Raw genomic sequence first — 144,179 nt, 5'->3', positions numbered from 1 at the left:
GCTCTTCTTGGCTGATCCTTTGTCCTGCCTTATGTGACTGCCTTTTGTCAAGAGCGTTTCTGGGGTACAATTCCCAACTCTTCCACTTGAACATTACTTCAGAAGATAGTCTTTGGGGTGAGAAGAATTTGCTGTTTTCCAGTCTAAATGCTTTCCTTCATTTCATCGTTGTTTGCCAGACACGCAAAGCCCAGGGCAAGATATTGTAGGAAGAATCAGAGACCAAAAAAAAGGACATTATTGTCTAAAACTTTGTGGTCTACTGAATAAGAGAGAAGTTTACAAAAATCACTGTGATATATGACCATGATAAATGCTACTACTCACCTGCTACAAAAGGGAGACATTAACTATCACTGGGAAATTTACTAATTGCTTTATTGAATTAGAATTGTGTTTACTATTATAAATCATATTTATTTTAACACACAAGAGTCTTTAAAGTGTTCACAACATTTTGTTATTCAACCGTGTCAACATTGAGCATGTTGCTTAAATATGTCCTCCTTCCTATGTTTATGCAAAAGCACACACAACAATTTAGGGCCCGTTATGAATCTCTCTGAGTTAAGAGTTCAGGTGGCAAGAAATGAACAGGAAGTGAGCGCTCATTGTGTGTCTTTCTTTTCTTTTTAAAGCTCCAATGCATAGTTATGTATCCTAGTTGTTAGTTTAGTTCTGTATGTGAGCTGCCACCACAGTACGACAGCGGACAGATGGGTAACTGACAAATGGATGTTGTGGTTTCAACACCCAGAAGTGAACCCATGCCGTGACTGTGGAAGTGCCAAGTCTTAACCTCTAGACCACCGGGGCTGGCTCTCATCGTGTTTTCCCAATCATTGAAGTGTTCCTCGGTCTGAAGCTTTGTGTCAGGAATCCATCCCCCGTCTTTCCCTAGCCACTGTTCAGCATCATTTCTTCCCAGGGGAGGAGCTCCCAGTGACCCTTGCATCCCTCTCAGGCCCTGGCATGGAGTAACTGGGTGAGATTGCTGCATAGCACAACCCCTTTCTCCTCTTTTCTGATAGTTTAATTTAATTTTGAAATGTATGTCTTTATCAACATCCCAAGTGGTCCATGAATGATGCTGACAGTGTGGCCTATTTTTGACACGATTGTCCAGGGCTGAGGAGAGGTCCAGGCTGGCTGCGTTGCTGGGGTAGGGCCCTCCTCAACATTCTAGGGCAGCTTTAGTCCCTGCCCTTGGTTTAGCTAGGGCCTCTCCTCACTGGCAGCCTCACTACAACCATACCTGGACCTCACTGGATTCCTGAAGATCCAGGACCCAACCGGGTCACCTTCTCTGGTGACACTCTGTACAAAGACCCCCTAAAATACACAAAACTTGGCTAACCTGCCCAATTCAGGATCTCAGCACGTTTTATTTTTTACCTTTTGATTGGACTTTTATCAATACTCAGACATCAGCAGCATGGATAGCATATCTCAGCTTAGTCTACAGGGAGTAGAAAACATATGCCAATACCTAAATAGATAAATAAACATGGAGACCAAAACAAAACACTTGAAAGCCATTTCTACTACATTCTTTTCCAAAGGCAGGGACAAGGCAATTTGCTTTCCCATTTTGATTCCAGTCCTGCTTCATTATCGACTAGAAATGGCTTTTATGGATGGCAAAAATCATCTCGCATCTGCATTGTGGCATTTAGCAGTGAAGGGCTCTTTGTAGCCACATTTAGATGGGGACCTTGACCTTGCAGAAGCCCCTCATTTGAGTTTCCATTAATATAGGTCTCCTGACAAAACACAGTGATGAACCCAAGCCACATCTCATTATGTCCACCTCTGAATTATTATCTAGACGCATCTAAGTGCATTCTGGTGTTACTAGCTAGTGTGAGGGGCCCTTTCCTATTAATTTTAGACAAAGTGCAGAACTGGAATGGTCCTTGCAGTTTTTCAAGTGCACTATACATGTGTGTGCGCACACGCACAGGACATTCAGGGATGGCAGTCTGGCAGTTTGAATGTCTAGGATGGGGTGTCCTCCCTGTGTTTTACCTTAGCGAGTGGGCCTTTGTCACCAGGGAAACAGCCCTGCCTTTCATCCTGGAGATCATGAGCAGTGTCTCTGCTAAGGGCGAATAACAGGAACGTATTATTCTCCTCCCAAAGACCACCTTCATCAGAATCAACTCTAGTGCTATTAAAAATGCATATTGCAGGAGCCAGCCCCATGTTGTGGTGGTGAAGTTTGGTGCCTTCCACTTCAGCAGCCCAGGTTCGTGGGTTCAGATCCCAGGCACAGATATACACCACTCATCAGCCACATTGTGGCGGTGACCCACATATAAGGTAGAGGAAGACTGGCACAAATGTTAGCTCAGGGCTAATCTTCCTCAAGCAAAAAATGAGGAAGATTGGCAACAGACATTAGCTCAGGGTGAATCTTCCTCAGCAAAAATAAAATGCAGACAGACCCTTTAAATCAGAATTGCTGATGATGAGATCTGGGAAAATGGATTATTTTATCACAAGCGCTGTGGGTTATTCTGATGCACACTGAAGTGTAAGAACCGCTGTCTGACAGTCTGCCATTAGGTGGTGACTCCATGTAGTCATGGCTCCCTACTTCCCCAACGTGGTTGGGATGCTAGCCAGGGGAACACAAAGGCCAGCCCGGCCTCCTGCCAGAGGACCCCAGCAGTGGATCACAGCCTTCCTTCTGTCCGTGCATGATAGACATTTTTCCAATTGTGTTGCACGTGCTCAGTGCTTTCTCTGTTCTATTTTTTCAAGTTATTTTAAATGGCATAAGTAGCACGTGAACACATTCTCCAGTTTAATAGAAATGGAACAGATATGCCCTAAAATCCCCTTGACCTCCACCCTCAATTCCAGACCCTCCCTCAGAGGTTACATTGTCCTTCTAGACCTTTCCCTGTGCGTTTACATACATATATCTGAGCCCACAGACAAGAAGTAGTATTGATGAACATTTAGGTTGATTGCAACTTCTTGCCATTACGAACCTTACTATAATAAAGATGTTCCAGATGTTGGCCAAAGAATACAAACCTCCAGCTATATGGGCCAGCCCCGTGGCCGAGTGGTTAAGTTCTTGCACTCCACTTTGGTAGCCCAAGGTTTCACCAGTTCAGATCCTGGGCACGGACCTAGCACTGCTCATCAAGCCATGCTGAGGCAGCATCCCACATAGCACAACCAGAAGGACCTACAACTATGTACTGGGGGGCTTTGGAGAGAAAGAAAAAAAAACAGAAGATTGGCAACAGATGTTAGTTCAGGTGCCAATCGTAAAAAAAATGTAAAAACTTCCAGCTATACTATGAATAAATTCTGGGGATCTAATGTACAGCATGGTGATTATAGTTAATAATGCTGTATTATATGCCTGAAAGTTGCTAAGAGGGTGGATCTTAAATTTTCTCACCACAAAAAAGAAATGGTAATTATGTGACGGGATAGAGGTGTCAGGTAATCATTTTGCAATATACTATACAAGTGTATCAAATCACTACGTTGTGTACACCTTAAACTCACACATTGTTATATGTCAATTATTTCTCAGTAAAACTGGAAAGAAAAGATTCCACTTATTATTATTTGGATTGAGAGTATCGCATATTATCAGTGATGATGTTTTCTAGCTGACAGAAATATTCTTATACAGCTCCATATTTGTTATTTATTTTGTAACAACTCAGGATTCAAATTCAGAGAAATAAAAATAAAATAAAATAATGTCTCCTTGGGGAGATTTCTCCAGGTGCCATCCAGGAAAAGGAAATTTGCAAGTCACAAGATATGACCCAATTCACACTCACGAGCACTCCAGGGGACTCTCTTTTGTTTAATGGATTATAAGAGCTCACTATGTATAGCATGAGTTCTTACAACGGTCAGGTGTGTGTGGAACGGAATGCTGCTACTGAACCAAGCAGCATCCTTCATGGATGTTGGGAACGACCCTCGCATCCCTCCGACTTGGTCTTCCTACTTGCTCCTCTCTCTTCCAGTGAGCCCCCATACTTGTCCACAGCTCCCATGGGCACAGCAAGCTGCCGTGGTCCTTACACAGCCCATTGACAGCCAGGGCCTCATGGTGGCTGCTGGGAAGGATGAACTGTCCTGGGAGTGATATTGGCTCACCCAGCAGGACCTGTATAAAGTGGACCCATCAGCCGTAGGCATTGCTTACCACCTGGTTCTGGGCTCAGCAGAGGGACCTCTATTTTAATATGGTTTAAAATTTAGGTGCCCATGGGAGACTTCACTTAAGCTCATAATTCTACAGCTAATAAGACATCTAAGGCCTAAATCTAAGCCACTAAACCGCTGGATCAGGTGGAGCTCATAGGAGAGGCTGAGACCATGACCAGCTAGGCCCCTGTAGGAGTGAGCCAGGATGAGGAGGACACAGCTTGATGAGGTCTAAGGGGAAACGCTAACGTTCCCAGGCCTACGGATCAGGACGCCTGGCTGCGAATTCCCACACTGACAATAACCCCGAGCCACCCAGAGCAAGCCCTGGCCACCTCAGGGTCTCATGTCCTCATCTGTAAAGTAGGTCGGGGGAAGAGAACTAGACAATCCTGGAGGTCTCCACAGCTTGATAGTCCAGGAGTCCGAGACTCTGGTCCTAAAATAGTCAACTATGTGCACACCTGGATGACATCAGTTGTCTGCACACACCTGGATGACATCCGCTCTCCACACACCTGGGGGACACCACTTATTCCCAGGTCCACCTTGATAAAAGTGCTCCACCTTCTATCTGATGCACCTGGGGATCCTTTACAGCCACACTTTAGTTTTTCTCTCCACAGGTCTGGCCTTCCTGCATGTCTAGGAATAATATTAGGCCCTTGGATTTGCACTTCACTGAGTGAAGAGTCCCTGAGGGAAATAATTTAGTCCAGGTGTACTCGTTACATCTCAGCTCCCAAGCTTCAAGCACTGTGAGGAAAGGCAGCCCTATAGTGTTTGGCAGGCTTCAGAGCTTAGTAAGTTGCATTTTGATTGATTTCTATGATTCACCAGACCCAATCAAAACAATTACTCATTCTCACTTTTCCAGCATTTTCCGGGCCACTCGAAGGTTCTGCTGGTTACGATGATGCTTTTGCAAGATTAAGAAAAAAAGCTGTTAAGTCTGTCTATGGTTCCCTCAGCTACCTTCATTTCGTATCACAAATTGCAAAAACATAATTAAGGGATACAGAAGGGTTTCTTTCCTTACATCAAACCCACAAAATTAAACCTAGCTAGAGAGCTCCCTGAGATGTTTTTTATGCAAACATCTTCATTAACAACAAAAAGGAAACACGCAGGAGACAAGGCACTAAGATGTTTCCCAGGAACTGTCCAGTCGTAAATCAAATGTTTGTTGTTGTTGTTGATTTTTTTTTTTTATTGCATTAACATTGGTCTATAACATCATATAAATTTCAGGTGCACATCATTATATTTCAATTTCTGCGCAGAGTACATCATGTTCACCACCCAAAGAGTAAGTACAAGCCATCAACACACACATGTGCCTAATCGCCCATTTCGCCCTCCTCCCTCCCCCCCTTCCCCTCTGGTCACCAACAATCCAATCTCCGTCTCTATGTGTCTGTTTCTTGTTGTTTTTATCTTCTATTTATAAGTGAGATCACATAGTAATTTACTTTCTCCCTCTGACTTATTTCGCTTAACATAATACCCTCAAGTTCCATCCATTTTGTCACAACTGGCAAGATTTCACCATTTCTTATGGCTGAGTCCATTGCATATATAGACTACATCGTCTTTATCCATTCATCCCTTGATGGGCACCTAGGCTGCTTCCAAGTCTTGGGTATTGTGAATAATGCTGGGATGAACACAGGGGTGCATATATCTTTATGCGTTCACATTTTCATGTTCTCTGGATAAAAACCCAGCAGTGGAATAGTTGGATCATATGGTAGTTCTATTCTTAATTTTTTGAAGAATCTCCATATGGTTTTCCAAAGTGGCTGCACCACTTTGCACTCCCACCAACAGTGAGTTCCCTTTTCTCCACATCCTCTCCAACATTTGTTATTTCCTGTCTTGTTAATTATCCATTCTGACTGGTGTGAGGTGTGGCCTTTATTATGTTATGACATCTTCCTTCTATACCCATTTTATTCAGAGTTTTTATCATAAATGGATGCTGTATCTTGTCAAATGCTTTCTCTGCCAACTATTGCGATGATCGTATGGTCTTTATTCTTCATTTTGTCATTGTGGTGTATCATGTTGATTGATTTGCCCATGCTGAACTATCCCCATGTCCCTGGTATAAATCCCACTTGGTCGTGGTGTATGATATTTTTAAAGTATTGTTGTATTCGATTTGCTAGTATTTTGTTGAGGATTTTTGCATCAATGTTCATCAGTGATATTGGCCTGTAATTTTCTTTTACGTGTCGTCCTTTTCTGGTTTTGGTATCAGGGTAATGTCAGCTTCATAGAATGAGTCAGGAAACTTCCCCTTCTCTTCAATTTTTTGGAAGAGTTTGAGAAGGATAGATATTAAGTCTTCTTTGAGTGTTTGGTAGAATTCACCAGGGAAGCCATCTGGTTCTGGGCTTTTATTTTTGGGAGATTTTGATTACTTTTCCATCTCCTTACTGGTGACTGGTCTATTCAAATTCACTGTCTTGATTCAGTTTTGGAAGGTTGTATGATTCTAAGAGTTTATCCATTTCTTCTAGATTGTCCATTTGTTGGCGTATAGTTTTTCATAGTATTCTCTTACAGTCTTTTTATTTCTGAGGTGTCCATTGTAATTTCTCCTCTTTCATTTCTGATTTTACTTATTCAAGCCTTCTCTCTTTTTTTCTTGGTGAGTCTAGCTAAAGTTTTGACAATTTTGTTTCTTTTCAAAGAACCAGCTCTTAGTTTCATTGATTTTTTTTCTATTTTTTTTTCAGTCTTTATTTCATTCATTTCTGCTCTGATTTTTATTATTTCCTTCCTTCTGCTGATTTTGGGTTTTGTTTGTTCTTCTTTTTTCCAGTTCCTTTAGGTGTACTGTTAGATTGCTTATTTGAGATTCTTCTTTGTTGAGGTAGCCTGTATTGCTATAAACTTCCCTCTTAGAACTGCTTTTGCTGTATCCCATACATTTTGGCATGTCGTATTTTTGTTTTCATTTGTCTCCAGGTATTTTCTGATTTCTCCTTTGATTTCTTCATTGACCCAATCATTGTTCAATGGCATTTTGTTTAATCTCCACATATTTGTGGCTTTTCCTGTTTTCTTCCTGTAGTTGATTCTAGTTTCATACCATAGTGGTTAGAAAAGATGTTTGGTACTATTTCAATCTTTTTAAATTTATTGAGTCTCGTTTTGTGGCCGAATATGTGATCTATCCTGGAGACTGTTCCATGTGCATTTGAAAAAATGTGTACTCTACAAGTTTTGGATGAAATATTCTGTATATCTCTATTAAGTCCATCTTGTCTAATGTGTCATTTAAGGCTAATGTTTCCTTATTGATCTTCTGTTTGGATGATCTGTCCATTGGTGTAAGTGGAGTGTTAAAGTTCCCTCTTATTATTGTGTTGCTTCTATTTCTCCTTTTATGTCTGTTAATAATTGCTTTATATGTTAGGTGCTCCTATGTTGGTTGCATAGATACTTACAAGTGTCATATTCTCTTGTTAGATTGTTCCCTTTATCATTATGTAGTACCCTTCTTTGTCTCTTGTCACAGTTTTTGTTTTAAAGCCTATTTTGTCTGTTATAAGTATTGCCACCCCAGCTTTCTTTTCATTGCCATTTGCATAGAGTGCCTTTTTCCACCCCTTCACTTTCAGTTTGTGAGTGTCTTTAGGTCTGAAGTGGGTCTCTTGTATGCAGCATATATTGGCGTCTCAGTTTTTATCCAATCTGCCACTCTATGCCTTTTGATTGGGGCATTTAGTCCACTGACATTTAAAGTAGCTATTGATAAGAGCATACTTATTGCCATTTTGTTACTTTTTTTCTGAGTATTTTAGTAGTTCTTCTCTGTTCCTTTCTTCTTCTGTTGCTCTCTTCCCTTGTGGTTTGATGGCTTTCTTTAGTATTATGTTCGAGTTCCTTTCTCTTAATTTTTTGTGTATCTATTATAAGTTTCTGGTTTTAATTACCTGAGGTTCATATATAATAACCTACATATATAGCAATCTATAGTAAGCTTATGGTCTCCTTAGTTTGACCTCTTGCTAAAAGCTCTATTTTTTACTCCCCTCATCCCACATTTTATGTTTTTTATATCATGTCTTACCTCTTTTTGTGTGTGTATATCTGTTACCCTCTTATCACGGAAATAGATAATTTTAGTACTTTTGTCTTTTGACCTTCATATTATCTTCATAGGTGGTTGATCTGCTACCTTTACTGTATATTTGTCTTTACCAGTGATTTTATTGCTCTTTTTGGATAATTTTCTTATTCCTATTTGTGGTCTTCTCTTTTCCACTTAAATAAGTCCCTTTAGCATTTCTTGTAAGGCTGATTTCTTGGTGATAAATTCCTTTAGTTTTTGCTTGTCTGGGAAACTCTTTATCTCTCCTTCCATTCTGAATGATAACCTTGCCAGATAGAGTATTCTTGGCCATAGGTTTTTTCCTTTCGGCACTTAAAATATGTTGTGACCCTCTCTTCTAGCCTGTAAGGTTTCTGCTGAGAAATCAGCTGATAGCCTTATGGGGTTTTCTTTGTATGTAACATGTTGCCTTTCTCTTGTGGCTTTTAGGATTTCTTCTTATCTTTAATTCTTGACATTTTAATTATAATGTCTCTTGCTGTGGGCCTCTTTGGGTTTATCTTGTTTGGTGCTCTCTATGCTTCCTGTACCTGGATGGATGTCTGTTTCCTTCCTTAGGTTAGGAAAGTTTCCAGCTATTATTTCTTCAGATAGCTTCTCTGCCCCTTTGTCTCTTCTTCTTCTGGGACACCTATAATACAGATGTTAGTGCACTTGATGTTGCTCCAGAGATCTCTTAGACTGTCCTTGTTCTTTCTAATTCTTTTTTCTTTTATCTGTTCAACTTGGGTGATTTCCTCTAGTCTTTCATCCAGCTCTCTGATCCATTCTTCTGTATCATCAATCCTGCTATTGAGTCCCTTTAGTGGATATTTCAATTCCACTATTATATTCTTCATTTCTGATTGGTTCTTTTTTATATTTTCCAATTCTTTGTTGAAGTTCTCACTGAGTTCCTCCCTTCTTATCCCAAGATCAGTGAGCATCTTTATGACTCTTAGTTTGTTCTCTTTGTCAGGTAGACTGTTTATCTCTGTTTCATTTAGGATTTTTTTCCTGGGGTTTTGTCCTGTTCCCTTACTTGGAAAACATTCCTTTGTCTCCTCATTTTGCCTCTTTCTCTGTGCTTATATCTATGTATTAGATAGGTCAGCTATGTCTCCCAATCTTGGAGACGTGGCCTTATGTAAGAGATGCCTTATGAGGCCCAACAGTGTGCTTCCCTCTCATCACCAGTTCCAAATGTTCCAGGAGTGTCCTCTGTGTGGGATACATGTGTCCTTCTGTTATGGCAGGGTTGCTCTTGCTGCAGGTGCTGGGGGACGTCGGCTGGCGGGTTGTAATGCTCAGCTGCATGTGGCTGCTAGGGACCCTTTGGATACTTTATCAGGCATGGAAAGCCCCAGCACAGTTGGCTGTAAGTTCTAATAGCACATTCATGTCTCAGTTTTTCTGTTGAGTGAGTAGGCCCCCAGTGTGGCTGCTTGTTGGGCTCAGGAGCTTACAACTACTATAGGCCTCTGGCCTGCAAGGTTGTTGTCAGCTCTCTCAGGGCTGCAGCTGAGTGGAGCTGGCCCCAGGCATGGGAGTACCCCGTTGTTTCAGGCTTTGGGTGGTAGGGCCGACCCCCTATGTGGGTGTTTGAGAAGCACAAGTCTGCTGCAGCTTTCAGGCCCCACCACCCACAGGGCCACATAACCCGTCAACACAGTCATGCCCTGTGCATGTGCCCTAACCCACTGAAGAAGATCCAGTCGCCCCACTGCAGAAGCTCCACACATTCCACCAGTGCAGGCCCTCTCCTTGCACATGCCCTGCCCTGCAGAGGCAGACCCACTTGCCTGGCTGCAGAGGTTCTAGGCACCCCACCAATGCTGGCCTACAAGTCACCTGAGGGCTTGCTGTTGGGTGAGGCCAGTCCCTAGGGTGTGCTGCTTGCCCTAGGCTGAGCTGGATTAAATCGGTGCACTGGTGGGTGTGGCAGACCCCTGTGCTAACAGGCCAGGGGAAGAACTCCAATGACATCTGCCAGTGTCTGTGTCAGCACCCCTGCACTAGCTCACAACAATGGCTGCTGCCAATGTCTTAGTCACTGTGGAGGTCTCACATCTCACCAAAGTACACCCAGACCTTATCAGGTGAGTCTCTTTTCACCAAAGGACTGTGCGCCTGTCTTTCTAGTGATTTTAGGTTGCTTTCTGAAATGCGTGAATTGGGCCTGCGCTCTTTAAGAGCAGGCTTTTTTTTCTCTTATGTCTGATAGCTTTTCTGGGAGTATTCTCTGTTGTAGTTAATAGCCAGCAATGCAGGCATTATGACACTTGTCTTGGTTGTGCTGAGTCCAAAAGCTGCTTATTGTGGTAATGCTTCCCGACTCAGACCCCCCACTCCTCCAGGGAAGGCTTTGTACCTTAAGGTTGCTCCCGGCCAGGCACGAAGCATCATGGCTCACAGGTGGCTTCTTTCTCTCCAGAAAGGAAGTTCTGCTTCTTCCACCTCAGTCAGCACTGTCCCTTGTTGTTGGGGTTCTTTTTATCCAGTTTTCAGTTCTCTCTCAGGGGTAATTGTTCCAAGAGGAGTTGTAAATTTGTTGTGTCTATGGGAGGAGGTGAGTTCTGAGTCCACCTACACCACCATCTTGACACCATCCCTGCATCTAAATCAAATGTTTAAGCAGCTGACAATCCAGGGAAAATACTAGGACTTCAGACTTTCTTGCTTTCATTTCTCCATTTTATTTTTTCAAGTCTATTCACTGGCCTATCAAAAATGAGTTTAAATACTTTAGGGGCTTCCTACTCAAACCATGGTCTGTGGACCGGCAACAACAGCACCACCTAGCATTTGTTGTAAATTACAATCTCAGGCCCCACCTCGGACCTCCTGAATCAGAATCTGCTTTTTAACAAGATCCCAGGTTATTAGTGTGCACTTCCCAGTTTGAGAAGCGTTGTGCTAGAAGCTTGTCCATCTCACCTTCAGTTGCATGCTCAGAAGCACATCCCTCATTCTGCTCCTGAGCAGACAGACCAGCATCATGTCAGAAAATGCGTCTATGTAGCTCAGGCCAAAATCAGGCCCTGAAAAGACCTGAAACTGTTGAGAGTTTACCCCAACTTGATCCTGGTCTTTCCAATGGAAATGTCTCACCCTTCACCATGGACCCCTACACAGTACTTTGTTCACCCAAATCCCGCCTTATTCCTACTCTCCACACCACGGGTGCATGTGTGTGTAGGGGTATGTGTGTGAACTACAGGTGGGGGCTTAACCATACTCCTCAGTTCATACCAATTATTATCATCTCCATTAGCAAGGTCCCTCTCTTGTAAATGTTTATTTTTCCCCCTTATCTCCCTTTTTAGGCACTCACTCTAATGATTCATATATGTTCTTGGATATACATGTAGATCCTTGAAATAAAGTCCTGTGGGCTTGGGGGAAGGCTTAATTTACATAAAGATTATTGTACTATAAGTCATCATTTTTTCATTTAATACTATGCTTTTAAGGTCTGTCCATTTTGCAACATGTATTGGTTCAATGCTCCCATCTGATGCTTTACATTCCAGAGAAGACAGTACAGCCTGTGATAAAGGTGACTCTTCAAGTCAATGTGGGAAGGATGAATTGAATAGACAGCATCTCTCTATCTTAGTTGTCACATCAGAATCCAGGCTAAGCTGCTTTTCTAAGAGGCCCTAAATACACAGCAGCTTTAACAAGAGGAAAAGCTTTTCCTTCATGCAGAAGCCCAGAGGCAGATGTCCAGAGCTGGCAAGGGCTCTGCCATCCAACAAGTGGTTTCCATCTCTGGGTCTAGCTCTCTTCACTCCCCAGCCACAAGGAAAGGATCAAAGGACCATTCCTTTCCATGGGTAGACCCAGAAGAAAGACCTACCACTTCTGCTCGCAACCTGCACAGCCATTCCTTGCTGCCAGGGAGGCTTGGAAATGTAGCACATACCCAGCTAAAATTCTGCTCCTTCTAGGAGGAGAGGCTACTGGAGACAGCTAACCATCTGTCACATTGCAGTTCTCCTGAGCTGGTGGGCAGGCTGGGCCCCATGCAGCTGGCTGTACTCCCCTCCTAGTGCTGAGGATGCTCGGAGCCCCATCTGCAGCCACCTCACGTGGGGGCACAGGGCTGCACGGCACAGATTTGGGCACAAGGGGCCCTTTTGTCTTCAGGTTGTTTCTCTAGTCTTGCTTGAGCTTCACCAGGATTCCCTCGCTTACCTAGTTTCTGTGTGATGGGGAGACGATTTGTTACTTAAAATCCATCTGCATTCTAAGGAATCCTCTGTTTGCTCCATGGAGAGAGAGAGAGAGGGACTGAGGTTGCCCCACATAGGGAACAGAATGAAGACATGGGAGGAGATGGACAAAGTACGCTTGGGGGAAAAAGAACAAATATCTTGAGGGAAATGTAACGAAGTTTGACTGTTGTAGGATGTAAACCTCTCCTCCATCTCCTGCCTAACCTCTGCATCTGGCATTTCACCAGTGCATTTGGCATTTGATATTGGGGGGAGTGAGAACTGGATTCAAAAAGTGCTGAGCCTGGCATCCAGGTGGGCATGGGTGAGAGCAGACATGGTCCCTGGGGACGCAGTCATTTCAGGTTGAAACTCCATGTGTCAAAACCTACCTTGATCCTTTGGGTTCGAGAAGGACGGGGTCTCACTGCTTAAAACACAATGCTGCTGGATGGCTGGCTCCACTCAGCCAGGCGTGGCTATTGCAGAATCCATCTGAGCACCAGGCACTTCCCCTGGAGCCCAGGGAGAAAGATAGCCAGGGAACTTGAGGGCAAAAGGGTTTTTACAGGTGAGGAGGCTGAGGCCAGGCCGAAAGACAGGCCAAGGTCACCCGGCTATTCAAGGGAGCAGCGAGGCCGTGGCTCCAGCTCTCCGGAGCTCACATTCTGTGCTTTTTCTCTGGGTGGAGAGTGTTCTTATGACACTTATGACCACCTGACTCATCCCATCTGGTTTCCCAGACCTTTATGACTTGTCTCTTCTATTCATTCAAAATAGAAAACCATGCTGGCTGTGCACACAAAACACTAAAAATAGAGAAAAGAGCTGCAGGCAGAGGGCCATGCCTTTGCCTAGGCTGTGTCCAACCCCAGCAAGCTCAGGGCATCCTCAACCATGTTGATCTTTTAAAATCCTGTTTATTTTATGAAACCAAGTAAAAAAGGACCACTTCTCCCCATTTCGAGCCCACACTGATCTCTCCCTCTTCCCAACTCCTCCCATGCCTGTTGCCGCCAATGTCCTGTGGTCCATCTCTCACTGTGTTTAGTGCTTTCTCCTTCTCCTGAGTTTTATTTGTTTGGTTAATTGCCCCCGTGAGACCAGCCAGGGACAGCGATTCTCCTGTTCCCATAGCATTCTGTAAGTTCTTCTGAAATTAGATCCAGATGAAGGAGACTTGACAACTTCCAAATTTAGTTGAAGCACCGTGAGCAAGAGCGGACCCATAAGACACGATGTTTGTTCCAGTCAGTGGGAATGAGACGAGAAAAGAAATTTTCCCTAGAGATAGAGTGAGACAGTCTCGTGTCTGCTTTATAAATTCATCCTTTGCTTTTTTCCTTCGATTCCTTGAAGGCAGAGCACTGATTTTACAGGAGAAATAATTGACTTGTACCATGTCTGCTCACCTTCCTCCCTTTCACTCAACATGGCCTTTGAGCCAAAGCAGACACCACCGGGGAGGGGCTTGACCTGGAGCTGACAGCGGTGGGCTTTGGCTTCTCCGAGACAGTAAAAGAGGGGGACAGTCCCTCAGAGCAGTAAAGGGGCCTGCGGCTGACAGGTCATCTCCACCATGCTCAGCCCCGCTGCCTCCCTGCCGTCACAGGAGTCACGAGATGTGGTCCAGCAGCCCTCATGCATCACATCCTCCGGATTCATTCCCAGAGTGTAGCCCATGTTTTCTACCACCTGAGCCTTCGTCCTGCCCTGGTTAATCCTCCCTGTGCCACAGCGAGGGCCAGCGTCCACAGGAGCGATCCCTAAGCTCAGTGGTTCAAGATCACAAACTCCGAACATCCAAGCCGGGGCAGAGTCCTGGGCCAGAACCCAGAGCAGGACTAGGGGGAATGGGAGGGGGAGCAAACACTGTCACTGCCACCCCGTCCAAAGCAATTGCCCTGAAAGTTCAAGGCTCACGAAGACAAGGCCGGGCCTGGGAGAAGGACGACTGAGGACACACTTACGCCGGGGATTAAGCTGGTAGTGGTGGAGACAGGTTCGAGGAGGTATCCATGGAGATGGGTGCGCTCCCAGAGGTGGTCGTCCAGAAGGCTTCCTGGAGAGGGGAACGCAGCCTCTTAGAAACAACTTCCTGTAGAGGTCTGTAGAGGTGCCAGGGGTTAAGGACATGGACTCAAAGTTCTAACCTTTCCTGGCTGTGTGATGCCAGGTGAACCACCTACCTCTCTGAGCTTGCTTCCTCCTCCATAAAATGAGGTTGCTAGTGGCCCTACCTTTCTAGTGTTCCTGTGAGCCTCGATGAGACACCACGGGAAACAGGCTGCACGCAGGTCCCTGCACGGGGTTAGCGCTCGGTAAATGCCAGCAACCATCTCAGCCCGTGACAGTTCTTCCCGGTGCTCCCCACTTTCGATGCCTTGTTTCCACCTCACAGCAGCCTTGAGAAGTAGGTGAGATGGTTACGCCCCTTTTACAGACTTGGGAGCTGGGACTCAGAGAAACTGGATGATTTCCTGAAGATCCTATGGCCGGAGAAGCCGAGCCCAGCTCCGCATCCGGGTCCCTCAGGCTCCCTGCCCCACCCCTCCTCCTGAGGGCGCCAGAAACTAGGGCACTGGGCGCTCTAAGAACACTAAGGAGCGTCTGAGCTCGCCAAGCAGTTCACTCAACAGTCACTCATTCAACTCCTTCATAAAACAGAGAGGGCAACTGCTCTGTACTGTACAGTTGGGGGTTAAGAGTGTGGATTATGGAGCCAGACTTTTGGGTTCAAATCCGGCTCCTCTACTAACGAGATATGTGGCTGTGGCCATTACTTAAGCTCTAGGTGGCCTCAGTTTTCCTATCTCTAAAATGGACATAGTGATTTTTGTACCTGCCTGGTAAGATCGAATGACTAAAGTGCTTAGAATAGCACCTGGGACAGAATAAGCTCTCGGTAAACATGAGCTGTGTTTAGCTACATTTTACAGAGGAAGAATCTGAGTGCCAGAGGGGCGGAGACTCAAGGCTGGGTTTCTAGGATTCTCTCCATCCTGTCTTAAGAGCCTGGGCCACCTGAGACCAGATCCACACAGCTGGAGCGTCTCAGTCCCCCGTCAGCCGCCTGCCCAAATAACCAGCACCTCCGTCTAAGGCAATCCATGCATAATTCCTCCTGCGCCCATGGGATTCTTTTCAAAATATTAAATAGACTTATTTTTTATTTCCTGAAGCTTTGTTGCTTTTTAGCATACAATCAAGAATTGAAGCCTCAGGGGTAAAGAGCGACGTAATTATGACAGAGATTAAATCAGTATTTAAAGGCTAATTTTGTTGTGTGCCTTGAGCGGGAAAAGTCAGAATGAAATAAGCAGGCTGAGAGCATTGGTGAAAGCACACCCCGATTCTAGACTGTGATGGGAAAAGCCTTCAAGTTCAAGTGGAAACGCTGTCTGGAAACATAATATGCTTTCCTTTTCCACGGTTAAATAAAAAACTAATTAAGTCACAGAATTTGCCACAGAGGACTCCAACGAAGCCACGATGTGATTTCACAAACAGGGAGATGCACAATTGAAGTCTTCACACATAAACAGATTCAAGCCATCAAGATGTGGTGTTGCCAGGATTTACATAAACCTGGGAGCAAGCACATCCTACAAATCTTAGAACTATTGCCAGAGTTTGTAAAAGTACCCAATGCTTCCAAGACAATTTTAAAAATCAATAATACACACTCTCATTTTCAAATGATGTCGGATCTCAGGTCCTTGCTTCCCACTCAAAGATAAGGGCTTGGAATACGGAGAGGGAGCCTCATTTGTGTTTTCCCAGGGTCCCAGGTGTGGAACAGAGAATCTTTTCCCAGGCCAGAGGCAGGTAATGCGGAAAAGGGGAGGGGTGTACCTGGCTGCAAGCCCAGTGGGGACTCACGGCGGGGGTCATATTAAGAAATGAACACGTATTTAGACAACATTAATAACGATTTTTACAATGACAGTGGCTAGTAGAAGTACTGGGTGTGAGTTTAAGGAGACTGATCGTGCCATTATCTCACTTATTTACTTAGGACTCAGTTATTGTCTTAAGTTCAGTCAGTTATCAGATTATGTTGAATATGAAAGTTCCTACCAACATATTCTTCACCAACATATTATTATTCATAAAAAGAATGTAGCAAGCAGAATTCTTTATATTCAAGAATATTCTTTATGCATATATTTTTCTTGAACATATTTTTGAATGAATTAGTTATATTCAGTGAATATATCATCCTCAGGCTGTAGTCTTATGAATATGTTCTTATAAATCTATTCATGGTTCCTCATCTCCCCTCCTTCTCCTCTGGGACCCCCCCGCCCCCCCCCACTGGGCCACCACCAGCTCTCCTCGTGCATCTCTGTTCCACAGCTTCTGGCTTCAGCAACAGGGAGCAAAGCAAAGACAAATGGAACATGCCTTAAAATACTTCTATGAAGACAAAGGGAAAATCAGTAAGTTAAAACTATTCAATTTTATTTTATCTTTTTATTTTATTTTTTTAGTCAATGTGGTACCTTGACAATGGCCATTCAGCAAATTGATCTGAGTTAACCTGGTGGCGGGTCACGTGGAAAAGATGTAAAGCTTTGAGGGGTTTGAGGAACTCAGTGTTAGTTGGCATCAAGGTAACCAGAAATAAGTTAGTACTTTGGCTAATCAGAAAGCCACACACATCTAGACAACATTATTCATAACAAGGACCCTGCCCCTTGACCGTGGTTGATTGAGTCAGAGGTGGTCAGCTAACCCAAGCAAGGCCACTCAGAATTCTTCCCTAAGTCTTTTCAAGTTGAAGTTGAGAAAGAGAATGAGCCCTCCCTAAGGTGGAGCCCTCCAGAAGTAAGACAAGTGCAGAAGAAGACAAAGCTGTCCCCGACCCTCTTAGCATTCCTGGCTCGGTCTAAAAATGAACCTGAAGAATACAGGCTAACAGGAGAAAAACATACAAATGTTATTGACATTTTACAACATGGGAGCCCGCACAAGAGGATGGAGACCCAAAGAAGTGAGCAGAGCAGGAAGCTTTTATATATTTTAGACAAAGAAACAATAAATATGTGAAGAATTGACAGGACAAAGGGGTTTGGGTAGTAAGGGTGAAGGGTAGTAAGTGGTGAAGAAATGACTAGAAAGATAAGCATTAGTTTAACAAGGTTTGCTTGTACAGATTCTCAGCCCCAAGTTCCCTGTCTCTGGTGAGAAAATGTCTTCTCTCCTCCTGGTCCAGGGATGGGACTCATCACGTGGGACATTCATGACCTGTTTCAGGGAAGAAGGGCAAGTGAGTGGGAGGTCAAAGTGACCTACCTGCTTCTGCTGTCTTTTTAACTCCTTCAGCTTGAGATATTTAATGTGCCAATGAGCCATATTTTGGGGTAGCATGTCTTGAACCCCACCACAGGGAACCCTGGGAAGGCTTGTTCCCCACCAAGTAAAATAAGGTCCCACCTTCAAGAAAAGAATGGAGCTGACTGGCAGAGAGTAACAAAGAACATGGAGCAAGAGAAAATCTTGACAGTATCCAAGTACCTGGATCCAACTCTTCCTGAAGCCCAGCTGCATTTTTGCCCTCCTGAAAGGAGGTGGTGGCTATGGGTCAGGACATACTTGGAATGAGTCTTGGAAGAGACTGACAGAGAAAGAAACATGAAGACCTGGAAGATCAGAGCATCCCAGCCCAGAATGCCAGTGGTACAGGTGGCTGAGCAGAGTTTGGGGGAGGAGAGTCAGGTGCACAGAGAAGGCAGGCTGGGGAGGCCTGACCAGATCAGGAAGGAACCTGTAAGCCAGGCTAAGGAGTTAGAGCTTTATTCTCTAGGTACTGGGACTCACCGATAGGTCTTCAACCAGGAGCTGAAGCTCACTGAGGTGAGAGTCTGGAGGGAAGATGGAAGTGGAGAGAGTCAGGAGCTGGGGTGCCCATTGGGAGGCTGCTGCAGAGGTCCAGGGGAGAGGTGAGGAGAGCCCAAACAGTGTAGGGAAAAGTGACGGGAGGAGCATCGCTAACTCCCTGTACCATCCCTTCCTCCCTTCCCACCACTGGATGGGCCAAACTTTTGTGTGTGACATGGCGGGGGGGCGGGGGGGGGGGGGGGGGGAGAATCCAAGGGAGGGGAAACACACAAAAGCTGCAGCCCCTGGATTGTTCCATATGCGACCCAGAGCACCTAGAGGGCATGCACACACACCCTGGGCACAACTCGTGTTCCTCAGATGCTAGGTTTCCTTCTAAGCACACACAAGGTCGCAGGTATGGCCAGATGCCCTCTCTCCATGGCCTCTCTCAGGTCAACAGGAGAACCAGCGGCTCCCAGGAGGGTGCTCTCCCCTCTGGACACATGAGCTCAGAACCCATTCACCTCCTTCATGGCTCATTCTGTCTATGGCACAAACCATCCCAAATTCCTGTGTCCAGGCATTCTCCCCAAAGTGGAGCCGCCCACACCAATGAGGCGCTGCCCCTAATTCCAGTTCACTTCTCCAGCCTTGGTTTATCTTTGTTTCGATGCCAGGATGGTAAAATGAGGATGTGGTGCCAGGACCATGGAGAGTGGCGTGTGCGGGGCAGTCTCGACCGCCCGTTACCTCTGGGACTCTGCCAGGTCCTCTGCCACTAACAGAATCAAACCCCTGCCACTGTCCCGCCTGGGCTGTCCCCCTCTCTTTTCATCCCCTCTTCCTCCACTCCCCCTCTCTCCTTCCCCTGAAGGTCTGGTGGACCAGTGGATTGCTCCTGAATTTGCTAACTTAGTTCCCACATCTGTTGGCAAAGCTTGATCCCCCCTGCTAAAGCAGAGATGTCCCTCTGACCCACACATGCTACCCCATGCTCCCTCACTTTCGACAAGCGGCATTCTAAACTCTTTGTCATCTAAAAAGGGAGCCCAGATGTGACCATTTCTCCCACCTGCCCTTTCTGTTTCATTTTTTCCCTCCCATTGCTCTGTACTAAAATATGATACCAATAAAATAATAATGCTAGCCCCAGGAACACCATTCCCTCATATGCTATATAATCCCAAAGCCCTCCTTCTGCAGAGGACGCCTCCTATTTAGCCCACCTGCTCCATCCAGAAGCTTTTTCTTTTCACCACTGCAGACGACGCCTGGGACCTGCTTTGTCTCTTTGTTCTGTGCACCTCACAACCCCCACCATTTTTGCGGTTGGTTTTTGAGTGATGCATTGCCCAGTGTAAAGGCAAGCTTTCATCCTGACGAGAAGGCAAATTCTCTTTTGCCACTGCCTTTTAGGGCTTTCTGAGATGTCAAGAGTGATGTCCTTAAAAGTCCCTGTTCCTCGGGGCAGGGACAGGTCCGACCGCTGCAGGGACACTGACTCATCAGAGCTCCCGCGTCCCCACTCTCCTTCCCCCGGGGCCTTCCAGGATGCCCTGAGGGGGGAACAGATGTGAGGCAACAGAGCCTGGGGCAAGCTGGCCTCCAGACCTGGGGCTTCCGGGCAGCATCTTGCAGACGCGCCTGTCAGGCCCTCCCAAAGGGATCTGGGATCTGTCTCCAGGGGCCACTGCTTCGGCGACCAGTGGAGAAGCAAGATGGGCTTCCAGTTCCCTGGTAGGGATGGGGACAAAACCTCACTTCCCTCGTAGTCATGCTCAGAGCTGGGTGAGGAGCCAGCCTCACAGCCACTTCTGGTCCAGCTCTCCCATAACAGTCCCAGACTATTGGTGGGGACCCATGCCATCTCATGACAGCCTGCAGCACTGTCAGCCTCAGGGCCAGGCACTGGCACCTTCCACCGAGGAGCTCATAGCAAGCACTAGACACAGTACTCAACAACCCTCCTCCTTTTGCATGTGTCTTTCTACATTTTTACCACCTTGTTAAAAATAACCCACCTTTGGGCCGGCCCTGCGGCTGTGTGGTTAAGTCCACGCTCTCCGCTTTGGTGGCAGCCTGGGGTTCACCGGTTCAGATCCCAGGCACAGACCTAGTACCACTCATCAGGCCATGCTGAGGCGATGTCCCACACAGCAGAGCTAGAAGGACCTACAACTAGAATATACAGCTGTGTACTGGGGGGTGGGGGAGCGGGCTTTGGGGAGAAGGAAAAAAAAGATTGCCAACAGATATTAACTCAGGGCCAATCTTCAAAAAAAATAAATAAATAACCCACCGTCTTCACAAGTACTGCCTGTTAATCTCCTAGCTAAACAAACAGAACTTGTGCTTAAATAACTGTGTTTCCCTTGGGGTTTACACATTTCCATTTCCTTGGCTGTTTTTGACTCTTGGCTCAACTTCCTGGAATTGATTTGAAAGTGTTTGGATGTAGACGTGACCAGCCCCAGAGCATCACTTGAGTACCAAGTATCTGAAAAGAGACACCCAAACCTCTCCCCAGGGAAACACCAGAGAGCCCTAAGGTACAGAGCACCCTGTGTCATTCAGAAAAAGTTTTCATATGCTTAACGGAAGGTAAAAATGAAAGAGAGAGAACCACAGAAATTATCAGCTCTTGAGGTTTTACTTAAAATCCTCCTCTAATTTTCACCACTTGAGCTGTCTTGAAATTTATTTTTGAATAGGAAAGACTCTGTTTCTCCCTCTCTCTCACACTCTGCTTCTACCACGCTCACACTTCTACGAACAGACATGTGGGCTTTTTCCCCCACGCCAAGCAATTCTGCAACACCAGCTGGGTGTCCTACAGTTTAACTCAATTTTGACACTATCTACCTCGAGTCAGCCTCAGACCCCACGGTTAAGGACTCAGTCCCACAGCCTGCTTCCCCCACTTCAGATGCCAGTCACAAGTCCAGGTTGTCACTGTGCTTCTGACCAACCGGTTATAAATCAGAGATTCCATGACCCCCTCCTGAGGTTTAATAATTTGCTAGAGTGCCTCACAGAACTCAGGGAAACAGTTTACTTACTAGGTTACAGGTCCAGGATAAAAAGATACAACTCAGGGGGCTGGCCCCGTGGCCGAGTGGTTGAGTTCGCGCGCTCTGCTGCAGGCGGCCCAGTGTTTCGTTGGTTCGAGTCCTGGGCGTGGACATGGCACTGCTCATCAGGCCACGCTGGGGCGGCGTCCCACATGCCACAACTGGAAGGACCCACAACGAGGAATGTACAGCTATGTACCGGGGGGCTTTGGGGAGAAAAAGGAAAAAATAAAATCTTTAAAAAAAAAAAAAAAAAAAAAGATACAACTCAGGAACAGCCAGGTGGAAGAGATACATTGGGCAAGGTATGGGGGAAGGGGCAGGAAGCTTCCATGCCCTCTGCAGGTGCGCCACCCTCCCGGCACCTCCTCGTGTTCACCAACTGGGGATTTTTATGGCCTCTTCATTATGCAGGCATGATTGATTAAATCATTGGCCATGGATGATTACATCAATCTCCAGGCCCTCTCCTCTCCTAGGAGGTGGAGGGTATGGCCGAAATTCCAACCCTCTAATCATCTGATTGGTTCCCCTGCAAGCAGCCCTTATCCTTAGGGCTTTCCAAAAGTCACCTTATTACCTAAACTCAGGTGTGATTGAAAGAGGATTGTTATGAATAACAAAAGACACCCATTTCACCTTCATCACTCTGGCGCTATTTCAGGAACTGGGAACAAAAACGAAATATTCTAACAAAATATGCCCGTATAGCTCTAATCACTTAGGAAATTATAAGGGCTTTAGGGGTTATATGCCAGGAATTGTGGAGGAAGACCAAAATATATATTTATTATATCACAATCACAGTTTTCTCCCTTTTTTCTTCATTTTATTAATTTTTTTTTTAAAGATTGGCACCTGGGCTAACAACTGTTGCCAATCTTTTTTTTTTTTCTGCTTTTTATTTCCCAAACCCCCCCCACCACACACACACACCAGTACATAGTTATATATCTTAGTTGCAGGTCCTTCTAGTTGTGGGCTGTGGGATGCCGCCTCAACGTGGCCTGACGAGCAGTGCCATGTCCGCGCCCAGGATCCGAACCCTGGGCCGCCGCAGCAGAGCGTGCGAACTTAACCACTCGGCCATGGAGCCAGCCCCAATTTTATTAATTTTTGTTTCTCCATCACAAGCATCTTTAGCACTGAGCTCTGTCTAGTTTTTCAGAGGAACATGGACACATACATATTACCTTAGTGTTGTCCCACAATTCCTTAAGTTAACAAAGACTAGCAAAAAAGGGAATTAAATTAATATCAAGAGTCAGCCAAGGGGCCAGCCTTATAGCCAAGTGGTTGTGTTCACCTGCTCCATTTCAGTGGCCCGGGATTCACCTGAGTAGATCCTGGGCAAGGATTTACACACCGCTCATCAAGCCATGGTGAGTCAGCAGCCCAAATAGAAGAACTAGAATGACCTATAACTAGGATATACAACTATGTACTTGGGTTTGGGGAAGAAAAAAAAAAGAGGAAGATTGGCAACAGATATTAGCTCAGGGCCAATCTTCCTCACCAAAAAGCATACCTTTAAAAAAAAAAAATTCTTAAAGAAAAAAAAAAGAGCCACCCAACAAATGTCCTGTGGCAGAGACTATTCATCAAACTCCATTGCCCTTTTCTCCTGGACACAAGCTGGACTACATTTCCCAGCATCCTGTGCAGTCAGGTGGCCATGTGTCTAAGCGTGGCCAGTGGAATACAAGCAGAATTGTTGAACACCACTTCCAGGTCTGGCTCCTGAAAAACCTCCTTCATGATCTTTCTTTTTCTTTCTGCCAGCTGCATGCAAAGAGGACAAGACCTCAGAAGATGAAAGACCCACATCATGGAAGAAACTTGGGTCCCTAAATGATAGTAAAGAACAGACTAAGACCTCCCCCTCCCTTCCCAATGACCACTAAGCCACATTGAACTGTGACACGAGCAAGAAATAAAAAGTTACTGTATTAAACCATTGAGATTGGGGAGTTTTGTTGTATCAGTTTACCCCAACTTATACATGTTCTCAGTAAAATAATTTTAGAACTTCCACCCAGAGAGTTTACAGAATAACCTCCATATCTTATACATCATACACCGTATTGACTGTGCTGTGAAACTCAAGAATCCACCCTCAAAAGGCAAAGATACAATCAGATTATGACATTTCCATTTAAATCCTGTAGTCACCCTACATTCAGATATTTCCCAGTATCATTACAAATAATTACCATGTTTTTTTATCCCTTCCCCAGGAGTTTTGGTAGCCACACTAAAAAGTAAAATGAAATGAAATTCAACAAGTCATAACCACAGGAAGTTTTGGCACAAAAATCTAAAATTTTTGCATGAATTAACACTTGTGATGCCTACCCTCATAACGTACCTCCATTCAGAGGCCTCCCTATGGGAGTCAGGGGCCTCAGCTGAGACGTTCTCTCCACTCAGCTCCCCTGGTCCTTTTGTTCGAGCTTCCTCAGCAGTGACATGATCCTCCGCCCTCCCCAGTCTGTACTGCGCGTCCTCAGACCCTCGCCCAACGCCCTTCGAGGAGCCAGTCCCGTTCTTTTTCACCCCTGATTTACACTGTGAAGTGAGTGAATGAAGGCTTGGTTGTTGCTTTCACTTGGCTTGTTGTCCTATTTGCTAATCCCCTCAATACCGGGCAGCTCAACAGTTTGTTGTTACCTGCTGGGGTTTGTCTCAATGGCTCCCACCCAGACATTCCCAGAAACTCAAATGCATCAGATTCTATCGCATCTTGGCGCTGATGCTCAGTTCTGCCTTTCTCTTGTCCCCTGCCCTTTCTTTTCTTCCCTCTCCTCCAAGTCCTTCTTTCCTCAAGGTCTAGCTGGACCAGCAAGTTTCTCCTGAGTTTATCAGTTGAGCTCCTATTTCTCCTAGCTAATGCTGATGCCTTTCTATTATCCTGTATCATGGATATCTTCCTGATCAACATTTGTACTCAATCATGTTGAGAAAACAGACTATGGCTGGGGGAGGGAATGACAGGAGGCAGATTCCAGGGGCTCTAGCTTGTGTGACGGTAAGAGAAGCGGGCTCAGGGGAAGACGACTGTATCACTTTGGGACATGCCGTGTTTGAGGTATTGTCATCCAACCAGGTGGAGACGCCATCCGGATTTATGAGTAGGTTTGCTGGGCACTCTCCTGTGCAGATAGAAGATAAAGCCATGGCCATGGACCATCTGCCAAGCATGTTGTCACAGGGGCTTCTGCAGCCAAGGAGCAATTGCAGCATCTGAGCCATGGGGATTAGCCAGTTGCAAAATAAAAAAAAGGAACTGAAGAATCATTTTGCCATCCAGCATCCATGAGGGCAGTAGCCACATTTCACCAGAGAAACAAGCTCTGTGTCTAGCACTGCTGCCCTTGCAGGGAGGAAATACAAACAGAAACTCAGAGGCCCCTCCTCTCAGGAACCACCTCCTCTGCTGGGTCAGGGCAGCCTCACATAGGCTCTTTCTTCTCCACCACAGTAAGGACTGTCTGGAAATATAATTGCCTCCACACAGCCAGCATGGAAACTCTGTAAAAAGCCTCGGATAGGGGGAAACGGGGAGGGCACAAGAGAGCCAGCTGGAGACCAGTGGGGCCTATGCCTTCTGCCCTCCCTGTAGCAAGAAGGAAGCTCTGAGCAATTGGGCCATTGCTCAGAGAGGAGCAGGGGGCTCAGAACTGGCTTGCAAATCTGCTTCCCTGAATCAAAGGGCAGAAAAGGGTTTCCTGCTGGTGACAGCAACTCCTGTGACCAACGCAGCCCCTCTCACTCTGGGCCTCCCGAGGCTGTGGCAGGGCATGGCAGAAATAGCTGTCCCTGCCAGTCTGTTCCCACAGTCAGTTCTTACCTGCAGCATGGAAAGCTCAGAAAAGGATGGGGACATGCCCAGCCCCTCAGCCTTCTGCTTTCTGATTCTCCCAAAAGCTAGGAGACCCTCCAGGACATGATGGAAAGATTCTCTGAGCTCAAGAGACTGAGAAGCTGATGCCACAGCTATTCGTGACTTGCTGTGTGACTATGGGAAATCACTGCTCTTCTCTGGTACTTAACTTTCCTCATAAGACTCATAAAAGGCAGTTAGTACAGTGAGAGGCTTATGGCAAATGCACCGTGAATAGTAGCTGTTTCTGTGATGATGATAATGACAGTGTTAAATGGGGCATTTGGATTAATGACCCATCTCCAAGGCTCCTTCCTGCCTTGTAGCTGAACAAGAAAAATATCTTTTTTTAACGAGCTGATATAATAATAACCATAGATCCTGTTTACTAAGTGCTTGTGTGCCAGGCACTATAGTCACTTCATTTCACTTACTTCTCATAAATGTCTTGCAAGGTAGATCATATTAGCCCCTATTTGCAAGATGACAAAACTTAGGCCCAGAGAGATGAAGTAACTTGCCCAAGGTTACACAGTTGATAAATGATACAGCCTGAATTGGAAACCAAATCTTTTCATTATACCAATGATGCCATCTCTGTAAAAGGTGAGAAGCCCTATCAAAATAGTACAGTACTGGGAAAAAATAAGACATAAAGACCAATGAAACAGAACAGGGAGCCCCAAAATAAATCTAAGCACCTATAGTCAAGTGATCTTTAACAAGGAAGCCAAGAATGCACAAAAGGGAAAGGAGAGTCTCTTCAATAAACGGTGTTGGGAAAACTGGACAGCCACATGCAGAAGAGTGAAATTGGGTCTTTATCTCCAGCATATACAAAAATCAACTCAAACTAGATTAAAGACTTAAACATAAGATCTGAAATAGTAAAACTACTAGAAGAAAATATAAGAGAAAGGCTTCCTGATACTGGTGTGGGCAATGATTTTTTTGGCTAGAACAGGCAACAGAAGCAAATATAGACAAATGGGATTGCATCAAGCTGAAAAGTTTCTGCACAGCAAAAGAAACGATCAGCAATCAACCTATGGAATGGGAGAAGATGTTTGCAAACAATATATTTGACAAGGGGTTAATGTCCAAAATATATAAGGAATTCATACAATTCCATAGCCAAAAAAAAAAAAAAAAAAGACCCAAATAGCCCAATTAAAAAGTAGGCAAAGGGAGGGCCAGCCTGGTGGCACAGCCGTTAAGTGCGCATGTTCTGCTTTGGCAGCCCCGGGTTCACCGGTTCAGATCCCAGGTGCGGACATGGCACTGCTTGACAAGCCATGCTGTGGCAGGTGTCCCACATATAAAGGAGAGGAAGATGGGCACCGATATTAGCTCCGGGCCAGTCTTCCTCAGCAAAAAGAGGAGGATTGGCAGCAGATGTTAGCTCAGGGCTAATCTTCCTCAAAAAAAAAATAAATAAAAATAAAGAGAAAAGAATAGGTAAAGGCCCTGAATAGACATTTCTCAAAAGAAGACATACAAATAGACAATAGGTATATGCAAAGGTGCTCAGCATCAATAATCATCAGGGAGATGAAAATCAAAACCACAGGGAGATATAACCTCACACCTGTTAGAATGGCTATTATCAAAAAGACAAAAGAGAAGTGTTGGTGAAAATGTGGACAAATTGGAACCCTTGTATACTGTTGACAGGAATTAAATTGGTATGAAAAACAGTATGGAGGTTCCTCAAAAAATTAAAAATGGAACTACCATATAATCCAGCAATCCCACCTCTCAGTATATGCAAAGGAGATGAAATCAGGATCTCAAAGAGATATCTGCACTCCCATGTTCATTGCAGCATTACTCACCATAGCCAGGATATGGGACAAGCTAAATGTCCATCAATAGATGAATGGATAAAGAAAATGTGGTATATATATATATACATGCACACACACATACACATACAATGGAATATTATTCAGCCTATAAAAAGAAGGAAATTCAGCCATTTGCAACAACATGGATGAACCTGGAATACATTATGCTAACTGAAATAAGCCAGATGCAGAAACACAAATGACTCATGATTTCACTTCTATGTGGAATCTAAAATAGTCAAACTCATAGAAGCAGAAGTAGAATGGTGGTTACCAGGGGGGTGGGGGGTGAGGAAATGGGAAGATGTTGGTCAAAGGGTACCAACTTTCAATTATAAGATGAATAAGTTCTGGAAATCTAACATACAGCAATGTGACTATAGTTCATAATACTGTATTATATACTTGAAATTTGCTAAGAGGTAAATTTTAAGGGTTCTCACTACACACACCAGAAAAGGTAACCTTGTGAGGTGACGGGAATGTTACTTAGGTTGATTGTGGTGATTATTTCACAATATATACATATATCAAAGCATCAATTCGTACTTCTTAAATATATACAGTTTTTATTTGTCAATTATACCTCAATAAAGCTGGGGGAGAAAAGAGAAAGAAAGGAGTGACATCAGCATCATGGCAGAGTGAGGTGATCTCTCCTCTCCAGCATACAACAAAAAAGACATTCATACTCCGACAGAGGACATCCACACAACACAAAAGACGGCTGAGAGACCCATGCAGCCACACATCGGAGGGTGGAGAGGCTGGAACCCCCCTTGGAGAAGGTGGAACAGGGTAAGAGAAAACTTTGCTCCTCCCCAAAAGACTGCGATCTGGGACTGTGTGCAGCCTCCAAGAGGGAAGGAAAGGTCACTCATTCATGGGAGCATCAAAGATCCCTGAGGTCCCTGCAGCCTAAGGGAAAGCCCCTACTGAAGAGAAAGCTAACGCAGGGGTGACCTTATCAAGCAAACACCACAGGATAGCAGATAGTGAGGGCAGAGCAAGAAAACCCCAAGAGCACACAGGAGAAAGCGCCCCTCCCCACCACCCACCCAGCACTGGCTTCAGTGCCTGGGATCTTGGCAGATGGCAGAGGGCTCAGAATATGCAGCTCTTGACCCTCACCCAGTGGTGATAGGTGGTAACTGTGACTGGGATGCAAAAGAACAAAGCTGCACCTCCTAACAGTATCAAAAATTATATTAAATCTCCAGAACAGAGAGAAAAATGACAAGTACCCAGAAATTAGTCCTGAAGACACAGAAACGTGTACTCTAAATGACAGAGAATTCAAAATAACTATTATCAAAAACCTTAATGAGTTAAAAGAGAATGTAGAGAAACAATTCAACAAGTTCAGGAACTACTTCACAAAAGAGATTGAAACTATAAAGAAGAATCAATCAGAAATATTGAAGATGAAAGACAAAATCAATGAGATAAAACAAAATATGGACTCCCTGAATGCTCGAGCAGACACCATAGAGGAGTGAATCAGCATAACTGAGGATAGACATGTTGAAATGCTCCAGAAAGAGGAGGAGAGATAACTAAGACTAAAAAGAAATGAAGAAAGTCTCTGAGAAATATCAGACTCAATTAGGAAATGCAACATAAGAATTATAGGCATTCAAGAGGGAGAAGAGAAGGAGAATGGAGCAGAAAGCTTGTTCAAAGAAATAACAGCAGAGAACTTCCCAAACCTAAGGAAGGAGATGGAAATCCATGTGGGAGAGCCTACTAGATCTCCTAAGTATGTCAGGGTAAAAAGACCTACTGCAAGGCGTGTAGTAGTGAAACTGGCAAAACTGAATGACAAAGAAAAAATACTAAGAGGGGCACGGCAGAATAAATTAACCTACAAAGGAACCCCTATCAGGTTTTCAGCAGATTTCTCTGCAGAAACCTTACAGGCTAGGAGAGACTGAAATGACATATTCAAGTCTTTGAAGGACAAAAATTTTCAGCCAAGGGGCTGGCCCCGTGGCCGAGTGGTTAAGTTCGCACGCTCCGCTGCAGGCGGCCCAGTGTTTCATTGGTTCGAATCCTGGGCGTGGACATGGCACTGCTCATCAAACCACGCTGAGGCAGCGTCCCACATGCCACAACTAGAAGGACCCACAACGAAGAATACACAACTATGTACCGGGGGGCTTTGGGGAGAAAAAGGAAAAAATAAAATCTTTAAAAAAAGAAAAAATTTTCAGCCAAGAATACTCTATCCAACAAAAATATCCTTCAGATATGATGGAGAAATAAAAACTTCCCAGATTAACAAAAGCTAAGGGAGTTCATAGCCATGAGATCATCCCTATAAGAAATCCTCAGGAAGGCCCTCACACCTGAAAACAAAAGGGAGACAGGGGTCACAAAGCAGAGAGTAAAGAGATAAATAGGTAGACAGAATCAGTAAATTGTAGCTATACATCAGAATAGGTTAGCAAATGCTGAAGTATAACATTAAAGATAAAGGGAAGGACAACACCAAAAACAAAGACAATTTTAACCACAAACTCACAAAACAAGATGGAATAATGTGTGAGAAAAACAAATTAGGAGGGAAAGAGGAAAGAGACTGAATCCCTTTAGTCTAAGGAAATAAGAGGCCATCAGAAAAGGGACTATCTTATCTATGAGATTTTGAATACAAACCTCATGGTAACCACTAAACAAAAAAGCAGAACAGAGACATAAAGAGTAAATAAGGAGAAAACAAAAAAATACAACATAAAAAACTACGTAACTCAATTGGTAGACTAAAATACACAGAAGGAGAAACAAAAGAAATGCAGGAGAACCAGGAAATGAGAGATAAGATGGCAGCATTAAGCCCTCATATATCGATAATCACCCTAAACATGAATGGACTGAATTCTCCAATAAAAAGACACAGAATGGAGAGATGGATTAAAGAACAAGACCCAACAATATGCTGCCTCCAGGAAACACATCTCAAATGCAATGACAAACACAGGCTCAGAGTGAAGGGATGGAAGATGATACTCCAAGTTAATGGCAAATAAAAGAAAGCAGGTGTCACAATACTTATATCAGACAAAGTAGACTTCAAGATAAGACAGGTAAAGAGAGACAAAGAGGGGCAGTATATAACGATCAAAGGGACACTCCATCAAGAAGAAGTAATGCTTATAAATATTTATGCACCCAACACAGGATCACCAAAGTTCATAAAGCAACTAGTAACAAACCTAAAAGAAGATATTAAAAATAACATAATAATAGTAGGGAACCTCAGCACTCCGCTCACATCAATGGATAGATCATCCAGGAAGAAAATCAACAAGGAAACAGTGGAATTAAATGAAAACCTAGATCAGTTGGACTTAATAGACATATATAGAACACTCCATCCAAAAACAGCAGAATACACATTCTTCTCAAGGTTAGACCACATGTTGGGAAACAAGGCAAGCCTCAATAAATTTAAGAAGACTGAAATAATAACAAGCATCTTTTCCAATCACAATGCTATGAAGCTAGAAATTAATTACAAGAAAAAAGCTGAGAAAGGGACAAAGATGTGGAGACCAAACAACACACTATTTAACAAGCAATGGATCATTGAGTAAATTAAAGGAGAAATCAAAAAATATCTGGAGACAAATGAAAATGAAAATATACCATCCCAACTCATATGGGATGAAGCAAAAGTGGTACTAAGAGGGAAATTCATCGCTATACAGGCTCACCTTAACAAACAAGAAAAATCCCAAATAAGCAATCTCAAATTACACTTAACTGAATTAGAAAAAGAGAACAAACAAAGCCCAAAGTGAGCAGAAGAAGAGAAATAATAAAAATCAGAGCAGAAACAAATGCAATTGAAACTAAAAAAGGCAGTAGAAAGAAGCAATGAAACAAAGAGCTGATTCTTTGAGAAGATAAACAAAATTGACAAACCCCTTGCCAGACTTACAAAGAAAAGGAGAGAGAAAGCTCAGATAAATAAAATTAAAGATGAAAGAGGAGAAATAAGAATGGATACCACAGAAATACAAAAGATTATAAGAGAATACTACGAAAAGCTATTTACCAACAAAATGGACAATCTAGAAGAACTGGATAAATTCTTAGACTCTTACAACCTCTCAAAGCTGATTCAAGAAGAAATAGATAATCTGAATAGACCAATCACAAGTAAAGAGATTGAAACAGTAATCAAAAGCATCCCAAAGAATAAAAGCCCAGGATCAGACGGCTTCCCTGGAGAGTTCTACCAAACTTTCAGGGAGGATTTAATACCTATCCCTCTCAAGTTATTCCAGAAAATCAGGGAAGACAGAACATTTCCTAACACATTTTATGAGGCGAACATCACTCTGATACAAAAGTCTGACAAGGATAACACAAAAAAGGACAACTACAGGCCAACATCGCTGGTGAACATAGATGCAAAAATCCTCAACAAAATATTGGCAACCCAAACACAGCAATACATCAAAAAGATCATATATCATGATCCAGTGAGATTTATTCCAGGGACACAGGGATGGTTCAACATCCGCAAATCAATCAATGTGATACACCACATTAACAAAATGAGAAATAAAAACCATATGATCATCTCAATAGATGCAGAGAAAGCATTTGACAAGATCCAACAGCCATTTATGATAAAAACTCTTAACCAAGTGGGGACAGAAGGAAATTACCTCAACATAATAAAGGCCATATATGACAAACCCACAGCCAACATCATAATCAATAGGGAAAAACTGAACGCCATACCTCTGAGAACAGGAACAAGACAAGGATGTCCACCATCGCTACTCTTATTCAACATAGTACTGGAGGTTTTGGCTAGGGCAATTAGGCAAGAGAAAGGAGTAAAAGGAATCCAAATGGGAAGTGGAGAAGTGAAACTCTCGCAGTTTGAAGACAACATAATCTTATATATAGAAAATCCTAAAGAATCCATCAGAAAACTATCAGAAATAATTAACAACTACAGTAAAGTTTCAGGGTACAAAATCAGCTTAGAAAAATCAGTTGCATTTCTATACTCTAATAACGAACTTACAGAAAGAGAACTCAAGAATACAATTCCATTTACAATCACAACAAAAAGAATAAAATATCTAGGAATAAATTTAACCAAGGAGGTGAGGGACTTATACAATGAAAACTATAAGACATTATTGAAAGAAATAGATGATGACATAAAGAGATGGAAAGAGATTCCACACGCATGGATTGGAAGAATAAACATAGTTAAAATCTCCATACTACCCAAAGCAATCTACAGATTCAATGCAATCCCAATCAGAATCCCAATGACATTCTTCACTCTGAAATAGTGAAATAAAACAAAGAATCCTAAAATTCATGTGGGGCAACAAAAGACTCTGAATTGCTAAAGCAATCCTGAGAAAAAAGAACAAAGCTGGAGGCATCACAATCCCTGACTTCAAAATGTACTATAAAGCTAAAGTAATCAAAACAGCATGGGTCTGGTATAGAAACAGGCACACAGATCAATGGAACAGAACTGAAAGCCCAGAAATAAAACCACACATCTACAGACAACTAATCTTCAACAAAGGTGCCACAAATATGCAAAGGAGAAAAGACAGTCTCTTTGATAAATGGTGTTGGGAAAACTGGACAGCTGCATGCAAAACAATGAAAGTAGGCCATTATCTCACGCCATACACAAAAATCAACTCAAAATGGATTAAAGACTAGAAGATAAGTTCTGAAACCATAAAACTCCTGGAAGATAATATAGGTAGTGCACTCTTTGACATCGAACTTAAGAGGATCTTTTCAAATACCATGTCTTCTCAGACAAGGGAAACAAAAGAAAAAACAAACAAGTGGGAGTTCATCAGACTAAAGAGCTTCTGCAAGGCAAAAGAAACTAGGATCAAATCAAAAAGACAACCCACCGATTGGGACAAAATATTTGCAAATCATATATCCGATAAGGGGTTAATCTTCATAACACATAAGGAACTCACGCAACTGAACAACAAAAAACCAAACAGCCCAATCAAAAATGGGCAGAGGGTATGAACAGACATTTTTCCAAAGAAGATATACAGATGGCCAATAAACACATGAAAAGATGTTCAACATCACTAATCATCAGGGAAATGCAAATCAAAACTACACTAAGATACCACTTACACCTGTTAAAATGGCTATAATCACTAAGACTAAAAATAAATGTTGGAGAAGGTGTGGAGAAAAGGGAACCCTTATGCACTGCTGGTAGGAATGCAAACTGGCGCAGCCATTATGAAAAACAGTATGGAGATTCCTCAAAAAACTAAAAATAGAACCACCATACACCCAGCTATCCCACTACTGGATATCTACCCAAACAACTTGAAATCAACAATCCAAAGTAACATATGCACCCCTGTGTTCATCGCAGCACTGTTCACAATAGCCAAGACATGGAAACAATCCAAGTGCCCATCGACTGATGACTGGATAAAGAAGATGTGGTGTATATATACAATGGAATACTACTCAGCCAGAAAAAAAGACAAAATCATCCCATTTGCAACAACATAGGTGGACCTGGAGGGAATTATGCTAAGCGAAATAAGCCAGACTGAGAAAGACAAACACCAGATGATTTCACTCATATGTGGAATATGAACAAACATATGGACAAAGAAAATAGTCCAGTGGTTGCCAGGGGAAGGGGGGTGGGGGTGTGCACAGGGGGTGAAGGGGAGCACTTATGTGGTGACAGACAAGAAATAACGTACAACTGAAATTTCACATTGATGTAAACTATTATGAACTCAATAAAAAAAAATAGAAGCTCAAAAAAAAAAAAAGAGAGAGAGAGAGAGGGAAGAGAGAAAGAAGCCCTATACTTAAGGTGATCACATAACTTGTACTCTGAATGCAAACATTTCATTGGGTGACAAACTGTCTTGATTTGCCCAGGACTGAGGAATTTCTTGGGACATGGGACTTTCAGGAAACAACTGGGACAGCCCTGAGCAGACGGGGGACATTTGGTCACTGTGTTTCTGAGAGTGAAAGGAAGTATGATTATCCACTCAATTGGTGATACACTGATTCTCCTTATGATTTCTTCTTTGATCGATGGATTGTTCAAAAGTATGTCTCTTAGTTTCCAAATATTTGGAGATTTTCTAGATATTTTATTTTTTATTTCAATGCGATTCCATTTTGGTTAGGGAGCATTCTTGATATAATCTCACCCTTTTGAAATTTATTGAGACTTGTTTTGTGGTGCAGCATATGGTCTATCTTGGTGAATGTTCCATTCACAGGGAGAAAAAATGTGTCTTCTGCTGTTATTGGGTGGAGAGTTCTATGAAGGTCAACTAGGTCAAGCTGGTTAATAGTTTTGTTCAGATCTTCCACATCCTTTGTCCACTTGCTCTATCGATCACTGAAAGGGGGGTAAAGAAATTTCCTACTAGAAGGCAGATATGTCTCCTTGTCCCTTGAGTTCTGTCAGGTTTGCTTCTTGTATTTTGCAGCTCTGTTATTGGGTGCACATACATTTGGGATTGCTATGTCTTCTGATGAATTGGCCTTTTTCATCATTAGGAAAGGTCTGTCATGATGAATAGCTTTGGCAATATTCTTTATCTTGAAGTCTAGTTTAAATAATTCATACGCTCCCTTCCAACTCTAAAAAAGAAAAAGACAAGAAAGTATGTACGTCCCTGCAGCAGCGCTGGCTCATTTAAAGTCAACGACATTCTGTGGGGTTTTTCACTCCCTCTCTTGAGGCACGGCGGATCTCAACGTTACAGCATCCATTTATACAAAAAGAAATGGTCTGTTTGATTTAAACCTTCCCAGATGTGATCCAATTCAGCTGCAGGGGAAGCAGCTGTTTCTGTCAGCTGGGCTGATAAGGCCCTTTGTCTTGGGGAAAGCGGCAATTGATCAGTTCTCTTAGAGCCAGATAGCTGGGCTTTTCAGGGCAGATGCTAATGCTGCCCTTTAGAAAGCTCAGGAATGCAGGTGACCTTCTTGGGTAACAACCTCCTTCCTCGCGGCTTGTCTGTCATGTTGTCTGCACAGGGATATGCTTGGAGAACGTAGGGCCTCAGGGTCCTACGGAATAAAATCAACGATTTGTTGAAGCTCCCTATGAAGCCAGAACTTACAGAGGAGCCATTGGGATGTGACGGGGGTAGAAAGAGAAGAGTCAACGGCGTGTGTGTGGTCTCCAGTTTAGAAGACAGAGAGAGTGCTGCTCCCAGGACTGGAATGGGGATGCTGATCGGCACCATCTTGTTCACTGTCGAATCCCCCAAGTTCAGCACAGTGACGAGCGCCTAACAGATGCTTTAGACATATTTTTGGATGATTCAATAAATAAATGAACAAAACTGAAGTCAGCATGTGCTCTCAGAGAAAGTGAAGGAATAAATCAGGGGTCAAAAACTCTTTCCCTGGGGCCAGCCCGGTGGCGCAGCGGTTAAGTTCGCACATTCCACTTCGGTGGCCGGGTGCCGGTGTTCACCGGTTCGGATCCCGGAGGCAGACATGGCACCGCTTGGCAAGCCATGCTGTGGTAGGAGTCCCACATATAAAGCAGAGGAAGATGGGGACGGATGTTAGCTCAGGGCCAGTCTTCCTCAACAAAAAGAGGAGGATTGGCAGCAGTTAGCTCAGGGCTGATCTTCCTCAAAAAAAAAAAAAAAAAACTCTTTCCCTTCAGGGCCCCTATTAGTCAGGGCTCAGCTGCAGATAAGAGTAACCAATCCACCTAGTTTAAGCAGAAATGAATTTAATTCCAGGAATTAAGTGCCTACAGAGTCATTGGAAGTGATGGAGGAACAGATAATCTCTAGGCTGAGAAGAGATTCCAAAAAACCCCACAGAACTGGTCCACCGAGGGAAGGGAATTGCTACTTCTGCTATAATCAGGAAGCTACAGGGGTAGGAGGCAACTGCTGGCTCCACGTCTACACCACTGGCGGTTGGGGGTCAAAAAGCTGCCCCTAGAACAGCTGGCTCCAGAGCCGCGTTGTACCTGCTGGAATCCACCACAGCAAAACAGCTGCTGCCACTCTCCCCTGCGAGTCCCAGTAAGTGTGTCCCATGGTGACTGAGTCCCTCCTGGAGCCACACCTGCAGCGAGTTTGGGAAATGCAGACCCTAGCTTTCCAGCCTCTGCCGTGGAGGAAGTTATCCCAGAAGGAGGTTGGAACAGAAGCTGAGTGAGCCAACCGACGCTCTCCACTACAGGTGCCAAGCAGGTAACCTCCTTCCGGCTGGTGTAAGACACAGAGGGGAGTACCTGGGGCTGGGGGTTCCCATTATAAAAGCTTCACGAACATCGTGCTGGCCAGACGAGACACATCTCAGCCACAGCTGCCTCTCTGCCAGCGTGCGAGTCCGGGCACAAACAAAAATCGGAGAGGCTGTGAAACTGGCAGAGGGTTAGCCGTTGATGATTAAGCAGCTAGGAACTAAAGTTTTTTTTTTTCCTTTTTGCAATGACAAATTATAGCTTTTAGCCGTTTAACCCACCCATTGTTAACTATGCTGTTTAGACAATACACTATCCGACTCCCACTAGATTCCTCTAGACAACATCTCCCTGCAGCCTGGGTCACCGTGAAAGTGGATGTTTGAGCTCTTTGTCAGGAACTAGAACCCCTCTGTCCACTCCAGGCTGGTTGAGACCACCAACCCATCAACTGGGCCCACGCAGATGTCCAACAGGCGACCTTTTGACTTCAAGAGGCTAAAAAACCCCTCCCCCAGAACATGCTAAAGCCGCCATTTTATGAACACGGGTCCTATGAAGGGGCACGGAGTCTGACTACGCCTGCGCAGATCATCAATTCCCTCACCTCTCCTCACCTCCCATCACCTCCCTCCACATTTCAGACCTCCTTGCCCCCACCCCATAAATATCCCTGAGGCCCCATTTTCGGGGAAGCAGATTTGAGACACGCTCTCGCTTCCTCGCATGGCTGCCTCGTGGTTAAACTCTCTCTCGGCTGCAATCTCATCATCCCAGGGTTTGGCTTTCTGGGCAGAGGGCAAAGAAGGACCTGGTTCCATAACAGCTGGGCGGAGCCTTGGAGGGGAGTGGGCGAAGAGAAGCATGTAAAGAAAAGCAGGAAGAGCAACAGTGGGTGAGAGGGGGAGAGACACCAGGAAGGTGGGCGTGGTCAGCCAGCATCAAGGAGGAGGCTGGTCAGCGACCCCTGGATTTGACCAGAGGAGGCCCCTGTGACACTGGAGGACGGAGCAGCTAGGAAAAGTGGGGAGGGAGGATGGGTGGCCGCCTGGCAGGATTTCCTAAAGCTGGAAATGCACACCCCAAACCCTTCCGAGGGAAGCGCACACATGCTCAGGGCGACAGGTGCACGCAGAGGCACACAGCCCCAGGGGACACACACCTGAGTGTCCAGCAACAGGGCAGCAGGAGGTCGCCTCTCCATACAGTGAATACTTTATGGAAGTTAAAACGAAGCAAGTGTGTCCTTAGGGCGTACACCCCAACACAGATTTCAAAGACAAAACGGTGGATGAGAAAAGCAAGAAGACAAATGACATGTATAGAACAATGTAATTATGTCATTTTTTAAAACACACAAAAACAGTACTGATCGTACTGTGGACACACTGTGTGCGCACTGCGGAGCGGACGGGGCCACAGCAACCTCGCAGGAGCAGCCTTGGGCTGTGGCGGAGTGAAATGGGATCCGGCAAGAGAGTCAAAAAGACTTTAGCTCCCTTCCTGTTTACTGTTTTTAGAAAAGGGAGAGGGGGAGAAAATAAGATCAGATGTTAACAGCTATTAAGTGGTGACAAGGTAGATGTTGGTTATATTCTTTTTGTACTTTTCTGTGCAATTTAATTTCTCACAAAATAGATTTTTTTTTTTCCAAGAAAAGGGAAGTAGGTGATTCTGAAGTGTTTTGCTCATTTAATGCCACTTAGTGAACATTTGTTTCTCGCTGGCGCGTTTGGATCTGATGATTGCTGTCCAGGGGGCCCAGCAAATCCTGCCTCTCCTGAGGTTCAGGCAAATTGATGGCGCTTCAGGCAGCTCATCTGTGCACATGGAGATGCGATTTGAAATCCAAAGAGCTTCTCCTTCTGGTGGCGTATCTCCTCACCCAGAGCGGGCAGGTGGGCAGGCTCAGCAGCTGCGGGGCGGTGGACGGGCAGCCCGCCCCTGGAGCCCGCCGCCTCCTCCAAACCAGAAAGGAGGGGCGCCTCGGGTCCATGGTCCCTTTCCAGCCCCTCCCTTGACCGTTCCCCCTCCCTCCGAGGAGTCAGAAGGAGTGAGAAAAGGATCCCAGGGGAACAGGCGAATCGAAGCAGGGGAATGAAGAGCCCTCGCCCCAGACAGTCTCGGCCCTCCGTGGCAGCGCCCCCAGCCCCACACACACACGTGGGCTGCTCTCTCAGGCCTCTCTTCCGCTCCACACACTCTGCTCTCCTGGGCAGAGATTGGGAGAGCGCCCCGCTGCCTGAGGACCCACATATGCTAGGCTCTGAGGGAGGAACTTAATTATACAAGAGATCCGCTTTCTCATTTCTCAACAAGCCTAGGGGTGACAGGAGTCTTCGCTTACGAATGAGAGAAACTAACGCCAGAGAATGGAAGCAAAGAGGAGTCTGTTGGAAGGATATTGGTTAGCTCACGGAGGTGACAAGAAAGCTGGAGAAACGGGAGCAGAAGAGGCCCAGGAACCCCAGCAGATCTGGGGGTCTGAGAAGCAGCATCTCTCAGGGGTCTTGTCAGGGCTCAGCTGCCAGAAGGAGGAGCCCCGGTCACTCTGCAGGTGTCCCCACCTGGAGTCACTTTGATTGGTCTGGTTTGGTCCCATGATCGCTCAGTGGCCAGGGTGACAGAATGCGTTGATTTGTGTCTCCCTGATGTTGCACATGGTGGGGAGGTAGTTCCCCAAAAGGAAATCAAGACGCTGTTCCCAAAGGAGGGAAAAGAGGTGTGGAGCAGCCAGTAAGCAGCCGATGTCCCATAGGACTGTTATAATCACACCCATTTTGCAGATGAGGAAACTGAGGCCCAGAGAGGTTAAATCATTTTCCCAGGGCCACACACAGTGCAGAACTCGGATCCCAGCTCCAGTCTTTGGGCTCCAAAGCCCATGGCTTCCCGCACGCTGTCCCCATGTCTCCAGAGACCACGAGCACAGTGAGGGGAACAAACCTCACTCCCAGAGTCAAGGCCCTGCCTGGGTTTTTCCTCTGCACACTGGTCCTCTGAAAGCTACAGCTTCTCAAAGTTTCCGTGCGTTCTCACCCCTGATGGAAATTAGGGCCATGACCAAGCTCAGGACTTATTGCCGTGATGTGGGAGGCTGTTGGAATAATTGTCTTATTATAGCAGGCTCAGAGACGTAATTTCTCACACCGTCTGGCTGGAGGACGTGTCTGGGAAGGATAAATTAAGATGCCCTTGGAGAGACTAATCAAATAATAAATGGCAGACACACTCCCGAGAGCGCTGGTTCATGGAGAAGCGGCCCTGGAAGCAGTTAAGGACTCTGAGCCCCAAGACGGCGAGACAGCAGGGCGCACCTGCCTTTGCGCCCTCCCCTCTCAGAGTGCTCAGGCGCCCTCCTGCTGGCTGGCCGGGAGCAGGGAGGGGGAGGGAAATTGGGTTCTGGATGGGAACTTTCAGAGTAAATGAAATAAGCTTGTTTGTTTCTCTCTTGAAGAGCCCAGTTGATCATACTTAAGATAAAACGTTTTAGGTGCAATCTTATCAAGATGGTAATAACTAATATTTAGGCTGCACATTTCTCCCAGAGAGGCTGGGAACAAGCAGGCCTGGCTAGACTGCTAGAAACCTCTTCCACCTGAGAATTGCCTTCTAAACAAGGACAGGCAGCTTGGAACTGGGCTGAATGTATTTCAGAGGAAGAGTGGCATCAGGCTGAATGTTGAGGGACAGTCCCCTACTGCCTAGCTCCCAGTTAAGACCATGTGTTTGTGTCCTACAATGCACAGGACAAGAAAGAATTGGCGGGGTGGGGAGGGGTTGCTCTCCTGTGCACTGGAGGATGTTCAGCGGCGTCTCGGACCTCTACCCACTAGATACCAGTGGTATCCCACCACCACCACCCCCATCTCTCTCCAGCTCCTTTATCCTTCCCAAGCCCAACGCTGCCCATCCTGCCAGCGACTCTGACAGCCTAGGTCAGAAACTGCTGGTCTGTGGGCCAAATTGGGCCTGTTTGGTTTAGTTTGGTTTGGTTTGCTAGTGTGTTAAATGCTTCCATCAGCTACCTACCCACCCACAGAACAAGTCAAATTTCCATCTTGTCCTGATAATTCAGAAACTGAGAGGAAACAGCCGACTTCCCTGGCTGAAGCAGGGTGTGGCCTGCCGGGTCCAGGTGCCTTGTCACCATGGCAACCTGCCATCCTGGCCATGCCCACTTCCACTCCCCTGAAGGATGGGACCAGCCCAGCCTTCTGGCATTTGTGTTTGTGCCCTGGCAGATGCATGTGCTGCACCTGGAACCTCAAGCACCAGGCATCTTCGTGAACACCCCCTTCCAACCCGAGGTGAGCCTGAGGGTTAGGGGCTCCCCAGAATCACTCCAGCTCTCCCTTCTCAAATGGGACCTCTGATTGCGGGGTCCTCACAAGTTACAAGGCTCTCTCACGGTCTCACAGCCATCTTCATCTTTGTAACGGTCCCAGAAGGTGGGAGGCAGAGGTACAGTCTTCCCCAGATTGCAGGAGGGGAAACTGAGGACCTCTAAGAAGTCACATCACTTCACCTAGGTGACCCAATGCGTCAACAGAGGAGCTGGTTGGAGCCCAAGGTCCTTGGCAGCATTTGCTCCTAGTGATGGTCTGGATGTTTGTGCCCCGCAAAGTTCATATGTGGCAGCCCTAGCCCCCAGTGTGGCTGGATTTGGAGATGGGGCCTCCAATTAAGGTTAACTGAGGTCATGGGGTGCTGCTCTCATAGGATGGGCGTCCTAAGGAGGGACACCAGAGAGCGAGTGCTCCTCCGCCCACCCCGGCTCTCTCCCCCGGCCCCACAGCACACACACTGAGGAAAGGCCGTGCGAGGGCCCTGTGAGAAGGTGGCCTTCTGGAAACCGGGAATAGAGTCCTCATGGAACCAACACTGCCAGGACCTTCATCGTGGACGTCCAGCCCCCAGAACTGTGAGATAATAAATGTCTGTCGTTTAAGCCCCTGGCCCGTGGTGTTGTGTTACAGCAGACTGGGCAGGCTAGGAGTATTCCACACACTATTTCCTAAACTGTTTTTTTCATTTGATAGTGCACAGTAGACGTCTTTTGAGGTCCTTCTCTGTAAGGGCTACCTCATCATTTTTAACACCTGCATTCAGCTTATACCAAATGTTTCTGAAATCGAGGCTTTTTATGTGCCTTCTGTCTTGGAGCAAGGACTCCCCGAGAGCAGCATCGTGAGCCTGGCTGAGGGGAGACCCAAGGACGGCCGGGACCCAGCCTCCACGCCAGGCCTACGCTGCAGAGCCCACATCCCCGACAGCTCTGCAGGCAGACAAGTGAAGGCACTGGTCGTCCCCACCGGGGACAAGCCCCCCGTGACAGCGCCATGTCCAGTGGGCAGGGGCTGCCTTCTCCGGTTGCTCAGGAGTGAGCAGTTCCGCTGCCCACTCTCCCCTCCCTCCACCCGCGCATCATTCTTGAGCTGCTGCCATAGGAACTTGCCAGGCAGAGGTTAGTGCAATCTCAACGTGATTAGGGATAATGGGGCTGAGTCAGACGGGACGTCTGATTCTTTTTCAGCTTAATTTTTCAAACTAGGGTTGCTGAAGCCTTCCCACCACTGCCTGGACGGGCTGCAGCAGTCCCCCCGCCCGCCACCTGCTCCCCGGCACAGGCTGCACGTTAGAATCATGAAATCGCTATGTCGAAGAGAGATCTGCACCCAGTGTTCACCGCAGCACTATTCACAACAGCCAAGACGTGGGAACGACCTGGGTGTCCATCGACAGATGAATGGATAAAGAAAACGTGGTATATATACACAATGAAATATTATTCAGCCATAAAAAAGCAGGAAATCCTGCCATTTGCAATAGCATGGATAAAGCTCGAGGGCAATATGCTAAGTTAAATAATCAGAGAAAGACAAATACTGTATGATCTCACTTAGATGTGGAATCTAAAAAAGCCAAACTCATAGAAACAGAGAGTAGACTGGCAGCTGCTAGGGGCTAGAGGATGGGGGAAGGGAGATGTGAGACAAAGGGAACAAACCTCCAGTTATCAGATGAAGGAGTCCTGGAGATAGGATGTCCAGCATGGTGACCATAGTTAACAATACTGTATTATTTACTTGAAAGTTGCTAAGACAGTGTCTTAAATGCCCTCACCACCACAACAACAAAATAACTATGGGAGGTGATGGATGTGTAAACTAAGCTTATTGTGGTCCTCACTTTGCAGCGTATCCATGCACCAAATCATCACATTGTACATCTTAAACTTATACAATGTTATATGTCAATTGTATCTCAATAAAGTTGGGGGGAGGGGAGGAATCATCTGAGAAGCTTTTAAAAATGATCAGCACCCAGGTGCCAGCCCAGAGGGTCTGATCCTCATTGGCCTGGGATGGGGTCTAGGCTCCCCATGTCCTCAAGCTCCCTGGGCGATGCTAACGTGCAGCCAGGGCCCTGGGTGCCCCACAGCGCCTTGGCCTCCACCGATTATTTGGGGCTTACGTGTCTACGTCTTCTCCCTCCCTTTTCATTCTCCTGGGGACCTGGTAGCTCCAAGCTGTGACAGATGCTCTCACTGGGGCCTGATTTCTGTCGTCTGAGGCTGACAGTCAGTCACAACAAGCCATCAGCCGGGGAGATATACCCCTTTCAAAACAACAGGGTAGCAGCACCCCTGTCCGCACCACTTTCCATGGGGCTAATTACCGGGAGGCTAACAGTCTGAGAAGGAACCCCTGCAGACTGCAGATTAATGACGCCCAAACGGGAGCCGGGCCAGCAGCAGGGGGACGGGGGTGGGGCTAGCCCTCGCTAACCACTGAAGTCTTGGCCTACTCTCAGGTCCACGAGCAGGTCTGGAGAGGAGGGCCCTATCTGGGGGGCATATATCACAGGGCAGCCGGAGCTTGAGGGAGGCTGCTGCGGTCGGGGAGGGAGTTGTACCGGGCCAGGAGAGAGAGCAGGAGCTTCGAGCCCCAGCGAAGCTTAAAGCCAAGACTCAAATGCCCTGTGAGCTATGCTTCTCAAGCTCTAGGCTGCCCCAGAATCACACAGATGGCTTGTTACGGCACAGGCTGCTGGCCGCCCCCCAGAGTTTCTGATTCTGTTGCTCTAGGCTAGGGTCCAAGAATTTGCATTTCTAACAAGTTCTGAGATGATGTTGATGCTGCCGGTCCGAGACCGCATTTCAAGAACCACTGCCTTTGGAAACATACTTCGAAACAGCCTCTCAATCACAGACTGTTTAGCACAGCAGTCAGTGGAACAGTTTCAGGGGTTAACCAAACTGGGTTTGAAGCCCAGCTCTGCCACTTCCTAGCTGTGTGGCCCGGGGCAAGTTACCTAACCTCTCTGGGCCTATTTTCTTAATCTGCCAAATATAGCTAAGGACAATAGCTACCTTTTAGGGTTGTGGGGAGGACTAAGTGAAGGAATACCTTCGAGGTGCCTGGAGCACTGGGAATCCTGTCAGCATTCATTAACCCAGCTGTGGTCAGCCTGAGCCTGAAGGGATGTGTCTATCCCTCCTATGGTCCTGGCCCCTTCCAGGGTTCAAGTACACTTTACCAAAAGGTCTCTTTTAACCCTCAAAGCAACACTTTGGAGCAGATGCTAGTAATACTCCCATTTTACAGATGAGGAAACCTGCTCAGAGAGGTCAAGTAACTTGCCCAAGGTCACACAGCTAGGAAGTGGTAGGGCCTGGATTTGAACCCCGGCTGCTGACTCCATTGCCCTCCTACCATTCTGTTCAAAGCCGCTGAACTGATGTGACCTCAGCCTGTGCAGCCTCACTGAGCACAGACAGATTGCGTCCAGTAGGGTCTTGAATACTGAGGTTCAGAGTCTCCCAGAATGTGGCGCCCTCCAGCTGTCAGCAGTGTTAGTGTATCAAAGCCACATGTGGCTATTGACATTTACACTTAAATTCATTAAAATTAAATGCAGTTAAAAATTCAGTTCCTCAGTTGCGCTAGCCACATTTCAAGGGCTCAAGAGCCACAGAGGCCAGTGGCTGCCAAATTGGATGGTGCAGATTGAGAACATTCCCATCCTCACATAAAGTTCCGTTGGACAGCACGGCTCTGCAGCCATGATCCAATTATTCTCTGTATGTTCCCGAAATTTCTTTTTTCCTAATTAAAAGACAAAAAGAGAACCTTGGTCCATGATCAGGAGGAAGGCAGGGCCGATTAAATGAAGCAGCGTAAGTGTCTCCTAAACATGTGAAAAGGTGCCCAGTTCAATAGATGTTAGAGAAACACAAACTAAACCACACTGAGACAGGAGTGTGCCTCGCGCATCAGGAATAATCCAAAAGGTTAGCAGGCCCCTCTGTCAGCGGGGATGTGGGTGACGGGCTCTCTCCTACCTGGCAGGGGGGGGGGAGGGGGCGCTAAACTGATTATCACTTGTAGTGATTTGGCAATAGCAAGCCAAATTTTAAATGCATGTGCCATTTTATTCCGTGATTCTACTTCCAGGATTAATCCTAGAGATAAACTGGTTCATGTGCCAAATGGCAGATGCAGAGGATTTTCATTGCAGGCTGTGTCTGTTAGGCAAAAACTGGAAACAACCTAAAAGTTCATGGGAGGAGATGAGCTGAATACATCAGGTGGTAGAATGCTATGCAGCTGTGGAAAAGGATGAGGCATGCTCTCTGCAGTGGAGGGAAGAGATGTCCAAGCACGGTGAAGGGCAGTGTACAGAGGGGGAGGAATTAGAATATGCATTTGTATTTGCTTATATTTGAATATCTTTACTATGGAAGGACACAAGAAGCTAATTAATGTGGTTGGTTATTGGTGGACAAAGGAAAAGTGGGAAGATTCTGAGTGGATGGAAGATAGGTGTAAGAATGAGAATTTTCACTGCTTTTTAAGTTTTTAAAATATTTTTAAATTTTGGAACCGTGTGAATGATTTCTATATAAAAGATTGAATAAAAGACATGTAGCAAACTGCTGGAGATGTGGTGTTTAGCCACCCACAGATTTGCAGGCAGGGGCCTCATCTCTTCAAGAGCTGGGAGCGTCCACCTTGCCTTTCGGTCACTGAGCAGTAGAAACTGATTGCTGTTGACCAATTTCCTCTCCTTTCTCCAGGGTCAAGGTTCTGCAGACTTCTCAACAGATCTCTGAACCCCCCTGGTCCAGGTAGGAACTCAAACCTCAGATCAGCTCCACCTTGAGTTCCAGAGAACATTCTGGATAAGGAATTGGGAACCCTGACCCTGTCACTAGGCTGCTGTGTGATCCTGGCCTAGTCGCTTTCCCATGCTGGGCTTCAGTTTCCTTGTCTGCATATGGAAGGATCTCACTCTGAGATCCTGCTGAGAGCCTCTTCTCTAGACCGCAGGCCTAGTAACTCATGGAGGGAACCCTTCTGCATGGGCGTTCTTAAAGACATGATTGTTAGGGACCTAGTGGCGTAGTGGTTAAATCTGTATGCTCTGCTTTGGCAGCCTGGGGTCATGGGTTCGGATCCAAGGCACGGACCTACACACTGCTCATCAAGCCATGCTATGGTGGCATCCCACGTACAAAAAAAAAATAGAGTAAGACTGCCACAGATCTTAGCTCAGGGCCAAACTCCCTCATCAAAAGAAAAATAAATAAATAAATAAATAAAATATATATATATAATTGTTAGTGTCAGTATAAGTAAAAAATACATGTATATGTACACACATATATACATACATATATACTCACACACACATATATATACACACACCTATATACACATGGGACCCATCCTGCCCACAGGGGGTCCATGGAGTCAATGCTGCAGGCAGATGCCAAAGGCCCCTGAGACATGCAGGCCCACGCAATGCTGCCTCAGGGCCCAGGTGACAAGATGGAACACCAATGGGGAGAAGGGCGTTCTTCACATTTCTTCAAAGAGTCCTGCACCCATCAGGCACCAGGGGGCTCAGGTGGGTCCTGGAAGGGAAACAGTGATATGTGGTGGGGGCCGTGATGCTGGGCAGAGGCATCGTATGCCCAGAGGACTCACTGGTACCCAATAGGGTCGGACCTGTTTGTGAGCACCCGGGAGACCCCTCCTGGGTTTCCCCCAAATACTAGATGGTGGCATGTGCAGTTAGGGGATGCAATAGATACTGGGGTCCCCATCCAGACCCCCTTTACCAGGCTGGTGCACTCACCCCACATTTCTTCTGAAAATTGCCCTCAGACAGGGGGGCCACCTCACTATATAAGGCCTTGGGAGTTATGCCCCCAACTCTGGGGTGGGGGAGAGCAGCTGACAGCCAAGGATTGACCAATATGGGGTGCAGAAGGCTGAACCTGTGCCTCAGTAAGACACCTCTGGGGGACCATTCATGCTCCAGAGCTCCCCATGGGATCAGGCTGAGGCCACACTTAAGCCAAACCGCATCTCTGCTGGGCTCTTCCCTGCTTCCCTCACTCCCCGAGAGCTTCCTTCCGGAGAACTCCCTCAGTAAATCATGTGCACAGAATCCCTGTCTCAGGCTCTGCTTCCAGGGAACCTGACTTAAGATAAGCGGTGAAAGCCCTTTGTAGGGGCTGCTGACGTCTAGCCCATGTGATGCCGAGGGGCCTTCCAGCTCTGACATGTAGGCTCAACTTCCATCGGTCACCTAGAAGAGAGCCAGCCAGGCAGCCCTGGGTGTGCAAAAAGGCTCCCCAAATAGGAGACACGCAGGCAGTCACAGGCTGGTGGGGGTCACTGATGTTTCCAGGTTCTCTAGTGATTTGTTAGCAGCCCTGGTGAAGAAGATCTCATTTGGGGAATGCGTGTGTGCATTGTAGTCAAGAATTCTCACGTGATCAGTTGCCCCTTGTTGGAAGTTTTGGTGCTAGCCTGACGGCATAGCATTTGGGACCCAGGGATGCCCAGGTCCTGCCCTGCTGCCTGCTCTTCTTTCCCACAGGTCCCCCGCCCAGGGAGCCATACTCAGAACAAGAGCAGCTGGGAGTCAAAGCACACTTGGTTCACGTCCAAAGTAGCATCCGACAGCCCTCCAGGAGGGGGCTCCCTGGGAGAAACCAGGTTGGCCAGGAGGCTCCAGCTATCTGAGCTCCTCCCCCTGAAACTGAACTGAACTGAAGGTGTCTGGGGCTGTAGGGCAGCCTAGAAGCAGTGAGACCACCAGCAGCAGGCGTGGGGAGGGCAGACCCCACCTCTGTGCGCTTGCCACATAGGTACAGACAGCGCCTGGGGGCTTCCTTCCAAGGTGGTGTGACTGCCCATTAGCAAAATGCGGCCAAGCGAATGCCAAGTTCTGATCAGTCAGGTCAGCAACTCCCCTCCCCCAGAATGAGGAACACCCTCCTCCCAACATCCCCTGGCTAAACCACCGTTCCCGCCTTCCGTGGGTTTCCATGCTCTGCCCCCTCCCACTTGCTGTCCTGGCTGCTTCAGTTCATCAACATCCCCCCGAGAGTGTGGAGCCCAGAATGGGTACCTTGTTCTCCCTTGTTTTGCTTGAATGCAGGAAATAAATCTCCGTTTCAGTAACTGGACCGTCAAAGACTATAATCTGTGTCCTGAACAAGACTCAAGGGACGGGACCATAGTAAGACTGAGTGCCAACTGAGTACTTACTGTGTGCAGGTACTGTTCTCAAAGTTCTACATGGGTTATTTCACTTCATCTCTAATCGTGTAGTGAGGTTGCTGTTATCATTATTCCCATTTCTCTAATAGGGAAACTGAGACACAGAGAGGTTAGGTAAATTGTCTCTGACCACACAGCTAACAGGTAGCAGCGCTGAGATTTGAACCAAGATGATCTGAGCCCGTGAACCCACATTCTAACCACTAGACTGCACTGCCTCTCCTATGATGTGCCTCCAAATGGATCATGCAGTGAGAGAAATTTGGGCTGGAAATCAGGACCCCTGTGCTGCCTCTGTCCAGCCGTGTGACCTAGGGCAAGTTACTTCCCATCTCTGAGTTCCCATTTCCTCATCAACACTAAATATTGTGCATATATAAAAGAAGTCATAGGTATACACCCAAAAGAATTGGAAGCAGGGTCTCAAAGAGATATTTGTACACCCATGTTCACAGCAGCATTATTCACTTGAGGTGGAATAAAGTGGAAGCTACCAAAGTGTCTGTCAACAGATGAAAGGATAAATCAAATTCGTTGTATACATACGATGGAATTCTTCAGCCTTAAAAGGGAAGGAAATTCTGACACACGCTACAACATGGACAAAACTTGAGGGCAGTATGCTAAGTGGAATGAACCCATCACAAAAGGACAAATACTGTGTGATTCCACGTATACAAAGCATCTGGAGCAGTCAAACTCATAGAGACAGAAGGCAGAGTGGTGGTTCCCAGGGGCTGGGGGCGGGGGCGTGGGAGTGGCTGTTTAATGGGGACAGAGTTTCCGTTTGGCAAGATGAAGAGTTCTGTGGATGGAGGGCAGTGATGGCCGCACAACAACGTAAGTGGACTTAGGGCCACTGGACTGAATGCTTAGAAGTGGTTAAGATGGTAAATTTTATGTTATGCATATTTTACCATAATTTAATAAAATTTTTCTAAAGAGCAGAGAGAGAAGAAGCATCACCTTTGTGCACACAGGTGTCTGTTCTAACCGACAGATGGCGGTAACACTGCCGGGGGACACGAGGAGAGGCGCTGAGCGGTGGGTGGCCTGCGCTGGTGCCTGCCGTTCTCCTGACAGTTCCATGAAGTAGGTGCTCTTCCTGGGGGCTGCCTGGGCTCAAAAGCCATCTGTGGCTCCAGACTCCGCCCGCGTCCAGGCTCAGTGGCTGTGCCCGCTCTCTGCATCGCCACGGCGGGCTCCACTGGCTGCACATCCGAAAATCAAAGGGCCCGGGGCACCTGGCTCCCCTCGGCCACTTCATGGTTTCTCCACCCCAGGCGCTCTCTGGACCAGCGCTGTCCGAGAGAACTTTCTGCAAGGATGGAAGCCACTAAGGCACTTGGGGCTGTTGACCACGTGAAATGTGGCTGATGCGACCCAGGAACTGGATGTTTAATTTACTTTTGATTAAATAGCCACAGTGCCTAGTGGCCACTGAATTGGCCAGCACCGCTGTAACAGCATCTAGTTCATCACTCCACAATAGTTTCTATTCTAAATGGAGGCTAAGGATCACTAAGCCAAATTTAAACTGTGCTCGCTATGAGCTGATGTGCTGTTGAATGAGGTGTAGAAGTACTTCAGACTGAATTCCTGAAAAGATGGCAAAGCTAAAGAAAGGAGAGAAGGAGGGAGGCGCGTGAGTTAACCGAACAGTCGGCTCTGGGGAAACCTGTCTCCTTGCGCAGCTGTAGACCAAGTATTTCTGTATCTCCTTGCAAGCCAGGTTAGTGGGAGGCTGATCCAGGGAGGGTTGAGCAAGAGTCAGATTAAGACAATGAGAACCCCTCCATAGCCCCACTAGCAGGGGCACAAATACTGTGGGGGAGACAGAATCTCCACCAGGACGGGGGAGAAGCCCACTGCCCCCTCTCAGGGGCCGGCCCAACCTCTGCTGCTTTCCTGACGGGCAGCCTCGCTCAGAGGGCAGCTGTGGGTGGCGATCAGCTCTTCCCTTGCAATTTTCCCATCTGAGCCTGACAGGAGGCTTTTGAAGACCATTCATCTATCACGTTCCACAAGCTGAGGTGGGGAGCGACGCCGACAAAGGGACACTGTCAGCCTTCCCAGGGACTAGGTCAGAGGTGTGGGACTGATCTGACGCCAGAGACCCAGAACTGTACCCAGAAGCTTTAGGACTCCTACTGGGTTCAAGGACAGAACCCAGCATGAAATAGACACTTGGCAAAGAGTTGCTGAGTGAACAACTTGCTTAATGGGCATGTGTTCTGGAGCCGGACCACGTGGGTCTGCACCCTGCTTCCTGGCTCTGCCACCTTGACCTAACATCTCCGAGCCTCATGGAGCCACTGGGAGGATGAAACGAGATCACACATGCAAAAAGAGAGCAAGGCATAGCGCTCAAGACATGGTGGCTGCTGTGAAGAGGATGAGGGTCCCACGGGACCCTAGACCACTGGTTTCCACGTGACGGGCCTTTGGCATTGCTCTGGTCTCGGCGTCCACACTGGGTCGGAGTGTGTCTGCAGAGAATTCTGAGCAGCTGGTCATGTGACTTGGTGCCCTCCCAGCTCCGCTTTTCAGAGGGCTCCTTCCCTGAGCTCCTGGGGTTCTGCCTGGCATATTTGTAGTGTTGTCTACACCCCCGAGCCCCTGCTCTCCTCTCCTCTCCTCTCAAGAGCCTCACAATAGGGAGGCCCAAGAGCAGGCAGGGTGGAGGGTGGTACTGATGTCAGCCAGTGCCCTCCCCCATGCCAGGCAGCTGCAAACCTTCTCAGCAGGGCGAGTCCTGGATCTGTGCCCCACAGGCAACCTCCATGTTGTCATCGAATGACAGAACACTGCTACTGGCATTCAAGGCCCCTGGTGATGAGCCCACTGGCCCAGAATTTGGAGGCCTACTTGTCCACTTCAGACCTACCTTATTTCCCCTCAGGGCCTGGCCTCAGACCAAGAGGCCAATGGTGCCCCTTGAATGACACTTCTCAAGCCACCCTCCGCTCTCCCCACCCCCAAACTCACGGATTGCAAAATCTAAGGGCAAGCACAGAGATCCTACCAGACTCAGTCTCCTTCCCCTGGATAATGACAGGAGCCCAGCCTGATTGCCAGAGTAACCATTCATTTATTTGAGGAAATCAGGAATCTTATTTATGCCCATTAATCTGTACTAACAAAGCCCTTAGATGCAGAGGGCTCTGGGGTACTCCGTTCCAAAGATCTTCCACCCTGGCCCATCCCATCCCCAGCTAGCTGGGTAATCACTCCACCCTAACCGGGCCAACAGACCGCCAGCTCCTCAGGGCTCCAAGATGCGGTGCCTACCTACTGAGCGGCAACAGGGCTCCCAGGGCGTGTGGGAGAGGAGAAAGCCCTGAGAATGCTCAGGGAGAAAGGCATCGTGAATTCCAGAAGATGGGACCTGTGGACCCTGCAAGCTGGGCCCCCATCGAAGCACTCAGCTCCTCCCAGCTGCCGCCAAGGGCTCTGTTATGTGAACCTACAACAGGAGGACATGGACCACTGTGTGTCCCTATCAGGCCCTCAGCCCAGGTCCTGGCCCCACTGGTACTCGGGGCACAGTGACAGAACTGAATGAAAAGTCAACTAAATTGGAGATTCCATTTTAGCCCTAGATGAGAAAAGTTTAAAGATGACTTGAGAATTTGTCTTCAATTAGACAATATACCAGTTAGAACCTTCAACCTGATCTAGCCTGTGTCCCCATGTGTGGTGGGCCCCATGGGCATCCGAGTCACCTGGAGGGTGAGGCTGACATGCAGGTTTCTGGGCCCTGCTCCAGAGCTGCAGAATCGGAATCGGGCAGCGGGAGGAACAGGCTCCCTGGGTGAGAGCTCTGCACGCCGACGTTCAGGAGCCCCCTCTTCTTGCCAGTGAGAAGACAGAGGGGCAGCCGGTTGGCCGAGGGCCCCCAGCAAGGTATTGTCAGGGGGAGGCCTGGGGCACGCCTCTGAGAAGTGCTGCCATGGCTGAGACGGCGGGAAGAAGGGTGATGGCCAGCCTCGACTGTCGGGAGGCATGTGGGGCATAAGGCCCTGGACTTTTGCAGCAAGATGGATCTCAGCTGCAGGTAAGGGGACCCGGGCTCTGGCAGCCCTTTTAGCCAGAGAAGTAGGTGCACGCCAGGCAGACAGAGTCTCAGCCCAGTAGGGTCTTCAGGAAGAGGCACGGCTGCTGGTCTGGGGTCCACTGCTGTGTGGCAACAATAACCAGCAGGGATGACAGAGGAGGGAACAGTTCAGGTAGTTCTCTGATTTGGGTCTGGCCATCTTGGCTCTGCCACCTACCAGCTATGTGACCCCGGGTACCTCTCTGAGCCTCAGCTCCTCATCTGAAAACTAGGACTAACCAGGGCTCCTACATCGTTGGGGGGTGCATGAGATGGGGCAGGCAGCTCAGCTGTGTTTGCCTCTCAGGTCCTCCCTGGTTCCCTGACGCCCACCCTCATCCCTGCCTGTTTCTGAACAGACAAGAGGAAGGAGGGTAAAATAGGAGCTCCCAACTCTGCTCCCAGCCCTAAGCACCCACGCCTTTCGCTCCCTGCTCCCAGCCCCACTGGACTCCAGGCTGCCTGCCCACAGTGCTGTTCAGTGTGAACTCAGCCTCTGTTTCGTTAACCCCATCTTTAAGGGCCCATCAGAGCCAACCAGACCCGAGGGAGACCCCCAGGGTGGCCATGAAGAGTTAATAGCGTTTCAGCCCTGGAATGAGTCAGTCTGAGCAGAATTCTGGGCTATGAGATTGGTTTCTATTAAGCATCCTGAGGTGGCTCAGGGTCCCATTCCCACTCTGGGGTCTGCAGTGTGGCCCAGGAGGAAGGGCACAGCTTTTGGGGACAAATCCACATCGGACCACAGCTCCGTCCCTGGTAGCTGAGGGACTTTGGATAAGTTACCCAATTTCTCTGACCTCCACTTACCTCATCTGTAAAATGGGGTTGAAAATGTTACTGCTCCCGCCCTCGTGGAACTGCCTTGGGGAGTAATCGCCATCGTGTGTATGAAGGGCTCAGCTCACAACCCGACGACAGACACGCTCAGTAATTGAAAGCTACTGTTTTTACCAAGGCCTTCCATTCCGGACGCAGCCTTGAACAGAGGCCTAGATACAGATCTAATAAGATGCAGACGCTTCGGATTACCATGGAGATGGTCTAATCTAATCCATGGAGGCTGCTCTATGGCTGTTTATTGAGTTAAAAGAAAACAGGAATCTAATTTTAGCCCAAAGAAGAGAAAGTTAAAAGGCAGCTTGAATAATGGGCTTTGGCTACACAGTGTGATAATATGGCTGCTGTTTGCCAGCACGTGCTGTGGGATAATTGCTTTCCTTTAAAGAAAAAGCCCTCTAAACTCACCATAGTCACAGCGGCTGTCATTTTCCCCAGGACTATTACCAGCCCCGTTTCTAGGATGAGCCCCCAGTGCATTGTGGGGCATGTGGACCCGGGTCCCACTGCTCCAAGGGGCAGAGCCGAGACCCGCCGGCCGCCTAGGAAACACACTCTTAACTAGCAGCCTGGAGTGAACATCAGGAAGAAACCCAGCAGCAGCTAACGCAGCACCAGCTCCCACACTTCTGTCTCACCAGGCGGGACGGGACGGATGACGAGGCCCCAGGAAGCCGTCCAAGTAAGTGGCCCCCAGGTGCCACCATGCCAGGGGCCAGCTCTGCCCCGGTGTGTGGATGGAGTGGTGTCAGGAGAGACGATGGCCCTGGGGGAGGCAGGGGGACCTGGATGTATCAGCTGGCCTCCCAGGGCTGCAGGATAACAGAGCCCCTCCAGAGTCACAAAGCCCTGGTTGGGACCCAGGACCCAACCTCATGTGGAAAACGGGATGAACAGCAGTGATGCCCGCCTCACAGGGCAGTGTGAGGATGCACGTGTGACACAAAGTGTGGAAAGTGCCCGGTGCAGCGTGTGGCACAGAGTGAGGGCTTGCCAAGTGGGGCTGGCTTCCTAAATGGCCTTATTTAGAGAACAGAAACTGAGGCCCTGATTCAGGGTCCTGCTCAGGACCCAGCGAGGCTGGGGTGGCAGTGGGGGCTCCATCCACATATCACATGGCAGGTAACTAGAGAGCTGCTCTCGCCCCTGCTCCCCGTTACAGCCCGCTGTGTGTACGGCCAAGGGTCCCCACACGGTGCCCATCGCCCACCCACTCCCTCCCTGGAGTGGCCTGGCTCCCCCCTCCCGGAACATCACCCGTCCTCTGGAAGCCCAGGAGACCCAGCGCCGAGGACCAGGGCCCAGGCTGTCAGGTCATCCCTGTGAGCTCCTGCTGCGGAGACAGAGACACACCTGTTGCTGCCCGGAGATTGGAGATGCATTTTTCACCATGAGGCACCAGGGCAGTCATTTACGAGTGGTCAGCCCGCGGAGAGCGGCTGGAAGTGTTTCGCGGTTCATTAAGCAGCACTGACCAGGGCGGAGAGAGAGGCACCAACACTAGGCAGAGGCGTCTGTTCACGGTGAGCAGAGGCCCGGCCGTGCCGGACGGGGGCTGGGGTGAGCAGACACCTGGGTTCCTCTGCCTGTGGATGATCAAGGACTGGGGACTGCCAGGGAGCCTGTGCCCGGCTGTGTGTTCCTGGGAACCTGGGGTTTGGGATCAACATCTCCCTTTTCTTTCCAGAGAGAAAGCGCAGAAGAGAAGAAACCGTCGTCTTCATCTTTTAAATGCACTAATTAATTTTTTCAACATCTTATTTCTGAAAGGCTCCCAAGTGGGTAACAAAGACCCCACTTATGGGGAAGGAATGGCTCTGAAGCAAGAGTGCCCAGGGGTGTCTTCTGAGTGTCTCAGTCAGGGCACCTGGGCTGCAAGCCACACTGGCCTCCGCTCCTCCGGGTGAGGGAGAGGCCGTGGTGGGTGAAGGGAGGGTGGTGACCGAGTGAGGCAGAGCTGGAGCTGGCCTCAGGAGTCAGCACCAGCAGCTCTGGGGACCTCAGCAGCAGGAGCTCAGCCCAGGCCCTGGCGTCGCCACACTTGGGAAGGGCCAGCTCCTGCCCACCCCCCCTTTTTTTTCTTGAGGAAGATTAGCCCTGAGCTAACTGCTGCCAATCCTCCTCTTTTTGGTGAGGAAGACTGGCCCTGAGCTAACATCCATGCCCATCTTCCTCCACTTTATATGTGGGACGCCTACCTCAGCATGGCGTGCCAAGCGGTGCCATGTCCGCACCCGGGATCCGAACCGGAGAACCCCGGGCCGCTGAAGCAGAACGTGCACACTTAACTGCTGTGCCACCGGGCCGGCCCTGCTCCTGCCCTTTGCAGACTTCAAACTGCAACACCATGCTGAACAGGGAGGAGCACGTCCTCGAAGTAAATCACAGGAAGAAGGGCAATGGAGGCTGAGCAGACCCAAACACCAGCGGTCGCCACCATGGGCCAATTTCAGGGTTGCACAGCTCGTAGGACGGGGACCTAGCTGACCCCAAGCACATCTCCAAGTCTGAAGTATGTATTCTTTCAACTGCACCTCTCGGAAGTCCTGTTGGTTGAGGCAGAGGACAGAGAGTGCTTCCCACAGGGCCAAGCACACCCTGAACCCTCGGTAAACGTAGCAGTGGAAGCAGTAACAATAGTGGCAGTCGTTGTTATTCTGAGACCTGAAGGCTGAGAAACAGCTAAGCCGTGGAAAAGTGAAGGCGAGAATACTCTCTTGCAGCAGAAGACACTGAGGCTCAGAGCGTGAAGTGACCTGCACGGGGGGACACCCTCGTAGCACCAGGAGCTCGCTGACCCCAAACCATCTCTGAGTCCGAAGTGTATCTTCTTTCAGCTGCACCTCGCTGCCTCTTGCTCCCTGAGCCTCTCTGATTCTACAGGCTCCTCATGTCTCCTGCCCACGAGGGCTCACGCTGGCCCTGGCCCACGATGGCCTTCCCAGCTGGAGGTGGCCAGGGCCTGATGTGATAGTCTGGTCTCTTAAAAATGGTCTTACATCCAACCTTCCCCGCAGCACCTGCCTCTCACTTGAATTTTCCCATTCTTCTTTCCTAGGCCCCCTGCTAAGATCGCACCCATTCATGCCTGTTCTCTTCCCTTTCATGTCCTTTCCCATATGAGCAGATGGGTGTGGTGCCTTTAATCCTCTTGTTGTGCTTGTAGTTCTGAAGCAGTCCCCCCTTCACACTGCCACCTTGGATTAGCTGGATGCAGCATGATTTTCAGCAGAGCCGAGAACTCCAGGTCTGGGGGAGCATCTGAGGATAACCAGGTTATCCCTGGAAAGCCCGAGAGCAGAGAGTGTGAGGACCCCAGAAAAGAGGGACCCCCCCCCCCCCCCAGTGCCGGGACAAGATCCCCAGCTAGGAGTTGAGTGCCAAGGACTTCAACTGCCCCTCTTTCAAAGCTTCCCCTGATAGCTTGCGTGACATTTTAGCTACAGCTGGGCTGGTAATACCAACATCAATCCAGTTCTCTAATCCCTGATTAGAAGCCAAAAAGTACTGTCAGAGCCAGCAAGAGGACGCTATGAACAAAAGTCAGGTGGTTCACATGCCAGCTTAAGTTCAGACCCTTCAATTTAAAGATGAACATTTAAGTTATCTCAAATTGATATTTTTTAGGACAGAGTTTAGAAATCAGCCATCAGGCCCAATAGCCACGTGCATGTTGGAAGTATTGTGGCTCCCTGTCCAGCTTTTGAAAGAGGAATTAGAAGCTCACATTCTGGGGCTGGCCCCGTGGCTGAGTGGTTAGGTTCACGTGCTCCACTTCAGTAGCCCGGGGTTTCACTGGTTCGGATCCTGGGCACAGACCTAGCACCGCTCGTCAAGCCATGCTGAGATGGCGTCCCACACAGCAGAACTGGAAGGACCCACAGCTGGAATACACAACTATGTACTGGGGGGCTTGGGGAGAAGAAGAGGAAAAAAAGAGGCTCAGATTCCTGTGAGAACTGTTTTTTCATGCCCCGTTATAACTCGGAGAAACCCATGGGATTTTTTTTAACTTTTTTGGGGAAATAGTTTTGGATTTACCGAAGAGTCGCGAAGTAGTACAGAGCTTCTGTAAATCCTTCCCTCAGCTTCCCCGAGTGTCCCCTTTCCATAATTGTGTTACATTTACCAAAACTAAGAATCTTCACTGGCACAATACTGCTAACCACAGATTTTATTCAGATTTCTCCAGTTTTTCCACTAACATCCTTTTTCAAGCCCAGGATCCTACGTTGCATTTGGTCGCCACGTCCCCATAGTCACCCTAACCTGTGACAGCTTTTTGGTCTTTCCCTGTTTTTTATGACTTGACACCTTTGAAGAGGAGCGGTTAGCTGTCCTGTAGGAAGTCCCTCACTTTGGATTGTCCAGTGTTTTCTCACGTGTAGGCTGAGGTTCTGGATTTGGGGAAAATGCTGCAGACGTGAAGCGTCCTCAGTGCATCGTATCCGGGGGCACAAGATACCAGCGTGACTTCTCACCAGGATGTGAACCTTGACCACTTGGATCAGGGGCTGCCCTGGGGTCTCACTACAGTGAAGTTAGGATTTCCCCTTTTCCATACTGTGTATTAGAAGCCAGTCACTAAGTCCAGCCCACGCTCAGGGGGAGGTAATTAAGCTCCACCTTCTGGAGGTAGGAGTATCAAAGAATTTGTATATATGCATTAAAACCACCAGACTAATAAATATTTTGGAGAGGGTGAGGGATAACTTTGAATCTATGCAATCATCCTGTTTCTCCTTAAGCTTTTGCCCACTAATTTAGCATCTTCAATTCTTGCCTGCAGCAATTATTACTGTGGTGTTCTAACGGATTTTCTATTTCCCTCATTCCTTCTCAATTTATTATTTGGAATTCTTCTGCAAGGAAGATTTAGTCCTTATTCTCCAGTCCACGGGATTTTGAAGGCTTTCAACTTCCACCTTCTCCCAGTGAGATCCAGGAATTCTGTCCGTTGCTCACCTAACGCTGGAAAGGCTCTAGGAGAAGTCCTCTCACTTCCTGAGCCCCAGCCTCTGCCCTGCAGAGTGGCCTCAATCTTTGCCAAACTTTTACCCTAATTAATACCACAGGCCCAAGAAGTTAAGACCGCCTCATCTTAACACAAAAACAAAACAAAAACTTCCCTTTTTCCTGAAATAAAATATTTCATGGGTCTGCTTGACATCTTTTCAGATCTCATGCCATTTTTTCCTCCAATATTGGAGGGCTGAATCTCCTCTTTCTTATCCTGTATGAAGGTTAGACAAGGTTTAGGCCCAAATAGTTTTTTTTTTTTTTTTTTAAAGATTGGCCCTGAGCTGACATCTGTTGCCAATCCATTTTTTTTCTTCTTCTTCTCCCCAAAGCCTCCCAGTACATAGGTGCATATTCTAGTTATAGGGTCTTCTGGCTCTGCTATGTGGGATGCCACCTCAGCATGGCTTGATGAGTGGTACTAGGTCTGTGCCCAGGATCCAAACTGGCCAAACCCTGGGCCAACAAAACAGAACTCGCCAACTTAACCACTCGGCCACAGAGACAGCCCCTAGGTCCCAATGTTTCTGATTGCTGCTTTAATGTGTTCCGTCTCATGGGGAAGAAGGTTGGTAAGAACAACAGAATTCTGTGTATCCTCTGGCCTTTGATCCCAACGGGAGGAGTGGTCCACTCAACAAGCCGTCTGTTCTCCAAGCCGTAAATGCTTCTCACCGTCCAAATCAGTGGGGTGCACCAGGCTTTTGAGAAACAAAATTCAAACTCAAACGCTATCGAGTAGAATTCAGTCTCAGCCCTGAATTCTTCTGTTAAACTTCTCTTGGGTTAAAGCCATTGGATGAATTTGATACATATCCAACCTCCCTTGCACGCAGGAAGCTGAGCACCTCCCCTCATGATGTGCCTTTCTCTTCACAAACAGCAGCCGGCAAACCTAATTGGTCTTGGTGGCAGGTCACAGGCAGAAAGAAAAACTGGGAAGCGGCCTCCCTAAAAGGGTCCTTTTATTTGGCAGATGGTCTCCAGGACTGGGGAAATGATTCTGGTCACTCCACCCAGGCCTCCTTCATACCTGGGAGACCCCGCTTGGCATGACTGCACTAACTAGCTATGTGGGCTTGAGCCCAGCTCTGAGTCTCGGCTACTCGGGAGACATCTGACTGTGACCGGGGGCCTGCTCGGCGCCCGCCCTGTGCGAGGCGACTTCCACGCAGTGCATCCTTGCCTCCTGGGTGGAATGATCTCCGCTTCACATGCAGGAGATTGAGGCTCGAACAGGTGACCGGCTCCAAGCACATCACTTTGTGCACAGAACAGAGCCGGACTGAGCCCTGATTGTTATAACTCCAAAGCTCAAGTTTTGCCACTACATCCAGAGGTCATGACTTCAGCCTGCCTAACTGTAAGGGCCAGGTGACAGACGAAGCGTCTGGGGAAGCATGAAGTACTTGACAGGTGTCCTGAGGGGCGCTCTCAGGTGTATGGACATCACAATCACACGGAAAGAACCCACACAGCTGAAAAACGCTCCCTGAAATCTCCGACTTTCACGGGCTCCCTCCGACTTCGCACCAATTGGCAGGCGCTGCCTGAGGGGCTGGTCCCAATAAGGACCATGCATCACTAGTCTAGGAGGTCAGGAAACGAGGCAGCAACTACGTGGAGAGAAATCTCCCCAGAAGGAGACACGGACTCGACTCGGAAAACCCAGGACTTCTGAGGTCAGGCTGCAGTAAAGCCGTGAGAGGAAAGTGGGTGCTGGTCGGTTTGTGGGTGGGGCCTGGATTCTGCGCTCGCGATGCTCCGGCCTGGCCTCAGCCAGCCAGGAAGGTTGAGGCGGGCTCCAGACCCCAACCCCAGGAGCCCCACCTCCAACCCTGCATGGCGTTGAATCCTCCAGAGCTGGGGCTTTGACCGTCCTCAGCCGGTCCCTGCAGGACAAGCCCACACCGACGACCTCTTGTTATAGGATGGCCTCAGCTCTGCCTAAGACGTGCCGGGAGGGGATTTTGCAGAGAGCCGGGAACTGCGCCTGTAAGAGATGCGTCCATGCCCGTCTGCCAGGCGCGGGACGCACGCCGCCCTTTGCAGGGCTGAGGCAAGCACTTGGGCTGGCACGGCTTTCTGCCTGGGGCCAGGGCCTAGGGACGCCCTCTGAGGTGGCAGGAAGCCCCCTTCGCCTCTGCAGCCCCTCCTCCCGAGAGCGGTGCCGCACTCGGGCCATCCCCAGAGAAAGCGCCCCCTTTGGAGGCAGCCAGGGAGTCATCAGGGGAGGCGAGGAGGGGAAGCCTGGCGAGTGACCCCGCAGGGCCGAGCTGAACAAGCAGAGGTGGGCGCCGCTCCACCGCCCTGCCCAGAGCAGGGTCCCGCCGCTCCCCGGGCCTTCCACGCGGGCCCCGCCCACCTCGGGAACCCCGGGACAATGCAAGAGCCCTCAGAACCCAATCTGGCCTCCCTGTTATCACCCGGGTGGAGCCCTGGGCTGGGGGAAGGCAGAGAGGGGACCGGCCTCAGCTGGCCCCAGCAGGACCCTGGCATATGGGGAGTTCCTGGCCTCCGTGGTAGCTTTTTAGGCTGCTTCATGAGGAAACTCTCTTTTCTAGAGGATACCCAAGGCATGGAACCAGATTTTTCTCCCCACAACACACCTCATGACTTTCCCGTTCTCTGCTTCCTTCTCCCCACAGCCTGGTTCCTGGACAAAATTAAGCCCTTAGGCCCTAAGGCATCCATTATGTGGAACCTCCCTCTGTGCATCTAGAAGTTTACCATCCTTGGAAAAAGTGAAAAAAATTATTCGAATCATTTTCTGTAGGGCTCCTCTCGTGGCATCTCAGTTGAGAAGGTTGACTCTCCTGAGGTTATTATAGGCTGGTTTAACAGCCCTGGCTGGGGAGGTATGATTGGGGGGTCTTAAGAATGCACAGCATTGGGGCCAGCCTGTGGCGGAGTGGTTAAGTTCATGAGCTCCGCCTTGGAGGCCCAGGGTTCACTGGTTCAGATCCTGGGCGCAGACATGGCACTGTTCATCAGGCCATACTGAGGCAGCATCCCACATAGCACCACCAGAGGCACTTACAACTAGAATCTACAACTATGTACTGGGGGGCTTTGGGGAGAAGAGGAAGAAAAAAGAAGAAGATTGGCAACAGTTGTTAGCTCAGCCCATCTTTAAAAAAAAAAAAGAATGCACAGCCTCTAACTAAACAGAGGTCCATGGGACACGGTTTACCTACACTGGATGCTGCCAGGAGGGAGCAAAAGCACTGTGACAGACAAGGGTTCAAATCTGCCCCTACTATGCGACTTTGGGCAAGTTATTTAAATCTCTGACATCTTGGCTATCTGGTAATAGTTAGCTATCTCTGGGTAACAAACTACTCCAAAACTTAGTGGCTTAAAGCACCACACACATATGATCTCATGGTTTCCATGGGTCAGGAATCTGGACAGAGCTGAAGTTCTGTTTCAGCATCTCTCAAAAAGCTACAATCAAGGTGCTGGCTGGGGTAGAAATCATCTCAAGGTTCAGCGGGGGCAAGATCCACCTCCAAGTTCACTCAGTGGTTGTTGGCAGGATTCAGTTCGTTGCGGGCTGTTAGACGGACAGTCTCAGCTCCTTGCTGGCTGTCTGCTGAATGCTACCCTCAGTTCCTTGCCAGGTGGCCCTCTCCGTTAGAGCAGGCGCATGAGAAGGGCGAGAGGGAGCACACCAGATAGATGTCACAGACTCCTGTGATCTAATCACAGAAGAGACATCCTAACTTTTGCTGCATTCTCTGCATTAGAAGTGAGTCATTAGGTCCAGCTCGCACGCAAGGGGATGGGATGACACAAGGGTGTGAGTCCCAGGAGGTGGGCATCATTGGAGGCTGTGTCAGAAACTGCCTACCACACATGTATGGAGTGGGGCTAATAAATGTCTCACTTAGACTGCTCTTACAATGTGCGTAACGCACCTGCCACACAGGCAGGTATCCAGGAAATTGCAGCCATCCCCATACGGTAGGTGCCCCCTTCTCATCTATTCCCTTCCCCTCTCCTTTGTTATCTGAACTGTCTTTTTTCATTGAGAGAGGATGTGTTCACCAAGAACCAGCTCAACTGGCATGGTCCTATTTTTGTTCCCCAATGGCCTCTCACCTTTACATTGTTACATACCAGCATCCTACTTAGCTTTGTCACGGGTGAAACTAGACATACCCAAGAGAGCACTTTCTTTTCCAGCCAGAGACTTTTTCTTTGGCCTATGTTCAGCGAGCTCCAGCTCTTTCCAGCTCTTCATCTTATTTATAGCTCCCTGGCTATTCCAGTCAGGAGTGTGACTACATTCTTTGTCGTTTATGGATTCTAGATCTGGACCACCATGACTTTCAAACAAAAGCACATCAGTTCATTCTGACGGAGAGGTGGAAAGAGTTGATGTGTATTTGTGTACGTGTGGAAAATGAAGTGCTGTGGAACCAGAGGAGGTTTTTTTTGGTTTGTCTTTGCCATCTCCCAAAGGCTCCCAATTAGCAGTCGTCATTGTCCTGTGTGGTAGGTTCATGCAACCCACAGTTGCCAACAGCCGTTCCTCCCTTCCACCTTCCTAACAGATCCCACTGTATTCAGTATCTCCTCCTCAGACCACTGGGAGGTTGAGCCCAGCCACAGCCCACAAGAGGTGAGACGTATTTAGCGTGAGTCTACCATGGTGGTCCATTCTCCTTCCCAGTTATCAGTTTGGGCATGTTCACGCATCCCAACTTCCCTAACACAAAGTGAGGGGATGGGGCCAGCCCCATGGCCAAGTGGTTATATTCGTGCACTCCGCTTTGGTGGCCCAGGGTTTCGCTGGTTCAGATCCTGGGTGCGGACATGGCACCACTCATTAGGCCATGCTGAGGTGGCAACCCTCACACCACAGCTAGAAGGACCCACAACTAAAATATACAACTATGTACTGGGGGAATTGGGGGACCAAAAAAAAAAAAAAAAAAAGTGAGGGGAACTATGCTGATGGGCTTCTGGGAAACTAACTCGTTCTTAAATAAAGATGCTGGGAACAAAGAGGCCTTCCTCTCCACTGCTTGGGGTCATGTCTGACTACTGCAGCAGCCAAGTGAGGACCCTGAGGGACAAAGCTAACTTATTGAGGCTGGCACAGCAGAAAGCTAGAAGAAACCTAGGTCCTGGATGATGTCCTTAAGTTGCTGTATTTGCCAGCCCTGGAAGTGCCCAACCATGGGACTTCTGTGAGATAGCAAATCTCCCTTCATGTTGGAGCTAGTGGTCTCCAAAGAAAACAAGATGATCCACACAGGTGCAGGAAGAAAACATGTGAGTTATATATGTTTTTAAGAGTAAAGCAGCTTTACCAGAACTGAATATACACACTGCACATGTAAGTGGTCAGGTAGCACAGAGAGGTACCGTGAAAGGAGCAGGAAGCGCTCCACACACAGAGGGGCTGACGATGCGCCATCCTCTTCCAGAATATTGTCGTTCATGTGCCCCTACGAGGCAGCTGGACACAGAGATTTTATCATCTTACCTAAGAGCATCTTTATAATCTTTTACGAGATGCGGAAATTTAAACACCAAAAGAGGTTTGCTGGTTATCTCATGGTAACATTCTTAAAAGTATTGTCAAACTTAACATGTTACATATTTTTATTGATAAAAAGACAAATGTTTGCAATTTGCCAACATTTCTTGTAGTGACAGTACTTATCAGTAATATGCAATCTAAAAGGTATTTTAAAAAACCAAACAGAGTTTATCCGACCTTTCAAGGTAAAGATGATATACTAACAATGAGTAAGAAAGTAGCTATTTTTCCAAAAGAAATTCATGTGAAGAGCATTTTGAAAATGGTTAGACATGCTTCCAGCTTTATGAAAAAGTGTTGCCCAAAATTGTCACCGACAAAAACTCTCATAAGTGCACAAAAACTTGGGAAATGAAATCCAAAAATGTGTCTCAGTAGGTTTTGAACCCATTTGTTACCAATAATAAAAATGCCACACTTGCAATTAATGCGTGAGAACAAGTTACCGACAGTGAGAAAGACGGCAATTTATTATAAAGATTTCAACAAACACTTTTTTAAGACTAGAGGATGGAATTGAAGAGCGTTGTTTTTCAGTAAGCAGTCATGTGGATCCACAGATCTTAAGCAAGTAGCTTTTTCAGCTACAATAGCCATTAAAACCTAGCATTAAAATAAACTTACCTTAGAACCAAATATTAAGTAGTTTTTATTATAAAGTGTTAAAACTAGGAGTTTCAAAAATAATGAAGCATTTTTAATCATATATCTCACTAAAAGAAATTTTTTTAGAAAGAGCAAAAAGGTATTTTTACAATACACACAAAATATTTTTAAACATTTTTCACCTCATCTTTCTTCTATTTTTTCTTACGTGTATTAGTATAATACATAAACATTAATTAAAAAATATATATGTCTATGTACACCTGCTGGGAGTGGTGCTCCGTCGCGTGCAGACAGGGGACTGTCTGGTTTACACATGGTTCTATTTCATGCCCTCGTTTATATCCTTAGAACAAACTTCTCTGATCCCAAGAAAATATTAACTATATTGTCTTCTAATTTTTATAACTAATTCTTTTATAATTTTTAGTCTCTGCAGTTTCTTTTGGTGAATGGTATTATGGGAATCAACTTAATTTTCTCCAGTTATACCAGCACCTTTCACTGAATAATCCATCATGGTGGTATTTCAAAATGCCACCTTTAACATACTCTGAATTCTTAACAGTATTTGAGGTTTTCTATTTTTTTTAACTGTTTTCCATTAACTTGTCTATTTTTATACCAGTGTAAAAATTTAACTGCACTTTTTAAAAAATTACTTTTGGGGGGCCAGCCCTGTGGCATAGTGCTTAAGTTCGGCGTACTCTACTTCTACAGCCCAGGTTGGCAGGTTCAGATCCCGAGCACAGACCTACACCACTTGTCAGCCATGCTGTGGCAGAGACCCACATACAAAATAGAGGAAGATTGGCACAGATGTTAGCTCAGGGGAAATCTTCCTCAAAAGAAAAAAAAAAAAAAGCTTTTTGGTATAGCAAGTTCCTCCCTTTTTTCCCCTTCTTTCAACGAAGATTTTCCTATTTTCATCTGTTTATGATTTCATGTGAATTTTTAATACGTATTTTTTTTTATTGGCACCTGGGCTAACAACTGTTGCCAATCTTTTTTCTTTTCTTTTTATTTTTCTCTGCTTTATCTCCCCAACCCTGCCCCCGTACACAGTTGTATATCTTAGTTGCAGGTCCTTCTAGTTGTGGGATGTGCGACGCCGACTCAATGTGCCCAGGATCTGAACCCTGGGCTGCCGCAGTGGAGCGTGCAAACTTAACCACTCGGCCCTGGAGCCAGCCCCTAATATGTATTAAAAATAAATACTCTGGCATTTGGATTGGCTTTGCACTGAATTTACATATTAACTCAAGAACCAACATGTTTACAATGGTCAAAATGTTCCTATTATCAAGTGCTTTTATAAATAGCCCCTGTGCACCTCTCTGCTCTCATTCCTCTCCACCCCACCAAGGAAACCATGATCTTGAATGTTAATAATTCTCTTTTCTTTTCAGCTTTACTACCTCTCAATCCCTAAACAATATAGTTTTTCCTGTTTTTGAACTTTTATATAAAGGTACCCAGGCTGACTGTATTCTTCTGACTTGCTTCTTTAACAACATGGTTTCTGAGATCCACACATGTTGATGCTCAAAGCTCTAGAGGGCACTTACTGCTCTGCAGAATCCTGTTGCACTCACGTACCTTATTTATTCATCATACCGTGAATGGGCATTTGGCTCTCTCCTTCCCTCTCCCTTTTTGGTTATTACAAATAATGCTGTTGTGACCATTCCTGTGCATGTTTCCTGGGTGATACACCCACACAAGAGTTTCTCTACAAGCTTAAATCCTGGTATAGGTAGAAGATATACCTGTGTTCAACTTCACTGGATAATACTGTTTTCCAAAGTGGTAGTACCAACCTACATGCCAACAGCAGCAGATGAAAGTTCCTGTTGTTATAATCTTTCCAATTGTTGGTAATTTGTGACTTTTTAGTTGCTGCCAATTTGGTGGATAGGAAGTGGTATTTCTTTATGGTTTCAATGTGCATGTCCTGATTATTAAGGGTGGGCATCTTTTCATGCTTATGGGCCATTTCTGTTTCTTCTGTGAAATGCCTGCTTGTCTGTTTTGCCCATTTCTCTCCCAAGTTGTTTTGTTACTGACTTGCATTCAGGTGCTCTTTAACAGTTATCAATTTATTCTGATTATCTGTATCTCATTCCAGTTTGGGCTTATTTTCTCACTCCATGGCATGTTTAGTAAACAAAAATACTATCAATGTAGCCAAATCATTTATGTTAATAATTAATGGTTTGCACTTTCTATCTTGTTTACAAAATCCTTCACTTCCCCAAAGTCATAAAAAAATTCTTCTATATTATCTTCTAAAAGTTTTATAGTTTTAGCCTTCCTATGTAAATCCTTAATCCACCTGGGTACTGACTGGCGCCTGGTGCAAGGCAGAGGTCTACATTCATTTTTCCCCTTTGTGAACAATGACTGAAGCCCCATTTACTAAATAACCCATCTTCCTGCCCACTGATATGCAATAACTGCCCTTTTAAAAATTAAGTTCCTGTACACGAGTGGGTCAGTTTCTGAGCTCTTTATTCTTGTCCGTTCATCTACTTGTAATCTCCGTACCAATTTCATTGTTTTAATCACTATGTTTTACAATAAGTTTGATAATTTGGTAGTGCTAGTTCCCCTCACACTGCATTCTTTTTTGGAGCATCTTGGATATCCTTGGCCCTTTGCCCTTCCATGTGTATTTTAGGATCACCTTGTCAAGTACCACAATGAAAACTATTGGAAATTTTTGTTAAAATTGCATTAATCTATTAACCAACTGGAGAAACGGTTGAGACCCAGATGATGATCTTATCCATCACAGTCTCTCCATTTATTTAGGTCAATAAAGGTGGAGGCTTTTTAGTATCATTTTCTCATTAACAGGCTTATACGCCTTTTATTAAGATTTATTCTTAAGTGCTTTATATTTTTTATTCCTACTGTAAATTCTTAATTACATTTAAAAAGTCTTAAAACCATTACAGCTTGTAGCTGGTGCACGGAAACGTAACTGACATTTGCATATTGATTTAGTTCCAGCAACCTTGATCAACTCTTAAGCCTTTTAATTTGCCTTGTAGATTTTTTGGATTTTCAGAGTTAATCTGATCATACAATGTTAATCCGTTAATGGTTGAGACACAAATGATTTCTAAAAATTAACCAATTTGCATTCCTGAGATGAACCCAATTCGGTCATCATGTTATACTTTAAATACAATGTTAGATTTGGTTTGCAAAAAGTGCTTATTTTCCTATTCTCCATCAGATCAAATTTATTAGCTGTGCTATTTAAATCTTGTAGGCCCTTAATAATCATGATTTTGTCTTCTGCATGATCTATTAATTAATGTAGGAGGTGTGTTGAAAATGCCTATTGTACTGGTAGATTAATCTATTTCTCCTTGTACTTGTGGCCATTTTTTAAAAAAAACATATTATGAGGAATATTATCAGTCACTTAGGTGCATAATTAAGTTTAGAATTGTTATCTCCTTCTGGCAAATTAAGCCCGTTGCCATATATAGAGGCTCTCTATCACCAGTAATTTGGGGAGGGAAAAAGACTTAATACTGGGAAACTGAGATTCAGAAAAATAACCCACCCAAGAACATACAACTAGTTAAGCTGATATTTAAACTTTTGTGTGTGTGAGGAAGACTGGCCCTGAGCTAACATCTGTTGACAATCTTCCTTTTTTCTGCTTGAGGAAGATTGTCACTGAGCTAACATCTGTGCCAATCCGCCTCTATTTTATGTGGGACTCCACCACAGTGTGGCTTAATGAGTGGTGTGGGTCCATGCCTGGGATCCAAACCTGTGAACCCTAGGCCACTGAAGCCAAGTGCATGAACTTAACCACTGTGCCACTGGGCCGGCCTCCAATATTTAAACTTTTGCTCTCAAATCCTATGTATGATATTTTTTTCTACTATGTCAAGTTTTTTGAAACTCAGAATGTTTTAGAATTTTGGATTATTGAGAAATAAGCCAATAAAGGAAATAAATTAAACATAAACACATACAAAAAACTGGGTCTAGTAGAAAAGTTTTATACTCAGTAAAAAAAATTGCTGAGAAAGGAGAGGATTTAAACAGCTCCCTACTTGGCTGAGAGAAAAAAAAAAAGCTGAAGAAGTAAACTGTCAAGTGATCCAAATGCAGAGAAAAAGAAAAGACAGTCACCGCATCCTACTGTGTGTGGTCATCCAAGCACAGCTCAGGTCATAAAAAGAGGAGGAGAACCAGCATTCTGAGGTCAGAGACAGCGAGAGAAACTAAAACTGTGTAGAATGACTACAAAAAAACGTAGGGAATATTACTAATTTCACAGCAAGAAAACACAAGGGGTTATTTTTAAAAAGCACAGTATAATCAATGCAAAAGACCCCCAAGTCAGCAAGTTTTAATTAAAGGCCCACAATGTGTCACTGTTTAAAAAAGAAAAACTACATATATCTGTCCATATGCATATATACTATACGTGTATATAGAATATGTGATTATATGTACACAGTGAAACACACACGCACAGTTCTCTTCACTGGTACACAGGTCGAGATGGACACTGCCCTGCGGGCTAATGAACCACGGCAGAACAGACACATGCCGAGTGTGGTTACGGTTTAGGAGGCAACTGAATGTACTGTAAGCAAAATCCTATGTTCTGTATTATAACAAAGTTCCAGTGAACCAGGTATCAATATAACAAGGCCAAGGACATCTGTACAAGATTTATTTCAATAACCACAATGTTTTAGAGTGATGGTTTACACTCTAATACAGAACGAGTGATTCAAAATCCATCAAGAGTTAAAGGTCAGAGCCAAAGTCAGCTTTGCATCCCCGGTCAATAAGAGTTTCACCCACCATTTTGTTTTTCTTGGATTACTCAGAGCTGACGCACAGAACACCAGGTTCTAATGCTTTCCAACAAACAAGCACCACCAGGGACAAGACTTCATTGCTTCCTTCTCACTCTGGCTGTGCTGGTGGGTGGCAAACGCCTCTTGTCTGCATTTGACCTCCCATTTCTTCCTAAGCATTCCTGTTTCCAGCCATAGCTTCCCACAACTTCACATTTGAATAATTTCTCCTGAATAGCATGGCTATAATATTAACAAACGGGACTAATGACAGCAATTAAATTGCCATCTGTTTAACAAAACATATCCTTCTAAAAGAATATCCACAGTCTTATTGCATTTAGTACATAGTCACAACATTGAAATGACATGTGAGAATCAATACAAAATATTTATTTTTTTCAAACCACAGAATTCACCCCAGAGCCACACTAAAAATTCCCAGAATTGTAAGCCATTAACATTTTTCTAAACAATGCAGTCCAACCAGAAACGAAGATAATCTCCAACCAGCATGGGTGCAATATATGCTAGGGTCCTATAAGAATGTACCTCTGATTAGCATTTTCTTTAATGCTCCCACAGCCACTCCATCAACATAAGCAGAAATAGTGTATGTACTTGTGCCACTCGGCTCTGACAAGAGGTTCGAAAAGGGTCTTGGCCAGTGCAGGAGGGAAAGTATCAGTGACTTAGTTAATAAACAGTAAGGACAGAAGAAGAATCATTTCCCTCGGAAAAGAACAGGGGTCCTTTCATATATTCTGATGGCCGGAAACTGGGGCAAATTTCAACAAGGTAATGAAAGTAATAGGAGAGCCATTTCTCTATGAACTCCTGTGACCTCTATTTTAAGTTTGATAAGCACGAACTTCATCTCATGTAAGCTTACTGAAAACAGTAATCACAGTCAAAAAGACCTTATAAACCTCTTACAGGTGTTGGTCAAGGGATTCACATTCTGATCTTAAAATTTAAAGCCCCTTAAGAGGCCTAGACCTGGATTAAAGTAAACATAATATTCTGAGCTAAGAACCTCAATGAGACACCATAAAAAAATCAACCAAAACATCCAAACAATGACTGGATAGCTAACATAGGTTTTTTGTTTTGCTTTTTAGTTGTAAAGTTTTTTTTAATATTTCAGATTAGTGTATATTCATAAAACAATGTTTAGTTTTTTTAATACTAGGTGCTTATTAAACAACTGAGTTTTAGCTCAAGGGAAATGCCTCTTGAATAATCATCATGGAAATAATTAACTGCAATAAAACACAAAAAACACAGAAGAAAATACAGCTAGCCTCAATGAGAAAAAGGTGATCTGGAAGCGTTACTCTGGGAGATTAAACAGGCTTATTTAAATACTATGATACAAGTGCTCCTGCTCACTCTGTTACTGCACAAACAACCGTGTTTGCTGGATCACCACTACCTTTGCTAGTATGTGTGCACAGACCACCACTCTCAAGTTCTCCTTCCGTGCTGAAAAACTTTCAAATCCTTTGTTTGGTCAGTACAGAATATTGTGAGGTGATGCATGTGCAAACTCTTCCTGAGGAATTCTTTATGTGTGCAAATTTGCAACCCAACAGAAAGCACGGCATACAGCAAGGGGGGTGGCAGCTTTACAGGGCTGCCGCGCTGAAGATGCCTGTGCAGTGTTAATGGCCACGGGCATCCATTCTTCTACAATCTCACCTACTCAAAAATCAGTTTTCATCCTATACCTCAAAGAAAGGGAGGGGAACTGCCTCAAACTTGTAAAAGGGACAGGAAAAAAGGTAACTTTCCCACCAAAGTTAATAATGCACAACTCACGCATCCAGGTTTGTGTCTCTTCTCACTAACTCTACCTAAGAACTACTGGGTCAAGAGTCACTACATCAGATTTTGCTTTCTGCCCACAGAAAACAAAGCAGTACTTCCTGTCGGGTTAGGGTGCAGCTGTGACAACAGAGGACATGAGATGACACTGTTACTGAAGCTTAAGGCCAACCTTTAAAATAAGTACTGTCTCTGGAAACAATTATCATCTATTTACTTTTCCATGGCATGATTTCAAGTGACTGAACTGGCTTTCTTTCGGAGGGTCTAGTTCCAGGCTGCACACACACGCTAGTCAGTTGAGCCACATCAACTGCACGTGTCGACTAATGAGACCACCAGCCTTGCATGTGCGATTTTCTGTCTTCAATGATCTGGGCCCCACAAAAGCCAGTATTTAACTGGGGTGGAGAAACTATATACTGTACTGGCAAGAAGAACACAAGTGAACATGAGAAGAAAATACTTCTGGCAAACAGTGCTTACTCAATACAAAATGGAGGGCAAATCTGATTTCCTCTCATGTTGCAAACTAGAAATGTTGTTAAGAATCCCAATTAAGTAAGCAAGGTCAATTTCGACTTGAAATAAATAGGTTTTTCATACGATGTACCTCAAGGGGCCAAGATGAGTAACAACCAGGTCACATGCACTGGGAGAATGCGTGTATTTTCTCTACAGAGCCTTCCAATCACGGCTTTGCAGTACCAAGCCCTGGCCCATAGCTGGTTGTAATCACTGTGCAAAAATTTAGAGAAATTAAATTTTGCAAACTTTACACTGCCAACTTTTTGTTAACACATACATAATAATAAAAAGAAAACAATATAAAATATTTCTCCATTAACTTAATAATGCAAAAGCATCCAAAGGTTTTAATGCCAATTCACATCATAATACAATGCTTTATAGGGAAAGTTCCATTGTTGGCCAAAGAAGAACACTCTTTCCCAGAAAAAGCATTTCGGCATATTATTAGGATACTGAAGAATTCATCCACATTTAAAGAAACATTCCAATTCTGTTCCTTTCAGAAATATTATTAAAACCACTCAGGAGAGACTCCAGGTGCAAGTGTTCTTTATAAGCCTGCAGTAAGCATTCCACTGAGAAAAGTAAAATTTGGCTTTCATGATAAAATGGAATTCTTCCTTGATACCAGAATGTTACTGGTGTAGCAAATCAAAGTGTACAGGGTATAGTGATTCCTACAGTAATTCAGTGTTTATCAATACAATCCAAGATGCTCATAGAGTTAAATGGGTCCAATTCAAAATCCAACTCTGGTTGATAAGTACTTAAAAAAAAATCAATCTGACAACATTTACTTTTACTTCTTTGAATAACAATTTTACAAATAGAGGGCTTCTATTAGATGACCTAGTGGCTCCCAATATCACACTTCTAACTCACCCACCCACCCCACTCCACAAAAAAAGGACAAACTGAAGTGGCAGAGGCAACTCTATGAAAAACCCGCAAATCAGAAGTGTGCCAGCATCCATGATGTCTTCTTTGTCTGCCCTAAGTTTTCTAAAGAGGTAAATATTAGTCTGACATAGCTGAATAGAGTCAAGCATATGTTCAACTTAGATTCAAGCAAAATTGAGAAGAAAAATAGTTTTCCCTTGCCACATCTTTCTATTTTTCTTTGCCTTTCAAAAACACCTAGAATAAGCTTCAGAGTCTTTTATATGGAACTAAATAGCACTGTGGGTGTAGAAAAACAGAAAATATAGCTTTGCTACAGCTGAAAAGGAGCCTTAAAACAGCATAGCTACTTCTCTATTATACTCGAATATAACGTTTAAAAGATGCAGACTGCAGACTTTTTTTTAAGTACTTACCTCACCCATTTAAAATGAAATGGACCAGGAATCCCACGCCATTGATTATATTTGGATTTAATAACCGTATCTGCTTCCTAGAGCGCCAAGGAACCAGCTTTCACCGTTGGCTAATTCTCAACAACACTAAAAAGGGCAGCTCTAATGCTAAGCTACTGCCCAGCCCTAAACCTGCGTAATGCAATACGACAGCAGCTGGTGAAATCACATGAAGTGACAGAGGGAATGGAAATGTTCTACAAGAGTTGGTCCCCAACGTCAACGTGAAGACGCCGCGGTGAAGAAGGGGAGGTCTGACCAACGTGCCACACGCTTCTATTCTCCCGCTTACTGAGCATCCCGTTACAGTCACACCTGACGTGGTGGGTTAGCCTGTGGTACCACACGCTTTTTCAGGAAGCATTTGTGAGTTTCACAACATGGTCACAGAGTTGCAAAGTGCACAAAGCTCAAGGCACAGAGTAGAAGAAGGTTGTGAACTAATGGGGGAAAAGTTATGGGGAAAATTATAGCAAAAGCAGAGTTAGCATTTTCCCTTAACGAGACTTTCTAATGCTAAACAAAGACCAACTCTTTTAAAAGGGTTTGTTTTGGTTATGGGTGAAAAATACTGTATTGTAATGATCCTCTTGATTTTTAAAGCAAAAGATATCTTGATGTGTGAAACCAATATGCCGAAGTGCCAAGTCCACAAATGAACAAATCAAGTGCTTTAGGAAAAAACGATTCTTCTGCTCTTATATTTTTGGAGGAAGCTGCTGATTTGGGCTGCCAGATTTCATTTAGCAATGGTCACTTTTCAAGATGCTTGTTCCTCACGGAATCTGTAGATAAACTCATTAAAAGATTGTCCCATTTCAAAATCATCCCCAAGTCTAGCAGCAACTGACTGTTTTTTGTTTTTGTTAGTTTTTTTGTTTTTTAAAATTACAGACCAAAGTAAGAAGTCCCACATCTTCTTCCAAGAAGGGCTTTGTGACAGCTCCTGAGTGTCGCAGGACCCCGCTGTGCTCTCAATAGTCTCTGCAGCTCCAGTGTGTCCTCTTTTCAGGAAGGAAAGTACATTCAACACATTCACTATCTGTACCCTCTGGAACTTGCACATGCTGACGAGCTGTCTGAAAGAAAATATCGGAACAGGAAAAAGTATGAATAGCAGACAGCATCTGATAATGGTAGGAATGTGTATATTTCACACATATTTCTGATCCCTCTCGCAATCCCCAAAAGGACATTCTTCAAAAACCCCAAAACTGAAAACCGTATGGTTTTGAGAGAAGTGAAAGGGGGCTAGATCATGGACTGAGACTGGGTCATCATCCCATTCTAAGAGACACTAAAGCACGTGGCAGCCTCGTGACAACTGCCTGAGAAGCACCACAGCCAGCTGGACTCGAGAGCTGCCACAGCGTGTGGAACACTCTGACCTCGAGCACACAGAGCCTTCTAAGACTGCCATCAAGAACACCGCGGACATCCTCATACTCACTGCGCGTCACCACCAGTGGCTGCCCTACACCACCAAACCATCAAGATGGTGAGGAGTATCATTACTTACTATAAGCCAACTCATCCCCAGCTCTCTTCCGGGACTGGTCACCTCTGGGGATAAGAAAAGAAGAGGGAGTCAACAGAAGTGACTGACATCTTCACATACCAAACAGGAGAAATGAACTGACACAGCTGATAATGGAGGAGAGCAGATATTTCCACTCTAACCCAACAACCTATTTTAAAATAGACATTAAATTTAAACAGTAGTTGAGTCATTTATAACCTGAATATTCTTAGCTAAATGGTGCTGTCTTTTAAATATAGAAAGCTATTAAATGAAGGAAGGATTATCTATAAAGACGATTTACACTGGGTTCTAAATAGGTTCAGACTAAAATGTCTTTGAAGATTAACCTGGGTTCTGCTATCAACTTCCCTAGTGACCTCCATATACTATGGCAAATTTCAAAAGTACAACAGAGAGAATAATTCAAAATCTTCCCTAAAAGCCCTATTACGAGACCAAAAACTGCATAAAGCTTTTGAAAAATCTGAGAATCTTAATGTATGAAAACTCTTCTCGCAGGCAGAAGAACATGAGCCTTTAAATACATGAACCAGTTCATCCTCAAGCACCTACAGCAGAGATTCCAGCTCTACTTTAGAGATAAGAAAATAGAGGTTCTGACTAGGTCCTGTGCTACCTGTCAAGTCTATTCTATTTTTGTCTCTCCGGTTTCTCAGACAATAATCCAGACAAATGACTAAAATGCTTAAGTAATGAGTAATAATGACCAGTTCACTAGCTTTTTCTTCCTCGGTTCCTTAGCTGGGAGAGAGTTGCCCTGAGCTAACATCTGTTGCCAATCTTCCTGTGTTTTTTCTTCTTCCTCCCCAAAACCCCACTAAATAGTTGTATATTCTAGATCCAAGTCCTTCTAGTTCTTCCATGTGAGCTGCCACCACAGGATGGCTACTGACAGACAGGTAGTGTGGTTCCATGACCAGGAACCGAACCCGGGCCGCTGAAGTGGAGAGCACTGAACTTTAACCACGAGGCCATCACGACTGGCTCACAGTTCATTCTTGATTCCAAGCCTCACCCTGGAGCATTCTATCCCAAAACACAGTCCACAGTGAACCACTCCTCATAACCCCAGGGGCTACAGTCCCAATCCAAGACACTGTCATCTCTCCCTACACAGCTGCAAGAGTCCTCTTATTAGTCCAGACAAGAGCCAGAGTGATCTTATGTGAAAGCATAACCAAGATTATTTCACATCTCTGATTAAAGCCCTTCACTGGCTTCCCATTGGGGTAAAAATCAATTCAAATTCATTTTCCCAGCCATGTGAGACGGGCTCCTGCCGACCTCACCACTCTCATTTTCTACCTCTGCTCACTACACTGCAGCCACTCTGCTTCCTTCCTGCCCCTTGGACAGGTCAGCACTTCTGTCCTTACTATTTTCTCTGCCTGCAACACTCTCCCCCTAGTTAGCCAGCTGCCTGTCTCCTTATCAGCATCTAAACCCCAGCTGGAATGCCCTCTCCTTGGAAGGCGTCACGTTTCCAGGTGAGCTGGAACAGCCCCACACACACGCCCTGGTCGGTCACTCACTCTCTATCCCACTCTGTTTCACTTTCTTCACAGCATTTATTATTATTTGAAATAATTTGTTTACATGTTTATTATTTATCTCCTGACATTAGAGCATAAGCACCATAAAAACAGGAATGCTGCCTGTCTTATTCACCCAGTACCTAGAACAGTGTTCAGCATGTTGTAGAAAATAACCATTTGCTGAATTAATAAATCAGTGAATAATTCATAGATGGCCTCTACAGATGGATTATTAAAATCCTAGTCCAAATAATTAGTTTCTACTTTTGAACCATCTTCCAGATTGCCAAAGTTTCCCATTTTCTTTCTCTGGTCATGCTCAAGACAAGGACAGAAGCCTCTTGCTCGGGCTAGGAGAGGAGTCGCAGTGACCAACAGAAAGAGAACAAACCCTAATGGCCTTATCAAGGGTTTTTCTCTAGGCTGAGCATTTAGGGCAAAACATGCACACAACATTTAGCATGAATCAGCCTTAGTCAGCCTAACGAGCTTTAAACAGACATTCTAATTCCACCTCTATTGTTAACACTACACCTACCCAAAGCCAGCAGAATGTCTTACATTATTATTTACACTAGTGTCATCACAGCAGCATTCACCAAATATTCTGAAACAAACAAGTTAATGCTGATCAAAAGGAAGATAAAGGATCTTCTATCTGGAACCTCAATTTCTACAGACAACCTCCAGGACTACCCCTCAGAGGTTAAATAAAAACTGAACATGCAAAAATAACAGGAGAAAAATAGAGATGGGAGAACAGGAGGAAGGAAGAAAGGACGTAAACATGATGTATGCGAGAGGCTGCCGAAGTCCAGAAAGCTATAAGCTGCCCTGGAAACAAGACCCCTGCCACAAATGGAAAAGCCCAGTTCTAGAGTTACCCACAGCCTAAAAGACCAACAACACTCCTATTAAGTTCTATTTTGTTTCAGAAATCCAGGTAACAATTACTCAGAAAGAACGTTTTATTTGCCCTTAAAAGCTGTTTGGCAGACACTGTGTAGAGGACCACAAGCTGGTTGGAATGAGGATGTCCCATCTGAGGATGTGCACGTTACAAGTTCTCAAAGGAGCTTATCTTCCAAATGCAATCTTTGACAACAAGAGACACCAACCTGCTCTCCTCCACAATAATCAATTCAATTACGCAGGTAACAGGTAAAAAGAAAATGTTGCTTTTAGCTTTTATGTTAATTCTTGCTTTGAAATAACTCCACACTATATTTCCATGCACCTAAAAATCTTTCTTGGAGCTGGAACATAAACTCCAGCTCAAATAAGAATCTGTCCATTAACTGCAAAAGAGGATATATTTGACAACAGTCACACATTATTTCTAAACATTTCAAACACTCTGTGCCATCCACATCAAACCTATGGACCGCCCTGCCATCCACATCAAACCTGTCCTGCCTATTCTGGGCTCCCGACATCAACTAAGTGGAACATAATCTTTAATGAAAAAACAGTTTGCACAGCTGAACAGGAATCATGTGGTTGGCTAGGCATAAACCATAAAATGACTCCTCATATCAGAACAGCCAGTAACAGAATTCTTATTAGATAGCTTATACTATATTCTCAAATTTTTTTGTATGAGTGCACAACTTTTCTTCCAAAACAATCCTAGCCAAATAACGATCAAAGAAGGGATCAAGTGTGGCAGGGCAGAATGCGGGACAAGAGCTGGAAGCACAAAAGCTGGACGTACAGGCAGACTTTCAGCTGCTAAGAATATGGTGTGTGCACATGCTTGCTGACCGGTCTGGGCCAGCTTGGCAGTGGGGCAGAGTGAGTCTGAGAACATCAGCTTAGGCAGGGCTTACTTTGTGCAAAGTGCCCATCAGGATAATTTACGAGGCAGACTTTAATCCTCATGGTAAACATATAATGAATTGTTAACTTAATTCTAGAAATGGCCCAATTCATGAAAGTTTGTAAAATAAAACATTTTAATTCTATCACCTCTTGGAATTCTAACGTTTCAGTTTCAGGCAAAAGTTGTATGAAAGAATTCCACTAAGAGAAAGAAAAATTCCAATTTACATAAAAAATCCAAGGCAGTTCCCTGAATACGACCCACTTGGCCTTGGCAGAACAGCGCTACGTTAGTCCTTCCCATACGAAGGCAATGTTACGTGAGGCTATTCAGCAAGTCAGTTACCCATCTCAGCCCAAGCAAACGTGACATAAGAGCGACTATCATCAGGCTGGCCTGGCCCTGTTCTCTTACTCTAGTTCCAAAATTAGGATTAGGAAAATGTCTCTGGATGTGTTTAAACAGTTCCACACACTGTTATGGAAGGTGAATTCAAGGAGTTCTGAAAAATCCACAAAAGCTATCTTCCTAAACTGCTTCACAGGAATAAAAGTTTCAGAAGACTGTTTATTTTTTAAAAGCATCAATAAGCTCATCTCTAAAATTATAAGCAAACATTCAAATAAAACATGAATAAAAGCATAAAAGACTTCAAATTGTGGTCAGCCTTGGAAAAAAAACATAGAAGGTACACTCAGATTATTTTGCATTTATTTAAAAACATTTAAGGAAAAACTTTTAACTATAATTCAAAATATATAAGCCATAAAGAAAAAACGATAAAGTTAGTTTTTTAAACTAAAACAAATAATAAATAAAAATAAAAATATTTAAAAACTTCTGCATGACTTAAAATTTTTTAAAAACCACCATAAGCAAAGTCAAACTGAAAAAAATAACTGTCTTATCTTGGGCAGAGAATCGATCTCTTCACTACAGAAAGAGCTCCTAGAAACCAAGAGAAAAAGACCAACAATCAAAGAGAAGAGTAAAGCAAGGACAAAAACAGACTGTTTACAGAAAAAGCAGACGTATTTCTGTGGAAATATGCTCAGCCTCACACTCATGAGAGAAATGCAAATTAAACCAACTCTGAGTACTTATGTTTCACCTGCCAGACTGGCAAAAATCCAAAAGCTTAGCACCATACTGTGTAGGCAAGGCCATGAACAAGAAGCACTTTCAACTCTGTTGGTGGATATGCAAAATGGCACAATCCCCTATGGAGGGCAATTTGGCAATATTAATCAAAATTCTAACTGCATTGACTCTTGACCCAGCAATCCCACTTGAGGGAATTTATTCTCCAGATATACCAGCAACAGGTAGAAAATTATGCATGTACGAGGTTATTCACTGCAGCATTCTCTGTAATAACAAAAGATGGAAATAATGCACGTTGCCAACCAGGGGACTGGGTAAGTAAGCTGTAGTGTATCTGCACAATGGAATGTGTAAGAAAGGAATGAAAACAAGAACATACATTATGTTTGCTTGTAACTGTAAATAAAAAAAACCACTGGAAGGAATCATAAGAAACTAATAAAAATGGTTACCTAGGGGGGTGGGAGTAGATGGAGAGACAGGTGGGAACAAAACTTCTCAATGTATACTTTTTGTATCACTTTTATTTTTGAATTATATAAATATATTAGCTCTTCAAAAATAAGTAAAATAACAACGGCATTAAACGGTCTCATTCTATGTGTGAAATAATATTAAAGTAAATGTCAGGAAACACCTGACCACTGGACATCAGGGAGAAAAACTAGCTGTTTCCATTCTACCATTTCCCACTGGCCTTTCCTTCCCCTAACTCACCACAAGAAAGTCAGGTTGACCAGACCTAACTCCACAGCTTCACTGAGGCGTTCCAGTGTGAGCTGCCAGTGAGTGGGGTAAACGACCAGTGGATTACTTACTGCCCCCACTAGCACACGAATACAGATGCCACAGGGACAAAAAGGGGATAAGTGCCAACCCACCGGCAACAAAGAACAAATTATCTGCTTTCTTTCCTAACCTGTACTGAAACTAGAGACTGAGTAACTCATGTTCTGAGACCTGGTTTGGCCTCAGACCCTATGAAAGAGAAGATCCACCTCCAGCAGTCCTAACTATGCTGAAGTGAGGAAGCCAGGCGTCCTCCTTTCCACAGTTTTCTTCCTTTAAAGCCAGGGATTCCAGTACGAGAAGATAGGTACAAGTGCTAAGTAAGGATTATGAAAATATAAGGTATTACTGTACCCTTCAATGATCTGGTGACACAGAGTGCTTTCCCATAGGGAATCACAAAATTTTTATACAGTTTTAGTTGAAAATATGCACTTTGCAAAATTTTCCATGATGTAGCCATGATATTGAATTGCAAATTTTAGAAAAACTAGCAAAGTCAAGCAAGTCAAATTTTCTAGACACATATCAACAGATATCTTACTTTTTAAGAAGAAATAACTAGCATTTAGGGCAAAAGTGAAAATATAAAAAACAGAATCTAAAGCCTCTTTACTAATTTAGTCATAACAGTTCATTATAACTGATGATAAAATTTCTACATTGTTTTTCCAAGTGTTCAGACTGAATATGAGAGGACGGAAGCTGGAAGAGCTTTGGAGAGTGCCCAGCCTGACTGCCCACCCAACGAGAAATCCCTTCTTCAAAATCCATTTAGTGAAGAGCAGCTTCCACAAAATCAAACCCAGCTTCAACAGCTCCCCAGACAGGGAGCTGCCGATCTGGGCACGGCTCCTCTGATTCTCGCACAGTTGCACGCTGATCTCAGAACCCTGCAGCCCTCCCCTGCCAAGCCAAACGCGCCTAAGGAAATGGACATATCTTGTCACAAAAGGAAAAAAAACTTGCCTTGTAAAGCCATTCTGTATTAGTTCTCTTTGAAGTTTCTGATCTTGAGCAGCATATTCAGAAAGTTCAGATTCCACAGCCGGAGGGAGAATGTTTGGAATAAATTTAGAAAATAGAGTTGGAGCCATCTGAACCCACTCTGTGAGGGAAGGAGAAGATTCATTACGGCAATCATATAGACAAAGTAAATGGAAAAGGGTAAGTTTTTCTTTGTTCAAAGAATATAAAGTAAACCAAACTTACAATGGGGAAAAAAATAGTGCAATCCCATCTGATAACATACAAAGAGGTTCGATTTCCTCTCTAAAAAGAATTTACAGTACAAAGAAAGCAGATATTTTTACATTTTACTGATTTAACAAAATTTAATGAAAATCTCTAGAGAATTTTTGAAGGGACGTTATCAAAAATTTTAAATATGGAGGCAAACAAATGAGATAAACCAAAGAATTCTGAGTGGAGGCGATTTGGAGGGAGGGGGCTTGGTGGCAATACCAGCCCCATTAAGCATTAATTAAAACAATATCCTGGCCCAAGAATAGAAGACTACAGGTAGTAATAAGCAGACTTATAAAAAAAGAAGTACCACAAAAATGGGGGTAGAGGGGTTGACTATTTAATAAGTGGGCTGGAGATAACTAGGAAGTTACTTTTGAAATAAAAATCTATTTTGACCCATGTTAAGTTACAGCAAATTATATCTAACAGTAAAAGAAAAGAGAATTAAATGGTTATTAAGATAAAAGATCAAGAGAATAATCTAAAGAAAAATAAACATTCATACATAAATAGGCAAAGAGAAGTCTAAGGAAAATATTTGTGTCAGACATGACAGATAAATTAGTATATTTATTACAAAGCATTTTTACAAATAAGACCAAACAAATGAGTGAAAGACAGGACTGAATAATTCACAAGAAAAAATAAATAACAGCCTTGTTAATATTCAGAAAAACTCAGGCTAAAATAAACCTACTCCCCCTTTCCGCTACTCACAAACACAAAGACTGCCCACTTGTAGCAGGGGCGTGGCAAAACCAGCAACGCCTTCCTTGTTGGTCAGCCCAACGCAACACTATTATCCCTTGTGGATTCTTTTAATCTAGCCCTTTCAAATTTTCCCTTGTGAAAACATCGTGGCCGTATATATCAAAAACCGTCAGGGCCAGCCTCGTGGTACAGTGGTTAAATTTGGTCCACTCCACTTTGGTAGCCCAGGTTCATGGGTTCTGATTCAGGCGTGGACCTATACCACTTGTCAGCCATGCTGTGGGACTGACCCACATATAAAGTGGAGGAAGGCTGGCACTGATGTTAGCTCAGGGCTAATCTTCCTCAAGCAAAAAAAAAAAAAAAAAAAAGAGGAAGATTGGCAACAGATAGTGGCTCAGGGCTAATATTCCTTACCAAAAAAAAAACCAAAACAAAAACATAAAATACCAATGCTCTATCTAATCTCATGAGCTCACTTTAAAAACTGTAATATGAGTAAATAATTCTAAATCTGAAAAAAACATGTTTAATGCTGTGCAATCTGGGTCACCGGTAAGTAAAAAAATGTCCAACAGGAGAATAGCTAAGTCAGAGCTGGCAAAAAAAAACAAGCACCGCAAACAACACAAGCCATCCACCCACCCCTTGTACAAACTCACGGCAAAATGTACTCAACAGGGTCCCTCCTTCCAGCTCAGGCCAAACATGGCTTTAGAAAGAGTCTCAATACAGTGCTCCGGGGAACCACTAACCAGTCAGCCAGAGCTGGCAGGAGTCAAAGCGATCTGCCAGGTTATGGAACTCTAGGGAGTCATTAAAACAAAGATGAAGAAACAAAGAAAGTGTGTGCATTAAACGAAGAAGGGCAGGAGGGGATGGCTGGAACTATTTCTAAAATGAGCTTCTAAAGACTGGATGGAAACACACCAAAAATGGTAATAGCTATCAGAATCTCCAAGGATTAAGGCCCAGGAATTCATAGTTTAAAAAACTTTCTTGGGTGATTCAGATGCATTCATTATACAAAAAGCAGCACGTGAGAACAACTGCAATGAAAGAAACTTTTACATGTAAAATTTAACTTTTAAAATATTTTAACCTTAATTTGTCAGGTGAATAAACTGCTTTAATAAACTAAGAATATAATGGGTACTGGCAAGACATGTAAATATAAAAATATGTTTAATAGCATTTCAGAAAAGGCCTCAGGTAGCAAAAGGTTAGTCTGTGATAAAATTCACCTTTTCAAAAGCACAATTCTCAAATACAGAAATCTCTTCACAGGTATGAAGAATGAATCTTATTACAAAAGAGCTCAAACTGGGATAAAACAGCATTTAGACAAATACGTATCTACAAGTTTTTTTACCCTTAGTGATTAGTTTTATTCTGCAATTTTGTTACTTATAATAAAAGCCAGAGCTGATAAAGTTGCCTGCTTGGGAGGCAGAATTTAGAAATTTGTCATACTGCACTTGGATGCCTAATAAAAATAAAAGAAAAAAATCATTCATAATCTAGCACTAAAAGAAAAATTCATGAACCATTTTCATCAAATTTAGTAAAATGAAATTCAAAATTCTGAGACAGTAGAAAAAGAAAAACATTGGTTTACTGGACACATGCAAGAGAATATTTTTGCTACTTTATGTAAGTAACTACTTAATACAAATAATCTGTTGAAAAATTATAACAGAGCAAGACCTGATCCAAATTTAAGTAACTTTAAATCTGAATACTCTACAAGTCACTAATTGTTTAAAGTGGCCTGAGAAAGAAGATATCTCTGCCATCACAGTCTATCCCTAGTACCACAATTTTCACTAGCAGAGAAAGAATTCCAAGTAAGTCCTGAGTTTACATTTCACAATGATAAGTATCTAGTCGACTTTTTCGCTAGAGCAAATCCAAATACGATAGGCCTCAGAAAACACACAGAGAAACACTGTCCTCTTGGATAAGGCCGGAACTGCCACAAACAAACAAGCCAACCCCAAAAGAAATGATGAATGTTTACCTGGTCTGAGAGTGTACAGGCCTTTCACAATATTTGCCATAGTTGAAGGTGTGACCTGAAATGGTGTTGATTGGGCTTCTAAAAGTAAAGCTGAAATAAGACGAGAAAATGGGTTACAAAAATGATGTAACACTGAATTGTCAAGGTTTGTCTTCCTACTACTATTTCTCCCAAAGACTGAAAGGTCAACAAGTACAAGAAAAGAACAGCCCAAGAGAAGAAACTAAGAGTTCATACACTGAAGATTTTTTTTTTAAAAATATGATGCAGTAGCTCAATCTAACAAGTAAATACGTGCAGGTCTGTTGAAACGCTAATGGAAATGATTCAATTCATGGAGGTTCTGAAAATAAGTAAGTAAAGCTTTCCAAAAGCAATAGTATTCATGGTGCTTAATGAGTGTGCTGAGAGTGCCTCCCATCAAGTCCACGATTCAAAAAGAGTCACGCATCTGGGGAATAAACTGTTCTCTAACTCACTCAATCATTTCTCTTTCCCCTAAATCATCACATTTGGCTCTCGGAATTTTTCTGAAATACATGTTATTAGTAATTTCACTAACTGTGATCCGAGTCAGAAACTCACTTTCCCAAATGCTACACCTGCATGTCCTTTTTTCCTTACATCACACTGGCTCATCCTTCCCACCTTCCTGACCGGTGACCATGTGACCCACACCAAACGTGACAACAGAGTCAGTTTTCTTTTAGGTTATCTACTGCCACACAAAAACCCTACAAAAACATTTTTAAATGGATAGGAATAATTCCTCCATATAACATCATTAACAGACACAAATGAATTCTATTATTCAGTGGATACAACAGATATTACTGACTCAGTTCATTTTTAATTTCTCTCTCAAAGACCTGTAATGTACTAACCAAAATCCCATAAAACTTGGCATAATTTTACTCTAAGCCAGGCTTGTAGAATTGTATAAGCTGTTTTCTTCTCTCCATGCCTTTTTAAAAATGAGAACACCATCTCACTTGCCTATAATGATTTTATGGTTTCAAACATACACCGTGCGTTACATTTGAATTTACATGATGAAGGCCAGAGGTGCACTGTTCAAGTTTATCCTTCTGATTTTATCATCAGTAGATAGTTATAATTTTGAATGGCATAGATAAATGTAAGGACGACAAATGTTAAGCACTGCAGAAAATCACATTTTGAAGCGCAACATTTAAAAACAAATTCTAAAGTTGAAGTTCTGAGAGTCTCTTCTACTCAAGGTTCTAATTTCAACATGCACCCAAAACCCAGGTGCGCTCTCTATTAATCAATCATCCTACTTTTTGACCAATCATTCTGGCCTTCAGTAAGTCCTGTTCTCACGAACTCTTCACACTCAACCACACATCATTATGTTGTCAAATATATACATTTGCAAATAACCCCTACATAACTACAATCACCTATGTCAAATCTGATAGCTATGAAGAAATGATAAATTCACAGACTAAATTATACATAAAAAGTATATAAATTAATTTGAATGAATCAACTGAAAATAATTATATTCAATAACAAAAAATTATTAAAGTTGAGAAGGTATAACATTTCACTAAAATCCTTTCCACCTAAACTCATTGGAGGAAAACAGTGTTTAAAAGATTTTCTAATTGAGCTCCCCTTTTAAAGAAAAAGGAATGGGACTATGGAGGAAGCAGTAGCATGAGAGGAAAGAAAATATTTATTGAGTATTTATCAGGTCTTAGGTACTTTGCATTATGCTTAATTCTCATAAGCTTTAACTTAGAATTTACTCTCTCACAAGCTTTATCCTCATCTACTTTTTTTTTTTTACAGATAAGGAAACTGAGGCTACAAATGGAGCAAAAAACATTGAATAATCCATCTAAAGTCACAGAGCTAGCAGGTGGCGGAAGAGGTCCAAGAACTTGTGTTTCATTCTAAATTCTGTATTCTTTCTACTTCACCAAGCCACCACCGAAATGCTGATTTTATATGCAAACTGGTACTAATGAAGTTTTACCCTTAGTAACAGTTTTCTTCCAAAAATTATATAACTTAAAAGAAACAAGGATCCTCCAACAATCCCACTGATGGCCAACTGTCAGTCGGTCAATAGTTTTAAAACTAGAATAGGACCTTAGAGAACTTCCAGCACTAATCCCTTTGACACTAAAGTCTCAGAGGTTAAGTGCCCTCTTGAAAGTCACATGGCTTTTAATAGCTCAACTGGGACCAGAACCAAACTCTTCCGCTCTTTCCATTACTCCTCAGAGCTACAAACTTGCCCAGGAGCTTCTCTCCTTTATTACTTTGAGAAGCAATTCTTAAAATCAAAACTAAAACCAAAAATCTCAAACTACAAGGGCCTCAACTAAAAGGCAGAAGATAACTCCTAAGGATAATAACTGAAATGTATTTAAAACCTTCCGTGCAAACTGAACTATAAATCTTCTACTGCAACTCAACATAGTACATTTTCTCAGGAAATTTCTACCATTAACTGACCCATTTTGTCATATTTGCTCAGAATCATCAATACAACAGTACCACATAATGTAGAAACCTGGATTAATGTAGACTCTAGCATTTCTGCAGTTTTCAAAGTTTAATGCAAAGTAAGAATTCATTTCAAAGGAAAATAATTTTACCACCAGCCCAAAGTAGAAGCCATTTTAGAAGCATATATGTATGAAAAAATTATTATACCATGGAGAGATGATAGAAAATTACCTTGATCTGCAGCGAGAAGTCCCTGTCCTCATTCATGAAACAACTGCTAGTACTGTGCATTCAAGTACCGATTATTTATTAGCACAGAGGGTGTCCACTGCCCTGCTGTACTGGTTCTAAAACATGGCCACCAAAGTCTTTTGGCATTGAGAGGTGTATCCACGTCCACTCCCCTGGAACCTGGGCTCTGTAACTGCCTGCCCAACAGAATACAGCAAAAGTGACACTGGGCCAGTTTCTGGGCCCACGACCTAGGAAACGGGCAGTTTCCACTTCCTCTATCTTGGGAAGCTCCCTCTTGGAGGACACAAGAGAGGACCCAAAATCCAGCACAACCTGCCAGCCATTTGAGTGAGCCATCCTGAAAGTCCCCAACTCCTGGTCAAGTCGCATCAGCCAACGCAGAGCAGAGCAGCGAGATGCTGCCCCACCAAGCCCTGGCCAGACCGAGGATGTGAGCCAAATGAGAGATAGCCACTACTTTCAGCCACGGTGCTTTGGGGTGATCTGTCACACAGCAATAATAAATGAAACACTAGCATTTCCAAACGTATCTGAAGCCACAAGAAGGAAACTACTGATCAGATTTCAGACAATTATAGAAACTGAGTATAGTTATTTGTTTTGTTGAACTGAGGGGGTGAGTATAGGAAAATGTGTAGCTGGAGACAAGACATCAATTCTTAACAGTTGTGTTTTTCTGGTTTAATTTTAACCTCTCTGTGCCTTAGTTTCCCCACCTGTAAAATGGAGGTAATGACTGTACCTACCTTACAGAGTTATAAGAAATAAATGATATTGGTAAACAATCTACAACAGGTCCTATACCACATAGTAAGCAGCATGTGTGTGTTTAAAAAAGTCTTTTTAATGACCGTCCACATAACATCATTAAACACTTATAGAGTCCCTTGTTAGAGAGCCCAAACCAGCTCCTGGTGGCGAGGCCAGTGGTCGCTTCTTGTATCCCCTACTCTAAGTACAGTGCATGGTAGCTGCTCAATAAATATCTGATAACTCAGTTTTCCCTCATTTACAAAAGCTTAATGGCCTTTTCAGTGTACTTGGAAAAGAACAGGCATACCCATCTTTAAGCGTAATTTTTATTGAAAATCAGACTACGTAAAAAAAACAAAAGGAAGGAATAATCTGTTTATGTTTTCTCTCACCAGATCTGGACTACTATATTCTCTTTGAATATTCTCTTTGCATATGCCCAATAAAACTGACTTCCAAATTACTGACAAACATAAAAAACATATTTACATAGTGAATAAGCTTCTCTAACAAATGGTAGCATTTCTCTACAGAATTTGAACAGGAAAGACTCTAAAATGCTGGGCTCTATCTTACAATAAAAGCAGAAGACAATATTAACATTAGAGGTGATACTCAAATGGTTATAATTAATAGCTGAAATACCCCATGAGATAATGTCTAAAGATATTTGTAAATATCTGCCCAACCTTTAAAAAAAAAAAAGTCAAACTCCCACGATTCTAGGCCTTTATTCTGATTCTAGAATCTCCTGGGAACATCATAATGAAACATATATTATCTTCATCTACAATACTATTTGAAAATCTTGCCTTTCTAAAATAAACTGGCCCTATTTTAACAATTCTTTCTGTTAATTTAAACTCAAAAACGAAAAAAGAGTTTGTGGTCAAGTTTAGAACAATCCTTTTGTCAATTCTGGTAAAAGTTCATTGTGGTAGAAATTAATTATGACTATTAGGAAAGTAAAAATACATACCGCAAATCCAGAATATGTGCCAAATTCTAAAAAATAACTTGATGATATGCATAAACTATGAGCTTTAAAAGGATGCTGCAACAGTAGGTTGCAGGGTCTTCCTAAACTCCACGTGGAGAGGTGTATTCTTTGAGGAAAGGTAGGATAAGATGCTACCTCTGTGAGGGGCAGGGGGCCCGACAACGGGGGGAGAGGAAAAACTAACTGAACTTGGCACTTTGACCTGCTTACTTAATGTGCATAGATAGCCACGTTAAACATTTTAAAAATCACAATTCACAGAAGAGAAAATGCAGGAGCAGAGGCTAAACAGCTTACCTAGGATACAGTCAATAATACAGAGCCAGACTAGAGAAGAGTTTTTGCACTTAAAAGTAAAAATCAGAGAGGATTCTATACTACCATTGCAAAGATATAGCACTGCGCTCCTTCTAGAGTGAAACAAAGTTGGGGTGAACCCCTTAATATTTCCACACTATCAGACGGAAAAAAAAGGCATCCAGCATCAGACCAGATATGAAGGCATTGTCCAATGACATGGCTAAGCTGCTCCCAGCTCACTAGGTGGCCTTCAAGTCACGTTTTCAATCAGTGTCTCTCTCTGTAGAAATGGGCTTCAACACTTCTTGCTATAGGATTCAGAAGATGTCCTCATTGGGGTTTATATAACAATGCTCTCTGATCCAAAAAAAAAAAAAAAGATCATAGAGGCCAGCCCGGTGGCATAGTGGTTGGGTTCACGCACTCTGCTTTGGCAGCACAGAGTTTGCCAGTTCGGATCCTGGGCATTCATCAAGCCATGCTGTGACAGCATCCTACATAAGAGAATATCCTACATAGGAGAATTGTATATGACTAGCATATACAATTATGTACTGGGGCTTTGGGGAGGGAAAAAAAAAAAAAAAAAAGAGGAAGATTGGCAACAGATGTCAGCTCAGGGCCAATCATCCTCACCAAAACAAAACAAAACAAAAAAGATCACTGCTAGTGTTACCGCACCCTGTAAGTTGAATTACTTACGCATTAGGCTGTAAATGTGCTTTTCTGCAACATGTTCCGTAAACAGCTTTATAAGGTCATCTTTTAAGTCTCTGTTAAGCTTGGTTTCGATGTAAAACTTATTCTGAAAAAGACATTATTTTTCAGTGCATCGATTAGAGGGAAATGATTAGTTCAATGAGCTGAAGCACTAAAAAATAAATTATTTTAAGAAACAATTCATAAAGGCATCAATTAAACATAAAAACCCAACATCAAAAAACAAAAGCCCTGCCACTATTAGTTATACGTCTTTCTGGCATGAGGTTAAAAGCACATAAATATAAAATGCAATGAACCATACAACTCCAAAAGAACAGGAGGATACCCAACATTAACTAGACAGAGATGTACAGACATATGAACCACACTGTGTGACATGCACTTAATATGCCCTTTAAAAACACTACATTGTCATCTAAAGGCAACATCAGAAAACACTAATGAAAGGTTCCCCATTTATCAATGATCTGGGCTGAAAGCAGGCAGTGGACATACACTGGCTGACTCCCCAACATACATTCCACCTCAGTGATTAGTCTAAGTCATTCAGCTTATGGCATTCCCTATGGATGGACTTTGGTTCAAAGGCAGACACGTGACCCAAGGTAGCCCAATCAGACTGACAGAAACCTAGGCTGAGCAAGAAATTACAGTGATCTTACAATCATGAGGAGCACAGACGACATGCGCAGCAAAGAGACAAAGAAGAACCTGAAACACTGGTGACTGTTGAACCAGAGATTCAACCAAGCTGGAGACTGCCTTACTTTTGGAGTTTTATTACAAGAGACAAGACTTTTCCTTATTTACTTAAATCAGGGATTCTGTTTCTTACAGCCAAAAGCATCCTGATTAGAATGACTAGCAAGTCAAAAAAGATCGAATTTGTTCATGTTTAGATGTTAACTCAATGTATAGTAGCGGAAAATACAAAGAAGAATGTTGACAAGTTGCTCACTGATTCTCTCAATTCTTAAACAGAAGGGTTTTTTTTCTTTAAAAAGTATAAAAATAACATGAGCGTGGTTACAAAATAAAATCGCTCAAAAAGGTGTGCAATAAAAAGAAGGCTTCCACAGCAGACCCTCTGTCCCATTCCCAAAGACCCCACTCTACACTGGGATACCTTCTGAATATTCTTTCTAAAATGTTGCTTGCATATATGTGGGTATGTGCTTTTTTTCCCAGTAAAGAAAAATATACTTGCTAATGAAGAAATATTACACATTGCTTTGCATCTTGCTTTTTCACCTAATGTTGTAACTTGGGAAGATTTTTCTCAAAATAACATACAGACGTCATTATTTTTAACTGCATATTTTTCTACTGAAATATCTTTCATAAATTATTTAAATGATAGTCCTCTGTTGATAATACGGATTTCTCCCAATGTTTTGTTTTGTTTTTTTAAATAAAGTATATCTTATAGAGAGTAAATCATTTTGAGGATGGTATCCCACATTAGCGATCTTTACACCACAGAACATGGAATCAACCTAAACATCCCATTCCCTAACCTAATAAACCAAGAGGAATTGGGACAATGGTTTCTAAGGGCCCCTCTGTTCAACAGGAACACTAACATTAAGATTCTATACTTTATATATTTGAGGGGGGGAGGATAAGCAACAAAGGCAAGAGACTACAAATTAGACTCATGGCATTAATTCTCCAAATGAAAGCGAGCATCAGAATGGAAGCACACTTCACTGTTCTACTTTTTACGGAATGACTTATTTGGTATTTATCACACATCACGTTTTCAGATACATGTCTTAACTCTCTACTTTCTGAAGACAAGAAATCTTTCTTATATATCTTTATTTTCCAAGCACAGTATCTTCCATTTGGCAGAAATAAAATAAACGCTCACTGGGTGACTGCTGACTATTAATGCCTAATTGTCTATTCAGCAATGTTATTCATGAAACTTTAGAAAAGTAAAAGGGTAAATAATTCTTCTATGTCAACACTATCAAACATTACTGAAATAGATTAATTTCCATTTCAAACATAACATATAGTAAAAGAAAAATAGAACATGCTTAACTCTCTGCATCTATCTGTGCTCAGACCAATAAACTGAGGTATTGGAAAGGGGGAGACAGCTCTGACTTACCATATAAATGAAAAGAGGCACAATGCTCTGCAATGCTCCCATATATTGTCCAAGAGCTATATTAAACCTTTCAATATAGAGATCTGGAGGGCTGGCCTGTAAGAAAGAACACAAATGTGATCATTCTGGGAAACCAGGTATAAAGACCTTCCACCACAACCTAAAATGCACACAGACTTAGAAGTCTAAGTCAAAATTCACACTGAAATTCACAATAAAGAAAAGGAGGAGGTTTATATCCTAAAGTTCAGTTAAGACGTTCGATCTCTGTTCCAAGATCTGCTATGCAAAACTGAGGTTTGGTTTAGCTGTCTTTAAAAACTGTGTAGCTTTACCATGTTAGTTAAAAGGCTTGCTGTATTAATGAGTAAAAAGGTACATTCACAAGTAAGGTAAATGATAGATTTTTAAAATTATCGCTAAACTATACAGACATTTTCTATAGGAACCAAACTATATTTGGGCCTGGAATGGGGGGGGGGGGGGGGAAAGAAAATCAAGGAAGTGGCACAGACTTAATAATTACCTTAGGCACAGTAATATTCTGAGTTCTGTACTAACTTGGTTGTACTAACATGGTCTCTCTCTCTGCACACCCAGAGGAAAGACCATGTGAGCACAGAGCGAGCAGAGGCCATCTACAAGCCACGAAGAGAGCTCTCATCAGGAACCAATCCAGCTGGCACCTTACTCTGGGACTTCCCAGCCTCAGAACGGTGAGAAATAAAATTCTTTTGCGTAAGCCACCCAGTCTGTGATATTTTGTCATGGCAGCCCAAGCAGACTAACATACTATTTTTTACAAAAATGCATCCATATGCTATTTTATTTTATTCTCTAGAGCTAAATTAATTAGGTATCATTTTGACATTGAAGAAACATACAAATGCGCCAGTAATTTGCCTAAAATTAGAGTGTTAGGAGATGACAGATCCAGGTATTCCAGCTAAGAATTCATTCCTGGGCCAGGGAGTTGGGGCAATGGGCATGGCACAAAACCTCATAAACAAACCAGATTCTACACAGGTCTTACGCACGGCAGTCCCCTAACCTGACAACCAAATCATATACAGAAAGTCTTACTTTCAAACAAGGATACAAGGAAATGCCACACTGAAAGATTCCTAAATATTAAACATTAAAATTATAAAACCATTTCAGCTGTTTTAGAAATAACCAAATGTTCCAATACTATTTCAAAATAAGATTTAATTCAAATTTTTCTCAGTTCTACTTAGAAGCTCAGAATATGTGTAGTGAACTGTCCTTACTTCTAATTCATCTTCCACTCGAGTACCTACTTACAGGTTGGGTGCACCCTAGGTGCTGTTTTTACGGCTATTTTTCTTAGTCCTCTTAACGGCCTTCAAATTGAACACTATTTCCATTTTACATATGAGTCAACTGGAGCTCAGAAATAGTCACGTGACTACAGTCCCACAGCTAATAAACCCAAGAACAAAGACTCAAACCTTGGCCAATCTGAGTCCTTCCAACTATTTACATTCCTTTTTTTAGCACCCTGAAACCTTTAGAAAAAAGTTCAAACTTCCAATTTAGGGCACACTATCTACCTGTCTGCTTTCACATCGCACTCCTTCTCACATGTAACCCAGCACAGTGACCATATGGAACTAGTAACAGTTCCCAAACAACATCAGTGTGCTGTTCTAGGCCTCTGACTCATTCTCCACCTGAACACCTTCATCACGGCCCCGTAACCAGACTCACCTTGCCTATCTCCTGTTCATCCTTCAAGATTTGTGTCACTTCCTCAAAACTATCTGAGCTATATGGCCCTTCAATGGGACACCATCGCACTTATTCACTTCCCCCACGGAGTAGTCTCTGCCACTAAACTTTAAGCCCCTGAAGCACAAGATCCGTGTCTTGTCTTTATATCAGCAGTATCACCAACGCTGACCACAGAGCCTGGGAGAGAGAAACGCGTTTTTGGCAAGGACAGTCTTTAAACCTAAATCTAATCTAGGCTTGTTTAAATCTAAATTGCTATTTTACTATTTCACAAGGCTGTATGACATTAAGCAACTCATTTAGCTCCCTGAATTTCAATTTCCATACACACAAAAGAGGAAAAATACTAACTGTGCTACTTCCAAGATATGCTAAGAATCAAAGAAAACAATGTGTGTTTTGAAAATGTCAAACATGCATATGTAACTAGTAAGAGTAAGTAAACTCCTTTCTGAATTAACTACCTGCTTGTCTAAGACTTCAGAAAAATCCATTAACATTATTAAAGGCATTCTTTGTTAACTAAAGAAGTTGCAGAAAATGGTTCCACATGATGAGCAAATTTTTATAACTAATGAACAGAATCACATGTAATATCTTTCTCTAAACTGCTTCAAAGAACTCTGGAAATGATATTTCAGTATTCAAAAAATAAATTTTAGAAGTATTATATGAAAAAAGAAAATGAAGAGTTTTTGCATTAAAATAATTTTCCCTTTTCATAAAAAGGACACTTCATTTATCCACAAGGTAAAAGTATGAACACTGATCAAAAGGCACACTTAATAGCAGACAGAATAAATAAAATTGAATTCTTTATTCTTTTCAAGAATTCCCAAAGCCTCAAAGGTTATGAGTATTAAAAAGGACTTTTTGTAAAGAATCAAACGTCAGAACATTTACTTAGCTTTTTATACTTCCACATTTCATGCAGCACTTATTCAAAACCTTTTAAATAACAGGACTATAAACTATAAGTCTTCTAAAATAAATCCAATCTCTTTACTAGGAACTTAGAAATAACTGCTGTTTAAAAGAAAAAAAATTAATCAAATTATTCCTCTTTAAAACTTAAGTCCAGTATACTTTGGGCCCCACTGGGGAAACTGCAACCTATTTGATTTACATTATTTCAACATGAATGTATTTGGCTTGGACATTAAATGAAATTTTTTACCCTTAAAATAAGCAAGCTTCATTTTCTTCTCAAACAAAACAAGAAAAAGCAAGCAGCCAGAAAAATAACCATGACTCCAAACTTGCTCCAACTTTTCATAACAGACCTAGAGTCCCTGAAATTTATAATATAGCTGGTAGGAATGTTTTAATTTCTTCTTTTTTTAAATGAGTAATGCATTCATCTGGTTTAAAATTCAAATGAGTTCAAAAAAGTTTAAAGAGTTTACCTGTCATCCCTTCCTCCTTGAACCAACCGACACTTAATTCCTCTATATTCTTCCAGAAGAATTTTACGCACATACAAGAACATAAGCGTCCCGTTTATATCCCTTTCCACACAGATGCTAACACACAATCACACTGATCTGCACTTTTCCTAACAATGCATCTTGGAGACAGTTTTATTCTAGTGATTGTCAAGCATTCTGGTCTCAGGAACTCTTTAAATTCTTAAAAATAACTAGATTCCAAAAAGCTTTTGTTTATACTGTGGGTTATATCTATCATATTTACCATATTAGAAATTAAAACTGGGTTTTAAAAATACGTGTTAACTCATTCTAAAATGACTATAAACGCATTGCACTTTAACATATTTTAATACTAAAACATGGTTACATATTTTATATTATAAACTACAGTTATATGTTAATAACTTTTTTTTTTTTTAATGGTAAGAAGAGCAGTATTGTTTCTACATTTCTGCAAGTCTCTTTAGAGTCTGGCTTAATGGAAGACACCTGGATTCTCTGTCGGCTTCTGTACTGAATCAGCTGTGACGTGCTGTTTTGGTTGAAGTAAATGAAGAAAACCAACCCTCGCACAAATATGTAGACAGAAAAGGAAGGTATATTTAATAGCCTTTTCAGACAATCGTGGATATTCTTTGAAACTTGACAAGTGGTAGTTTCTTAATAGTTGCAACATGAAATCTGAAACTTTGTACTCCATTACATTAAAACCCACTGTTCTAGCTCCTACTTTGATGGCTCTTTTACAGACATTTTATAACATCACGAATTGGTCATTTGGAAAATACTGACTCACTGAGCTAAGCAGAACTTCCAAACGTCGACAAATTTCACCATACAACATTTAAAAAAATTATATTTGTTAATATCACCACCTATCTCATCAGAAGTCTTTATAAGTATTGGGAAACTATCAAGGTCATCATGGTAGATACGCATTTTCCAAAACTCTAATTTTCACTTCAAAGCTCAGATTTTATCATTGGCAACAAATACTGTCAGCTGTTTTCCTGGAAGTCATACACTTCATTCATTTTTGAGAAAATGTGGGTCAAATAACAAAGTCCAAATAACCACAGTTTGTCAGTCACTCATTCTTTCAAATAAAAATAGTGTTCTAGAGGGGGAAAAAAACCCAGCTAGTTTAGCTCAAAACCACACAAGGGCTTTTTCTCAAAACAATCATTGTTACTTTGGTACGCAGCTTCCCATTTCTTCACAAAGAATATTTTTTTAGGTATACTCAAAGTTAGAATTTAATAAAATTAGTAACTTTCACCACTTCATCTAGGACGTTCTTAAGTGGAATGCTTTTGTTTTCTACTGCGAGTGTGTGGAAGTGAAGATTCGGGCTAAGGCAACACTAGTTTTACCCACCATTGTTTTTGCACCATCAGAACAAATATCAACCTAGTGAAAAGCGCAAATAATATCTTAGTAGTATTAGAAAAACAGTGTTGATTTTGTGGACCCCCTGAAAGGATTTCAGGGACCCTCAGAGCTCCTGAAACCACTCTTTAAGAAATCTGTTTTCTAAGTACAATGTTTGAATGTATTAATTAGTCTCCATATTAATAGCTTGTTGCTAATCTTTTGTTACCACAATGTTGTAATAAATAACTTCATACAGATGTTATTTTGTAGACAGCAGTTTTAAAGAAAAATTTTAAAGTTAAAAAATGCAGAACTAGATGATAATCTTATGTATCACTATTTAAAAACAAAATAATTTTGGCACCCACTTTTACAGACTCAACCCATTAAATTTCACCAAATAAATTAATACACACACACACACACAATTTACTTACTGAGTATATTCCTTAATAAGTAAATTGTGAGAAATGCCTTACAGCAAGAAAGGAAGGGTCAGGTTTGATACACACACCAAACCTTCGCAGGAAGGAAGGAGAACAGAAGCTTGCTATCTTTAATTTTGAAAGCTAGATAAAGAAGCTTGGTCAGTTACTCTAATTAGATGCATATTAAAACAGCATGATTTATTTAAATAATTTTACCAGCCAATAACCTTAAATATACTATGATCTAGGTCAGTACTGCCCAAAAGAACTTTCCACAATGATGGAAATGTCCTGCATCTGCACTGTCCAATATGGTGGCCAGTGGCCATGTGTGTGGCTACTGGGAACCTGAAATGCATTTAACGAAAATAAGGAATTGAATTTTTATTTCATTTTAATTTTGTTACATGTGGCTAGTGGCTACCAAATTAGACACTGCAGGTGTAAAATACAGACAAGTTCCACAATTTCATACTTATATCCCTTCTTTCCTATGTCCCATCCCCATCCCATCAAAACAAAACGTAAAAAAATTTAAGAATATGTGCTTTTATGTTCACAAAAACATTTTGGCTGTCTTCAAGTGAAGAAATGACTTTTGCAAATAAAATGAGAGAGAGGGAAGAAAGGAAGGGAGGGAAGGATCTAATAAACATAACAAGGCCACTAACGTATCTTCACAGAAGTAATACAGGTTCACTGAAATTTAAAAAAATGTGAAATGTAATTATAGAAAAATAACCACTACCAACATTGGTAAATAACTACTAACATTTTCTCCTGTTCTTTTGTGTGTGTGTGTGTGTGTGTATATTTTAACAAATATGGGATTACATTGTTTTGTAAACCGCTTTTATCGTTCAGCCATATGTCATCAACACTTCCCAGGTCAAATATATTTCTACAACCTAATTTTAATGACCTCTGCACACACCATCGTCTGTTCCATCAATCCCCCTTCATTAGATACTTAAACTGTGCTTTGCTATTTCTGTTATCGAGGTTTACACGGATGCTTCTAATCCAGACTGCACTTTGGTGGTGCAAACACGTTCAGTGGCTTCAGCAATAGCACCACCTTATATTTAAACACAAAATGACACCACTCCTTGCTTAAGAGACAGACCAGGGTGAGGAACAATGGCACATTTCCACAGGCACATCACCTAACGAGTTTCTTGATGCAGATTCCTTTGCCATATTCCAACGTCCTGACTCAGAAACTTTCCAGACTGTATATCTTTAACAAGAACTTCAGAGGATTCCTTCAACCGCTGACCCAGCAGCTGTTAAGCCTTTAGAAACCTCTACCTGGGACCACTTCAAAGGAGAGAGAGGAGCTCTCTAGGAAGGAGGCCTAGAGGATTCACGAGAGGGTTGAGCAGCAAGTACCCACGCCAATTTAGCCGCAAACTATACTGAAATTAGTAAAAACATGATACACTAACATTTTAACATTAGTGTTGAGACTATAGGTGAATTTTTCTTTGAAATTTAACACCTTCCTGACTGTTACTGAATTCAGTGATAACAAAGTTATTAGAAGGTCACAGTGAAGTTCCACCTCCACTTAGAATCAGTCCCACCCTTACAATAACAAAAAGCTGGTTAACCTACATAATCAATTTTTTGAGCTCATCAGAGACCTGAGGTGACTGTGTTTTACATTTGCAACGTCCAAACAGGAGAAACAAATTCCAAAGAGTGACAAGCTCCTCTAAGGAAAGAAAAGACACAGGAACTGTTTCTCCTTTGGTGATGGCAGCCACAAAAGCTGGTAAGAAAACAACAGAAGTTGTCATCAATCATTAAAAGCCAAGCGTGAACTAACAGTGGAGAATCCCTGGGAGCCTCAACACAAGGGCGGTCCACCCCTACTCTCCAGCTCTTTTCCATGGGTTTCCACTAGGTCATTCAGAGAGAGACTGAGGACAGAGAAAGAGATCTGAGAGCCACCCTGGATGGCACAGATGTGCAAGGCTGTCAAGGTCTGAGGAGGGAAGAGGAGTACCGGAGAAGCCCATGCACACTCTGGGCCCTCCATCAGGAAAAAGGTGGTGATTAGCTGCCAACGGAAGACATGAACAAATGCCTGTGTACTGGACCCGACTCAGATACACAAGTTTGCTGAAGGGAAGAGGTCAGAGACCTACCTGCACGCCCTCGTGACTCTTCTTTGACCTGCGGCAAAAACTGCCTACTGCTGGGGGATGGGCAGGTAATCCTCCAGCCCTCCTGTCACAGGTAAAGGTCAGCCACCACTGGAGAGGGGGAAGAAAATCCACTCATGCCCAGGTTTCTACACTATTACAAAGCAAAAGCATACTACTGCTGAGGGAAGTGCAGGAAACTTGCTCACTCCCCGGCGCCCAAGAGACACAAGGCAAAATGCGGCTGCCACAGGGGTGCAGGGGACAAGAGGTACGGGGGTAGAAGGAGAGCAAGAAACCCTCCAGAGCTAGACCAGAGGTCAACAAACTAGAGCCTGCAGCCAAATTTGGTCCACCACCTGTTTTTATAAATAAAGTTTTACTGGAACAGTCATGCCTACTCATTTATGAACTGTCTATGGCTGCCTTCACGCTGCAACAGCAGAGCTGAAGATGCTGCAACAGAGACCATAAGGCCCATGGACATATTTACTATCTGGCCCCTGACAGAAAAAGTTTACTAACCCCTGCTCTAACCATGAACTGAGGAAGAAAAGACCATCTGCAACTGGGGTGGCGAAGAGGGAGCTGAGAACACTGAGCAAGCCCCACCTCCGAGGGCTCAGCACACAGGGACTACCTATGACTACGGCAGGAGCGAGAGCACCAGAAAAAAACCAAAAAACTTGTCCCCCATTCCCCAAGCAATAAGCAAGAGCCATCCACTCACTGCTGGGAGAGGGGCCATGGAGCAAAGAAAAGCCCCTCAGTGAGGCAGGGCCTGCTAAGAGCTGGCGGTAGAGCAGAAGACTGGAAAAATACCTCTGATTCACACTAGGAACAGGGTAGCCACAGCCCACTAGCAGAGAATCTAAAGCTGGTAGTAACAACAAAACTCAAACCCAGCTCAACTACTGACAGGCCTGACTCAGCTCCTCACACTAACAGCCTGACAGAAAAGAGGCATGCCGATTTCTAGGCATAAATATTACTGATGTCAGTCTCTGCTGTTGTTTTATACACAATCTCCAGCATTCAATCAAAAATTAAGAAATACCCCAAAAAGCAAGAAAACACAACCCACTGTCAAGAGTTAAAGAGTCGGCAGGCCCAGATGCAGAGATGCTCACAAGCTGGAACTATGATACACACTTTAAAATAACTATGATTAATATATGTAATGACTTACTAGAAATGGTGGACAACACACATAAAAAGATGGGGAATTTCAACAAACAAATGGAAAGTATTTCTTTCTAAATCAATTGGGAATGCTAAAAATTCTCCAATAGTTCCTTCATAATCTTTTAATATGTATTCCTATATTACCAAGTATGACTTCGGCATTTTGGATACCATACAAATAGACCTGGATGCTCTCTCAAGGATCCTTAGTATTATTTTCAGAACAAAACTAGAAATTCCTTTTTTTTTTTTTAAATCTGCCTCTACATGACTAACTCTAGCAAAAACTAACAGTGTGTTATATGCTTTTAGTCTAATTAGTTTATTCCAAGACTTTCCAGAGCAACACCATACTGCCAATGGACAGATTTGTTAAGGCTACAGAAGCAACACCAATTACACCTGAGGCTGACACAAAGATGCTACAGAAAAATGGAATTTCTTCCCAAATAGACACATACATCTGACATTGCATTCTCATTCCTGCTGTACAGATATTGTTTCCATAGTAGAATATCCAAAAAAAAGCTGTTATATAGAAGGTAAATGAACCTTAGGAGCTGTTAAAAGCTATAATATATGTATGAGATGCTCCTAATATAAAGTGTAAGAATGATTTTCTAATTAAAAGCACAATACAGAAGTTAAAGTGAGTCTAACATAAGACAGCAGAAGACACTTCTCTCTTAGGTCTCTCCACTCTGAAAGTTAACTGCTACAATTGTTACTACTACTATCATATGGAAATGTCTTCTTGATTTATTTCTAAAATAAGACTTTCCTCATTTTCCAAATACTATTTGGCTTGAACAGCCTCTGTGATCCTGGATTGCTTTAGCTTATCCACACAACAATGAGATAAACCTAGGTTCAAATCCTAGCTTTTCACAGACTAGTCATAAAAGGTTCAAGGATTACTTAATAGAGAAAATATCTAAAGAAGTCTGACGGACTAGGATGACTTCTCACTTTCCTATACACCTATATACCTTTTTAACACTTAGCAAAAATTACCATCTATCCTTATTTGCTTACTTTTTAAAGGAAACTTTTTCCTTATTTTTTCCAATTTAAGCACACAACTGTCTCAAAAAAAAAAGCTTATTTCAAAAAGAGTACAACTCATAATTGTACTCCGTACACTATGATAATAAACAGTTGCAAATAACTGTTTGTTATCTAAGTGATTTTACTCTCCTGCTCATCACAAATTCCACCTTCCAAGTTGAGGATGCTGTTTTAACTGGGACAAGTCGACGATTCTAGTGAATCTCCACTGTAAAGCAAGCATGTTTTTTATCAACTAAGAAATACTTTTACTGGATCTCTCTTTGGGGCCTGGCTTTATGATAAGCCCTATGAGGACACATGAAAAGAAAACACAGTCCTTGTCTCCAAAGACTGATAGTAAACTTATTAGAATTATGCTCTGAATGGAAGCCTAGAGACTGAGGGTTAGGGTGTCTCTGGCAAATTCTCTGAGACAAGAACAACTTTGCTATAACAACTGCTTTAAGCGCTCGTTTGGATTAGAAAACAGATCTCCAAATAACTTACGAAGGAGAACTTTCAGTAGAATACACACGTGAAGAGCTACTTACCAGCTAGCAATGATATTTATTTTACTTGAAATCTATGTAGAAAGGATAACAGGCAATTCTTATTATCTAAAATCTTCCTCACTCTAGTAAGGAATAAATAGCATATTTGGAGGAATGAAAGTTCTTTTTTTTAAACACACTTTATAGTTCAAGAGATATAGAAATTATACCCTTTAAAAAAAACATAGAATTTCAAATGACCACATACAACTAGTTGAGCTTTGCTGCCACCCACCGGACAAAACACAAATAGCAAAGCAACCCTTCTCTGATTTTAAACACCAACAAAGTCTGGCTCAGTTTGCTGGCAGTTTGGAAATAAAGCTTTTATGTGTAATCTGGTGTCTGTGAAGAGTGAAGTTAAGCATTGTGGACTGATTATGGTTTAGTTTCTATTATTAATTGGTTTGAGAGTCAAATTATATTTAATTCAAGATATATTTAGCTTAGAAGACATCAAAAGTATAATTTTACTAAAATGAATGGTTTAAACGTAATTAGTTAACTTCCTCTTAAAACAGTTGAAAAATACTCATTTAAACTATTCTAAATTCAGTCCTGGGGCCAGTCCCATGGCCAAGTGGTTAAGTTCGCGTGCTCCACTTCGGCGGCCTAGGGTTACCCCGGTTCAGATCCTGGGCACGGACATGGCACCGCTCATCAGGCCACACTGAGGCGGTGTCCCCCATGCACAACTAGAAGGACCCACAACTAAAATATACAACTATATACTGGGGGGATCTGGGGAGTAAAAAAGCAGGAAAAAAAAAAAAAAAAGATTGGCAACAGTTGTTAGCTCAGGTGCCAATCTTTTAAAAAAAAATTTTTTTTAATAAAAAAATAAATTCAGTCCTATTTGAGAATAAAAATTGCAACATTTTCCTTCTCCGCCTCTGTCTTTGTGGTCTCTCCTCCTCAGGACCCAGAACTCAGGTTAGTATTACTGGTGCTATTCCTAACACTTTAATGTTATCGTCCTGGCCTGGGAACCAGATCTCTGTTTAAACACTGTTTACTGGGGGTTATGTACAGTGTAAGTTCCAAATCAGTGAGAGACAACTGTTGGAAGGAACACACTTGCTAGTGGGTTACTGACTATAAAAGTACTAGAGTAAAACAGCAGACTATTATTGTTTGGTGAAAGTGAAAATATACTCTCAATTCCATAAAGCGCATTAACGTATACAATAAATTTATCACCATTACGTGGGAAGAAAATGCCTCCCAAATGCTCTAGTGGATTCTGGATTCAGACACACACAAACGTAATTGCAATGTGGAAGTGTCATTTAAGACAGCTTTAAGAATAAAGGATGCCATATCCACTAAATTCAATTACCGAAACAGTAGTGAGGCAAAACAGGATATTCCCAACATCGTCAATTCAAATACTTACTGTGTCAGTCAAAAAACAGCCCCCTAAATCTCAGCGACTTAACACAACAGAGCTTGGATAAACAAAATGTGGTAAAACCATACAATGGAATGTTATTCAGCCACAAAAAGCAATGAAGTATTAATCATGCTATAAATATGAATGAACCCTGAAAACACTATGCTAAGTTAATTAAGCCAGACACAAAGGGCCACATACTGTCTAACTCCATTTCTAGGAAATGTCCAGAACAGGCAAATCCACAGAGACAGAAAGCAGATTAGTTGTTGCCAGAGGCTGAGATAAGGGGAGAAGAGGGAGTGAGTGCCAATGAGTCCTGGGTTTCTTTCCAAGGTGACTAAAATATTCTGAAGTTACTGGTGATGGTACACAACTTTGCGACCATACTAAAAATTACTGAGTTGTATAATTTAAAAAGGTGAATGTTACGATATATGAATTGTATTGCAATAAAAAAACAGACTTTAAAAATAGAAAAAATATATAGCAAACCTTTCTTTCTCATTCATGTTCCATGCCCATCTTGAGGGTCTGGTCCATGTCATACTTACTCAGGGACCCAGGTTAAGGGAGCTGCTACCATCTGGAACACTCAGCAGGAAAAGGGAATCATGGAAATTGCACAGCGGATCTTAACGGCTTCAGATCTTTGGGTACACACCTCACTAAACACACTTCACTTTCATCACAATTCACAGGCCAAAGCACCTGGCCAAGTCTAACTGCGATGGCAGAGAGAAGTACCCTCCTACCAGGTATCCAGAAGGAAGAGAATTGGAAACCTTTGGTCAACAGCATGACGACTAGCACATTTACCTAACGTGTAGTTATCTTAGTCCAAGACTACAACAAGCCAAGAGAAACCAGTACCATTAAGTCAGGATTCTTGCCCTCCAGAAGCTTAAATTTGGCAAAGGTGATAACCTGCTTGGTAACTAAATATGAGCCAAAGCACTAAACTAAGGACTACAGTATCAATACAAACAAAGTGCCACAGCAAACAAGAGAAAGTGATTGATTAAGCCTGCCGAGAATAGTGAAGTTAAAAGCTGAGCAAACCCTAACAGACAAGTAGAATGCCCCCCTTGCAGAAAGGGAAAGGAGGAAAGAAGTAGCAGCAAAAGAAACCAAACGAGGGGCCAGCCTGGTGGCATAGTGGTTAAGTTCAAGCACTCCGCTTTGGCAGCTCGGATTTCGCAGGTTTGGATCTCGAGCATGGACCTAGCACTGCTCCTCAAGCCCCACTGTGGCAGCATCCCACATAAAGTAGAGGAAGACTGGCACAGATGTTAGCTCAGCAACAATCCTCCTCAAGAAAAAAAGAGGAAGACTGGCAACAGATGTTGGCTCAGGGCCAATCTTCTTCACCAAAAAAAAAGAAGAGAAAGAAAGAAACCAAATGCGAAAACACACAAAGAAGAAAAGACAAAGTCCGGTTAAATTTTAAAAGCAAAACACTGTTACATTATCTTGCTGAGTTCAGAGTGTGAAGGGCCTTGAAACCCTTGTTAAGGAGTATGGTCTTCGCTCTTTAGATAGAGAGGCAACCGGTTAAATAAACAGATGACATGATAAGTGTGAAAAATAAACAAAACGGATTCAGGGAAGGTGCAGGGCCAAGATATAAACTAGAAATCTTTTTCTATTGTTCAGGCAAGTACCAATGAGGACCTAAACTAGGGAGATGGCAGGGGATAGATTTGAGACATTTTACAAAGGGAGAAATTAGCAAGACTTGTGACTCATTTCATGTCTCTGTCCTATTACTCACCAAATTCCAGCACATTAAAATGATCATTACACCTTTCCCCTAAACAGTATAAAGAATAAACCCATATCTTCTTTATCTCTGTACCCTAAGCATCTAGCACATTGCCTGGCATACGAACACTAACCATGTGTTGAACTAAAGATTCTAAAACCATCACCATTCTCCTCCCCTCTCTCAAGTCCCTCTAACATTTCTATTGAAACCAAAATGACCTTTGAATCCTCTCACCCCACCTCTCCTCCAACTAGTTACTGTCTTATCTGTACTGTTTCTTGATCTCTGCATCGGGTCCCAAATACTTCTTTCTCCTTTTTTATTACCAACAAGTCCGTGATTTCCTATCCATGATTCCTGGGGCCCGACGCGTGCCACAATTCAGAACTTTTCAGATCTGGAAGGTATTATGGTACATATACCATATATTATGTAAAACACCCAGTAGAGACTGGGAACATCAACACACTGATATATTTCTGAGAGAAAATGTATGAATGTTCCCACTAAGTTCCTCACATGAGTTTAGATCAAGTTTGACTCCCAAATGAGTTTTGGCACCAAACCCAGGAGGAAAAAAATCCCATTTTCAAAGCTTTTTTTGGATTTTGGAATAGCAGATAAGGGACTGTGGACCTGTATAACTCACCTAGTCTACTGCAATCACATCTCATTCTTTCCTACTCCAATCCATTGTGTATTGTCTTACCACACCAATCTAAGATGCAACTCCTGGCATTGAAGGGCTTCTAAAATTTGGCTCAGTCTGCCTTGTTCAGCCTTATCTTCTCCCAGTCTCTCTCAACTATCTCACACTGTATCCTCATGGGACCACTCCTTGTTACTCAAACCTCTCCAAAGAGCTGCCTTTGCTTAGGCAGCTCCCTCAGTCCGAAACACCCACTCCCCAAACATCTACCCATCTTTCCTGCTGCCTTCCTCTTCATTCCTCCACCTGGCTGTGATTTCACCTTCAGTCTGAGGTGGCACTCTCCTATTCTGCTTCGCATCATAGCTCTCTTAGTATTTCTTATTGTTCCAAAGGTCTCCTAGGAGAGATTGTGACTTTTTTCTATGGGTTTCATTTGTTATTATTTTTCTAATTTCTTGAGATAAATGCTGAAGCCACTGATGTGTTAATTTCTCACTATGACTGTGGATTTATCTGTTTCTCCTTTCGGGTCTGTTAATTTTTGTGGCTGTGTTATTAGGTGCACACAAATTTAGAATTGTTATCTTCTTGGTAACTGAACCTTTCGTCATAATAAGTAGTTCTCTTTATATTCGATAATACCTCTTACTCTGAATCTACTTTTTATGACACCAATGTAGCTATATCATCTTTCTTTTTGCCTAATGTTTGTATAGTATATCTTTTTCCACCATTTGCTTGCAATCTTTCTGTCTCCTTACATTTTAGATGTGCCTCATGTTGGCAGCATTTAGTAAGGCTGCAGAATTTCATTCAAATTGTTTACTTCTTTTTTTTTTTTGGTGACAAAGATTCACTCTGAGCTAACCTCTGTTGCCAATCTTCCTCTTCTTTTTTTGCTTGAGGAAGATTGTTGCTGAGCTAACATCTGTGCCAATCTTTCTCTATGTTGTATGTGGGTCAGCATGGCTTGACAAGTGGTGTAAGTCCACATCTGGGATCCGAACCTGCGAACCTGGGTCACTGAAGCGGAGCATGAGAGACTTAACCACTCTGCCATGGGGCCAGACCCCAACTGTTTACCTTTTTTTAATGCAGCATTTAGTCTTTAACATTTCATATAATAGTCAATACACTGAAGTTTACACTTATTATTTTACTATTTGTTTTATATTTGTCCGATCTGTTCTCTGTACCTTTTTCTATCCTTTTCTGACTTCTTTGGTTATTTTCAAATCATTCCACTTTCTGTATTATCCTGTTAATTACACTTTCTTTTACTATTCCTTTAGTGGTTACCCTAAGATTACAGACTGCATCCTTGTCTTATCATAGTCTAAAATAAATTAATACTCTTACCTCTTCCCAGACAATGGAAGGACCTTAGAACATTTTAAATTCATTTACTCCTTTCCACCTTATATGCAATTGTCATGGTTTTGATTATATATTTTTTTATACCCTGTAAGACAGTATCATTATTCTATACTCACATATTTATCTCCTCTGTTATCCTTCATTCCTACCTGATTCTCCAAATTTTCATCTAGGAATATTTTCTTTCTGTCTGAAAAACATTCTTCATTTTTCTACTTCTGGTGATGAACTCTCAATTCCTATCTAAAAATGTATTTCTCCATTTCTCTTGTTTTATGATCACCTCATCTCCTAATATGACTAGTTATTTCTGATTGAGTGCCAGATACCATTTACGAAAAATTATGGAAATAATTTGATGCCTAGGATAATGTTCTTTCTCCAGAGAGAATTTATTTTTGCTCCTGATAAGCAACTAGAGGTGCTAGCAAATCCACACCATCTTAATCCAGTCAGGAATCAGGCACCCGGTACAACATGCTAGTCTATGACTTTTTATTCTTACTACTCCTGGGATGTGATCCTTCAGGTCTGGTGGGAACTAAACGTCAATTTTTACCACCCTATCCCCACCTGTTAGCCTCTCAGCCTATTAGCCTATCAGCCTATTAGCCTCCGCTTCCAGAATAAATATGTGCCCCTAGAAGAAAAATGACTCAAATGCTAGCACCTCTCTCTGGATTTACTTTTTCTCCCCTTATCTTGGTCCCATAATTCTTCACTTTTTATTAGCTCCATGGTCCATTTTTTAAACTGTTCTCAGTAGAAAGGTTGGTCCAAAGTTATCTAGTCTTATCAATCATGTCTACTGCTGTACCTAATAAAGAACCTTGCATACTTGCATAGAAGAGTGCTTGCTCTATCAGATTTCCCACTAGGCCTGGAACCAATCAACCAGTTCAGTTTTTTATGCTGACCAAGAAATCAACTATGATTAATTGAGAAAAGCAAGAGGGAGTCTTTAAGGTTTTTGAACAAGAAAGTATACCCATTGAATAGCATTTTTAGAAGATTATTCAGCCAAAAGAACAGACTATAGAAAGGCAAACCAGTTACGAAAATATTGCACTAGCACAGGCATGAGCCAATAAGGACAGGAAAAGGACAACAGCAATGAGAATGAAAGAGGATAGAAGCAAGTGAAATTATATAGTATTCCATCAACCCTGACTATCACCTGGAAGCAAGAAGTGAGGGAGAAAAAAAGGAGTCAAAGATGGATATGAAATCACAAGTCTGAGAGTGAAACTGATTTGGGTGAAGAGGAACTAAGATTTAGACAAGAATATGAAATATCTACAAGAAGAAATCCAAGTTGAAATGTTCAATAAGCCTTTGGAGAACCTGGTCGGAACCCTCACCAAAAGTAGGGTGGCTGCTAAAAGTTTCAACAGAATTTTCCAGAACTAACCAGAATAAAATTTACTAAATTAGTAAACCAATTTTTTTCTCTCTATAATTATCTATTTCCATTCATTGGTATATCAAAAAATCAGAATTGGAAATTCACATTTTGAGGCTTTGGAGACCTGGAAAAAGGAGAATAAAATAGAGACTTTCATTACCACATTTAAAGAGGAGAAGAGTTAAACACAAGGGGGGAGAGTGGTTTAAAAAAAACTAAGGGAAAATATACTGTCATAGTTCAAACAATCTAGTAGTAAGTAGAAAAAGTATAGATACACGCACAATAAAATACAACAGTAAGCAGAATACTAAGTAAGTTTAGCTATTTAAGTGGCTTTATTAATTTAACAACAACAAAAAACTTTTTAAAGTTACTCAAGTGGTGAAAAGTCACCGTTTCCAAAATGAAAGAAATAATGTTTTTTTTAAAGAGGCAACAAGTTAGATTATGCTATTTATATAAAAACATTTAGGTTCAAAATTTTAAAATAATCTTTTAAAATCTCTGCAAACAGTATTCTCTAGCTTTTAAGTCAATAACTGGGGAATATGGAACGTTATTTCATATACTCTTCAGTCTCCTCAAAAGGATATGTCTTTTGATAGAGATAAATAAGTCACTCTGATACATAAACTATACAAACCAGCAATTTCAAGATGCCCTTGAAAGATAGAGACTGATGCCCTGAAGGTTCAACTCAGTCATTTATCAACCCTAACACTAAATTTCTCATTATCTGCAAAAAGCCATTCATTCCACACTCTCATTTTAACTCATAAAAAACAATATTTCACTACTAAAATCAGAGCTGCAAACAAAACACTCCTCTCAAAACTTTTCTTTCTCATGGGGCCTGGCATATAATCTTATTCTGTCCCACAAGAAAACTGCCTTTAAAGTCTCTATAGAGATTGCACCAGTATCATACCACATACTTGTAACACTGATTAATAAACTGAATTAATTGAACACTGAATAAATTAATAAAACGCCTAAGCATCTAGAGAACAAAGATTAGTAGTCATAAGAGGCTAATTATGCTATCGTCCCACTGGTATAGGTCAAATTTAGTTGCTGAGCATTCACTCAACAAGCATTTCTTGAGTTGTAACTGTGCCAGGCACTAAGGATAAAAAGACAAGACAGAGTCCCTGCCCTCAAAGGAGAACTTGTGAAGTGGCCAGACGTGGAAGGAGAAACAACATAAGCACTGCTCTAACAGTGCTGCTATTGCCAAGATGCTAGGAATCCACAGAAGAAATTCCAATGGTCTGTTTTGTTGTGAGGGGTGTGCGAGGATTCCAGGAAGACTGCAGGGTGGACACAAATGAGTGTAAGCCTGAGAAAAGAATGAAGGAGCATTTGCCAAGCTGGAAGCAGAAGAAAAAATATCTTAGAATTTAGCTTAAAGGAACCAGATATTTCAGTGAAGCCACTTCATTTTAATGTTGAGAAAATTTACAAGATGATATTAGCATGTTTCATCAAGAGCATACAGCTGCTGAGTGGCAGAGTTCAGACCAGAGCCCAGGTCCCCATGTTTTTTTCACCAACTCCACCTTGATTTTAATAATGGTTAGACTTTATAATCTTACAAAAGAGATCACTTCAGAGTAAGATTTTTTATAGGGCCAGACTGCTGAAAACAAAGTAGGACATGCATTGATTCTAAAAATAAACTAAATTCCCTGCTTTTACATCATATATTACCTTTACATTTATCAATATGGTTTTTTAAATACTAACATCAAAAGAGATATCATTCTTGGGACCAGCCCAGCGGCATAGCGGTTAAGTACGCACATTCCGCTCCTGCGGCCCAGGGTTCACCAGTTCGGATCCCGGGTGCAGACAGGGCACCACTTGGCAAGCCATGCTGTGGCAGGTGTCCACATATAAAGTAGAGGAAAATGGACACGGATGTTAGCTCAGGGCCCGTCTTCCTCGGCAACAAGAGGAGGATTGGCAGCAGCAGTTAGTTCAGGGCTAATCTTCCTCAAAAAAAAAAAATTAAAAAAAAGAGATCATTCTTAACTATGTTTTAATTTTTTAAAGAATTATCCCTATATTAATATAAAGCAAAAATTCTTTAGTTTTCTAATACACTATATTAATAAGGGTGAGAAAAAACAGGCACTCCGACACACACAGAAGTGGTGCGAGAGTAACGTGGTACAACTTCTGTGAACCACAGCATGGATGTAGCAAATGACATTACTTACAAGACTGATTATTCACTGCAGACTGTTAGTAATAGCCAAAGACTGGAAGTAACCTAAATATGGTTAAATAAATGAAGGTACATCAATGAAGTAAGGTGCAATGAACTACTATGCATTCATGATAAAGGAGCTCTTCACATACTGACAGGGACCAGTCTCCAAAACCTCAGAAACTTACTCTCTGAACTTCAGTGACTCCAAGTATTAGTACCCTGTGCAGCCCAGCCTGGGCAAGTTACCCTCACATTACCGATAACTGGTCAAGCAAACTCATGCCAGAAAATGTAGCCAAGTGGCCTTCTAAAACTACCAACTAGACTGAGCTTGATAATACAGTACTACAGTGCCCTCTAACTTTAAAAATATTTTACAATAACATTCTAATTATAAGAATGAAAAGAGCTCTTACAATGCTTACAAAACTAAATACAAGGAAAATCTACTCAAGCAGAAACCACAGTATGACAAATAAATTTAGCAAATCACAATTCTATCAGACAAATTAATGATGTACATGTGAAGGCAGAGCACAAGTATAATACATATTATAAAATTTCCAATTCACGTTTGATAGGTAACTTTTATAACCAAGACAAGTAATATATTTTGTCCCTGTAATTTGAACTGAAATGGTTTGCTGTTTCAGAAGACATTTAGAATTATTTCAGTAATAGCAAAACAATCCTTTTTGAGGTCACTGAGTTCTTTGCTCATCTAATGAAATCTCTGGTACTGCCGGCACCCCAAAGACCACCTGGACTTCAGGTTAAAAAACATGATCAAACTCAGATTCCCACTAGAAAAACTTTCACTATCCAACAACCAGTAAATATTTACTCACAAACGTTCATTCCGTAACTATTTAATGCCTAGTATGTACCAGATACAGGACTACGTGCTGCCAAGACAATAACGAAGACGACAGCCACGTTCCTTTGCCCTGTCAGAACACAGTACGGGGAGAGGGGTTGTGGGGAGGGAGAGCAGCTAAACGAGAAATTACAATACATAAAGAACTACAATAACGTACGAGGTATTAAAGAAGCACAAATGAGGGACCCCCTAAACACAGACTAGGGGGAACAAGGCATAAGAGGATGTTTCCCAAAACATATGATGTCTAAGCTGCAGCCTAAATGTTAAGTTCACACTGACCAAAAAAACAAGATGGCAGAGGAAAAGGAAGAATGTTTCAGGCAGTCAAGTTATCATGGCAAAAGTCAAGAGGTAAGACAGTACACAAAATGTCCAAGGAACTGAAGTAAGTTCAGTACGCAGGAGCAGAGAGGTAAGATATCAGGCTACAGAAATAAGCAGGAGTCAGATAATGAAAGGCTTCCTACATCACATTAAGAAGTTTAGACTTTATTCTAACAGGAATATGATAATCAGATTTGTGCTTTAGAAACAGTCACTCTGACTAAAATGCAAGAATAAGTTAGAGGTGTTAAGACTACAGGCAGAGCAACAAGCCAAGACCAGCATTTCAGTAAAACACTGGAAATGATGGTGGCTTGGACGGAGTAGTGGCAACTAAACAGAAGTGGACAACAGCCAAGAGAGAAAGAGGAAGTAAATAGGATTTGGCAATAAATTGGATGTGGAAATTCAGGGAGAAGGTAGAGTCAAGAACTAGTAAGCAAATCATTCAAAGCTATAATGCACAGATCTTAGATTTCATCTATAATTTATAAACAATGCCTAGGCACTAAACATTCATTTACACTTGTTAAATGAATAAAGATTTTGTATTTAGTGGCAAAAAAAGGAAGAAAACAACTTACACTAACAACAGGAAAAGTATATATTTAGCTATGATAAACATAGCTCTGGCTATAATTTAAAAAAAAAAAAGCTACTTAGTGCCACAACTGTTTGGTGTAAACAAGATTAAGATACCTGAGACCACAAGGTAAGTGAGGAACAATATCTAAAACACACCCCAGCACTTGCTAGAAACTGCGGATATTTCAGAACTGCTGGAGCACCTCCTAATTGTGGGTGAACCCTGGTGATCTACTGCCGAGTGGCTTTTTTACACATCATGTAACTCCTACACCAGAACTAAAATACGATCTGGCCCTGGCATAAAGATAGCTCCTGACCTTCAAGCACTGGAAACTCTGCCGAGGCGGGAGGGGCGGGGTGGGGATCAAGAGGCCGAGTGCTTCCTCAGACAGAAGATTTCCAGAACCTTAGGCCCCAGATTCCACAGCTGGGGTGACATTCATCTACAGATGGCTTATCAATAAAATGCTGACTTCAGTTGCGTCTATTAGCAAATATTAGAAACTGGTAGGCAGACCACACTTCAAAGATAATTTTTAAAAAGTTCCAGAAAAAAATTAAAACATACATGTTTATCTTATGAAAGTCACCAAATACTGAAGCTTAACAGAAAAAAAGGTTTGAAACAAAAGAAACGTTGACATGGTAATAAATGGAACCAATTAAAGTCTAAAATAAATTCAATCTAAAAATTTCCATAATTTATGTCAAATTTTCAAATTAATAATCTATTCCAAAGATTAGATGACTTGGTCAATATTCATCTAGAAAAATACTTATAATTTTATATCATAATCAAATTAGCAAACCTCCAAATGTATATTACACAGGTTAATTCCAACCAGTCAGAAAATCCCAAAGAAGCAAAAATCGATACAATCGGTTCTTTACCTGCAGCTCCTTTGAGACTCTCTCTAAGTGATTAGTTATCTTTTTAATCAGATCGCTATACATCTGCTCCGAGTGCTGCTGGCATACACATTTATACACACAACTGTGGGAATACAGAAAAACCAAGTTAACGATGAAGCGCTTAATTCAACCTAAGGTTAAAGCATACTTTCAATAGACAGCCACTGGCCAAATAATTCATTCTGGCCTAAAAAATGGGGCCAATCATGAATTGTAAATAAAAATTTATCCTGCCCCCATCCGTGTTCAGATGGAAGAGACATTACCACCAGTTACAAATAATCTTTTTTGAGTACTCTATTACACATTTTATCAGTACTAGATACTCTAATATTGGGTGATAATCTGAGAGTCTGACTATGATAACCACTTACAAACCAGCTTCTTTCTCACTCTCATTTTAATGAATGTCAAAACAAGGAAGAGGGAACGATAATTAGCAGAAGGTTTCTAATTCACAAAAACGTTTGCAATATAACCTCTACATGCATCACTTATGTGGAAGGAACAACACAGTTGTCACTTCTTCCTCTTGTGACTGGGCTGATCCCATACCCCAACCCGGTTCCTCACTAATTTGCTGTTTCCATTTTCCAGGAGCTGGGAAACAAAACAACCAAAGATAGTCAGAACTGTGTCAATAAACATCCAGAGATTAAGCTAGGGTCTTCCTGTGAGACTAAAAATACATATTTTTGCCTTTTCACTGACCTCCACAATTTCTGCATTATGTATGGCAGGAGGAAGTCTAATTGAATGGGGTTAACACTATCTTCATTTGGAAACCAATTTTGAAGCAAAAAGTATAAATCAAACCTCCCACCCACAAGTGTGTAACATATAAATTACTTACAGAACCTCATCTTATGTATATTCTATGCATACATAATGTCATAATTCAAGTTGCTATGAACCTCAATTTACCCTCTCAAATTTAGGCAAATTAAATCTCGACTTACCTGTATATCTGTTCATAGGATATGGGGATATAGTCACCAGGACTCTGGGTTAAAAGCTGATCTATGGCACCATCCAATTTTGGCCAGTATGTGCTCTTATAATCTTCAATAGTTATAACATTCATTACTAAAAGTAAAAAGTAAAATTAATATTACTATGTGCCACATGTAAAACACACAAATCACAGCAATTTTGCACTCAAATTCCTTTCACTTACTCTCAGATTTCACAATGACACTCTATCACCAAATACAACTCAACCACTATCCCATTTTCAATTTTTAAAAATCAACCTGGTCAGGAATTTTAAACAGCCATTAATTATGATTTAGAAAGGAATTACTATGAATCTGCCCATCTTTAAAAATAAAAACAAAATGAGCAAATATTACGGGTTTCCCTTCCTGGTTTCTGTAAGCCTTCAGTGGAGCGTTCTCAAACATGCACTGACCCTCAATGACGAGCCAAGATGGCATATCCGTGAACCACAATAAAGTTCTGGGAAACGATGACTTCCAACAATCAATCTTTACAGACACTGCTGGGGAAACCTACCTAAGGATAACACTATGGGGATTAAAGTTCACATGTGACACTAACAAAAGAGGTTGCTAGAAACTTACAGAGATTTATGGCACCATCAGTACCTCCTGGAGGTCACTGTAGCTCTAAGGCTCTCACTATCTTACACTATAGATAAGCTCCACAGAAAAAAATGCCCATGACCTGGAGGAAAGCTTCTGTCTTCCTAGGCTGGTTCTTATTTCTTCACTATAGGGTCAATAAAGAATTTATAACAGCTGGTCCTAACAACTTTGAACTCCAGGGGTGACAGGTGCTTCACAACAAGGAAATGCTAATGTTAAAAAGAGCTACCTGAAGCACCTAAGATACCCCGGTTCTTATGAACCATGAAAGGAGCTAACAACCACTAGATCAGAAGTTTTACATTTATTTTACCAGAAAATGGGGAAGAGAGGGTTGACTTCCCCAAGAGTACATGGCTAATTACCAGCAGAAGTACCAAGTGAAGCAAAGCCTTCACCTAGCATCTTTCTACCATATTACTGATTTCCAAATCCTAGTCATTCAGGTTCGACATGTTTCTCATATCTATGTATCACCTCTATCATTTTTGTTCAATATTTTCTTTAAATCAAATCACTTTTAAAGAAAATACTGAACAATTTATTTAAATAAATTTAAAGGACACGAGGAATGAACTACTGTTTACACAACACGGAATGATCTTAAATGCATTCTGCTAAATGAAAAAATCAGACCAAAGAGGCTATATATTTTAAGATTCTCACTTCTAAGACACTAATAAAGGCAAAACTACAGGAAGGAACAGAGATCAGTGGCTGACAGCGGCTGGAACGTGAGGAGAGGGACCGTCTACAAAGGGAGAGCCTGGGGGAATTTTTAGGACGAACTGTTTTGTATGGAACTGTGGGAGTGGATACACGATGCCATGCGTTGTCAAAACCAACAGAACTATACACCATAAAAGTCAACTTACTGAATGAAAATAAATTAAAAAATCAACCAGAACATAGTGGTAAAGATAGAAATGCAAACTGAGATTCCCACAAATGAATCTAAGTTACAAAAGAATCACATAAACTGCACTGAAGGGAATGGGGAAGAAAGAAATGTTTGACCACATACAAGGCTAAAAACAAAAAGAAGTGTACATGCACGTGCAACACAGACACATACACACACAAGGCAGGAGGCAGCCAGATCCTGGAGGGCCTTATGAGCCATCGTAAAGACTTTGGCTTCTACTCTGAGTAAGACAGGGGCTTCTGGAGGGTTTTGAGCAGAGAAGTGACATCATCTGAGTTTAGTTTTCTATAGATCATTCTAGCAGCTGTGTTAGGAATAAACTAAGTTAGGAGCTATGAGATGATGGGCAATTAAATGAAGTGGTGGCACTGAGGTCAAGAGGAGGGGTCAGATTTTTTAATATATTTTAAGGTAGAGCCAAGAAGATTTGCTAATAGTTTGGATGCAAGATGTGCGAGCACGGTCAAGCAGGACTCCAAAGTTTTGGGCCTGAGTGCCAAAGTTTGGGGTTGCTGTTTAATAAGACAAGGAGGATGCAGAAGAAGCTCAGCATGCGTGGAAGTTCGTGCTCCGTGAACAGTTTACTCTGTCCAAAAAGGCCACTGTCAACACCTACCACTATTTGCCTCAGCGTTGCGTCTGGCTGCCAAAGTTGCTCTGCCTAAAGGAGGAGCAGGTTGGAAGTTCTGGAGAATTAACCCCCAGGAGCCACCTTCAGGTAACGACTAAAGAGAATTCGCTGTAAACACTGATACCCCAGTATCTCCCTTTTTTTCTCAGGTGAGATAAGGCTAAGGCACATGTGCTACACTGTCTCCCAGAGTGCCCACTGGGATAATGCTCCAGGTGACCACAGTGGTGACCGCTTTACTAGCTTCCTTACCATCTCTGTCTCACATTTCCACTCCCACAGGTGCTTCCCAGAATCACCCCCGTGTGCTTAATTAAAAGTACTTGGGCTTAAAACAAAAAAAAAAGAAATGATCAAAAATAGAAAAGCAGTGTCATTTGCCATTAAACAGAAGGAAATATAGAAATAAATACAATGTTATTAAATTCTAGATAGGTCCTACCGCCTTTAAAGGTTCTGAGCCTGAAGCTTGCTTTCCTTCCCTGTGAAAAAGGGAGACTGGCAGACGTTGAGAAGTGTTACACATCAGCTACAAAATACTACCTTTCTGCTTTCAGAAGAATTAAAAAAAAAAATTTGAAAACAATGGAAAAAGAAATAATTTTCTTGCTATGTGAGTCTAGGTTACTGAATCCCCCTAACAGTGTATCACCTAAACCACATCATACACCGGCTCTACACCAAAAGCTGATTCTTAAAGAAAGTAAGTGACATGCTCAGAAAGAAAACTCCAAGTATCAGAAAAGCCAAGAATTAACACACCAATCTCATGGGCTCCTGGTGCTCAGTTCAACAAACTACACCCTATGGCTGCAGGTGGGCGCACTCCTTCTTCTCAAGCACAGGCTTCACACGCTAGCAAATCACAAAGTCAAAGACAGGAAGGAGGAGAAAGAACCTACGATGTAAAGTCCTGCAGCTCTAAGTACAGAATGCAGTCCCACCACAGAAGCAGGGATTTCTAGTGCCTCTCCAGTGTCTTTCACGGGGTATTTTCTTTTTTAATGCTCTGCTTTTAAACATCTTTGAAAAGAGACTTTAAAACCAAAATGAAAAGGGCATGAGTCACAGCAGAAAATCTTAAAGCCTATTTCCACATCCAAAAAAAAGCTTTATCTATTTCCACATACATTTTGCCAAATCAGTTGACCATATATTATAGCTGTTACAGACTGAATGTTCGTGTCCACCCCAAGATTCATATGTTGAAATTTAACCCCCAGTGTGATGGTGTTATGAGGTGGAGCCTTTGGGAGGTGATTAGTTCATGAGTGGAGTCCTCATGAATGGGATTAGTGCCTCCAGAGAGATCCCTCACCCCTTCTGCCATGTGAGGACCCAGTGAGAAGACGGCCCTGTATGAACTAGGAGGCAGGCTCTCACCAGACTCCAAACCTGCCAGGACCTTAATCTTGAACTTCCCAGCCTCCAGAATTGTGAGACATAAACAAGCCACCCAGTCTACGGTGTTCTGTTAAAGCAGCCTGAACAGACTCAGCAAAATAGAACACAGACAAGAGTCCGCAGAGCGAGAAGAAGTCTGAAGAATGAGTACTAGTTGGTATATACTCTGAGCCAAAGATCAGGAAGCTTTTTTATACCAATCTGCAGTCAACATTTAAAATGACAATCCAGGAACCTCTAAGATATTTATTTCCTTGCTAAATTCAACCTAATCCCTGATTTAAAAACAAAACAAAAATATATATTAGCTGTTTGTTTTGTTTATTTATAACCTTTGACATACATAGCCTCAAAGTGTGTGTGTGTATGTATGTACAGTCTTGAATTTTAAAACTAGATCCTCTTGTTAAAGAAATGTAATCAATCGCTTTCAATCTGCCCACAAAAAAGCTCAGACTGACCAAAAGAAATATACTATATGGAACCTAAACAAAAATGAAATTACCATTAAATTACTAAATTTTATCAAGGTTAGATTTTCCAGCTTGAAAATAACACACTACTGTTTAAAGAAGGCGTTACAAACTCAAACCCCTATGGGCAGGGTGGACGGGGCTGCACACCCCATGATACAGGAATCTGTTCACCAAGCCCTCCAGGTGATTCCTATGCCTTCTCAAGTTTGAGAATCAGCAGCTCAGGACAGCCAGGGGTCACAGGTGTTCCTCTGTTTTCGATTGCTAACATACGGTTTGTTCTAAACAACTTGAATTGGAGAGTCAAAGGTGTGAATGTAGCAAAGAAAAATTTTTAAAGGGCAGCTAGGAACTGTTTTCATATCAAAGACTCATTAATGTTCCACTCTTTCATATCACTTCTCCCCACCAAAAAAGCCACCCTCATTTAGAATTGATTCCTTAAGAATACAATGATAGAGGGCCGGTCCCGTGGCCGAGTGGTTCAGTTTGTGGGCTCTGCTTTGGCAGCCCAGGGTTTCGACAGTTCGGATCCTGGATGCAGACACGACACTGCTCATCAGGCCGTGGTGAGGCGGCGTCCCACATAGCACAACCAGAGGCACTCACAGCTAGAATCTACAACTATGTACTGGGGGGGTTTTGGGGAGAAGATGAAGGAAAAAAACAAGATTGGCAATAAATGTTAGCTCAGGTGCCAATCTTTAAAAAAACTGATAGCAATTATTAAATAAATGATTAAGCCAAATTTAACAGGCTAAATTATGTCTCAAAATAATGACTTTTTAGATTAACCATAATTAATTACAATTGGATAATCTGACAAAATGGACTAGGAGAAAAGGCCCTGGGTTTTCTATTTAACTCTGGCTAGCGTATGTGATCTAAGAGAAAAATTATGACTTCTTGTTGCCACGGTGTGCCCATCTATCAGTAACAATCCAGGACATCTGTGTGGTCCAAAACACTACCACCTGGTGGAACATTCTGCTCCCTCCAGCACAAGGGGATGACTGAAATCTTTCCAGTAATAGAGAGAAGCTGAAGACCAAGATCAAAGCCTGTGGAAGGTGGGAAGCCTCTAGGAATACAGAAAAGGAACAGAGTGGAAGAGGAGAACCAGAACAAGGTAGTGTAGTCTAATAAATAAATGGGGTTTTAACCTTTATTTTTAAGAAAATTCCAGTTATTCATTTCTTTCAAAAGGAAAGTAACTTGATACTGACAAAGGAGACAGTAATACTTAGCTGCTCCTAAAAGAACGGCCCAGTTAAAAAAAAAACAGTAAAATAAGTTACCAAATATGTTAAATATCCTTTTCCTCAGTAGGGAAAAAAAACACCTGCACCACCTACTCAGGTATATTTTGATTTGTCAACAGAAGAGGGTAGGTAATGTTAAGTCCTAATGAAGCAATTGTTTCTAAAGTAGGCTGGGGCCAGCCCTGGGGCTGAGTGGTTAAGTTCCCACACTCCGCTTCGACAGCCCAGGATTTCGCCAGTTCAGATGCCGGACACAGACACGGCACCGCTCATCAGGTCACGTTGAGGTGGTGTCCCATATAGCACAGCCAGAGGCGCTCACAACTAGAATATACAACTATGTACCGGGGGGCTTTGGGGAGAAGAAGAAGAAAAAAAAAAATGGCAACAACAGATGTTAGCGCAGGTTCCAATCTTTTAACAAAAGATAAAAAATAAAAAAAGTAGGATAAAACCTTTTAAAGTTGCATGCTTTAGGTGTCTGTTTGGAGAGTTTCTAAGTTTTACTGTTTGTGGTTTGCATAATTCAATTTAAACACTACAGACAATATAAAATGTCTACTGTGAATATAATCTTACATCCATGTAAACATGGTGACATTCATTTAAACAAATAACTAAACACTGATGTCTTATTTTTTTTTAAAGACTTGGCACCTGAGCTAACATCTGTTGCCAAAGTTTTTTTTTTTCTATCTTCTTCTTCTTCTCCCCAAAGCCCCCCGGTACATAGTTGTATATTCTAGTTGTGAGCGCCTCTGGTTGTGTGTGTGGGACGCCACCTCAGCATGGCCTGATGAGCAGTGCCATGTCCACGCCCAGGATCCGAACCAGTGAACCCTGGGCCACCAAGGCGGAACTCATGAACTTACCCACTCGGCCAGGGGGCCAGTCCCTTGTTATTTTATATAGGTTCTCATTAACACATTCTTTCAGAGTTCTGTGCTTCCCACCCCACCCTCTCCCCCACAAAAAGAAAACATTTTGGTACAGATAAGGCTTGTAACATATTAACTATATGAAACTACATAACCTGCTTTGCCTTGCTTCAAATAACATTCTTTCCCCAAAACACTGTAAAACTTGTATAGAAAATACATTTCATTGTTGTTTTACTGCTTAGAAATCCAACGTTTTCTCAGTTTGAGGAAATGTAATAGAATAGTGGAAACTTCCTTCATCACTACTATCTTAAAAAAATGAAAATTAGCTGCAGCAGCCTACCAGCAAGATTGAAATCTATACTCCTTTAGAATAGTTACTGTTCAACGTCATTCTACAATTACAACATCACACTTGAGCCTGTGACACAGTTCCTAAAATGAACATGTTATGATAGTACATATATGAAAAGGTCAAGAGCTAACAAGACATCCATTATGGCTCAACTAATCCAAAAACTCACAACATTCGAATAGAAAGTATCTGCTCAATTGAGATTACACAGGTATAAACCATGCTACTTGCAGCTCTGCCATAGTTTTATAATTCTGTGATTTCCTGCAAGATTTCAAGTTGATCTCTCCATAGCATTAAGACCAGGAAAGTAACTTTGAGGTGGGAGCATAAGGCCATGTGTCCTGAGGTGGAAACACCAATAAGTGAGCTCCTCTTGCCCTGCAGGACCCTGAGAAGTTCAGGGCACAAGGACAGGATACAGCGAGAGTGGGTTAGAAGTCAGTGGGTAGCGGGTGAAGACTGGATGCTGGCCTATAGACTAAATAGTGAAAAAGAGAAGGGTTATTCTGCACAGAAACTGAAAGATAAAACTTGTGTCTCTGAGACACAGACGTGTGTGCGTGTGTGTGTGTGTGTGAGAGAGAGAGAAGCAGAGGGCTGGTGGACAAAATAACAGTCAAAAATGAACATAAGAAATGCTCAAACATCTAACCTGCTTCCTTCTCTTTAATTCTAGAACGTCATCAGGCAGGAGAAATGCAGTTTACTTCCCGCTCCACCTACCCACCCCCACCATTCTGACCAGAGAAAAGTCATCCACGAAACTAATATTTGGCAGTTCTCCAACAAAATAGCCGCTCTGCATCCAATTAGCCTGAAGTGAAAGGCAACAGTGAAACCTGGCCAGGCCCCTTGTAAACACAGAACTACCAATCAGCCTTTTTCACTTTTGAATATGAATAGACAGCTAAGGATCACCAAGATATGCAAAGTCTCAGACATGATAGATCAAAACAAAAAGAAACTGAAAAGATAAAAACAAAGATAAGAGGATAGAAGAAAACTTCAAAAAAAAAAACCCTATAATTACTATCCCCAGAGATGTAAGATAAAAATTAAGAACACTGTGATGAAAAACAGCAATCCACATGCTCTCAAAATTAGAAATATAGCCATTGTTAAAAATCCAATAGAAGAATGAAGAAAATATCAAGGAACTCTCTCAGAACATTAAGAGAAAAAGAAAATAGCAAAACATAGTTAAGACTTAGAAGATCAAAACAGGAAATTCAACATTTGACTACCAATAATTCCAGAGAAAAGAGAGAATAGACAAAATGTAAAGGGAGAAAAATACTGACACAAAAATATAAGAAAATATCCCAGAAATTTCCTCCGGGGAAAAAAGGCTACATGCGAAAGAACAAGAATTAAAATGGCACCTGAATTCTCTATTGCAAGCTTACAGTCAATGAAGCAACACTTTAAAAACTTAAGAAAAATTTTCAGTTAAGAATTCTATATTCAATCAAACTGTCAATCAAGTGTTAAAGAAGCATTTTTACATATGCAAGGCGTGAAACTACTATCCACACACACTTTCTCAGGAGGCTACTAGAAGATCTGTGCCACACACACACACACACACGACTAAACCAACAAGGGGAAGACGCCAAGCCACAGTCATTCCCACTATCTGAGACGTCCCTGAGAGGCAACCATGCAGTGGCCCTAAAGAATAAATAGGAACAAGAAGTCTAACAGCTTCATAAGCAGACAAAAAGAAAATACTAATTAATTGAGCATTTCAAAAACACCAGTGAGGGGTATATGGCAGATCTGATGAAGCCACTGACGTTTTAAAAATAAGTTTAACAAAAGTTATACAAGTATAAACAGGACAACTAATAACAAAGTTCTATGCAAAAGAAATCTGAGACACTCCTGGTCCTTCAGTGAATATTTACATAGTTATAACATAAACATGGCTTATTAATTGAACCAAAAGTTGTGGTATTAAAAGAACTGAAGAGGTAAGGTGTGTAGCGGTAGAAGAGAACTAAACCTCATATTAATAACAGGAAGCCAACAGATAATATAAAAGTGATAAATTAAGGAATAACAATATTAACTCATTAAGACGTATGGATAACTACCAGCAGAAACAGCTAGGAGAATTAAAAGTGACTGACTCTGGGTCACAGGTCTCGGCATAAGAAGGGGCAGGGGAGGGAACCACTGATTTTCATTATGTGTCTTCACAGTTTGAATTCTCAAATTATAAACCTGTATTTTAGTAAGAGCAAAGTTTTGTGTTGTTTTGTTTTAAGGCCAAAGAGTTTGGTGAATCTCAAATCCTCAGAAAGGGAAAAACAAACCTAGTGAAATTAAATTTTTGTTGCAGTATTTCCAATATTCTAAGGCACAGGGAATGAGAAAGCTCAGAGTGTACCGCCTACTGAACCTCTTTACCTGAATGTTCCAGAGACACCTTAAAAAAGAGACAGACGCACACATGTGCAGACATAGAGGCACCTACCTATACTCCTCCCATATCCATATTCTTCCTCCTTCACTCCCAAATTTTGTACCTAGTCCCCAGATATTTCCAAAATCTGAAGCAATCTCTCCTCCGATGCTTTATTTGTTCAGGCCATCATCTCTTGTCTAGACTACAGTAGTTACAACCCCCCTAAGTAGTCTCTAAGCCTCCATTCTCTCTCTTCTAACCTGAACACACTAAGACAAATTTTACTAAGTTGAGCCCCTTAATATCCCTCAGTGGCTCCTACTCCTACAGAAGAAAATCCTACATCTAATACGCATGCACCTCATATCTAGACCTTTCTTTCTATCTAGGTTTAATTTGTGCCACTTCCTCCTCACACCCTATGTTCCAACAGTAATTTCAACTCTGGATCTTCAGCTCAAGTTGCCCCCTCTACAAAGGAGGTCTCTTCCAGCCCAACCCTGCCTCCTCAATCCTCCTGACAAAGTTATATTCATTTTCACAAAGATTATTTTTTTCCTCTATGCTACCACGTACATAGATAACTCTACTACAGCATTTTACCATAATGTATAATAATGATCTGTCCACCATCTCCCACACTAAACTCTGTCTCATTCACCACCAGAGGCTAAAATATTATCTTGGTAAACAGAAGACACTAAATAAATAATTGTTGAATAAAATGCCATTCCCGGTCTAGTCAGCACACCTGCAACTACAAATTACAGATCTATAACTCTATAGAAGCTAACAGCCAAATGACAACAAAAGTAGGAAGAAGAATGGAAGGGCAGTTTGCGCTGCCAACACATTACAAAAGGATATCAACAATAACTGTTTTATATACTATTTAACAGTTTACAGAGTGATTACATATGGTCTATCCCTTACAGAGTTACAGTTTAAAGAGGAAGTAAACAGCATTCACTTTCTTTAGGAATTTGGAACTGGAATAAATATTACAATGGTTTTCTCTTACAGTTTCATCAATGTCACTTGGTGCAATACATGTCAAAAGACAGCAAGACGATGTCCCCAATGAGATCTTAGAATTTGGACAATCAATCAATATCATAGTGATGCTTGCTATAGCACAACTCCACTAAGCTAGAAGGCAAGAAGATACCAAATACCACCACAGATGCTACAAAAAGTGCATATTTTAAGACCTGAATACATTACCTGATCCACTTGTAAAACAACCAACCAATCTGGAAACTGGCAGATAGGATCTGATCAAGTAAAGGGCAACTTTATTTATGATTTACTAAAATCAGTTAACATTTTCACTCAATTCAAAAGTCAATTTTAACACACTTTTGAATAATTTAAAAAATAATTTCACTGAGTTCAATTTAAAACACTAGAAGCCTTTGTTCATCTGGAGGAGAGAACCGTTTGGTGCACTGGGTTAATAATTCTCCTAAGATCACGGCACAGTATCATCAGTCAATAGAAGATCCCTCCCTCCCTCCGCCCACCCATTCACTGCCTTTTATCCTCACACCACAGTCCCACCTGCCCCCATCCCAACACACGCAGACGGGGAACCATTCTACTGTGTAATAAATCTGGAATATGAGCAGATGTGACACACGCTACACCTGAGCAGAACCTTTAAAAGCCATTTTGTGTTTCTGTCCACTCTCTTCTCTGTGCCTCTGCCAAGAGTGACAGGACCTAGAAAAGAGCTTGTGTCTCATTCTCTGTCTTCAGAATGAGACAACATTTTAAGAGCCACATCCAACTGTCAGCCGCTAACATAACACGAGCAAGAAATAAACCTGGTTGTTCCTGAAGTTCCTGAGACTTGGGGGCTACTATGATAGAAAGCTGACTAATGTAGAATGGAAAGTTGAACTAAATAATTACACTTCCCAAATTAGATTCCACCAATGAGATAGATTTGACTGAGATCTGGAAGGCCAAGGTGAGGCAAAGGACATATTGCTGCTGGTGGTTGTGGCAGTAAGGTTAGAGACGCAAGAGTTTCTGGCAGCCAAACTCCAAGTTCCAGTGTGTGGTCACCAACTTCAGGGATGAGGGAGGCAGTTGTGACGACGTAAGAACGGCGGCAGCAGCAGCCTCACTGACTCCCACTACCTCTAACCTTTCCAACAATTTTAAAAAGACCTAACTTTCAGTATTAAATCTCTTCTCACTTTGGATACCTAGAGCGGTTTCTTGCACTGAACTGTGACTGATAAAAGTCTTTGGTATCAGAGTAGTTACAGGACACACACCCTCAAAAGCTAGGAAGCTGGCTTTGGTTTTAGGATCTAGTTGGATTTAAAGGCAATGATGACATTACCACCATTAGATAGCATAATACTAACAATATATGCCATGTAGCAGCACAAAGTTACTTATTATTACTTGTAGACACCTGGAATAAAGTTGTTCTTGAAGAAAACAACATGGCAGGCTGCTTTGGCAGTTAATGAGAAATAGAAAGACTGTGGAGTGGGTTGTCTGATTCTGATGACAGGTAAAAGTTTTAAGAAAATGATTAGCTCAATGAAGACACAGCCAAAGAGCATCTATGACTTCCATAAAAGAATCTCTTAATTCTTCCAGGCACAGGGTTAATATAGCCAAAAATCAGAAACAGAATGATCCTGCAAATTACAGAATTACCATATAAAAATAATTCAAATCCTAGAGAGATCTCTTAAGTAAAAGTTAGGACACTAACTGTGAAAGAGGAGGACCCTGAAACCAGAAATGGGGCCAGTTTAGTGGAGTCTGATCAACCCGAGGACTCTGACCTTGCACAACACACTGAGCCTTCCCTGCCTAAGAGGCACCCCTCCTCTCCAACTAACCTTTACATGACTAATCTTCACATGACTGAAGACCCTGCCGTGATATTACCTGAAACCTTGCAAGGGAATGCAGATTCTCCTTATGCCTCACCTCCAGACAGCCCTCACTGCTTCTAATCCTCCAACTAAATCAGATTTCCCAAGGGAACAAGTACCAACGCTAAATGAACAGAAGCCAGCTTACATTCCAAAAGATCTACAGACTTTGGGAAGACTTTAAGACTTCCAAAGACTTGAACATCTTATATGGACAGACACCTAAAGAATACATGTGGGATCAGATTCTGGGGATACTGAGTAAGAAAGAAACATAACTTTAGATAAGACTTAAGTTATCAAAAGGAACATACTTACTAAAGATTCTTTATTCACTGCACTTCCTCAAGAAGCTAAATATGGGTATAAGAGTTTGCTCAGTTAACTGACTAAAACCTGGACTCAATGACAGCCTACATTAAAAACAGCTGTAACTCCTGCTGATAAGAGCAGGATTAACAGTAGATTAGACACCAAAGAAGATATAGCAATAGAAACTATCTGACCTGAAGGGAGGTAAGGGAGTCAGAAACGATAATGAACAGAGCCTCAGTGATTTAGGGTACAATAACAAATGGTCTAATGTGTACCCAGAGGAGAAGTAATTCCGAAAAAACATACAGAAGATTGATAATGTCCCAAGTTTGACAAGTTCTAAAACCCCACAATCCAAAAAGATGAACGAACACTAAAAATAAACATAAAGAAAACCCTACCCCAAGGATCACCACAATCAAACTGCTGAAAACTAAAAGTGAAAACCTTAATAGCAGCCAGAAAAAAGGAAACATTACATAGAGAGGAACAAAGATAAGAATATCAATACTTCATGTAAGAAACAATGCAAGCCAAAGATAATGGAAAGATATCTTTAAAGTTTTGAAAGGAAAAACAGAAAACAAAAAAAATTTGTCAATCTAGAATTCTGTATCCAGCAAAAATATCCTTAGAAGATGAAGGTAAAACACTTTTGCAGACAAACAAAAGCTGAATAAATGAAGGCCAAAATAAACCGCACTGTAAGAAATGTTAAAAGAAGTTCTTATGGTAGGAGAAAAATAAGAGGTGGAAACATGGATCCAAACAAAGGAATGAAGAGTGAGACAAATACTACCTGGGAAATAAAAAAGACTTATTTTCCACTTTTTGATTATTTAAGACAAATTTCATATATGATTCCATTCATCTGAAACATCCATAATAAGACGACCCACAGAGACAGAAAACAGACTGGTGGATCCCAGAGGCTGGGGGGAGGAAGGAATGGGGAGTAACTGCTTAATAGGTACCAGGTATTATTTTGGGGTGATAAAAAATGTTTTGGCGAGCCAGCCCTGATGGTGTAGTGGTTAAAGTTGGGCACACTTCACTTCAGCAGCCCGGGTTTGGTTCCCAGGCACAGAACTGTAACACTCATCTGTCAACAGCTGTGCTGTGGCGACATCTCACACAGAAGAACTAGAATGACCTACAACTATCGTATGGACAACCATACACTGGGGCTTTGGGGAAAAGGAGAAGAAAAAAGAGGAAGATTGGCAACAGATGTTAGCTCAAGGTGAATTTAAAAAAAAAAAATGTTTTGGAACTAGACAGAGGGGTGGTTGCCCAATGTATTAAATGCCACTGAATGATTCACTTTAAAATGGTGAATTTTATGTTACATGAATTTCATCTCAAATTTTTTTTAAAGGATAAATGACTGTCTTAAGCAAAATTAATAACTATTTGGGGGGGTTATGACATGTTGAAGTAAAATTATGATAATGTATGGCAACAATAGCATAAAGGAGAGGAGGGAAGAAATGGAAGTAAACTGATGGTTACACTATACATGAAGCAGTTTACTATTTGAAGATAGACTGTGATAAGTTAAATTTTCACATTGTAAATCCTAGAGTAAGCACTAAAAAAAAAAAATGAAAAAAAAAAAAAAGACTGCTAATAAGCCAAACTGGAGACAAAACTGAATCATAACAAATAACCAAAAAGAAGATGGGGAAAAAAGGAAATTAAAAAAAAGAACAGAGGGGACAAAGAGAAAACAAACAGGAAAATGATAGATTTAAGCCCTACCATATTACTAATGACATTAAACATAAATGGTCTAAATACTCTAATTAAAAGGCAGAAGTTATCAGACTAGATTAAAAAAAGCAAGACGCAACTATATGCTGCATACAAGAAATGCACTTAAATACAGAGGTTAAAAATAAAATGACAGGAAAAGATATATTGTGTAAACAATAACCCTGAAGAAACTGCAATGGCTATCAGAAAAAGCAGTCTTCAGAGTAAAGAATATTACCAAGGATAAAGATAGACATTCCATAATGATAAAACAGCCAATTCATCAAGAAGATATAACAATCCTAAATATGATACACCAGAGAATTTAGACCCATACATATATGGTCAGTTATTTTTCAACAAAGTTACCAAAGTAACTCAGTGAGGAAAGGATAATCTTTTCAACAATTGGTGCTAAAACAACTGGACATCCATGTGAAAAAAAATGAACTTCAATCCTTAACTACACACAGATATCAACTCATAACTTAGATAATAGATCTATACATAAAAGCTAAAACCATAAAATTTCTAGAAGAAAATAGAAGGAAAAAAATCTTTTTGATTTTGGGGTAAGCAATATTTCTTAGGATACAAAAAGCACAAGCCATAGAAGAAAAATTGACAAATCAAACCTAGTCAAAATTTAAAACTTCTGCAACTCATAAGACACTGTTAAGAATAAAAAGCCACAGAGAAAACATTCACAATACATATCTGAAAAAATATGCATACAAAATTGATGACAAATTCTTAAAAACAGTGAGACAAACAATCCAAGGAAAACCCTGAAGAGATTCTCACAAACAAAATTATATGAAAGGCCAATAAGCACATGAAAAAGCCAACAGCACATGTAAAAAGGATATGCAAAATAAAACCAAAATGAGATATCACTATTCACCCTACAAAGCCTAAAATTTAAAAGACTGACAATACTAAGAAGGTGAAGTCTGGCCAGTACAAGTATCAATAAGTATGCAGAGCAACTGGAACTCTCACACCTTGCTGATGGGAATGTACAATGCTACCATCACTTTGGAAAACCGCTTAGCAGGTTCTCATAAAGGTAAACATACAACTAATATATAACCAAGCAATTCCACTTGTAGATATTTATATGAAAACCTATGTCCACACAAAACCTTCCACATGATTGTTTATAGTAGTTTTATTCATAACTCAAAGTGGAGACAATCCAAATGATCACCAACAGAAGAACAGGTAAACAATTTGTAGTATATCCCAAAAAAGAATAGTACTCAGCCATAAAAATAACTGATACATACAAGAATATGCATAAATCTCAAAAACAGGGTGAAGGAAAAAAGCCAAGCAGGAAATTATACAGATTGTATGATGCCATTTACAGGAAAACCTAGCGACAAAAAGCAGATCGGTGGATGCCTGGGGCTAGGGGCAGGGATACTGACTGCAAAGAAGCATAAGAAGTATTTTAGTGATGGAAATGTTCTATCTGTTGATTGTTGTAGTGATTACCATCGGAGAGACAGTCCTCTGCCGGCCTCTTGCACTCCTACATGTCTTGCTGAGTGAGCAAAGACTGCAAGGCCCAGAGCAATTACTCTTGAACCTGGGCCATTCTACAGTTGACAACCTTGAAAGGTGAGGTATTATCTTCCTCTGGACAAAAGAGCAGGCTTGCTTACTGCTTTCTATAAAAGCAGTGAATTCCTCAAGTTCAATATTCTTCAGCTGCAACACAAACCCATTGAGGGAGCATCCATCTTGGCCATATGATGTCACCTCTGGGGGACTTGAGGGGAAAGGAAACCTATGCAAATATGCCGATTCTCATGCTATTTGCTGTGTCATGAATAACATATTTCTTCCTCTGACCCAGGAGTCTTCTGGCTTCTGCCAGCATCCAGTAATAACAACAATGGGCTAGCTTTTAGCTTGCTTTTATCTGGATTTCCCAGATAAAACAGTTACATGGGTCAAAACCCATCAAACTACATAGCTAAAACGGGTACACTTCATTGACTATAAACAGAGGAGGAGGGAAAACAGAAAAAGTGTAGGAGAAAGAAGGAAATGGACAAGGAGGAAAAAGAGCAGGAAGGGAACTGAGTGAGGAAGAGGAGGAAGGAGAGAGGAGGTCAGGATGCCAAAAATTCCTTAGTATGCAGACGAATGAATCCAGACTTATGAAGACACGCATGTTAGAGTATTTTTATCATATCCAGCCCACTCACATACACACTCTTAAACTGTCCTCTGAGAAGACCCTTCACCAAGGAATTGATAAATATATTGGTGAAGGATACAACATCCTTATAAAATGCTGAGGTGGCTATCCTTTGTAGTTCTGGGTTAAAGACAGGCAACACTGACCATTAAAAGCGGCTGCTTGATTTCAGTGGGATAATGGGATTTCCAAAGTGATAAAGGGTAAGTAGAAATACTAACTCCTCAGACATAAAGTGGGGATGGTTATTATAATAGGCAGCAGGGCCAAACGGCTATCAGAATGGCTTGGATCTCTGGTGGTGGCTAACCATGGTGTCTTTAGGAAAAAAAGATGGGCGGTATACTAAGGTATTACTTGATCTGTATAATGGGAAGAAAAAAGAAAAAAAACAAAAACAAAAAACTCTAAGTATATCAGAGGCCTGACTTAAGTAGCCACAATGGAGAGTTACGGCACCTCACCTAATACCCAGACTGAGCCTGTTCACAGACACAGAGTTCCCGGAATAAAGGAGAAAATGGGTTCACTGAGGAAGGATCCTATAAAATCGCATCAAGAGCATACTTAAAGTCTTCCTCCTAGCCTCTTCCAATAGAACATGCAGCTATTCATCAAGGAGACAGTGCATTTGGGAAACAGAATCACTCAGGCTTTTTAGGGGTTACTCAACGCTGGCTCTAAGCCAATACAAACCCTGACAGAACGTCACTGTAGTAAACTAGTCAGATCAGGAGCTGTAGATGTCACACTGATAAATGGTGTTTTGGCCTCAATCTGTCTCATAGCAGGCTCAGTGGATCCACAGACCCACCCTGTAACTTCCCTAGTTTCTGAATGCAGTTAAAGGCTCCCTAAACTATGGAGTAAGGGCTATCAGCGTAGGAAGGGTCAAGTAAAATCCCTTAGATGTGCCCTTTCCTACCAAAACAACAGCGCATCCCGGTGGAAACTGCAGAGGATGGTACCAACTTCAAAGACTTAAAAGATACAGGGACTGTGATTGTTATGACATTCCGATCTCAGTAGCTTATTTGGCCAGAGTGGAGGAGTTGGGTCTTGGAAAATAACTGTAGAGTATATAGTAAATCACATCAAGTGGCAACTACAATTGTAGTTGCTGTTCCAGATATGGTCTCCTTCTGGGACAAATTAACAGTCCCTGGAATCTGGTACGCACCCAGTAAGGTAACAAAAGCTTTTTTTTTTTTCAATCTGTTCCAAAAACAGACCATCAGAAGCTGTTTTCACCTTACAGATCAGAAGTACACCCTCACCGTCACAGCTCAGGGCTTCATCACTACAGCTGTCTTTCATTATCTGGTCACAGAGACGAGGCATCTCAACACCTCACAGGTCCGCTACACTGTTAGTCCTACCAGCGAATCCTACAGCCCCATACTCCACCCACACCTGGTACCATCCAGCTTTCTACTTTTTGCCAACCTAATACATGGAAAAAGAAGACATTGCATTACTCTCTTAATTTGCATGTCTCTGATTATTTAATAATTTCAAACATCACCTTCTATGCTTAAGATTTTCTATTCTGTAAACTACTTATTAATACCCTCTGCCTATTTTTCCACAGGAGCCGCTGCCTTCTTTTTATTGATATGTAGTTCCTTCTCTACTCTAGATATTAATCCCTGGTCAATTTTAGGCACTGCAAATATCTTCTCTCATTCTTTCATGTCTTTCACTAAATGAAAATCTTTAATTTTTATAGAATCAGTGTCATTATTTTTTCACCTTTGTAAGTTTTTGAAACTTTAAGAAGGCCTTCCCTGTCCCTAGGGAAAAAGCTTCAACATAGTCTTCCATTACTTTTCTAATTTTTCCTTTCACATTTAGCTCTTTAATTTATCCACTGTCCATCCTGTCTGTGTTAGGTTTGCTTTTTCTCCATGTAGTGAGGGACTCTTCATAAACACATGCCTCCTTTCTCCATTGACTTATGATGCCACCTCTGTCTTAAGTTCCTTAACATATACATGTAAGTCTCTGTTCTGTAATCTGTTCCCCCAGTCTGTATTTCTATACTTGCACTTACCCTAGTTTTTATTACTACAGCCCTGAAACAGTATCTTAACTTCTGATAACGCAAGCCACCGCCAAAACAAATCTCTGATTTAGCTAAAACTTTATCCCGCCTACCATACAAATTTTAGATTTAGGTTACTGAGTTTGTCAGACAAAGCAAGTGGAATTTTATTGGCAGTTTAATCGAATTTATAGATTAAAATGGAGAAAGCTTTGGGGCCGGCCCGGTGGCGCAGCAGTTAAGTTCGCACGTTCCGCTTCTCGGCAGCCCGGGGTTCGCTGGTTCGGATCCCGGGTGCGGACATGGCACTGCTTGGCAGCCATGCTGTGGTAGGCGTCCCACGTATAAACTAGAGGAAGATGGGCACGGATGTTAGCTCAGAGCCAGGCCTCCTCAGCAAAAAGAGGAGGACTGCCAGTAGTTAGCTGAGGGCTAATCTTCCTCCAAAAAAAAAAAAAAACAAATGGAGAAAGCTTTTTTTTGTGGTTGAGGAAGATTGTCCCTGAGCTAACATCTGTGCCACTCTTCCTCTATTTTCTATGTGGGATGCCACCACAGCATGGCTTGATGAGCAGTGTGTAGGTCTGCACCCAGGATCCAAACCTGCAAACCCCAGGCTGCCAAAGTGGAGCGTGCAAACTTAACGACTCAGCCACCAGGCCAACCCCAAAACTGACATTCTTTTTTTTTTTTTTTTTTAAGGAAGATTAGCCCTGAGCTGACATCTGCCACCAATTCTCCCCTTTTTGCTGAGGAAGACTGGCCCTGAGCTAACAACCATGCCCATCTTCCTCTACTTTATACGTGGGACACCTGCCACAGCACAGCTTGACAAGCGGGGCACAGGTCTGCACCCGGGATCTGAACCAGTGAACCCCGGACCACTGAAGCACAATGTGCAAACTTAACAACTGTGCCACGGGGCTGGCCCCCAAAACTGACATCCTTATAATCAGTAATCTTATGCCCAAAGCATGGAAAGTTTCCCCATTTATTCAGACCCTCTTCTAGCTCCTTACTAAAGTTTTCTCCTTAAAGGTCTTGTGTAGCCTTGTGTTAATTCCCAGAGGCTTTATAGTTTTGTTGCTATTATCGTATACAGTATTTGCTTTTGATTACCTTTACTACTTGGTTACTGCTAGTGTAGTAAAAGCTATTAGTTTCTGTAGGTTGATCTTAACTCCAGTAACCTCGCTAATCTCTGACTAACCGGTTCTAATAGCTTCACTCTAGATTCTAACAGTTCTTCTGGGTAAGTGATATTATCTGCAAATAATGAGTTTTATTGTTTCCCTTCCTATTCTTATACTTCTTATTTTTTCCCTCTGTAGTGTTAGCCAGGACTTTTCTTACCATGTTAAACAGTAACAATGATAGAGGGCATCTTTATCTTGTTACCAATCTTAAAGTGAATGTATCTAAAATTTCTCCATTAAGTATTACTATTTGCTATAGGTTTTTGGTAATGACCTTTATCTAGTCTATCTTGTACTCCAAGCTTGCAAAGAGTTTTTATAATATGTAGTAGCTGGATCTTATTCACTGATTTTATGGTATCGAGAAAATCATGATTTTTCTCCTTTACTCTATTAATGATAAATTACATTAATAGATAAACAGATGTTGAACCATACTTACATTCCTAAAACAAACTCTCTGGATCATGAGTCTTTTAACACATTGTTGGATTTGATGAGCTAGTATTTTGTGTAGGATTTTCATATCTATGCTAATAACTGAGACAGATTATAATTTTCCCATATTGTCCTAATCTAGTTTTAGAATAAAGATTTAACCAACCTCATAAAATGAGCTTAGCATCTCTTTTCCCCCCCTCCCCCGTATTCCCCAGAACAACATGTAAAAAGGAATTAAGTGTTATTTAAAAGTTTGATGCAACTCATTAGATTATCTCAGTCCAGTTTTTGAAAGGGGAGGTCTTTAACTACCCTTTCAGTTTATCAAATATCTGTTAGTCAGTTCAAGCTATCTATTTCTTCTGATACCAACTATCAGTTTGTAGTTTTCTAAGAATTTATACAGTTCATCTAGGCTTTCAAATTTACTAACCTATAGCAATTCATAAAATTCTTTTTTAAAATCTCATGTTTGTAGTTATTTCCCATTTTTCACGTATTTTATTTGCATCTTTCTTTCTTGATCAATCTTATCAGAGGTCTGTCTAGCTTATTAATCTTCAAAGAACAATCTTTTGTTTTGGCAAATCTTCCTTTTGTTCCTAATTTCACTGATTTCTGCTTTTAAATTTATGATCTTTTTTGAACTCTTCAAAAGAGTTTTGTTTAAACACTAAAGCAAGCTTCCTTCAGCATTAGACAAGTCACCCTGCCACTCTGTCCAAGGTCTGGTTTCACCACATAAACTTCAACATACAAACTATACGATATAACCATTATTCTCACGTATGAATAATATGGAAAAAATCACATACAAATCTTACCAACCATACCTACATATGAATGTCTTTGACTAAAGCACTATCTCAAAGGCAAACAAATAAGGTTATGTGCTTGTTCCCACAAAAAACAAAAAGTGTAAGGCTGTGACTACACATGTGAATCAAGGCAGATATTTCCTCTGCACAGCTAATTGGACAATTACTGGTACAGCTTGATAAAATTAGTAACTAGAAATGAAATCTCCAGTTGGTTTAGCAGATGCCACTCAAAACTTACAGTTATTAATAGGAGAGAAAAATCTGGCCGTAATGGTCAACTGTCACCACCACCACTCCCCAAAAAAACCGCTCAGAGCAAAAGCACTTTTTTCCCTAGCTATGGAAGCATACATCCTGGTCAGGGACAGTTTCCGATTACAAAACAGACTATGGTCTTAAATCTTTCTGCCTGCAATCGAGCGTTAAGGCAGATCACTAACAGAAAGTTCAATATTCAACAGAATCTGGGATGTGGACACATGCTGAATGGCTTATTCTTACAAGTGCAGGCTTTGAAAAGTAATTTTATACATTATTAGCTTCAAAACGGTGTCGCAGCTCCCACTGCATTGGTGTTACTCAAGAAGCAACTCACACATGCCCCTACCTATCAGGATGCAGAAGGTGTACACCGGAGAAGAGAAAGAACGAGGGGTAGATGTAGGTTAACTTTCTAACTCCTGACTTGTTTAACGCGGACTGGCTAAAAGCACAAGAGCACAAGTTGCCAGGTTTCTTTTCTCTCTGGCTGTAAAAGGAAGACTAAAGGCCTCTCCCTGACGAAACTTAGGGACCCTTAATCTCCCCTCACGTTTGAGAGTGAAACTTTAAGGGGGAACGGAGAAGAAAAGAGCTTCCTACAGTCGAGAGCGAGCCGGTTGCGATAAGGATCGCGTTTGCAGAACTTGGGGCTGCGCGCGTCCCGGGCTGCTTCTCCCGGCCAGGTAATACAAGAAGCCAGGGCCGCCCCGGCGCTGGCCGCAGACACCGAACGAGGGGGGAGAGGCGGGGAGGGGAGGAGAGACCCGGGCCTGGAACAAAGGAAGCGGGCTGGCCGAGAGGGGTGGACTCGGCGTCCGGGTGGGGAGAAGGAAAGCCGGGACTGCCGGGGAAAGGCTGGACTCACAGAACTTGGAGGTGGACGTGTTGATGTTGATGGTGGCGCTGGGGGCGGGGGCGGGGGCCGCCTTGGCCACGGCGGCGGCCGCGTCGCAGCTCTTCAACATCATGATCACCCCATTGGCCTCCGGCGGCGGCGGCGGCCCCATCGGGAGCCCCTCCTTGGGGCCTTTCCTGTCCACAGAGACGGCGGGCACCGCCAGCAGCTGGCCCCCCGGAGGGTCTCGGGCAGGGGCTGGAATCGACGAGGGGGGTAGCGGGGGGGGCGGGGGCTGCCGGAAGCCGTCCACGGCGGCCTCCCAGTTGTTGTGGTTCTGGTCGTCCATCATCGCCTCGTAGCTGCCCCCCTCCTCCTCTTCCATGCTCTCCTCCATCCTGCAGGCCCCCAGCACCCGCCCGCCTCACAGGCACCTGCCGCCCGTCTCAACCCCGGGCAGGGGGGCACCGCAGCCTCCTCGAGCTCACATCGCCGGGGGCCGGATCGGGCGCGGCGGGGAGAGAGCGGCAGGCCGGGTCTCTCACTCTCCACTGGGCCGACTCTCAGAGACACGGCTGACGGCGGTGGGCGCTCCCGGGCTGGAGTCTGGGAGAGGCAGCCGTAAAGCGGCAGCACCCCTCACGACATTTTACAGCAGCTTCCAACAGGCAGTTGGAAAGGGCAGCAGGGGGAGCGGCCAGGAGGGCACGTGGTGCGAGGAACCAGCCGCTAGAAAGCAAAGCGAGAAGGGGCGGGAGCTGCGAGGCGCCCCCACGCAATTGGGCAGGTTAGCCCAGCCTCGGCGGGCCCCGCACTGACAGGGGAGGGGCGACGGGTCCGGGTGAGCATTCTTCGGCCCCGCCCCCTGGCCCGGCCTCACGTGATAAGAGAATTATCTGCGCACGCGCGTTCTCAGTGTGGTTACCAGGACGACGGGGAGCCGGGAGGTCTGAAGATGCGCCCACAGCTGGGCTGGCGGTCGCTGTGGCTCAAACCACGCGTTTCGATGGTGTTTTTCTTGGGCTCGCCGGGTTTACCCGCCTTTCGCACCGCAGAGAGCCTCGCATCCCTGGCCTCTGCTTGAGGACGGAGCTTGGGGGCCACGAGAGGCCCCGGCTCGCACATTATAAGTGGGTGGGACCGCTCTGGGCAGCCCTTGAAAGTTCCGTAACTCCTCCGTACTCTGAGGCCAGAGATGTTAAACTTACACGTGCCAAGCTTCGTGCAGTATTTCACAAACTGATTACAAATTGGAGATGATGTGTGAGAGTCTTGAGGGGCAAAGAAGAAAGATTATGTAACTAATTTCTTTCATTCCTCTGCATTCTCAAATTGTAGCAATAGCAGTATATTATATGAGAATATACATTATAATTGTTTATTGTGGAGCTCATTCTAGCTACTAGTAATAAAGCTTTCTAGAAAAACCCTTCATTACATTTAAGCTAGCAGATAATGAAGTGTGAAGAATCTCTTCAGACACTGAGATGTCTCTGATGTACTTCAGTGTCCACGTTTGTTTCAGCTTCTCTACATATATTTTCCCAAAATATTCTGCGCTATACTTAATGGAACATTTTTATCAGTCACTTAGAATGATTTCATTTGAGACAATCCTCCGTCATATTAATAATGGCATATATTTTTTTGAATCAGCAGAGGTTTTTAATTTCTGGGCGTAGAACAATACTAATTCTCTGGCCCTGAGACGTTTTGGAAATATAAAACAAGAAATTTTTTATAAAAGACAATTGAATGAAATGCTAACGGGGAAAAAAAATGTAACCTTTGAATTCTATGCCCAGCAAAAGAAAGGATGGAAGAAGGAAGACAAATTATAGTCTTTTTCAGATAAACAACAACTGACAGTTTGTCGTCAATGGACTTTTTAGGTGGGTGGGTGTGACTGGAGATAGAGGTCTCTACATAAAAAATTGGATACACAAGAAAGATAGAAGAGCCATAAGTGTGTTTCTAACCACATGGTCACAAGATAAGCAAAAGTTAACAGAAGTACAAGAAGAGAAATCTACCATCAGAGTAGGTGATTTTCACATATCTCTCTAATAGATTGCAGTGGGTTGAATAGCAGGCCCCAAAAAGATATGTCTGTGTCTGAATGCCTGGAGCCTGTGAATGTTACTTTATTTGGGAACAGGTTCTTTGCAGAGATAATCAAGTTAAAGATCTTGAGATGAGGAGAGCTTCCTGGATTATCCAGGTGGGCCATAAAACCAGTGGCAAGTGTCCTCATAACAGAAAGGCAGAGAGAGATCTGAGACAGAAGAGAAAACAGACAAAAGAGGAGACACAGAAAAGAGGAGCAGGCAGTGTGAGCACAGAAGCAGAGATTGGGTGACCCAGCCACACTCCCACCCCAGGGCCCACACCCACCCAAAGCTGGATGAGGCAAGTGGATTCTCCCTCCCATGGAGCCTTCAGAGAGAACGCACCCCTGCCAATGCCTTGATTTCAGACTTCTAGTGTCCAGAACTGGGAGAGAATACACTTCTGTCATTTAAAGCCACCAAGTTTGTGGTAATTCGGTACAGCAGCCACAGGAAACTAATACACAGATCAAAGGGACCAAAACATCTTTAAGGGACTAGAAAATTTGAATAATACAATTACTAAGCCTGATTTAATGAATACATATAGAACATTGTACTCAATAACTGCAGGATGTACATCCCTTTCATGAATATGTGAAACGTTTACAAAAGTTGCACATACTAGGTCATAAAGCAAGTCTCTCTACATGTCTAAAGATTGGTATCATAGCAACCACATTCTCTGACCATTATGTAGTCAAGTTAGAAATCAATAAGCAACAGACATCTAGTAAAGCCCACATTTCTATTCTTCCAATCAACTTATGGGTCAGAAAGTCATAATGGAAATTAGAAAACATTTAGAACTGAAGGGATTGGTATGATAGTAATTGGTATGATAGTAATATAACATCCATCCTAGTAAGGCCCTACTCCCGGGGTTTTTACTCAACACACTGGTCAACACGACCCTTCACGTGTGTACTACCAAAATGATCAATATAAGACATTCATTTTAGCTGTAATTGACTAAACACACCATTAAGGAAAAATCTAATGATGATTGGGCCAAAGCAGTCACTGACAGGGTGCAACTTACCATAAAGAAGAAGAAATACCACCTGCTGAAGGGAAGCCAAACGAACATATTGATAACTGGTTGATTTTATGGACATTATTATATCACACTTAAAAGCATATTATATTTTAATAGTTAACTTAAAATCTTTAATGATTTGTTCTGGGATATGAAGATGGGGAATAACATTACTAGCAACCATTGAGCTGACACTGGACAGTTATAATAGGTTAATATTTACTACAGCCTTCAATAGTCACAGATACTAATCTATTTGTTCGGCCTTTTGGTTTGTTTGTTTCTATTTCCCACCAGTCTATGAGTTTCATTAAAGCAGGATAAATATATGTATATATGTAAGTTTGTATACATAAAGAGAAGACTAATTCAAAACATTAATAGCAGTTATCTAAGGATAATGTGCTTCTGGATGGTTTTAATCTTCTTTGTATCTTTCAATGTTTTATGTTCTCTACAATGAGCATGTGTTATTTTCATAGTCCAAAAAAAAAATCAAACCTGAAAGTTTAAAAAAGAAACAAAAACAAGATAAAAGAAGTACAGTTTGGGATTCTATACATTAAAATGTTTGTTTTGGCTTCCAGAAAGAGAAATCTCAAGTAAATATTGCTGAAAAACCAAGGCTATTCATGGGCTAACAGACTGATAAGGTCTAGGGAGGGCATAGGTGGGGCGTGCTTCAGTCAGGGCTCCAGCTCTGTCCTATGCAGTGTTCTTTGACCTGATCTCTTTTCAAGCTTCATCCTCAGGCTTCCAGGAAACTGGCTGCCCCAACTCCAGGCCTCGTATACACGGACAACAATGCCAAGAAGAAGAGGCCCAGGACTTCTGGTAGTTGTCTATTATGAGCAAGCAAATTCTTTCCCAGGAGCCCTTAGCAAACTCCTTCTCAATGTCTCATTGGCCCATTCCTGAGCTGATCCATATGGCATTTAGACCTGAATTCCAGAGCCATTTACTGGAAAGGGTATAGATTTATTCCTGGAAAATAAGGCCCACCCGTGGAACTCAGAGTGGGATCAGCTTCTCCTTAAGTGCATTAGCTGAGAAGCGAAGGGTGGATATAAGAACAAAATTCGGGGCAGTTTGGGAGGTGTAAATGGGTACTGGATAGGCAACAATGCTCATTATAGGCCCAAGTACCTAATCTTCTGGAGCCCATCCATCACGTAACCTCATCCCAACCTCTCTACTCCCTCCCCTTCATAAATACCTCCCTAATCAATATAGTTATGCAAAATTGTGTATGTACTGATTAGAATCAAGAAAGATATAACGTGTTTATTTGATTACAAAATAAATATGTGACTAATGGTCTATAATAGTTAAAACTTGGAGGGGGTAGGGGCACAGAGACTTTGTCACTAAGAATTAGTCTTTGTGTGGTTTTAAATACCTTCCTGTCACTTTTCCCACAGAATGTTTCATTGTAATCAATATTTTTGAATGAACAAATGCATGACCAGCTTAAATCTACTTGAAATCTTACTCCACATCAACAGTTCTTGTTCCTTTAGTCAGCTCTTAAAACATAACCTGTACAATGAGATACATTTTTCCCTAAGAGAAAGTAAGTTTTATTATTGCCATTTTTACATCTTTTCATCTATCCTACCCTCCTAATTCTTGCATTGTTGGTAAAGGGTAAATTGCTCAGAGGAGAGCAAGAAGAGGAAAGAAAAGAAAAATCACATGAAAAAAATCCACAAATTGTACATGCTTCTTCTAAGTAGTCGAGTAAGGACTAACTGAATAAGAGGAGACTGTGGCAGACAACATACAGACATGTAGATAATTTATTTTAATTGCTGTTTTACTTTTAAATTTACTATTAATTTCGTGAAGACATTAGCATGGAAAACAGAAACCAACTTTGATAAACTACATTAGGATAAAGAAGAATGCATACTTTTTTTAATCCCTAGGAGATTACAATGGTACCAATACAGCATTTGACAAAGGAATGACTTGTGGATGCATAATGCAATTGGAAGTCTAACTGCAAAGCTCTTAGAAGGATCTTGATCAGAAGGTAAGAGGGTCAGAGACATGTAAATAACACAAGCCTCAATAGTTGCACAGCGAGACTCCTGCTTACAGTGAAGACGTGCAGCCACTCGGGGGAGCGTTCTCTATTCAGTATTTCTTTCCATATTGGATTCTGTTCCTTCCTTTTACATCTGAATGTCTGACTCCTCAATTCCATCCTAGCAGGGGAACAGAGATAATGAGGCAATTCTGTCTGTAAACCTGGTGAATTTAGGAGCTGAAGGAAATGACTGTAGGCTGAGGGAGGCTGTAGAAAAAAAGCTTTTCCTGCTAGCACCCTGCTGCAGGCCTGTCCCTTTCACTCAGTCATTCACAAATATTTGTGTGTTCAGGCACTGTGCTGGGGCTGCAGGAGGAAACGGACGGAGTTTCTGCCTCTCACAGAGTTTCCGTTGCCCTGAGGTGATGTGTTAAACACTGAACCACATGAGCCAGGCGTGACAAGCCGTATGAAGGAAAATACGAGATGCCGTGAGAGGACATAACAGAGAAAATTATTTTACTTTGGGTAATCAAGGAGAATCTTTTTGCAAAGGTGTATTTCTGCTAAGATGAAAGGATGGGGAGAAGGTAGTCAGTCAACAAGTTTAGAGAGAGAACATTCTAGGCAGAAGAAGCAACAGGACAGAAGGCGTTTGACATCATCTAGGAACTGAAAGAAAGGTAATGAGACTCAAGTGGAGGGAAGGAGAGGGAAAGCGATATGGCATATGGAGCAAAGGTAGGAAATAGCCAGGTTATGCAGGTCCTTGTAAGTTCTTTGAGGATTTGTGTTTCTATCTGAATGGAAAAGAGGTAAGGAAGTGCTGTAAGATGTGACTTACATTGTATAAGGGCATCTAACTGCCTTGAGGGGAGTGGCATCTAGGAAAGGAAAGTAAAAAGAGAGACCAATTAGAGAGTTCTGGCAATATTTCAGGCACCAGATAAGGGTGGTTCGGACTAGAGGGATGGTAGTGGACACAGAAAGAAGTGGTAGACTACAGATTTATTTTAGAGTTAGGATAGACAGGACTTGATACATTAAATATTGAAGGTGAGGGAAAGACAGGTTTCAAGGATGACTCAGCTGCTCTGATATAGGCCTAGATAGATGCTCATGTTCACCCAAAGCTGGCGTTTGGATGGTTGGTGATGGGAAGAGAGTTGCGTGAGCGATGGGAATAATGGATCAGCCATGGACTCCAAGCTGGATGAAAAAATAGAGACAGATAGGGCCAACAGCTAGAGAGAAGGTAGAGTTGTTTATGGATGAGAGGCCTTTGTAAGGTTGAAGAGCTATTGCAAGGATGTCTGTCCTTAATCCAGAAACCAGCAGGATAGGTGATAACCAAAAGGTAGAACGTTTGAATTAGCAATTCAGTATTGCTTCTCTACATGTCATATCCTCAAAACAACAAGTGACCACTTCTGGATGCCAGGAAGGTTTCTGGGTGGTGTCCACTGACACACAAGACAGTGATATATCAGAATATGGGGAGGATTTGAGCAACAGAAGCACTTAACTGAGAGAGAGGACAAATTAATTAACTTTTGAAATCCTTTCCACTTGGCATTAATGTGATAGAGTCTTGCATAACAAAGTATCATTTCCCAGTTGTGCCAAGTGCCCATTTCGTGTTCTAATTCGTGGTCTTGGATCTACTTGCTGTGTTAAAGCAATTTGATTTAATTCAGATGAGATACATGAGGTGCACTTGAAGAGTTAAGCAAAACAATAAAAGGTCTTCAAATATGAGTGAATTGTAGTCTTTACTGGAAAATGGAAGTACTTTTGTATTTGCACAATCCTGTTTTGGGTGTGAACTGATGCTTACCAAAGAAAACCATACAGAGTTAAGTTTGTCTGTTTCACTTTTTAAAGTATTAATTTTTTTATTTTTAAAGAAAATTTTAAAGGAAGCAAAAATGTTTGCGTAATATAAAGAAGACTTGTACAAAATTTCCCAGAACTAGCTTCTATAGAGACTATTTTTGGCCATTATAGATCAAAATATAATCTGGAGAAGGATTTTTTAACAAATTAAATAACATGCTGCTGTTGTTAATTTTCTTAATCTATCCCAGCACTGAAGAACTGGGAGGGAAAATACTTTAAAATACTGTATGGATCTTGATAATTGCTTTTAAGAGACGGTGAAACTCATAATATTGGTGAAAGCAATTTATGTAATGAAATTAAAATATTTTATACTATTTTTGGTGAGAGTAATTCATATATGACCTAACCCCATCAAAATGTTATATATTAAACATGATATATTAAACTCATGGTATATCATGATCATATGAACATGATATATTAAACTTGTGATTCATTTCCAATCCAAGTATTGCTTTAAGAATTTAACTGACAATTCCAGTTGCTCCAACCTCAACTCAACATAATTTCTCCATTTTGAAATTAATGATAAACATCCTAAGAACCATAATGTCCCCAGAAGTTTGTATAATTAGTCATTACTCTCAATAGAACACAAATTATGTAAAAGTCTTGATTATAACAACATAATTAGTAATTTACTTACGTGAAGGCAAGAAAATTAACTTTTATGGAATAAATATAATTTATGAATTATGTATGACTTTTTTATTATGTATCTAAATAATAAGCTCATGGAAAGAGCACCCAGAAATACACAAAAATAGTTAAATTCAGTCATCTTTGATATTTTACCATAACTTTACATATATTTCTTTTGTCGTCATATAAAGGTATGTTTATCAAGGAAGGGGGACAGGATATGTGTTATTTAACAATTTGTTAGCTGGATATGTAACATTTAAATATTTGGACATACAGATGAGCCTTTATTTGCCCTCTTGCTGCAAATATTAGAATTGGGCCTGGTAGAGGCCAGGGACATAAAAGTTCAGAGGACTGGAAGGGGTGGCAGGAGTTGACATGGAGATAAAGGTAATCTAGAAATGAAAATGAGGGGGAGGTAATGACAAGGAGATGGTCACTATGAGGAGGTGACGTGGAAAACTCCAATGGCATGAGTCTCAATGGAGCTTACAAGGGAGAAAGGAAGGAATGGAATGGAACAAATGCCACCTCCTCCCTATTAGAGGAATACAGGGTATGAGAAATAATGTCCCCTTGAGAGGTCACAGGGAAGCTGAGCTCAGGGGACAGCTAAATTTGGATTAAGGCAAAGACTTGGAGGAAATATTTGAAGAAAACACGCATAAAAGAATGTGCTGACTTTGGAGCAGTGAAAGGGGTTGTGAAGGAGGAAAAGGGTAAAGGATTGTGTCAGAGGAGAAGATTACAGAGAAGCTTGGAGACGAGAATTCAGAAGTTTATTCAAAGTCACTGTTTGCACTTTGAGTGATGAAACAGCATTGAAAGATCCAGAGCATCCAATCCCAATGGAGTCTTAGCAGAAGGGGCCTAACACAGTTCATCTGTGGCCTGGAAGGGAGGCCCTTCCTGGGGTTGAAATTCAGGACTGGCCCTCTGCCATCAGCCAGCCCTGGCAGGTGCCATGGGCATATCCGTACTTGGCAGCAGTGAGCACAAAACACCTGGTTTTTCATGGCCAGTCAATCCAGGCAATTCTCATTGGCATTCCAGGTGGTTGGACCAAGATGCTTCATGATCTGGGGGCCAAAACTCTCAGTGGATTAGCCCTGGGCAGAGGCCAGTGCCTTTTAAAGGCCATGCTGATCATCTGGCAGGAGTTGGTATCTATCTTGTCATATTTAAAAAGAGGAAGATACAAATGGGTCACAACTCCATTTACTCCACTCACAGTCGGCACTTTC

General features: G+C 42.6%; 1 protein-coding gene across 1 annotated transcript; it reads right to left on the bottom strand.

The window, feature by feature from the left end:
• Positions 1-68,763: 68,763 nt before the first annotated feature.
• Positions 68,764-136,217, bottom strand: CACUL1 (CDK2 associated cullin domain 1). The gene is made up of 9 exons (XM_001494080.7): positions 135,240-136,217; positions 113,432-113,558; positions 112,452-112,554; positions 91,030-91,125; positions 88,890-88,992; positions 83,396-83,485; positions 80,386-80,524; positions 74,143-74,186; positions 68,764-73,702 (listed from the first exon to the last, which is right to left on the bottom strand). The coding sequence occupies exons 1-9, from the start codon at positions 135,604-135,606 to the stop codon at positions 73,662-73,664; spliced, it is 1,110 nt and encodes a 369-aa protein (XP_001494130.1). The 5' UTR covers positions 135,607-136,217; the 3' UTR covers positions 68,764-73,661.
• Positions 136,218-144,179: the final 7,962 nt, after the last annotated feature.

Source organism: Equus caballus, chromosome 1 (genome assembly GCF_041296265.1).
Source record: "Equus caballus isolate H_3958 breed thoroughbred chromosome 1, TB-T2T, whole genome shotgun sequence".
Classification (NCBI taxonomy): domain Eukaryota; kingdom Metazoa; phylum Chordata; class Mammalia; order Perissodactyla; family Equidae; genus Equus; species Equus caballus.
Note: the sequence above shows the minus strand (reverse complement) of the source record. Positions and strands in the feature narration are given on the sequence as shown.

What these genes read in the sequence shown, in the direction of transcription:
- CACUL1 (XM_001494080.7), bottom strand. Translation starts at nt 135,606, where the DNA reads ATGGAGGAGAGCATGGAAGAGGAGGAGGGGGGCAGCTACGAGGCGATG. An exon ending in ATACAGAATGGCTTTACAAG is followed by an intron (nt 74,187 to 80,385) that starts GCAAGTTTTTTT and finishes TCTTATCCCCAG; the next exon opens with AGGTGACCAGTCCCGGAAGA. An exon ending in TGGGGATGAGTTGGCTTATA is followed by an intron (nt 73,703 to 74,142) that starts GTAAGTAATGAT and finishes ATTTTCTTTCAG; the next exon opens with ACAGCTCGTCAGCATGTGCA.